Here is a 117,102-nt window from a genome sequence, read left to right on the forward strand (position 1 = left end):
ACTGCAATAACCTGTGTGTGTGTGTGTGTGTGTATGTGTGTGTGTTCATGTTGCGTGAGAGGGTTAGCATTGCGGCATGTCTTTGGGCCCCTTGCTGTGTAGCAAGTGTCCGCTTCCCCGGCGGTGGAAGGGGAAGCGGGCCGCAGGTCGTGGGTCACGGGCGCTTCAGTTACTTCTCAGGGTTTTACTTTTTCGGCGTCGCTGTTGAGTTTGTGGCTTCTCGCGCCCCCAAGGACTGTTACGGACATAAAAAAACTCATTTTTTTTAAAAAAAAAGAAAAACAGGTGCAGAATATGCCAAAAACCTCTTAGGTGCTTTGCCTGTTAGCATAGCGGCGAGCAAGCAGACTAGCATGGCGTTGAAGAGGCGGAGCTCCGGAGGCGACACGTCTTTCATGAATGTGTTCGGTTTCTCTTTTTTCTTCTCCTCGGTCAAAGGGAGCTCGATGATGCCAAGGCGAAAAAAAAAAAAAAAAAAAAAAAAGACACTTTAGGTGCAAAGCGGGCGGGACGGAAGCCCAACGGATGCCGTGCCGATCCGATCAGGGGTCGTGGCGGGCGGCGGCGGCGGCGGGGGGGGGGGGCAGGAAGTTGCAGAAAATGTACAGCGAACCATTGTACTGATATTTATGTTTCACGGCCTTGAATGCACAAAAGTTTTTGTCGTTGCTGTCGACCCTCTCCCCTCCCCCGCTGCTGCATTGAGAGTAGGCGGCTCCGCTCCTAAGCTCCGCCCACAGGACACACACACACACACACACACACACACACACACACACGCGCGTTTAGATAGTACTTTAGCTCAGCTGACAATACTTAGCCTTATGAGAAGACCTTGTTTAGTCTTAAGATTGTTGTTTACAGGGTGATTATTGATTATTGACTGCATGCACACCAATGTTGAACCCATGCTCGGCCTTATTTATTTCAGTTTTTTAATTTTTTTGGTTCGTCGAGGCGGATCCGTCTGCAGACGCTCGGGTCGCAGTCTGCGGTGCGTCGGGGAGGAAGGCAGTAAGACCCTGTACATAATCACACAGCCACCAGTGACGGGACCACGTGGTATATTTTCATACAAGGCTTTTATTATTTTATTTTAGTTTATTTTGTCTCTCCTGACCTATGTTCAATGTTTGAAACCAGTTTTTATAATATATATACATATATATGTATGTATATATATGTGTATATATATATATATATGTATATATATCACAAATGTTTTTATTACCCCTTTCGGGGTCGTCTTGTAAATACGATTTTTGTTAATATTGTTTTTTCAGATGTTTCTCTTTTTTTTTTTTTTTCTTTTTTTTTCTTCCATCGGCATGTCCAGGCAGCACTGACGGAGGCCCACCGGACCATGTAGACTTGAAAAATATTTGTGACTTTTTTTTTTTTTTTTTTCTTTTTCTTTTAAACATGAATCTTTTTACAGTAATAAATGTATATTTTCACAGAAAAAAAATATGGTTGACAAAAAAAAAAAAAAAAAAGGAGGCATCTTTTCACAGTTTTTTTTTTTTAATTTCCAAGATGGCGTTAATCTCTTTACAGCAGACATGGAAATAAGAGGCAGGAAGAAGGGAGCGGGCGTGCTTCTCTCGTCGCCACGCGCCGCCCATGTGAAGTGACGGTGCGGGAGAAGGGGGTGCGCGCACACTCTGGGCTGCGCGTGGCCACGCGAGACAAAGCCGCTTCCTCTTCTTCTTTTTCGTCTTCTTCACTTCCGGCGAAAGCGGCGTCTCTCCCTGACGTCCCTGAAGCCAACAGTACACTCATCCATAAAGTAGGAAACACTACACTGCAGCGAGGAGTTTAGTAGTGCTTTCTACTTTATGGATGACTGCACTGTACATCCACATCTTGGTCTTGGTCTTGATCTTCTGCAGCTTCACGGCCAACACAGACATGAGGGACCCCCCCCCCCCCCCCCTCCTCCCCACCGCCCCACAATATAACCCCCGCTCGGCTCCCGTTCTGGAAAGAAAAAATGAGCGATTCCCCTTTTTTTTTTGTTTGTTTTTACAAAACAGAGTCGTCGTTTTTTTAAATCGAACCGAGGCGCTTCTTTCTTTACACGTATGAAAAAGAAAGAAAGGAAAGCCGGAGGAAGCGCCATTTTGACGGAGGCCATTTTGGCCTGGAGTGAGTAAGCGTCTCTGTTGGAACTGGGTGAAAAAGAAAAAAAAAAAAAAAAAAAAAAAAAACACAAGCGAAAGGCGCCATCGCGGAGAATTGTGCAGAAAACCCGGCGTTCATGTTTACAGACAAATTCACAAAAAAGGAGGAGAAACACAGGAGGATCTCGAGTGAAGAAACCAAACAATCAAAAAAAAAACAAAAAAAAACAAACTAGTGTTCACCAGACGTCCTCCATACTTTACCTCCGGGTTGCCGCTTTTTCTTTTTCTTTTTCTTTTTCTTCACCCTCTTGTTCGGAAAGGCCGAGCGCCGCCGGCGAGCTCCGAGCGCCGGCTCGAAGAAGTGGATGAAGAAGAAGAAGTCGTCTCCTTTTGAACCCTCGCCGACCACGTGACGCAACCACAGGAAGAGGTCTAACAGTCGCGGCCTCTCGCCTCCCCGTCTTCCGCCCTCAGCTGCTGCTGCTGCTGACATCGGCGTGCGCGGAGCCGCTCTACCTTTTCTGTCTCGCCAACCAAAAAAGAACATAAGTCAACTTTGGGTTTTTAAAGTGTTCTGTTTGTGCGGTGGACACACACTCGCCAGCGACTTCCGCCCGTTCTACTGGAAGGATGCTTTCCAACCCGCCTCTCAGTGCACGAGGCCCGATCCACGGTGATGGTTTGCGATTGGAGTGAGTGGACAGACTGTGCTGGTCGCCCCCGGCAACCAGCCCCCCAAACGTGTGTGATCAGGGACGCCATTTTTCCCGGCTTTACTTTTTCAAAAGTGAAAGGCAGCAGGTTTCAATTCCCCGTTAATGCAAATGTTCAACTGTAACGGCCCGACACACACACACACACACACACACAAACACACACACACACGCATGTAAGCAGCTTTCTGGATCAGTGGTTCCCAAACCCCCAGGGCTGTAGAGGGCTGGGGGGGGGGCACTGTTAGGTTACCAAAATTAGAATAGTACATCTTGACTAAAAGCAAAACACACACACACACACACACACACACACACACACAGTCTTCATGATATTCCTTCAGAAAAGGTGCATATCGACCAACTTAAGGCCTCGAAGGTCTCACACACACACACACACACACAGAGGCATACGCCGGTACAAAACTAGAACTAGGACAACAAAAGGTTAAAAATAGCCTTTATAAGTGAAAGTGAAGCAAAGGAATGTGACGCCAATTGAAGATAAATATATTAGAAGTTATAAAAATGTCTGCAGATTTCAGACTAGCAGTTGGAAGCGATGACCACAGATGTTCATCTAATACCCAATGGAGCCCTGGATTATCTTAAGTAGATGAAGTACTAGCAGTAACATCTAAAAGTACAAGGTGGAACTGAGTAGTATCACTCTGAAAAAAAAAAAAAAAAATTCAGGGTAAATAAATTACCCTGAAATTTTTTTTTTTCTCAGGGTCATTTGTTTAGATTTTAAAAACTTGTCCTCAAAAAGCCTTGTGTTGTCTTGAAAATCCAATCAGAAGTTTTCTGAGAATTAAACATTTTAATTCAGTAACAGGCCCAAAAACAAATATAAAGTTACCTTTAGATTTGAAAGAAATAAAAGTAGGATTATAAGAGTATATTAAGTCTTATAATATAAGAATTCATTGTTTTTGTGATGCGTAAGAATCCGTCTGAATGTGTTTGAAAATTAGAAAGACTTTAAGAAGAAAAAAATTACTTTCAAAATAGGAAAAAAAATCATTTTTAGGAAAAAAATAAAATAAAATAATGGGAACGTTCCAGATTTATTTTTTTGAGATTGATTTTGCAGAAGGAGGCTTGGACGGCGTCGGCGGCCCAGAATGTTTCCATCTCCGAGGTGACATTTTATTTTGGCGGGATCTTCAAATCAATGTCGTTCACTCCTGCATGCTCACGCACGGCCCGGTTTCATCTCCACGAGAGGTTAGTTTTGTTTCCCCCCCCCCACTGGAAAATGATCAGAAACATTTTATTCATGACCTAAAGATCAATAAATGTTCCCAATGAGTCCCGGCGTCTAAAGACGGGGACTTTCTGTTTCGGCAGCTTCGGTTCATAAAACGTAACAAATCTTCGGCTCCTCCGGTACGAAGAGGAGTCCGGTGTGTGAGGGGGGTCCTCGACCCCGGACCCCCGCAGGGGTCAAAATGAGAAGACTTGAAATTTGGTCCCTAAATAAGCTTAACTTCTATGGAGCCTCCATTCTGCTGCTCTGTGTATGCGTGTGTGTGTGTGTGTTTTCAGGTCTTGCTGTTGATGCTGGAGGGGGGTCGGGTCTGAGCCGCCCTGGCTCTGGTGATAGACCTTATCTGGGCCGGCAGCCAGCTCCCCCCCCCCCCCCCTTTCCTCCACCGCGGCCCAGCGGTCGTCTTCTAGCCGCGTGTCCGCTTGAAGTCATCGCCCTCGACAGGAAGTGAAATCGCGGCGCATGAGGAAGTTTTGCTAGCCTTTCCAAACGCGACGCAGGTTTGGTTTGCTAATGGCCACCCTTCGCTCCTCACACCTCCCCCTTCCCAGTCTCCACTTTGAGCCCCCGTCACGATTCGCCGCCGTAGACGCCATGACGACGGGTCGCTCTTCTCCGCTTCTCCCTTCGCCCCGCCGAAAGAGGCGATATCTCCAAATAAGGCCACGATGAGTCAACGCGAGAGCGTTGGCTTTAGCGTGTGTGTTTATGAAAGTACAGGGCGTGATGCGTTCAGGCCCGGATGGCGTGACGCGGCGCGGGAGGAGCCTCGAGACTTCCCGTCTGCACGGTCGGTGGCGTCCGACTGCTCGCCGGATGCCCGTGGGTCGCCTGAGACGCCTTTCCTGGCAAGGAAACAAACAGGTGGAACTTTTTAAGAGCTTGGTTTACAAGCCCAGACGCCCGCGAGCGGTATTTTTCCTGTTTTCATTCACCGGTTTATAAATGAATGAACAAACAAACGGGCAAACAGGTGAAGGGAAAAGGTGAGTTTCTCATGAAGTTAAAGGGGACAAAATAAAACTGTCAGTTTAATTCCCGCCAAAGTAGAAGCAACAACAATCCATTGAAAGTGAGGAGACACTCAAATCATTAATCAGATACATATAAAGATGTTTAAAAAAAGGCAAAATCTTTAGTGTCTATGCATATATAAAGAATATATATTTTTAGAGCAAGATATCAATATACTGTGTGTATATAGGTGTATATATATATATATATATATATATAAAATTTCTTAATACTTAGAAAACCTTTTATAGATCTTTATATATGTCCTGTATGAATGTGTTTATATAAAATGTTTGTGCATATGTGTGTGTGTATACAATACATATATCGAGAAAGAGATCAATTTCTATATATTTATGTATGAGTGTTTTTTTATGTGTCTATACAGATGTGTATATTTATACATGTATATACATAAACAAATGATAATGAATAAGTATATAAAAAGCTCTTAAAAAGATCTTGTTATACATATATGTACATATACATGAGTACATATGCGAAATATATGTATATGTATTTGAGAGATTTATATAGAGATATGGAAAAGATGAAAACATGTCTAGAAAAATAAGAAAATATATAGATTCTTTATATATATGCATATATTAAAGGTCTATATATATGGGAAAATGCATGACTTAATGTTTTATAATCATCTATAGATATGTATATATGTACTGCATGAAAGTTTGTATGCATTAATGTTTGCATATATGTATGAGTGTATACACAGTATATATAGAGATCAACATATGAAGTATGTACTGTGTGTATGCGTAAGACAGAGTGCTCAATATATTATAAAATAAAGTTATATATTAATATAGATAGGGAAAAAATCTTGTTATACATATGTATATGTATGTATATATATATATATTTATATCTATACTGTATTTTACATAGATTCATATATATATATATATATATATGAGCATATGCAGAAAACATGTCTAAAAACTCTTGTTATTCACACAGATATGCATAAGTGTGCATATATACATATATATGTTTTAGAGAAATTGATACATAGATACATATAAAAATTGATATATATTGTCTGGAAAAAGCATTTATTGGTGTCTATCTGCAAGATGTATGGATATATATATAAATGTTTTATAGATGTATGTACAGCATATATATATATATATATATATATATATATATATATAAATGTGCGTGATTGTGTGTGTGTGTGTGTGTGTGTGTGTGTGTGTGTGTGTGTGTGTGTGTGTGTGTGTGTGTGTGTGTGTGTGTATTTAACCTCAGAGCTTTGAAATACAGGGTGTTCATTACATTGCGTGAGTGAGGCGGCACCTCGGCTCATAAACGCTGTGCAGGTGACACGAGCACTTGTATCAAATGTCAAACCTCAAGAGTTTCACAAAGTTTTTTTCTGGGGAAATGAGAATGAAAGAAAACAATTCTCCTGCAAATACCAAAGGTTCGTTTGTGTCAAACTGTTAGTTTAAAAACAAGGGTCTTTTGAGAGAAACAGGAACACTGCTGGGCGTTCAGTCTGCAGGATGTCACATTAATTGCATTTCTCAGTATTTCATTATGATCAGTTTATATTGGTATATTGATTCATCCAAAACTACATTTCTAGAACATGAATTCTAAAATTCTTAGACGATTAAAATTTTTTAGACATTTTTCACATGTCTATGATCATATATATATATGATATATATATATGATATCTATGATATATATAATCATTATCATTTATTAATATATATATATATGTACATATATATGTATGTATATATAATCATAGGGTATATATACACATATATGTAATCATAGAAATGTGAAAAATGTCTAATTTTTGTTATCGTATATATATATATATATATATATATATATTATCGTATATATATATATATATATATATATGTATATATATATATATATATATGTGTGTGTGTGATTTTCTCAGACGAGAGCAGTGACGGCTCCTTCAAACGTTGCTGCAGTGCAGCCTCTGTGTTCATGGGTTCACAAGTCAGTGTTGGTAGCAACAGATTTATTACATTTGCCGGCATTATATTATAGATACTGATGATCAATCAGTTTATATTGTTATGGACATAAACATATATAAGTGTGTGTGTGTGTGTGTGTGTGTGTATACATACATACATACATACACACACACACACACACACATATCTATATATATATGTGTGTATGTATGTATGTATGTATACCCCTGGAGTATGCATATTATATATATATATATATAATGAATGCACTTATGAATTATTTTGGGCCCGTGGATTCTATGTTTTACTCATTTTTTTCTTTGTGTATTCTAGATATTATTTCAAATTTTGTAAGATCAAACCAGAACAGAAATGAAAGTGAAACATAACATTACTATTGTCATTTTTTGTCACATCCTGTGTAAAAATTTCACGTGTTTTGTTAACATTTGAACATGAAAGTAAAAGAATATATAAATATGTTTATGTATATACATACGTATGTGTGTGTGTGTGTGTGTGTGTGAATATATACATATACATATGTATATATTCAAGCAACTTCATTTCTCACTTTAATTTTTGAATTTTAAATTACAAAAAACATTGCACACACTTCTGTGGTGATATATAATGAATATTTTCTGTGAATGATTTCTGATGAAGAAGTAATGTAACTTACATTTTTTTTATTTTTATCGTTTTTGTTTTACAGCTTCAGGTTTGATGTTTTTTAAATTTGAGATTGTATATCTAATAAATAAAGAATACATTTGTCAATGTATTTTTCTCGTCACAAATTGTCCTAATTATTTTACAAAACACAACTAGAAATACAATTCATAGTAGTAATACAATCACTTAAATGTATTTTATTTCTTATATTTTTATCTAAAATTAAATAAATATTGAAAAAACAGGTTGCCATTCATGTGTGCGTGTATTTTTGCTTTTCACAACATGATCCTTCCATTTTACATCACATAAGGGGAAAAATATACATACGCAATTATATACTCACTATATTGACATATACATGTTTATATGCAGACAGACAGACAGACAGACAGACAGACAGATAGACAGATAGATAGATAGATAGATAGATAGATAGATAGATAGATAGATAGATAGATAGATAGATAGATAGATAGATAGATAGATAGATAGATAGATAGATAGATAGGAGAACCTTGTCGAGGAAGACCAGAGATTTATGGACATAGTGAAAGAGGACATGGAGTTAGCTAGTGTGAGACAAGGAGAGCACTGTGAAAAGATTTTTCATTAGTAGTAATATTTGTATGCATTCTCGTATATGCATATAAAATATACATACTCTTTAATGCTATACAAAGGTATACTCTGTGTATACCTTCATAAATACACATTTAAACACATTTGTGTCTATGTATACATTCACGTGCGTGCATATATTTTTATATATGTACAAATAGATTTGCATGCTTGTATGTACAGGTGCGTACATGTATGTGTGAATATATACAAACACAAGCACAGATATGTATGTGTATATAACTTTTATTTCAATCCCTGGTTCCTCTTGTTTGCATGGAGAAGCGTCCTTGGCCAAAGAGACTGAATCCCCAGCTGGTCCTGATGGCCTGGCTTGCGCCTCGCATGGAGTCTGTGGCTGCAGGTCTGAATGGCTGAATGTGTCATCAAGTGGAAAAGGCTTTGGGACCAAAAGGTGATTAAAAAACACTGTATAAATGGATGCCATCTATAAATATATATATATAGATATATATAGATATACATATATATACACACGCACACAAATATATTTCTAAGCATATGTGTATGGAATATATATTTATGTAAAACATAATTTTACATATATTATTACTATGTAATATATATAAATATTATAAATATGATGTGTACATGTATATACATATATATATGTGTGTATATATATATGTGTGTGTTTGTGTGTACATATATATATATATATATATATATATACTGTTTGTATATGTATGCTTAAATTTACTGTATATCAGACCTGGACATTTTATGGCTTTTTTATCCGGCCCACCACACTACTTTCTTTGAATGTTTTAATAAGTATGTTCAATTGATATTGAATTTAGAAACTACTTCTTTTCCTTTTGTTTAATTTTGTATGGATGATTACACACAAATTAATGTCAGTACAGTGGTATGATCATTCATGATTTTGAAGTTGAAATATAATGCTAAAACATTAAATTGCAATTTTTATTTTGTTATAATTCATTTAGTATCATTTAGTATTCATTTACATGATACACAGTTGGCCTGCGCATAAAAATTAAGTCAGAAATGTGCCCCGCTAGCCAAAATAATTGCCCACCCCTGCTGTATAGGAAAGCTTAAATAGACATTTACATGTATTTATATATATATACATACTCTCTGACCTTGCATGCTAACATATACTGCCCCTTAATTACAAATAGAAAAAAAATCTAATAGTATCAAAAATAAAACAAATCAAACTAGCAACAATAAAGTCAAATAAAATGAATTGATCAGTGTATACACACACAGTTTTGTTCATGTTACGTCCCTAGGGGTGCAGTATATGTATTTTAATTACAATTTTGAAATTATGAGGTATATTCATAGATTTGAGAAATATAATCATATAAATTGAAATGTAATTCATTGATTGATTCTCAGAGTGGGGGCCTGGGCCGGAGCATCGGGCGAGAGGTGGGGTTTAACCCGGCAGCTCGCTGTCCATCACAAGCTTTATGGAGACATCCAGCTGTTCACCCTCTCACTCACACTAAAGAAAAAGTAACTAAGTCAAAAGTATCAAAGATAGTAAAATTAAATAGATCTAAATTAAACAAGTAAAACCGGATCAAACAAAGTAAAATGCATAAAAAACATTAAGTGAAAATAACAAAGTACTTCAAACATTTTTCTTAATAACTTTCATAGAATAAAATGACAAATACATTTTAAATAAATAGATATTCATTAATACAATTAAGATTAAGAGTAAATACATTTGAAGCCATTTTGATGAAAATACTTGAAAAGGAGAGGAAAACAAAATCAAATGAAATGTAATATTTAAAAAATAAAGTGGCCATTTCCAACAATTACAAATACTAACAACTGTTAGACACTGAGATAAAAAAACAAACACTATATATTCGTGCATTTTTCCAGTCATTCAATCGTCATTTCCCCCAGAACTACCTGCTGCCCATGAAAACCCCAGAATCCTGCAAAGCAGCTGATTCCGTGGTCATCCCATGCTTCTTTCTCCCATTGAATACTTCCTACTCTTCGAGAACCGAAAGAAATCCTGCGAAACGCAAACAGGCCTGATGCGGGACCTGCACACGCAAAGTATGACGGGAAGTCAAGACGTGACGGTAATAGCGGGATAATAGCGCCCTCTGCTGGTCAAATATGATACTGCATGTCGATGGCTGCAGCAGTATTTATGTGATTTTAATCCATTTGTAATATACGAACGGGTTTTTTTTTACTTCAAATTTAAAATCCGATTCTGAAGAGATCATTCAAACGTAATTTGGTTACATACATACATACTTTAATACATTTTGTAATACACCTGCTGTTAACTAATTGCCAGTTCAAGAGGAACGGCTGCATAATAAAAATATATATATATGTATCAACATTTCTAATTGGTAATGCAAACAACAGTGAAAAACTAACTGTCTTGCAGTTCATGTCACTTTATATTATTTGGACAAAGAACTGATTTTTTCTTCATGTGTAGTTTAAATTGAAGGGGTTTACCGTAAAGTCGGGAATATGAACGAAGCATTCAATCATTTACAATGATTGGAAATTACCGTTGCGACGTGAATACGGGCGTGTTACGGGTATTTTGCGAGAAATGAAAAAAAAAAAAAAAAATAGGTTCGTGTAATTTTTCAAACGTGTAAACACCTTCACAAGTTTGTGTTCAAAACCGCGCCTATTGTGTATTGTTTGCTATCAGTTCGTCCGGGTTGCTCTAGCAGCTAGCATGGAAAACCACCTGTGGTCCAGATCTTTCCCTGATCGCAATGAGCTTTTCCGGCATATTTACATATTTACAAGATAGACTTCCATTATTTGTCCCCCTCCCTCCTCGTAGACGCCATGCATGCCAAGCTAAAAGCACGACTTGCTGCGGCCCTGTCCCTCCGCCATTCCCGTTGTGGCTGCGTTAGCTTTCAGTTCAGCTAGCGCTAGCTAGTTAGCTTTCAAGCCAGCTATAGCTAGCTAGCTATCTATACAGCTAACACTAACTAGTTAGCTTTCAATTCAGCTAATGTTAGCTAATTGGCTAGCTAAATTCAGGGCCGCTCTCGCTAAAGTTGCTTCAATACTTCTTTTGTTTTTGAACCTGACGCTCAGTTTTTGCCAAGCTGCGCCACAGTGTTCTATAAATTCGGCATGACTCTCAGATTCTGTAACGTTAAATTCACAAGGGTAGAATTCAACATTACCTAGTGTGTGGGAATACTCTGCCACGCAACCCCGCCTTCTACTGAGTGACGCACATCAAACCAGGATCAATACAAACTGCCTAACGATTAGATCGAATCAATTGATTAACAAGGCCAGCATAAGGGCAGGAGCAATTATCAGTCAACATTAACTCACATCTAGTTTGTTCTTGTAAGACTCTATGAAACAGAAAACATGACAGTATAATTCTTATTTGACAGACTGATTTATTTAAAAAAAAAATCCCCAAGACCCTTATATTACTTAAGTATTCAAAGAAGACCCCCCCCCCCCCCCCCCCCCCGACTATAAACAAACACATAAAAATATTTGTGACGACTGACGGATGAGTTGGAGGTTGCATGATGTCACCCATGTACAGAATTTTTTTTTCAGTTTTTTTATATCAAAATGATCCAGGAGGTTGTGTCCCATTGTCCCAGAGTAAAATTGAGGCCTTCATGTTTTTACTGCAGTGTCTCTGGACTTGTAGATCACCCCTCTGCTCTTCAGCTCCCTTACCACACCTGAAGTAAGCACACACACAGACACCATGTCCCAATACATATGACATTTATTCATTCATATAAATATATGTATATATATAAAACTGTGTTTGTGTGTGTGTGTACCTGGGGGAAGTCTGCCTGTCACTGACACTGCATAAACTCCTGGCTTGAAGTTTCCTGTGTGACAAACCTTTTATAAGAACTTTGGAACCCACAAATAGGAAACAAAGTTGAGTATTCAGAGTTGCTTTGAGTTCATTAGTCTCTATCGTTAGTTTCAAAAACCATCAGTGAAGTCACGGACAAAAGAGAAAAACAAAAAGAACCTAAATTGCTGCCCTTCATTGACATAGGGCCAAGATATAAGATAATTACTTTACTGGATACACTGTAACTCATACACTTAGCTGTGATACTGTAAATTATTGCATAATTTTCTGCATTTGACGTTGTTTAAATAACCAAAACTGCGATGAATCAATTGGCAACTAGTGAATACAAAAACCAGTGAGATTATCTAAAATATGTGCATGGCATTATCAAACAAACCAAAAAAAATACATTTGATATAAAGGATCCAAAATAATTAATGATAAATTGCCAAACAATGTGACTGACTAAATTAGGAAGGACTTGCGTTATCATGCTACATATACGTTATACATTATCACAGGGTATTACTTAAAATAAAGAATAAAAGGCCTCCAAGTCTTCAAAATCGACAAGTCCTTGATTCTAATTGGTCTGGATTTGAGTAAAGACCTGAGAGATTTTAAGGTAAATATGGGCAAGAAAATTAATTAAAAACAGCTTGGTCAAAGAAGAATACAAACAATTATAAAAAATATGAAAATTAGCTAAAGAGATGAAGATTGCTTTTTGCCAGAAAAACAAAAAAAATTAGGGAAATTAAGAGAAAATTAACAAGAATTTTACCCACCAAATATATAAAAAAACACAACAACAAATTGCAGATTTTAATATTGCATTAAAATCAACCAGTATTTCAGGAAAGATCTGAATGATTTTGTGTTTTAAAATACCCGGAATTAAGCTGGGATCTTATTAAATATGAAAAGATGTAATTAAAACAAATGTTATATATTTATATTTAATGAAATAAATATGTTTTATTTCCTTATATTAAATTATATTTATAATTCTGTTATTTATATTCAATTATAAATCGACAGAACGGACTTAAATCACCAGACAATTCACGAGAAATAAAATTAAAATTTACAGCAAGTTACAGTACAACAACTAAGAACATTGCCAGAAGTCTACTGTCTGTGTACTGGAGGCTTTTTTTTTTACACTTGACCAATTGAAATTGAATATACAAAAAGGACAGATTAGGATGTGTCATATTTGTTTTTTATACATATGTAATAAAAAATGCAGCTGTTGTGACATGTATAATTTTTAATGGATCCATTTTCCCCAGATTTGTGCGGCCTGGGGCTCCATGGCAGCGGGAAACACAAGACCCTTTCTTTCCTCTTCACACTAAAGCACATGCATTTTAAACATGTATATTTTGACATTTGAAAAATGCATACCTATTCTCTGCCACTTTGCCACCCAGCTGTCCTCAGGACTCATCATGGCTATCACTCTGTGGGAGAAGAAAACACTTCTTGCCTCTGGAATTTTTTTTTCCAAATAAATAACATTGGGGGGAAACATACCCGTCAAAGGAGGAGCTTGTACATTCATACACCATCTCTCTGTTCCCCTTCATCTGGAGATATGACTCACAGTTGTCACAGCCGTCATACTCAAACTGATCGATGGTCTGAAAATAGAGAAGCCTGCCATAAATATTACATGGGTGCAGTACAAGGAAAACACTAAAATCTTTATCTAAGAGAAGAAACAATTTCCAACTTTTTAAGTATTTTGCGTATTCATTTTTTTTTTTTTTTGAATGCCTATTTAAAGAATTTTTGTGTTTTTCCTCTTCTCTCTCTTGATGCCAGATACAGCTGCTGAGATGACTAAACAAATTCTTTTGAATTTCTGCTCGAGACTAAATGAAGAAGATATTTAGATTTGGCAGTATTTGGGATCAGCACCATTATTTACAAATAGGCTCAAGTATTTATTATCAATTCTTATTAAAACGTCAAAGTAGTAAGGAGGATTTTTCATTACTTCAATTTACATGGGCCAAATCGGTCTGTAAAAACTATTATTCCTTAACTTCATAAACAAAGAGATATTGCACGAAGATCTTGTTCTTATCACATCATCAACTATACCAGTAACCGGATAATGAGTCTGGAAATCCTGTGCTCAATTAATGCCTCATTGTTCATCTTCACTGAAATGTCAAACAAATCTATATGGGCATTAGCACAAAGTTACCAAATTAGTCTAACGAGCAACTAAAAGAAACAAGTAACCATTAAGAATTTACATTATAAAAATAAGACAAAGGCAATAAGGAGTTCAACATAATGAAAATTTGTCAAAAATAAGCAGAAAATTCAGAGGTGTTTCAGCCCGTTGCCCAGCGGTCTCCGGGCACTGTAATATTATCTCATATTATACACACAGCGACGTTTCTGTATTGTTTTATCAATTATTAACTTGAAAAAAACAAAACATGTTTACTTGCTAAATGAAGCCCATTTGTACTATACTCCTCAGACTAGTATAATTCTGAAATAATACACGATAATAACTATTGTCAGACACAACAATGCCAGTAAAGCGGCTATATGTTAGCAAGACTTGCTAACCGGGTGTGTCGTTGACGCTAATCTGCTTTACCTTCACCAGAGAGCAAAGAAGACACGCCCGAAGGTGCCGGATGTCTTTGGGGACCGTCTCCAGAGCCATTGTGAAGCACTACTTTTGAAAATGTCGCCAAAAGCTAACAAATAAACGTATCTAGGTCTGGATGTTGTGTGGTCCCAGGTTGATGACGTACGGGACGATCTTCTTCCCTCCGTCGTTTCAAATCAGATCCACGCTAACACGCTGATATACATCGCCACCTAGTGGGCTGGAGTGGAAATGTCAAAATATCGACATTAAATTTTAATTCGTATCTTTTTACATTTGGTTGTTACAGTAGAATTCTATTGTTACAACTGAACAGAGTAAAAATAATTCGGCAAATAAAGTGAAAACCTTAATTGTCTGACTTATTACAATATCCTGATAACCTGCTGTCATCTACTACATCCAGGAATCATATTTTCATGATCATAATTGTCATTGTTGCTACAGTTGCTGTAATGTATTACATTTATTTTCATATAGAAACAATCGAAACAATTATTTATTTTTGATAATTTTTTGATCATAGGGCCCTGCATTTTTAAATAAGAAGTATGTTGTTGAAGTATGTTGTTAAATAAGAAATATGTTGTTCTGCCTATATGGTGAGCTGGGAAGTTGAATAAGGTGCCTTAAATCAAATGAGAGATGAGATGAGAGATGAGATGAGAGATGAGAACAACTTTATTAATCCCGAAGGAAATTGTTGTGCCAGAGTTTCAAGTAAAAAAACATAACAGTAATAGATAATAGTAGAAAGGGGGATGAATAAGAAATATAATGAAATATGAATTGTCTTAACTGTTAGCAGTAACTACAAAGACTGAAGATTCCCTGCGGCTAATAATGTATCATTAATATATATTATTACTTACAAATTGCATGAATATATTGTCATTGCACATCATTGGATTGAGTCAGTTTAAGTTTGTTTTTAGAGATTTGAGTGAATCAACAATTTATCAAAGAAATACTGTGTATTAAAGAATTTTTCCACCGTTTTCCAAATACACCACAAGTTTTCACTGAAACTGTTAAAGCCAGTATTTACATCACATGAAATCGTTAACTAGAGCTACAGGAAATATATATGAATCTTTTTTACACTTTAATTGTTGTTTTTCTGTATTTAAGATAAGAAAAGATAAGAAAAGATAAGATAAGATAAGATAATACTTTCTTGATCCCTATAGGGGAAATTTCTTTGTCACAGCAATGCAACAATAACAATATCAATAAATATGAATATAAATATAAATTGAAGAGACAATCAAAAGGATGAAGACAATAACAAGGACAGGATCCGATAACAGAATGCCAATAACATGGATAAAAATAGATAACAGAATGACAACAAGGACAAAAATAGATAACAGCATGACAACAAGGTTAAAAATAGGTAACAGAATGATAACAAGGATTTGTGTCAGCATGTAGCACGTATTTGCTGGATAGTATGTGGCTACAGACAAATGACAGAGTTGAATAGAATAGAATGCAACATCAATTACCCCAAAATGGAGAAATATCAATTCGCAGAAATGGACAGTGCAGTTGAGGTAGTTAGTTTTATAAATATTATCATTACGTTAGTAAGAGCATCGACAAATGTGAAAATAGCTATGTAAGGTATTTCTAAGTTTGTCTGAAAGTAGCTGTTTTTAATGAGCTTTGCATCCACAGGTTATTTTATGGGACTTATCCTGTCGGACACCTTGATCGGTCTGATTTTAAGTATTTAAACAGTTTATTTAAAGATGAATGCATTCAAATAAACATGCGTGTTGTGTTTGTGTCAGGTATGCACTCAAAGAACTTAGTTGAGGGTTGTGACGTCACATCAGTGTTCCCCCTTTGTGACATCATGACATGACCTTTGTGACAGTTCCCCTTTCATAATGTTATTTTGTGCCAGTGGAAATAAAGCCTCATTTAACACTAATATCACACAAGAATAAAATAATAAGAATAATGATGATATATAACAATAATAATAATAATAATATTTTCCTTATTAATGGCTGTATTCTTATCGGGCTATCCGCCCAAATCAGCCGTTTGAATGACAGCGGTTGCCATGGCAATGGCAACAGTACATTGAGATGGGTAGTGTTGCTTGGCAGTTGAAGCCTTGGCTGTATGAGCGTACACTTACCGAAGACGTAGGCGTAGAGCTGTTGCTCTTTCGTGAAGTTTTATATTGATTGAGAGATTAAAAATAATATTTGCGTAAAGGGATAGAGACAGGTGAGCTAACATCTGGACTGGCACTGCCCCGCCAACTTGCCATATAGCGATTAGTGTCTCACGTCTTACAGTTAAACTTGTAAGTTAGCATTCGGTTAACCTTTTTAAGAACTGGTATTCCCTTTTTCCCCATTTGTAACGTATACGTTTAAGAAATGTTAAAGTCCAATTTTTTTTGAAAGTAGTCCAATTACGACCGGTTAGCTAGCTAGCAAGCAAGCTAGCTAGCTAGCTTCCGCGCTTGACAGTTAACCCATTCACACGCGGAAAAAAAGGAAAAAAAACCTCCTTAAATGGAGGTCGGCGGCCACTTTCCGCGCATCAACCCCAAGAAGTTCCCCGCCAAGCTGTGGCGTTTGGTAAACGACCCGTCGAACGGGGCCATTTCATGGGCGACCTGCGGGGAGGTGATCGTCATCAACCAGCTGCTCTTCGAGAGCCAGATCCTGTCCCGCAGCAGCGTCGCCGCCGAGCTGCCGGACTCCTTCATCACCAACAACTTCTCCAGCATCGTCCGCCAGCTCAACCTGTATGGCTTTCGGAAGGTGCACACGGCCCACACCAGCTACTCCGACGGCGGCCAGCAGTTCTTCTACAACCCCAACTTCAAGCGCGGCCACCCGGAGCTCCTGGTGAACCTGAAGCGGCTGACGGTCAACTACCGCGCCAAGCTAGGGGCGGACCTGCGCGGCAAACGGCGCCCGGCCGGCCGCTACCCGCTGCCCGGTGCGGAAGGTGACGGGCCGGGAAAGGATAACAGCAAGATCTCCGGTGAGTTTCTGCTGCCAATGTTAGCACCTTTGTCGAGATTAAAAGAGCATACTCAGAGAAAAGTGGAAGACCTCTCCTCTTTTCATTCAAAGTTCATCACAATCATTGACAATCAGATAAGTGAAACCTTATTGTTCCCCGAGGGCAACTGGATGCTATGCTACATGGGGTAGCATAGCAGATACAAAATCCAAGAAATAACAACTAAAATAGAAAATAAGTGAAAATAAAGTGAAGTACATTCCAACATTTGCATATAAACTGTGCACCCTTGTGAATGGCTGCACATAATAATAATAATAATATTTATAATTCTTATATCTGAATTGAAGTTACTGGATAACACATTGGGTGACATCATTTTCTCTCTTTGTTTTGGCTGTGGGTTTCCTTTTTTGACCACTGTGTTTTGTTACATGGTTTCAAACAGCTAAGAGCATAAATGTTAAAATGAATAAGTAGATCCAACCTACTCTAAGAGTATGTCTTCTCTTAGGGGTTACTCTAGGATACTGCAAGGGGTAGACAAGGAGACTTCTCAAACAAGTAAATAAAGACAGTAGAATTATAAAGTATACATTGATGAAGCTCAATAGCAACATTCAGTGAAGAAAATTGAATGGGGTTAATGCTGGTGCCCACCTCATTGTACGAGGACTGCTCTCTTTATTTGTGTCAGGCTGACATTCTTCAGCTGTTGTAGTGGTTTGTTTGCAGCGAATGAAAAGGCCAGGTGGCGAGACCGGAGCGGAACTGAGGACACCATCAAAAGGGGAACAGCAAGTGGTACTTGGCAAATGAGGTTACTTCGGGGGGCAGTTACAAGTTTAAAATGTCGGGGGACCAGTGCCCATCCATCAGTTACAATGTGAAGCTCAGACTTTTGACTTCTAAGTGAGAAACTACCACTAAAATAAAGGGAGTTACTAGAAAACGGGAAAATGAACCTGAAATGAGCTAAAGAACCTAAAATTGGGTGATTTCCTGTTTTGTTTTTTTTTCTTTTTAAAGCAGTCTCTGACTCTTCCCCCATCTCTGCAGGCTGTTATTCACTGTCCAGCCAGGCGGGTCGGGAGTCGGCGGATTCTTACCACGAAGTCAAATCCCAGCCGGCCCCGGCGTACGACGGACTCCCCATCCCGTCGGCCTATCTGATGAAGGCCCACAGCGCAGCTCTCTCCCCTGCAAGTTTCCCCCAAGAAAAAAACCCTGCCCACCACTACGCCGCCAATTCCTCCGGCCTGGGGAACCTGCTCCTCCAGCAGGGTTTACCGGTCAACGGGAACCAAAGCAACCCCACGTTCACCCCTTATTATGTAACGTGTCAGCTGGAATACTTTTCCCCAGGTGATGCAGAGAAGATGCAGATGTTTTGCTTTCACTGCTCTTGACAGGAAATACCCTGAAGTGATCATGTGGTATCTCGTTAGATCGACACTCTGTTGAATGAATACTCCATACTATCTGTTTGCAGCTTTCGATCATAACTACAAACAATACTCCCTCACTTTAGATTTCCAGTACTGCCATTCTAACCTGGGAGCCTCACACATGGCAGGCAACGGCCTGCAAACGGGCCTGTTCCCAACCCCCACTTACATCATGGTGGGTGTGCATTTTCCCCTTTTTACACGTTCAAATGATTGAAAAATGACACAGGTAAATTTGTCCTTCACCAACAAGCGTCACCAGACAATTTGTAACTCTGTATCTGCTGTTTCAGGCCGGCTACCCCGTCAGCAAGGGCGGCCACTGCGGCCAGAGCCAGGAGCTGCAGAGCCCGGAGAAGCTGCAGGTCAATCTGGACACGGTTTTCCAGGTTGCCGATGAGCTAATGCAAACTGCTCCCAGTAGCTGCGTGGTGACGTCGGAAAAAGCGGAGAGGGTCTGCCCTCATTCCGGCGGACCCATCGCACAGGCTGCGGTGGGAAATCTAAACCTGCACACGTTTCTAAAGGGGGAATCTTTGGACTCCGTACCTGAGCAGATGCCTGGAGATATATTTGAGGTAAGAAGAGAAGAGAAAGAACAATGTGATCGGTTATATACCTCAACACTGCATCAAGCGACTGCACCCAAAATGTATTGTTTTGTAAAAATCGAGCTTGTTTTTGACAGTAATTTAGAAACAAACGTTTTTCGGATGGTTTAATAATCTAAATGTACTCAGCTATTTTCAGAATCCCAGGAAAATAGCATCAGTGAATCAGCAAATGCTCACTGTTGGAAATTAGCGGGGATGAAGTTTCCTTCATATCAGCCAAGTAATGTCTAAAAAATTGCTCGGAAGCATTAAAAGCTGTTCTGAATGACTGCGAAATGACGTCAGAGACGGAGATACCTGGCTCATGTATCTAAACGCCGAGATCAACGTTCAACTCTCCTGTTCCCTCTGTACTCGAAAAAAGGTTTCCAGCGACGACGTCATCAACGTGGACAACACCAGCGCGGAAAGCAACGCAGGAAGTGCATCCCACAGCTAGGTAACACACCCGTCATTCGGAAGACGCTAACGAGCAGGCGGGTCATCCGCTGTCAACTAACACGTAGTTTGATTTTATTCCTCGCCGTAGATCTCGAGGTGGTGTGATTGGTGTCGAAGGAGGAGTCAGCGCTCACAGCCGGATATCAAAGTCCTATTTCCATCTCCCCGTCAGTTACTGTGAATGGCTGCACTTGTGTGTGTGTGTGTGTGTGTGTGTGTTGTGATGTCACTTGTCTCTTCTCAGTGATTGTGACCTGGACAATCCGAGGAGTTCAAGACTTGCCACAGAGCTTCACCATGATTACATTGCATTTTACATTACATTACAGTCATTTGGCAGACGCTTTTACCCAAAGCGACTTACAAAAAGTGCAATTCAGTCACCGAAGATCCAAAGTACCAGTAGTCGGTAGTCAGATGGCACCACTACCAAATAGCCATTGAGATGGCTATGTTGTACTTTTTGCATTTTAATGGATTATTTGAAAAAGAGGTGATTCCTAAGTGTATCTTGCCTAGAAGAGAGAAAGAGTGTCACATTTGTAGCTGTAAGGGATTGATGTTTGTTGAAGTGTGTTTTTTTTTTTTACTACTGCGGGGGGGGCGAAAAGGAGGCGATTGGCTGATTTGGGATACGCTTAATTCCTCTGGGTTTCACTTCACATACGACAGAGATGTTTTTAAGGACGATTTTGTAAAAAAAAAAAAAAGTTAATAAAAAGCAATACAGAGCTGAGAAGTCATGCTTGGTGTTTTCCTCCCGTGACCAGCTTGGATCCCCGTGTGCCTTTACGCATTTCCACCGCTAGAGGGCGCTGTCGCACCGCGTCCTTCCCCGCTCCACCGCTCCGCCCTCAAACTACTGTGCCGCGTTCAGGCGTCACTCGGAAATCCGTCAATTTTTCCCAAACTTTTTTTTTTTTCCCCCGTTTGTTTGCAGAATTCTAATTGAAATACATACGCGTTAATATCAGTTCACCTTCTTACTTATCAGTAGTTAGAATATAATAAATGAGACAAACAAGATGCGAACCACCCGGAGGTTAGGCGTTCTCAACACGTCAGGTGATCCAAAATCCACTTCCACACAAATCTTCCATTTCCGACAGTCCGTGAAGGCGGCAGCCCAGCGAGCAGGTAGCGGCTGTCAATGAGATCCCGGGGGAGCGAGAGACGGTCCGGGAGGGTCAGAGTCTCGGGACGGGGGTCCCAGATGCACGCCGTGTCCCTCCGAGGACTTTGGAAGACGACGAAAGCAGAGGAGAAGCATCGGCTCGTCCAGCACTTTTTATTTTAAACGCTTCGCCCTGCAACCGCTGATGATCCTGACCAAGCGTTCCCCTTCTCCGGAGGATCCTTTCTACGTTCTCGCCGAATTCGAGGAAAAGAAAACAAAAACAAAAATCCGGACTTATATACACATCGCAACGGCAACGTTTTGTTTTTTATTTTTATTTTCATTTTTTTTTAATGAACGTGACCACGAGTAGTTGCAACGGGAGTCACGTCGGCGTCCTCTCCTGTGTAATTACAGTGTAATAACGCGACAGTTTGGTCGAGGAGGAAAAGAAAAAGAAAAAGAAAATACACCCCCCGGGATGCGTGTTTTGACGTCTTTTTTTTAAAAGCTGCTTCTGGATCCACCGGCGAGTCGTTTTTAACTCTGGCGGCAACCTGTAACACCGCCTTTTGAAGTTCAACCAGTGTCTTTTTTTTTCGCCCCCTGCGTGTGTGTGTGTGTGTGTGCGTGTATGTGTGTGTGTGTGTTTATCCAGAAAATGTGGCGCCCTCTGGACGTGCCACATTTCTTTCCCTCTTTTTTCTAAACAGTCTTTAAAAAAAAAATGAAAGAATGAGGAGAGTGTAATTGTGCAAGGGGACGTGGACTGTTCCCCGGCGTGGATGAGAACCTGCGCGGCCGTGGACGCGCCACGCTCTCCTGCGGCGTGGAAGCGAACCGTGCAACAACGTGTGCGTCTCCCGACGACAGGGGAGCGTGGGGTGGGGGGGGGACTCCTCACCTACCGCGCTTTCACGCCAACCTGTTATTACACATTAATTACACTGTTATAACGAGGGAATATATAACTTTTTTTTTTTTTTTTTTTTTTTTTTGCCTGGATGTGGAAGTGAGATGCATATCTCTGCACGATAAAAGTGCATGGAAGGATTTGGACGCAGCTTTAAAACTCTCCATGTCTCTCAGTGCGAGCAGAAAGAAGAGGCAGGACCCGTGAGTCGCCAGATTTAAGTGACCCCCCCCCCCCCCTTCCTCCCCTTTCATCCATCCCGTCCCGTCCCGTCCCGCCCTTGCTTCGAAGACCACCATGTGCGGCCGGGCACCGCCGCTCCAGCCGAGGCCATGACCGTCCCCCGGTGGCGCCTGGCCGGGCTCTGGCCGTGGCTGCTCATGGCGGCCCTGCAGGTGGCGCTGGGCCAGCCGGGCCTGGAGGCCGAGCGGCCGGCCCTCCGAGCCCGCATCAAGGTGACGCTGCTCAAACACGACCCGACGGGGGGTCCCATCACCCTGGAGGGGGTGTTCGTCGGAGGAAGCGCCGGCCACGCCGAGGGGAAACTCATGCAGGTAAGGAGCGGAGGGGTCGGGGCGGGTTTTGGCGTGGATGCGGGACGCCTGGACGACCTTCTGGCGCGCCGTCGCTATCATGACCTGACCTCTGGGTGGCCAGCGGAGTTTGCATGGATGATTTGACTTCATTGACCTCATTTAACACGCGCCATCCCGTCTTTCCACCCTCGCCTGAATGTATTTTACGCCGCAAACATCCGCGCCCGTTGCTATGCGGCGCCCGAATCCCGCGGTGACCGGGGCGTCCTGAGGTGATGACGCGCCGGCGTGTTGTTCCTGCAGTCCCGCCGCGCTTACAGTTTTCAGGTAACCGTTTACGCCGACAATCGGCCCTTTGATAGGGAGGCGCGGCCGGGGAGATCGTGTCCCCGCCCGTGCGAAACCCTGTAATTGCGGTGTTTTCTTAAGCATTTTAGAAAAAAATGCAAAATGCCGCATGCGGTCTATTCAGCGCGCATATTTAGCATTCAGGAGTGGATTAAGGCTCCCCGGGCCGCAAAGCTCCGCCGCGTCGATTTATTTGCCGTCTCCGGGGAGACGGGACGACAGACACGCAGCACTGTGGGATCTCGTCTCTCCTCGCTCGCCAGGTGCGAGAGGGTTTTCTCTTTTTTTTTTTTTTTTTTTTTTTGTTATTTCGTTAAGCGCCAGACGCCCCGACACTGACCGGGATCGAGGGTTTTTTTTTCCGTGTTCGTCGTCACGTCGTCACGGATTCCCGACTTCTTTCTTTTTACGACATCCATTCGTCCCACGGAGACGTGCATCCATTCACCCCCTCATTCGCATCATCACAATTCACTCGCTCATTCACAGCTCATATAGAGACATGCAAAAATCCCATCCTCTCATTTACTTATTCACTCGTCACATGCACGTGCACGTGACGCTTTTGCCAGTCATAGTGAGATACAACAACTCGCCTATAGAGATACAACCATTCACTCTCTCATTTGTTCACCCTATTGTTTCCCCATCCGGACGATGCAGTGTCTCCACTGAACCTCCTGCGTGTTTGTACGTGCACGGAAAGGGAATCCAACCGTAGACCTTCTCGTCTCCTGGAGCGGAAAAGGGCGCTTCGGCGGGAGCGCGAACCGGCGCCGCTCCGTCTTTACTCCCCACCCGCACGACCCTCCAACTTTCTCGTTTTGCTTCCGCGTGCACTGAAATGCGACTCTGCCGTGAGATATCGGTGAACCCCCCCCAATCCTCGAGGTTCCCGCTCTCCCGCCGAAGCGCCGTTTTCCCGCCCGATGATGGCGTTGCATCCCGGTACGTGTCCCGCAGCGCTCCGAGGTGGCGCAATACCGCGGGGATGCTCTTTGTTGCGGCCCGGGCTTGTTCCGACAGGTTCCCCCCCGGGAACCGTGCGGGCCGATTCGCGGCCCCGGCTTCGTGTTGTTGTCTTCCAGTAGACCGGAGGAGTCGGGCGGGGGGGGGGGGGGGGGGGGGGGGGGGGGCTTTGCTCTCCAAAGACGGATCCCCCGCCTTTGTTTGATTTTCTTGCAAAAAAAAAGAAAACCTCAGATTAGCGGTTAGCTCTTCCACCTCATGGCGAGAAAGTCCGCGGTTGGATTCCCGCCGGGCGGGCCTTTCTGCGTGGAGCAAAAACATGCCGGAGATCCACGGGAGCGAAGGATCCACGTCTCCACGGCCTCTGATGATCCGGCAGCAGGCTGAACCCCGCCGGCTGGACAGATAGCGAATGAATTAATCTTCAATCGCGCTCTTCCCCTCATGTTCGGCGAGCGGGTCGATTCCTGCAAGGAGCTCCGGATGCTCTGAACGCTCCTCATCCGGATCCGGATTTATCTTATTAACCCCCGTCTAGGTCAAAGGTCGCCGTCTCATCTCGTTTTCTATTTCGCTTTTTTCGCAACGGAGTCACGGGGCTTTGATTCCCTCTGATCGTCCCGGCCGGTGACCTCCCTGGACGTCTGCCCTCGTCCCTCTGAATGGACACGTTCATTAGGACGGGCGGCTGGAGTCCGACCAAGACTATCCGGACAAGCACAAAGTGCGGAATTATTCTGACTCCCCCGCTCCCCTTTTTCATTTTTTAAACGAGAAGCGGGGATGTTGAATTTGGAGAGCGGGCCGAGAACGGCCTGCGAACGTTCCGCCGAAAGCGACCCGCCGAATTTACTTCCGCGCCGTTTGACATTCAGTCGTCTCCCACAAAAGTTCGCCCAACCCCCCCCCGGCAGTTCCCAAACGTGAACTGAGATGATTAAAAAACTGTTTACACTGCGCTTCCCATATTGCGACCCCCTCCCCCCCCTCAGATTTCCTGTCGCTACCTCCTGTCTCCCTGGATGAGATAACGGCTCGTCCGAAAAAGCTTTTCCTTTTCGTATCGTTGGAAGTAGCCGTTCGTTTGACGGCGGCGGCGGCGGCGGCGGCGGCGGGGGGGGGGGGGACGACTCTGCGTCACGAGCGTCCTGGTTCGCCGGAGTGATGTCCGCTGGAACAACGGGTCGGCTGTGTGTCGTCTGAAGGGAGCCTCTGAGCGGCGGGTCCGCTAGCTCATCTTATTATTGATTGGGACCCTCGGGTCCTGGTGTGACTAACCGGCACAGGGGGCCTCCTGTTCCACCTCCAGCTTCGGGACGTTGTCGTTCCCGGCTGTGATAAATCCATCCACTGTCTGGCGTCGGAGCCAAACGGCTCGTATTCTCTCGACGAAGTCCTCCCCGAGTGGGTTCGGGCTCGGGGAAACCCTCCAGGAGACGGAGATGAGTTACTGTGTTCATACGTTCAAACGCGGGAAGTCCGCAATAAATCTCCCATACGCTTGGAATCTCTCTCGGTCGTATAAAAGCCGGGATTATTTTCTTATTACCGGCCTTTAACACAATTTTAGGCAGTAAATAGCGGGAGGCTTTTATGGTGGCGGGATCTTTGGAAAGCGGGGACGACATAAATAGCTGCTTTTGCGCCGTTTGCAGCTCCTAAAAGCTTTTCAGGAACTGGTTTCCTCGTGCATCGGGGCTGCGGGGGAACCTCGGCTTCTAGAATTCTTTTAGCTCCCGCTCCGAGGCCGGGGTTTTTTATGGATTCCGTCGGACGTAGCCACTTGCCGATTTGCGAAGCCACGCCCATTTCCAGATACAACCGTGACGTTTTCTTGTTGTCTTGACAAAACTGACCTAAGCGGTGGGTAATGGACCGAAAAGGTCCGAGCTCCGCACAAGGGTATCCGGTTCTCGCAACATTTTAGCTTAAATGCGTTCGGCGTTAGCGAACGGCTAACGGGGAAAATAACCGGAACGCCGCGGCGGCTTCCCCCTTTGTGTGGTTTGTTTAGAAGTTTATTCGGACAGTGTACAATTACGTTAAGCACTGAGGCAGAGATGTTTGTACCAGATTGTAGCTCATAGCTAATTTCCATCTGTAGTCCTGGGTCCGTGTCGTCTTCGTCTTCGGCGGATTCTCTTCGAGCGTGGAGCTTCGGGTGCCTTCGTCCACCTTGGGCAAGAAACGGTTCCCTCCTCGGCCGAAGGAGGCTGATTCCCGAAACCGAATTCTTAGAACTTTTCTCATCGGGAGTGTCTCCGATTCGTCGGCAACTTCGAACGGTTTTTAGATTCCCCCCCGGTGTTCAGTCCACGTAGAACAACCCAGACGTGGAAACATCCGCGGCGCTGGAATGCAGCGCTTCCCCCCGCGTCCACCGGCATGGACGCCATATGAGCGCTCGACATGAAAAGGCGGCGGGTTCCCGCACCCGTTCCCTCCTATCTGGCCCCCCGGGGGCCACGCTGGCAGTTCTGTAACGTATGAATACGTTTGCCCTCAATTTCCTCTCGCTCCGCTGGGGGAGGCGGTTGAAAAGGAAAACGATGACTCCTCGGTGATTTACTGCTCCCCGGCCCGAGGAGGAAGCCCATTCAGGAACAAATGTCAACTTAAAAGCGGCCAATGTATAAGAAATGCGCGGCGCTGTTGATACAGAGATTACTCACATTCCTTTATTGCGCCAGATAAGGCTCACGCAGATCCGCTGTCAGATCTTTTGTACGTCCGTGCAATCGTCAGTTCAGCCCGCCAGCGTCTTTTTCTTTTTTTTTTTTTTTTTTTTTTTAATCTCCCCAGTCTTTTATGTCGCCTGAACACACACAGCGCATTTAAAAACACGAGCGGTCGCGGGTAATATGTAACTTCTGCGACAGCGGGGCCAAACTGTGTCCGGACACGTTTTTAAAAATCAGACGGAGGTTTTATTGGCGTTCGCGTTGAGATTCGGTGCGGCAATGACCAAAAAGGAATTGTCCCGTTACCATAACGATTAAAAGGGTCGTCTATTGGAGAACACGGGAGGAACATAAAACTTATCAGGAATTCGGGAACTAAGCCCGATGAGTTGTCGAGAAAATATTTCCAGCAAGAAGAAGAGAGAGACGCTGTGGTTGACTTTTTGTTTCCTTTCGATGAGATAAACATCTTTGTTACGGCACAACATCGGAGATTCTGCGACCAGATGCTCGTTTCTTCCCGAAAAACATGTTCCTCTCGGCGGGATGTTTTCTTCTAGATACGTGCGTTCCACCTGAAGTGACACGAGGTCCATCTGACAGGGAATATGTTCCACCTCATATAACATCTGTTCCACCTATGGTTCCACCATATGTTCCACTTTACGTTGCACACGTTCCCCTTTACCTTATATACAGTATATGTTCCACTTCACATTGCATGTGTTCCACTTTGCATAATGTATGTTCCACTTTACGTGGCATATGTTCCACTTTACAGTGCATGTGTTCCACTTTATATTTCCTATTTTCTGCTTTACCTTACATATGTTCCATTTTACATCACATATGTTCCACTTTACATATATTCTACCTGGTGTTAGATATGCTCCACTTTACACATATTCCACTTTTTGGTACATATGTTCCGCTTTACATCACGTATGTTCTACCTGGTGTTTGATTTGTTCCACTTTACATTACATATGTTCCACTTTACGTTACATACGTTTCACCTGATGTTGCATATGTTTCATTTTATGTTACATACGATCCACCTTGTTCCACCTTGTGTTCATGTGTTCTACCTCACGTTGCATGTGCTCCTCCTCTCAGCATGGGTTCCACCTGATGTCACCTAACATATGTTCTTCCTCATGTTAAATGTGATCCACCTCAAACGGGTGTTCAAATTCACAAACTATGTTTTACGTGACATTACAATCGCTCCAACCTAAGTTGCATATATTCCACTAGACGTTCCATGTGTTCCACCTGATGTAATGCATGATCTACAAGACGCAACATCCATCGGTCATTCTTAGCAGCGTTAGCCGTTCCTCCACCTGATGCGATTTCCCCCCTGATGTCACATACACACTCTGTGTATGGTTCACCTCTTGATCTTCACATATTCCGCCTAATTCCACGGGTGCTCTACGGAGCGTCATGCGCGTTCTACCTAAAACTATGCATGTTCCATTACAAAAGTGAGCAATGTTGGGCCTGATACATACAAAGAATACACGCTCCCTGATGATCCAGAAAAACAAGCCATCAGCTACCAGAGCAATGGGTTGGTTCGTCCATGTACCTGACGAGGCCGATCCTGAAAAACGTCTTTTTAAGTCTTTTTAAGTCTTTTTAAAGTCATCAGAACAGGTCTGGACTTCTTGAACGGGCCCGTCAGGTCTGCGCTATACCGCACGCTTTTGGCCACTTCTTCTAAATCCCATTCTATTAGTTTCAGGGGACGTTCTCGGGCACTTTAGCGAGGACTCATCCTCTGGCTGACTCCGTCGGAAGTGGCTGAGAAGGTTGTTTTACTGAGCGCGCACTCATGCAGGCCGCTGTACGGTAAAAGCACCGATCCACAGCCTCAGCCGGAGTTTGACAGGACGGAAGGGAGATATCAACAGAATCCACATTGTCTCCACGCGCTGCGTTTGTGTTCTCACATCCACAAACCTTATCCGTCTCAGACAGAGTGCCGGAAACAATCCCGAATCTGAGACACACACACACACACACACACACACACACATGCCTGCACACTGAAATTAAATGAGCATTTTTCCCTCGAGCGGTTTCTACTCTGAGAACGCAGCTTTTCAGGGCCCGTGGAATTCAGCTGCTTAAAAAAAAGTTGTGGGTATACTGTCGACAACGGCCAAATCTCCTTCAGGCTCACACCGGATGCGTCAGAGCAGGACGAGTCGGTCGATCGCGTAGAATTTATCCTTAGATTTTGCCGGATGCTACCGAAACTAGAGAGAAATCAGAAATCAGAAATCAAGTAAAGTAGTGCTCAGACGGTAGCACAGGTGTCCCTCCAATTGCAAAGGTTGGCGGTTCGAGGCGCTAGCGCCGTGCACGTGAAGCGCTTGGAAACTTGTTTATTTCAGATCTCCCACTTTGTGTCTGAGGCATCGTTTCCAGAATCCAACATTTCGCATCGATTCTCGCAAAATAAATGGAATAAATTAAAAGATAAAGTGAAATATCTGCATTTCTCACTGATAGAACAATGAGAAATTAGGCTAAAAAAGGCTAAAAAAAAAAGGCTAAAAGTAGGCTAAAAAAGGCTAAAAAAAAGGCTAAAATTAGGCTAAAAAAAGTTAAAAACATATGAAAAAAAGCAAATAAAGGATAAAAAAGAAATAAAGGAGAAATAACAGAAAACACTGTGACAAAGTTGATAAACTTTATCTTCCCTCTCAAAGCAGATGTTAGGATTTGTATTGATCCAGAAAAGGAGGTCTATCATTAACATCTCTCTTTCTTCTTCCTCCTCAGCGCCCCTTCACCCCCCCCCCCCCTCCACACACACACACACACACACACACGCACTTGACGGCTCTTAAAAAAATGCTTGTAATTCATGGCCCGCGCTTTCGTTCGGAGGACAAAAATGGCTTCATGCACTTAAAAAGAAAAAAGGAGAAAAAAAAAAAAAAGAAAAAGAGAAGAAAGGCAGGAAGCGCTCGGTTTGCCGAGCGTTTGGAGGAAAAGAGTCATCACCATACCACAGATAAATGCTGTCTGACAAAACGCCCTCCCTCCCTCTGACTCCCCGTGGCTCCACCACTCATTCTCTCACTTTTTTTTTTTTTTTTTTGCATAGTTAGTGTGCACTGCTTTGGGAATAATATATTATTTCCGAAGCGTTAGCATGGAACAACACCCTTGGTATTGTTTGGAAATTGTTTGCGTGGGGTTCCACTGGAGGATTATCCAGATGCGTGGATGAGTGTGTGGATGCCGGGTGATCGGTTGCGTCTTTCTAGCGTTAAAATAACGGTCTTAGTCGTTTCTCAAGTTTTTCAGAACACCCGAAGAACTTAGTCGTATGTGAAAGAAGAATGACTTGGTTTGGAAATCTGAAAGTGTGTCAGTGACGTGAACGTGTGTGTGACGGTTTCATGTCTTTAAATGATGTGTGACCCGTGTGTTTTTATATCAGCCGCCCGGTTTCAGACGTCCGTCCCCTTCCATCCGGGCCAAGAAACATTTTTCTAAGAGGATAAAGTCGAAAAAAACACCTCATCCCCGAACATGGAGATCCGCGGTTCTCCCCTGGAAAAATATTGCTGTTCCACAGACGGCGATTTCAGACACCTTCTCACCTCCTCTCGTCAGTCATTCCCGGAGGAAATTTCAGCGTGGTTTAAGCCTTTTTTTTTTTTTTTTTCCTTTTTTTTTTTGTCGCCACGGCAACTCAAAACACGACCAAAAAGTCATTCCGAACTTGTCCCGACAGGGACCCGTGTGTCGACCGGTCGATGCACGAACCCCCCCCGCTGGAGGACGAGTCCGACTCCCTTTCCCACTCATTACTTTTAGTTGCTTTTTGGATGTTGTTGTTTTTATTCCTGGTTTTAGATGATTTTTCTGGTTGCCGCGGTTACATCGAGACGCCCGTCTCGGTAGGGTTCTATTAGGATTTCTCCCCGAGCCGCGTAGTAAGGGAAGCACATCACACTCGTATTTATATTACAGCGCTTGGAATGAATGTACTTACACTCCGTGTAATACCGGGCCAAAGTTACCGGAACCGACAACAACGAAAAAAAAAAAAAAAAGCCAGACTGGAAGCAAATTCTTCCCTTTTCTGCTTGAACGCTCGGCTCAGCGATCCACGAGGAAGAGCTTTCACCTGTGAGACGCTCCAGTTCTTTATGTACGGGTGCACAGGCATGAGTGAGTCCGTGTGTGTGTGTGTGTGTGTGTGTGTGTGTGCAAGCATGCACACACACAGAGGAGGAAGGGCTCCCATACTGAGATCATTGACCAAACTCTATTAAGTGGGATCAAAGTGACTCAGATCTCTCAGTGCTGCATGACTACAAAAGCCATATTGTAACCCCAGATCCAGGGAGATAACGCCGCTGACAAGAAATGCTTTATGTCTACAGAAGTCACATGGTCACATCCAAACAACAAACAGCATGGCTCCAACCCCCCCCCCCTCCATCTTCTTCTTCTTCTTCTTCCTCTGAGAGGACCTCAAGTGTTGGCCGCGGAGAATTGATACGGCCGCTCGTATGTCCCCGATAGCGATCGGCGTATGTTACGGTGAAAAGAAATTTAACGTGACAAAGCGTCCGTCGTCGGTCTCGCCGCCACGGGGATAAATGAGGGCCGCGTGCCGCCAATCCGGGCTGGATTAGGGCAAGTTACCAGGCAGATGCAGCTAATAAGTAAATCAGTGCAAGCATGTCTTTTACTTTTGTTTTTTTTTATTCTTTTTTTTTTTTTTTTTTTTACGCTGATCTTGCATGTGCTTCCTATCCTAAGAGATCCTGAGGTGACCAAACGTGTGAATAAAAGTGGATGGTTGTATGTCTATATGATATGTGAATGAGTGACCGAACGGTCGTACGTCTCGAAATGCGGCCCGAAAATCGCCCAATGACGGCAGGAATAGCTCCTCACGTACCAGAATTCGGGATCGGCGGTGTAGAAAATTTTCCGAATATTTTTACCTTCCGACTTTGTCCGACGAGCTTTTAAAAAAAAAAAAAAATCTCCACGTCGTTGTGTAAAACGTGACGATTCTGCATTTCGGCGCTCTAAAACAAACCTCCTCTGTCCGATGTAAAATGCAGCTAAAACTTTGCGTACGTCTTCGCTCGATAACTTTGTTCGGATAAAACCCATGTGACTGTACGGTTCTGGCATTTCCTATCCCTGTGTTTATCTTTAATTCAATATTTTTATTATTCTTAATCAGTTCCTGCGGTTTGGCTTTTTGTCATATTGTTTTCCTGTGACCGTCACATCCAATGTTCGGCCGCTAAAAAGTGTGTCGGTAAACGTGTTTAATGAAATTAATATGTGACATTTTAATGGTAATTTTTTTTTTTATGCATCGTAATGTTTTACTGTCACGATCGCATCGAGTGTTTTGGTCACTTGACTAATGTACGGGGAAATGTAATAACATTTACTGTTATTATTTACGGCAGAATGAAAAAAAAAAAAGCGTGTGTGATGTTTATTTCCTTGTAAGGATTTATTCATTGTTGGCGGGGATTTGATTGGCAGGCTTGGATTTTAGATTAATTGTGCAAATATGTTACACTTTTCTTACCTCATTTGATTATTATAATTATCATGAATTTATTTATTCATTTGCTAAGGGACTGTATGTCTGCAGATGGGTGCAATATGTTTGATCTGTGCGATGTGTATCATGCGTGTGCTGCTACACACCTTCATTTCCTTCGGGATTAATAAAGTAACTTTCCTGTGCAACAAGTGTCAGATTGACACATTGAGCTGCAGTCGTAGTATCAGGGAAGTATTTCCGGCACTTTCTTTGTCTTTCCGGATATCACTTACTGGTCTCGTGATTACTTAAGCCTTCTCTCTATCAGCTTTTGCCTGATTTAAGGTGAGATCTTATATATGCATAACATATGATGCAGTAGCACAGTCACTCTATATGTATATATACATATAAAGATGTATATATATACATATATGCCCAGCTTTCTAGTTTCTAAAGCCTAGCGTTTGAGCGGGAGTTGACGGATTGTTCTCCGTGGTCATACATCCAGTCACATGCCTGGCGGCACGATGGTTCTCTCAGCTGGACGGCATGAAAACATGCCTTTGAGTGAGACAAAAAACGGGCAGTATATCTGCCAGACTTGTGTGTTTAAGCGGTGCTTCATCTGTGCTCACCTGCAGAGGGGGTGGGGGGGGTGTGTGTGTGTGTGTGGGGGGGTGCTTCCTCTTCCCCTTGGCTAAGTTATTGGCAAGAATGCTCAGGCCCCGCGGAGGAGGGGATGGAGGGGGGGGGGGCTGGCATGTGACCGGCTTGGAGAATTCAAGCCGCTGTCACATGACCCGGGGCGCTCCTGGATACATTTCACACCGTCCGGCGCCGTCGGTATCACCTCCTGTTTGGTCGTCTCAGGCTCAGGCTTCTGCCCATCCTCTGCGTTCATTTCCAGCGTAATTCCAAGTGGTCGGGGGGGGGGGGGGGGGGGTCATGTTGAGCTGTACCAGCGAAAAGAACGGAGAAGATGACGACGGAAACGGCAGCGAGTGTCTCTTTCCTGGAACGCTTGTTTTCTCCACGTCCCCCCGCCGTTGCCGCGTCGAACGATGAACTCGGAGGTGAACTCGGCACTGCCCTCTAGTGGTTGTACTGCTCAACACGTGAAGCTACTTTAGCTTTTCCAGGAAGAAAAAGTCTAGCTCCCCGCAGCTAACAACCAAATTTAGCCGCTAACGACAGCCAGGATTCATATCATTTAATTTAGTCGTCTGAATGAGAGCGTGAATTGTTGTACGTTCCTCTGATGGACCGGTCCAAGGTGAGCCATCGCCCGATGACGATGATAATGCATGGATTAATCGATCGATCAATTCCCCCGACGCACCGAGAAGATATCGGTACCGTATTGGCGTTAATGCGTGCTGAAATGAGGCATCGTGCTCGAAGGGGAAGAGAAAACGCCGCACCCACCCCGGATAAACACATTCCACCTGTTTGTGACTCATAAAGTTATTTGTTTTTCTGAAAAACATTTCCATGTGGTGTGAAATATGCGCCCCCCCCCCCCCCTCCCCGATTTGACGAGTCTGGAACTGTTTTCGGAGCTTTCTCTAAATCCCGCGCTCGTGAAGATGTCTCAATTTGCGCGATTGCCCCACGTGGAAGAGACGAATTACCGGTTTAAGATGCGGCAGATCCTGTGGGAAAAGTGCAACGTCCGGGTGGAAATTACGGGGACGAGGACTGAAGCGCATGTTCGTCGCAAATCGGAATAAGTCACCGGAGAGGGAACGCGTTGATGTCATTAGACCGCAAAAGACGCGACATCGGCGGAAGTGGTTTCAACTGCCGACCTCGCCGGCTGTCTGAAAAACCGCGCTGTTAGCCGTTAGCCGTTAGCGTCAAAACAACGCGGACTCCAGCTGTTTATTAGTTCTGCCCCTGCTGGAATAACCGATTCGGCGCGGCTACTCAACAGAACCCGCTCCGAGCGACCGGAATCGAAGCGGTTTCCAATGAGAGGCGTCGCGAGACCCGTCCCACTTGGCCGTGACCTCCCGACTGGCTGCTCCTAATGAGAAGCAGTCCCTCACTGCGCCTCCAAATACCTTGGCACCCAGCTGAAATGCTGACAGACTGCTGTTTAGGGCGCTCTGGGAGGAGCAGCGGGGCTCGGGGGAGTCGCCCGCCCGCCCGCCCCGGTTTGACCCTCCGGAGACACCCGGGCCAACGCTGACGCCAGTTAGAGACCGTGTGCCGAGGCTCGCTCGGGATACGCATTCATATCCGGGATCGTTTACGCCGGCGGGCTGCAAGAAGCACTCAGATTAGCGCGGTCGGGGTATGACCCCCCGAGTCTTCGTCGCTGCATTTATTTCAAGATTTACGCACGCGTCTATTTCTTTACTTCCGCGATCGGTCGCGCATTCGCCTTCTTGTTAGCTCATTTTCTTGCGAGGGGAAAAAAAAAAAACGATCGCCGACAAGTTTAACCCGCTTCGGTGTCAAGTGGGTTTTAATAACGTTTTAATTGTCGCTCTCTGGTTCCAAAATCGCCTCTCGTCACATATCGGTTGTTGGAGCGAAGAGCCACCCAGTAACATATTCAGATATTCAGAAACACTCCTGCTGTGCAGGAAATTAGGCCCGATGTTGAGCCGCCCACCGCTAACTCAGAACGATTCCCTTCAAACAGCCTTGACCGCAGGCCGAAAGGAAGCGATAGAGCCGTCGGAGTATCAGCCGCATCTGGGTTACATAACCTCTGTATTTACATTTACTCCCACATTAGCCTTCCTGCTTGCCCGGCCATTAGAAGCGACCAGAAGAAAACAGCTTCTGAAATCAGGTGGGCAGATCAAAAAGGGCCGTTCGGAAAGAACGGGGCCACGATATCTCTCGTCCGGGGGCCGTTAACTCGATAACCTGCGCTTCTGGAGCCGATCCAAGAGCGGGAAGCGGAGAACGTTTCTAGCCGGAGACGGTTCTATCCGCGCGACGTCGTTCTTTGTGCTCGCCGCCCGGTCGGGGTTAGAATAGCACAACGCGGCGGGAACTTTGAACGCCGGCCCTGAAGACCAAAGCAGAGCCGTGTGCGGTTTGGTGTTTGCTTGGTTGACTCTGAGATTAGATCAGCAGGTTGGCAGAGGACTGGGTAATGACATGTCAACCACTCTGGAGTCCTTGGGCCGTCCGGGACGGCACAGCTACTTGAAAGCAAAGACCCGTGCACACGCACACACACACACACACACACACGCACGCACGCGCACAAACACCTACGCAACATAAGCTTAGTACTTCATCCACCACCAGGGTATGTTTGACCACAAAGAATCAGCAGGACTGAAACAACATAGCATTTATAATCTCTGCCAAATGGAACGGGACATGGTCAGCCACTAATGGTCGATGACAAGCAGATGATACACTCATGTTAGCCTTTGTAGATGTGTGTGTAACAGTTTGAAAATAAAGCATTAGAACATGACAGGAAGTGTGCGGCGGCTAAGAACATGCTACTAAGAATAACCTCCCGGTGACAGCGGCAGCATGTGCAGAGGGGTTAATAATGGAAACAGGAAACACTGTCCAGGACTTCGCTCTTGCACGGAGCCAACATATGGATTGAATTCCTCCTTTTGTGCATTTTCACACATTTCTGCATTCGCTTCTTTGAACTCCTACGTGGTTCTTTCCCCCGTTTTGCAGGGGAAAGCCCCCCCCCCCGTTTCTTACGGATGGCACAGGCCTGCGACTTCTTAAACTGGCTGGACGTTGTTTTAATCGCCGCCCGCGCAGAACATCGACGCTCGTAAATTAATTCTTCACGGATGTTTGCAGAAGCCAGCTTTACTCCGGTGTTTTGAAAGTACTTTATCACCTGGCCCCGTCTTTGCAGAGAGCGCTCCGTCCCACGTGGGACCAAACAACTGTGTGTGTTGACGGGTTGAAAACGGAGGCGAAATAAGGAAAACATCCGCGACCGCGGACGCGTCATCTCCACGAAAATATCCGAGCGGAGAAAGAGCGAAAGTTGGAAACATTGGGTCCCGTTGCCGTAAATAAAAACACTCGGGAGCGGCGTCCAGCGCGGCGTTCGGGTTCACGTCCCTCGGCGAATAACAAACCCACGTGTTTGGAGCTAAATCGCCGAAAAGAACATTTGACGGTAAAAATGAGAATTTCGAATTGTGGAAGCGAGCTCCCTGCGCCACGTCGGGGGGGCGTAGATGAGTAACACGTCCATGAAGGTCGTCTATTTTCAAGGCCGCCGGTTTCTCTCTTTTTCCCCCTCCCGTCGGCTCTTATTTATTTTAGATATTTATTTTGATGTCCTTAAGCGGGCCAAGGTCGCGCCGCTATTGACAAAACCTTTTATTCCACAAAGATGGAGTCAATGTTGGTTTAGCGAGACTTCTTTTAAAAAAAGAGGGGAGGGGGAGCGAACACCTCGCCCGTGCAGATCTTTTGGTCCAAGTTTGGATTTGATATTCTTTGCTCCTCCGCGGTCGGAGTTGTTTACGTAAATACGCTTACGGTAGAGTAGCTAAAGCGCATGCACGGACGCGGAAGCGGTCCCGCCTCCTCGCTGCAAAAAAATCGCGGAGGGCGCAATCCCGCCGAGCGCTCGCTACGACGCCGTCCCGATATCGCTCGACAGCGTGTTTGTGAAGCTCCGGTCCAAAAACCGAGCGCCGGGACCGGAGCCAAGTGTCTCAGCGCTGCCAGAGAGGGAGGGAGGGAGGGGAAGGCCGGGCTTCTGAGAGGGCCGAAGGGGTGGGAGGGCGGAGAGGGATGTGTGTCTACTGCAGTTCTCTGACCTACCTCCATGCCGCTGACTTCCACTGTTTGCCCACTCTGTTAACTATTACCAAAAGGCTGTGTACCTTGGCTGCAGCCCAACACTCTTACACATACTGTGGCCCATTATCAAAGGAGACCTGCACTACAAGCCCTGGAGTCCTTCCAAAAGGCCACAGCCACAGTTTCTGCTCGGAGACCGGCACGGCGGCGCTCTCCCGGCGACCCCCTCCCTCCTCCTCCTCCCCGCCCGTCACCTTCTCCACGCCACCTCCTGTTCCCTCCCGACCCCCCCCCCCCCCCCCCCCTTACTCCGACACGCTTGTCGGTTAAACCGTTTCTCGCCAGGTGTCTGAGCCGCGGCGCCCGCGCTCCTCGTTGGTTCGCGTACAGCACCAAAATGGCGTGTTTTTAAGGATTCGCCGCCGCCGCCTCACAGTGGTCGCTCTTGTTTGTACGAACGGCGGTTTTAAAAAGTCGTAGACGGGTGACCGTTTTTTCGGGGGTTCGTCCGCCCGTTCGTTAAAACCGTTTGCTGAACTCGTGAATGGGTTAAATAAGGTCGCGGGCACAAACGCTGTGTGCCGGTTTAAAAAAAAAAAAAAAAAAAAAAAAGAAGCAAGTCGCAACAAGTGATTATCACAGAATCAAAACAACTAAATTGGATAACAATGGCTAGACATTGAAGACAAACCCCTGTTCCCATGGTTCACTGGTGCCCTTAATATATAAACAAAACCAGGACCTGCTCTTACTATCAACATTATTATCACCACCTAATTATTCTATTATTCCTTTAATTCAGGGCCTTTTAATCTATTTTCTTCACGATCGTTCTCACATCGAAACAAAGTCCACCATGTCAGACATTCCTAATGTTCACTACTTCATTATAGTATTATCTGTAAATCCGGCCCGTTTCGGTTGCGCAACCGAAATCGCCGCCGCCGTCGGCCACGTGGGAGCGGACAAGACGGAGCAACGCGAACGCCGCCGTCCCACCTCACATCAAACGTTCCCGGTGTTCCTGGATGAAATTATGATTCACGCGTAGAGCAAAGAACCACCTCACATCTTTTGTAAAATGTCATCCCGTGTTTGTAAAATCGACTAGCATGCCAACATATGACACACACAGCACAATTTTTTGTGATTTTTGTGGCAGATCTATCCAAGTTGGCAACTTTACCTCGTTTCCTCCACTGATTAATCGGAGGCTGAACAGTTTATTTTCAAATAAAATTCAAAAGCAGTAATATTCAGTGCCTCTAAAGGTCAAAGGGGGATATTATGCATACACATCTGTAAAACAAGATTACTGAAGTCATAGTCGCAAAAACCAATATAACAGATATTATTACAGGTATTCTAAGGCATACATTTTTTTGTAATCAAAACGAGACAAGTTTCAACAGGTAATTGCAGATTGGCAGAATAAAAACACTAAAAATTAATAACCGTCTGCTATATTGCACCACAAGCAAAATAGCAAACCAAGTTTCAAAATGAGAGTTCAAACAACTCTCCGCCTCATTGTTTATATATTTCTACAATTTCCAGTCTGCTGGTTGAAAAAAAACAACAAAAAAACAATGGAATGAGTCAATTTTTCTCAACACTATTCTATCATTACATCGTTAAACAAACGCAACTGGAAGGAGCTGCTGTTTCAGTGCCCTGTGTGTGTGTGTGTGTGTGTGTGTGTGTGTGTGTGTGTTTGTGTGCTACAGAGCTTATTTCTGTTGGTACACATGGCACTCTTGATGGCATGTAAACACATACTCTGAAGCGTGAACATTTTGTTTGTGTGTGTGTGTGTGTGTTTATACCAAACTTGGAATATGATTCTTTATAACTGACGTGTAAACACAGCACGCTTTGAAGTGTGTGTGAGGTACCGACTGTATCTGCAAGTGTGATGTCAGACATCCGTGGGCCGAGTGTTTCTTCAGTGCAGACTGTTAATGTGAGAAGATAATCTTTTCCGCACACCGCCTCCCCGACGCTCACTTCCTCTCTCCCGCGCGGCGTCGGTGACGGCGGTTGCGTTACAGAACCTTTATCGTCGCAGCTTTGAAACAATTCGCAAAATAGCGCCATCTACCAGACCGCGTTGAATGATCAATGCATTTCATATTACACACACACACACACGCAGGCACTGACCGGGAATCTAGATGGCCAAATGTAAGCGTCGCTCGGAGCCCGTCGCTAAAGTTAGACGGCTAACATGCTAACATGCTAATATTGTGCTGGTAAAATGTTTACTACGCCGGTGTTCAGCCGTGTCCATACTTCCTACTCCTGGTTGTGGGGAAATGCCAGATAAGGAAACTTCCTTTGACCTCTCGGAACGGCTTGCAATATCAGGCTGCAGATATATTTTACATATATATATTTTTTTTTTATGAGAGCGATGATTTGAAATGACGTGGAGCTGTGGTGCATTAGGGCTAAATAGCTTGTTTTCTCTTCAGTGGAGTATTTTGATAAGTTGATATTGGCTCAAGTGGAGCTCGATCGTCCGGTTGTCACAACCATTAACCTTTCTTCGAGTGCGAAGGGGAGGTTTAGGGGTTAATCCACCATCACGTCGCCACAAGCGCGTAGGTTTCAAAACCCAGAGAACTCCCTCTGCAGGTGAAGGCCGATGTTGTAAAAAGCCAGCAGCATCTGATCCTAATCTTAATCCGACATTCACACGACACATATCCGGCTTTCTCCCTCAGCCGTGCTGACAACAAGGTTTTATCCTGCGCTTTCTTTGTGCACGAGGGATAAGATTGGGATGAGACCGTTTGTGATATACCAAGATCAAGCATAAGATCCAGACAACCCCAGAGACGCGGTCATGCCGCGCTTGCTCTGACGATGCAAAAGCAGGAAACGACCCGCTATTCGCGCCTTGAAAAAGAGGCGTGCGCGTGCCTATTTTAGGGTTTTCACCTGTCGGGTGACGGCCTCGGGGGAAACAGGAAGTAACACCCACCCCCCCCCCACCCCCCCCCCCCCACCCCCGCCCCCGCGTTGTCTGCAAAAGGGGTCAATCCTTGCCACCGGCGAGAAAGATGCATGATAATAATATGGGCCGACAGGGTTTCCAACTGCGCGTAAACACGGTCTCGAAATGTTTTTTTAATGATGATTTTAGACGTTAAAATCCCGCCGAGATGGCGTCGGCCTCTCCGGGCCCCACCCGCCACCTCAGTCACAAATATCAATAGTGGATAATGTGTTTATGCAGTGGCGGCAGTCAGTGATGAGCTGCAAAAGACATACCTGCCTGTGCAAACAGAAGTTTGTGGAAATTAATCCAGCGGCTGCTCCGTTTCGTGTAGATAAGGAGTCAAACTCATTTTCACTGAGGGCCACATCAGCGTTATGGTTGCCCTCGAAGATGTACCGGTAGCAGTATAAATGTAACTAAATGTATCCGAATGTAATGTAAAATAAATGTAACTACACCTTAATGTTAAATAACTGAATTTATTACTCATTCAAACCCATAATTTTACATTTGCATTTGCATAGATGTAAAAAAAATGATGTTTACTAGTTGCTCTGTTACAAAGCTAGCTGTCACTGCTGCAGTGTTTTTTGGATGCGGCTTTCGCGAAAAACATTGGCTTTTAATTCTGGGACAATTTGTTGTTTTTCTGCAAGGCTAACTGTCAAAATAGCGACACAGGTTGTAATCTTTGACAACCGACGCCGCCTCATACCAAACATACGATTCATACTACCGTATTTTTTGGACTATACGTCGTTCCGGATTGTAAGTCGCACCAAAAATGCATAATAAAGAACGAAAAAGACATATATAAGTCGCACTGGAATATAAGTCGCATTGTTTGGGGGGGAAATTTATTCAATAAAATTACCACCAAGACTAGAAATTTAATCTTGAAAGGTAATTTAAAATGAAAATAGAAGAGAGAACAACAGGCTGAACAAGTTCGTTGTTCAGAATATAAGTCGCACCATCGGCAAAACTATGAATAAAACTGCGACTTATAGTCCGAAGAATACGGTGTATCATACCGTGCATCAACTTTTCACTTCCTGGACATTTAGGGATCATTTGTATTTCTCTATTCCACTTGTTGAAAAAGGCATCGGTGTGTATCTAATGGTGGGGCGCGGGAAATGTAGTTTATGGTCAATGCATGCTTTTGACTTATTTATTTTGAGACAATTAGACCACGTAAAATGACGTGGCGGGCCACATTTGGCCCGCGGGCCTCGAGTTTGACACAAATGCTGTCGATAACGGCGGTATTTTCACTGGCCTGTTCAAAATCGCATCAGGTATCCTTCCAGTTACCGGATTCGGGGTCGAGTATTCCAGTATTATGAAGGGATTAGCGGCTAGCTAACTGACCAGCCATCTGAAGTGCCGGGCCGTTAGCACCGCGGCGCAGTTAGATGTATAGAATTCATAGTGAGGATACAATGAAAATACATGAGCGATGCCCACCGCGGACTCCGCGGCACCACCCACACACTCACGGAGACACAACATGCCCCGCGCCGACCCGGCGGTTCCGGTCGGGGAGGACGGGGCAGTACCCTTCAAACGGGTTCCTTCCCCGCGCCTACGACGCCTTTGTTTTCTCCCATAATGATTTCCTTTTGGGTCACCTCTCCAGCCATTCAGGGCAGTGAAAGTGGATCTATCCAAGGCCTCTCCATTACATAGCCCATCAGATAGGGAGTGCTAGATAAGTCTCCCCCCCGTATAATAAATGTCTCATATTTGATCTTCACAGGTGGGAGCGATCTCACAGCGCCGTAGCCTGGGTGTCTCTCCTGGGACGGCTTGCACAAACAGCCGCTCTCCTGGAACCCTGGCACGAACGCAACCTCAAATAACAGGACGCCAAAAACACACGCACGCTCCGTAACGTAGCCGTTTCCGCTTAGCGGGAAGGTGAAAGGTTAACGCTTCGTTGCTTATTCAGCCGCACCGACCTTTCAGGAAGCTTTACGGCGCGAATCGTAAACAGGTTAACCCCCCCCCCCCCCCCCGCCCCCCATACCTCACCTCCCTATGGCGCACGGAGACACGGAGGGCGGGTTCAAAGTTCAAGCGCGAGGCCCCCGGCAATCATTGACACGGCGGAGCCGCGCAGCGTTTTAATGGTAGGAAACGTACCAGGAAATCAAAAGGGGAACAGGAGAAGGCTTGGCTCCAGAACAGACAAGAGCTCGTAAATACAGTGGAAAGTAAATAGCGCGGGCAGAATGTCAGGCTGCCTTGTTAGCAGGTATAGTGTTGCAGGGCTGCGGTCTGAATGGGAGACTTTGGAGACATGGGAGGCGACCCAAGCTGTGAGTTATGTTTCCCCGAGCTGCACCGGGTATGCGACACATGTTCCATCCTCAGGACCCGGTCGGAGCCGCGGCTCGTCAGTCATTTATTTTTTTTTTTGTCCGGGGCGACGGTTTCCTGGGCGATCGCCGGCCAATGGCGCTCGGGGGGGCGTGTTACGGCGGGGCCCACTGAGAGCGCTCCCTCTAAGCTCCGCCCCTTCAGCCAAGGGTCGACCCGCGGATGCTTTGCGGCCTGAACGGGAGGGAAGAGGACGACGCGCTTTCGCCGCCGGCGCCGGTCGCGTATCTGTTTCGCCCCGGTTTAAGAAGACCGAACACACCCAGAATAAGAAAAGAAACGATTTAATGAGGCGTTTCCGCAACGTGATACAAATATCAAAATCAACACCGATAGCAATTTGGGTGATATTCATTTCTGCAAGCCATGCAGCTCTTTGGTTTGCCGCACTTGAGATCCAGCTCGGAATCCTTGCATTGTTCGAGTCCGATTCATTCGGCTTATCTAATGTAAATACACGGAAAAGGTTTCTATGTATCAGCGCGCTGTTTCAAAGGAGTTTGTTTTTCCAGCCGTGGAAATGGTTGCATTCGCTGACCTATTTTGGAAAAACAAAAATCAAGTTCACACATCAAACAGCGGGGAAGACGATGTTTTTTTCGACAATGCTCTTGGCGTCTATCTCAAATTAAATACTCACCGCCAGAGCCCATCCGTCACCGCGATGCACAACGCGTAAATACACATACATATATACATATAAATAAAAAGGCGCGACATAATAGAATTAGGTGTTATTGTTACTCCAGTCGACCGAGCGGTGATACGCGATATCAAAGAAGGCTGCAGAGTTGACCTCGGGCCCGTGTTGTTGTTGCCAGTGTTTGTATCCAGTAGCAATGGAAACATTTCCCGGTTTTTATCTCCGCCTGCTTCCTCTGTCATACAGACTCAGTCACTGTAACCTGCACGCTTCACTCTGTCATCGTCTACCAGCTTCCCCGGGCTCCTTATATTTTTAGATCTCCTATCTGATATTGTCATGGCAATCCAGAATAAACAAACCGTTTTGATAGCTCTGTTGGAACCTGTTCTGATTCCTTTCATCACAGAGGTCTTTTATTTTGCTAAAAACAAAACGAAAAGAAGAAATAAAACCCCGCCAGCCGCTTGAGAGCTTCGAGAAAAATGAAACCGGCGGCGGCGGCAGCGGCGGCGGCGGCGGCGGCGTACCGCAGGTCTTGGTGAGGTGGCGAGAAAGCAGCGCACCTGGCAGTTTTTGGAGCATTAAAACCAGCAGCTGCAAATGTCAGTACCAAGCCGCCAAACCCGGGGGTCTCACTTTGAACTGGCTCGGTTAGACGGCAAAACAAACGCTGCAAAGGCAGCGTGGATTGGACAGATGCTCAAATATTAAACTTAAATCGTGCTTCTGATTCAGTTCAATCCGCGCAAATGCGCTGCTGCTGCTGCTGCTGCTGCTCCGTGGGTGTTAGCATTGTTAGCAGCGTTACGCACGTGTTGCTCGCTCATCCCGGAAGTAAATGACCGCCAAAATGCCATAAAGATCCCGGATTGGAGAAGGCGCCGCTGTAGAAAATAGCAAAAAAAAAAAGAAATAAGAATCTTAAATTGAATCCTTCATTCCATCTGCTGTCAGACAAATACACAAACATTTCTTTGACCGCAGCACGGTGTTGATGCTGCTAACAGGCGTCACGTAAATATTTTTTTTGCAAAACCCCAACGCTTCTTCCTCTACCCACCACTCTCATCTGTGAATTATTCTTATTTATATCATATTTATACATTCTCCAGGACACCTTACTTATCGTCATGTCTTTTTCACTATCCACATCCCCTACTTTATACTTTAACATTCCCTGCACGAGGCATTTCTTTTATTTTTGTGTCTATCTTTTTTATTAAATTGTATATATAGGAGATAGTCTTTGTTAATTTATATCTTTTTTCTATTATCATCATGATTTGCACACTTTTCTACCCTGCAACGTTGCTGCGATAATTGAATTTCCCCATTGTGGGCTCTTATGTTATCATTACATTTTACATTACATTACATTTGGCAGACGCTTTTATCCAAAGCGACTTACAATAGAGGACATAAGGACTGCAAATAACACTTGCAAATACAAGATGCACAGGAAATATACAGAACAGTAAGCTTGGGTTAGTGAGTTTTTTTTTTTTGACAAAAGACGTACACAAACGTACACATACACACACACACACACTGCATAGCCTAACTTGGTGCCTAACCTGATCTGGGGCAGCTCAAGAATCAGCGCAGTAAATAGTCCTGAAATCATATCATCATCATATCTTATGTAAAAAAAAAAAAATCGTATGTTGTTCGCTGTGTATCTTTGCAAATTCGTTTGTGTTGAGGACGATCGCGGCGCACCGATTCCCCTGACTTGGAGGCACCGTCGGGTCCGATCCAGACGCTTCGGGAACGCTTCGGAAAAACCCCTCATCTCTCTTGAAAACGCCGCACGCATTCCACATCACCAAGGAGACGCGTCCGCATGTTCAGTTCTGCCTGGTCGTACATGCCATCGCGACTCAGCCCAAGTGAATGGAGTGGAGGTCGTATCAGCGGCGGCGGCATCGATTGAGTAGGTGTGTGTGTGTGTGTGTGTGTGTATTTGGGCATGTGAGCATGAGCACGGAGCCCCTACACGGTGAGGTCACCGCTCATTGGCCCTTTTGTGGGGGTAAGGTTTGGGAGCAGCGATGCCTGCCGCGGAACGGGGAGTGTGGGAACCGACTGGCCGTGGCGCAGGGGACGGGGGGGGGGAGGGGGTGAAAGATGAGGTAAATGTTCCGGAGCCCCAACAATCGGCATGTTGATTTCTTCACCGCGGTGGCCTAGTTCTACGGGGGCGACGGGACAGAGCGGGTCGCCGGGTCGCCGGGTCTCCGGGCGCCACGGGAGCTTCGGGCAGGGACACACGGCACCATCCTGCCGGATGATGGATGGCTCGTTGCTCGACGCTAAAAATAACAAGACGGGATGATTCCGCGCGGCGCCAAAATAGGTACGCCACTCGATACCGAACTTAACAACCTGTAGCGGATAAATGGGAGGAAGGCTCGCTTTGCAAAACGCTTGCGTGTCGGGTTGTGTCCAGCTCAGAAGTGAAGGGTTTGATTTCAAAATAAACCCCGGGAAGGAAGGTTTTTTTATTTTATTTTTCAATTCCGCTTTCACAGGTGGGACAAAGATAGAGGGGTGAGGCGGATTTCGGGAGCACGTTGAAGTTTGCACTTGTGTGTAAAAGGTAAAACAGGGACTTTTTCCAGGAGCCGTCACAATACACAGGATGTTGGTGGTTGAGGCTGAAGGGAGCTGCCGCCTTATTATGGTGGAGGGGTTTTTTGCGCGTCCCCGTGATCCTAGAAGTTTCGTGGTCCTGATAGGGTCATCCGAGGAAAAACGGGCCCTAGGTGAGGGTTCAGACCAAGACAGGCTCGATGGACCCCCGACGAAGAAACAAAAATGAATGGGGTCACCATCCACGCCGGGTCGGGTGGCCAAAGTCGGGGAACCTCGGCTTCCGAGGCCGGGTTTATTCTGCTGAAAGAAAAAAAAAAATCAGTTTGAAGCTTTTTACTAGCCAAGCCCAGGCGGACAAAGCTTCCCGTTCATGGGGTTTTCATAAAGTCTCTGACGTCAGACGGTTTGCAAGAACAGATTTATGTTTAGATTTTCAAAAAAACAGCGCCGCAATAAAAAAAAACAGAAGACTTCAATCGCGTCGCGCCGGAGCCGAGACGTAAAGCAGAAGGCGGTCGTAAAGATAACGCAATGGCGAGCGTCTTTTTATTGTCGCTCTTCTTCTACGTTATTGGCACCGAGTCGCTTCGAACCGACGTCTTCGCGTTCCCGGCCTCCTCAGGTTTTCTGAATTTTCAGACACGGCTTCCACTTCTGCAGCGGTCGGTCTGCGGCCGCCAAAACACGACTCCTCGTCGTACTTTCCCTCCTCCGACGGCTCTGAGGTGGCGTAGAACTGTGTTTTTCAGTCGGAGGCGGGAAGGTGCTGTTTGACTTTAAAAAACACTGCGGTGGCGCAGCAAAGTATGCGTTCCTCAAAATTGTCGGGTGACTTTGTGGAGCGGGTTGGACGCAGAACTGAAGGGATTATGGATCCGTTCAGAAAGAGGCGAACGGAAATGTTCTGGAGCGACGGAAGTCTCTGCTTTGAAATACACATTTATTTATAATCCATTAAGCATATTTTTAGGATTACATATAACGTTTTTTAAAAACGTAAAAAAAAAAAACAGCGAGCGTTCTATTTTTGGCATCGAATCCCAATTATAGTTGAAAAGAAAATTGCGGTCTCAATCTTTTTAAAATCATAGTTTTAGACACAAACAGGATTACTACGCACACAGCTTGCTCTCACCTAAGAGGGGACATGTTTTATTAAGAAACATCGACCAAGATCTGCCAAATAACCCGTAAATCATGTTTCTATTTCATCCCGGGGGACTGAAAGTTGGTGTAACACTCCGGATGTGTCTTGATAGGAGTTTTTTTTTAGCTTTGGCTCAGGAACGGTGACCTTAACCTCCGGGCTTCCTCAGAAAGGGGATTATTTACTTTTTCGCAATGATCAAACCGTTCGCCGCTCCGTCGTCCATCTTTACTCGCCGGCTCGCCGCCCCCTGCGACGTCTGAGCTCCTCTGCTCATTAATAAATTTTCCGAGCACCGTGGGCTCCAGTTGGAATAACAGCAGCCACCCCCCCCCCAGCCCCCATCACCCCACCCACACCCCCGCCTCCTCCACACACACACACACACACACACACACACACACACTCCTGTTTGGAGTGAAATCCAAACTGCTCTAGCTCGAAAGCCTGTCAATGGAAGGCCAGCTGTTCCCCGCCCTCTGCTGGCCTGCACAGGCCTCCGTTAGATGCTCCCCTCAGTGTTCAACCGCCCTCCCCACACACACACACACACACACACACACACACACACACACAGGATGCCCGAGCTCGTGTGAAAGCATGAAATGCCATTACCGGCGCGCATCAAGTTACGCGGGCAAAACACCAAGCTATGTCCCCGCTGCTAACGAAGGATGTGGTGAGAAACATATACGCTACATGCTAACTGCCGCGTAGCACACACACACAAATATATACGCATGCACAGCTCTCAAGGCCACCGGTTGTCAAAGCACAATTCAGTAAAACTTAACCATACGACAGAAATAGAACGCAACCGTCGTTAATGTTAGAGTCTCCTCGGGAAAACACAGGCTGCTGGCGGGACCCTTTTACATGAAGACTGTGGTCGGCCGGCGTGTTACAGTAAGAGAAGAGGGACCCGGGGCTGGTTTGAAGCTGCGGCTAAACAAACACAGCGGCCTATAGGAGAGGAAATATAATTACGGGCGATGCCGAGGCCGCCGCTCACTCTCATTTTCAGTCGCTGACATTTTCAACCCCGCCGACGCGGCGTTCGCACCGTAGGTCGCACGGCGGCCGGCCGGCCAACGTCTCCGGTCTGGGTCGAAGACCTGCTAGTTAGGCGAGGCACCGACCACCGCCGTACCGTTGTGTCAAATTTGAAAACCCGAAAGCGATAAAGTCAGACGTTCCTCTCGGTTTACGCTAGCGTTGTACCCGCTTTGCATCGCCCTGTTAGCTAACGGTAGTTTGAGCTGAAACGCTAACCTCCAGTGACCTTGAGCCCTCACGGAAGGACATTCCTGCACTTTATATGTCCCCCCCGCTCAGCTCCGACTCGCCGTCCCTCATAAACGCTAACTTTGAGCACCCGCTAGTGGCCGGCGAGAGCAAACGATGGCGGTCGGAGTAAAGGAGAATATCGGGACGAGATGCAAAAACGATGGATACGTGTAAGGTTCGATCATTTGGATACGCGGGAGAATGATGCTAGCAAGTGTAAGACAATGCGTTGGCGCTAAAAAAGGTTGTATTCGTTTGAGGACTTAATCATGCTACATCTGCGATGTCCACACCTGACAAGGATTGTCCATTCTGACAAGGGGACCCAAAAATTTTGGAAAATGGCCCCCAATGAGTGAATAAATTTGTCTATACATGTGACCCTGCCATAGACCGGCGACCAGGATAAGCGAGTGTGGGATAAGCGGCAGAAGATGGTTGGATGGATGATATAGAGGAGATATGTATGCAGTGAGTTACACATTTCCCCCCCAAAACAACTCAGAAACATGGTTTTTCAGTTAAACACCAAATGTTAGGGTTCTTGCACGCCAAATCTGACTAAGCATAATAACTGCAGATATTCGCACAAATATGGCTCCCTGCTTCAAGGCCACAGCGCACCAGAAAACTTGCTCATGTCGCCGAGACATCTAGGCGGAAAGATGACTCGAAACTGAAAACAGCTCGAAATAAAACGGACGATGAACTGAAATGTGGACTAGCGTGCTAAGTGGTGATTTGGGCTAATAACGTGCGGCGGTGATGCGGTTTCCGAAAGCTGAACTTTATGACGTTTGGGTGAATTATACCCTTAAGATGCTCGCCGAGCAGCGAACAGTGAAGCACTGTTCATTAATACGCTTGACCACAAGCTTTGATATGGAATGAATGAATGAGGAAATGAAGCATCCTGTCTGGGCCTGCAAGATGGTGGGGGGGACACTAATCCGACAGACAGATGCGGAAAAAAAAAACAAAAAAAAAAAACGCGTGATTTCTCCCACTCGGGAAAAAAACGGGCGCGATCCGGCGTATCGCCGAGACGGGAGAGATTTACACCGTCGGTTTTATGGCGTGCGTTTCTGCTAAATCGTGCGAGAAAAAAAAAAAAAAAACAAGAGAAGAAAATATTTCGAACGCTCAGAGGGCAACGACGGCGGTCGGTAGGTTTTGGACGCGGTTGAGAGGCCGGTTTAATTTCCCCACGTGGGAGGCGCGCACCGCTCAGCCCCGGGGATATTAAACCAGATATCTTTTTCATCTGATATCAGTTCCTATCACTCTTTAAGTGTCATCCATCACGGGGCCGTCGTGCTTTCTTTCTCTGCTCAACCACAAGATAAATTGTTTCGCGTCACTTTTTTTTTTTTTTTTCTTAAGCTTCACACTCCCGATACGTCTCCCTTCTCCTCGCCGCGTCGGACGGAGCCGGATTAACTTTAATGAGTGAACTCCATTGTTAGCCGGGGCCGCCGCCTGCTCGCAGCTGTGGACGAAACTATCCGGCGTATTTGGCACGGCGCCCTTCTTTGACCTCAGTTTGTGGAGGTGGGGGAAGAGGAGGAGGCCGGCGCATCGGATGTTCTTGATATGGACCGACGGACGGACGGACGGACGGACGACAGCCTGCCGCGGAAACTCGGCGTTTTCGTCTCCGTCGGGAATTTCGTGACTCGTCAAATGACGACATCGGACTCCGCCTCACGATGCTCGCGCCGCTCCGGATACTCCTGGCAGTCAAAACAAGGAGATCTCTATCGCTCGGCTTCGCCCCCTGCCGCCGTCTGCCTTTTTATAAATCTCCGGTTCTCCATCCTTCTGAGGTATAACGGAGGCGGTGTCCCAGAACGGCGGCGTGACGCATCCCTCCAATCAGATAACGCGCGAAGGCCGCGTGAAGTCATCGCTGGCGTAAAAGGGTGGCGACGAGTCGAATGTAATGAAATCATATTTTATCCATAGAGAGGAGACGTTTCTATCCTAACCCTTCTGAGCTATAGATGTGTATTTTAAGATATTCAAATGTCCCTGGAGATTTTTTTTTGACGTTTTGCCAGACAATAACAGTCTTGTCAAGTTTATTTCGGCACCAAAGCGTCGCTCTTTAGAGGCTAACGCGGCCGATGACGTCAAATCCTTGACTATAAACACGATGAGGTGTATTTAGTGTGTTCGTGACGCCTGGTTGATGTGTCTGACGTCTACGGGAAGTGGAAGAGGGTTTGAGGGGAGCAGTATTCAAACCCTGGGTGTGGAGAGGAAAAGTGTGCTCTTGTTTTTAAAAAAAAAAAACAACAAAAAACCCGCTTCACCGTTAATCCGCTGAAAAGTCCCCGGAGGAAACGGCAAAGAGTCTCTGAGAAGACAGAAGCTGTTTGCTGTGTTTTTTTATTTCCTTTGGTGCATCAATGACACCGTCATCAAAACCCTCCGCCGCCCTAATTTTAATGCAGCCTTTCAACGGCCGGAGGGTATTTTGGTAAAATAATGACGTCGGCGTGACAATATGATGACTTTATTCAGCTCTGCTTTCCAACTGTTATGGCTTGTGATGTTTTTATTTCTGTCTATAGAGCTAATATTATGACTCCAGTTCCTCTTGACTCTTGGTTTTAATAATCTGCTGTGCAGAGCAGAGGGAGGCGCATCAGTGTGTGTGTGTGTGTGTGTATGTTTACCTACGTCTTGCGGACGGTGTAGTCTAAACACCTTACCAGGCCTTATAATGGCCTTATAATGGAACAGAATGTCATTTCTCGGCTCCTTCCTCCGCAGGTGAAACCCGTGGGAATTTCGAATCTGCTAAAAGATGTACTTCGGAAAACATCTGGATCGGAAACGCGGAGCGGAGGTAGAAATTGAAGTCTACGCTTAGACGGCGCTTTCGCACCTCGCAGATTTGCACCTGATTGCATTCGACGGTTCGTATTCCGACGTTGTCTTAGCCGAGGAACTTTGCATGCAAACAGGAGGAGACGGGAAACAGCGTCTCTCACGATATGTTCAAATTATCGGAGGTTTGCAATAAATAAGTAGGTCTATTTGCAGGAAATGAATGAGCGCGGCATCACTGAGGACGGTGTTTGTGGGAAAGTCACTGTACGGAAAGAAAAACCAACTGATAAAGATGTCGCTGGAATAAAACATGCTTATTTGGCAGAAAGCGAAATAGGCGGCGGCTGCGTGTCTTTGAGAACTGTTTTCGTCGTCACAAAAGAGTCGTCCCGAGGATTTCGGCATGGAAAATAAATAAAAAATGTAAAAAAAAAAAAAAAAAAAAAAAAAGTCAGTGTAATAGATGTGTCTTTGTGAAAAGAAGAGAAAGAGAAAAAAAAAAAACTTGAAACAGGTCAGGCTGGCTTGAAGAAAACATTATAATGAATGGAATTCACTGCAATGTGCAAAGGATAGCTGCACAGGCTGTGTGTGTGTGTGTGTGTGTGTGTGTGTGTGTGTGCGAGCATTGAGATTCCAACAGCTGGACGATAAGTTGATTTTTGAAAGCCGAAAAATGTGCACACCCGGTGAACTAATTGAGCCGCTGGTATTTATCAGGCTCCATATCTTCCCTCCACCGGGGACCGAATCACATTAAAACACTTAAAGTTGTACCTTCTCTCGACTGCCCCGGTTACACAGGCTGCAAAAAAAAAAGCTACCAAATAAAGTTAAAACTGTAAAAAAATAAAATAAAAAATAAATAAATAAAAAAGGGGTTTCACATAACATTTTGATCTGGACTCAATGGTGATAAAATAAATTTTAGTCTGCTTCCATTAATCCTGATGGATCGTTTAGGTCCGACGAATGGCCGACTGTTATTATTTTGGTTTTTTTTTTCGGCGTGCGGACGCTGTCGTCACGTCCGCTTTTCTTTAGCCGCTCGGGTCGGACGAGGTCGGACACGTGCGCGTGGCACCGGGCGGGAGTCTCAGCTAAACGCTAGCAGGTACAAAGATCACGTCGACGTCTACCTATACACCACCGAGTTCGTCAAACGGCGGGAGGGGGCGGAAATGCCGAATCCGAGTATTAAATCACTTGACACTTTGCGATTCTGGCGAGGAAGGCGAGCTAAAAATTCGTCCCGCGGGGGCCGTGAGCGAGTTCTATTTTGAAGCATTTCGATCTGGATTCGGGCCGCGGTCCGAGCGGCGGGACGCGTGACTCGATTTTAAAACGTGACATTTTTTAGCAGGTGCAAAATAGTGCGGGGTTTCCTTTGGGTTCTCCGGTTTCCTCCCACCGTCCCAAACATGCAGGGGGTTAATCGGTGACCCTCCGTCCACCGCACCCGTGCATGAGAGAGTGAATGGTTTCATATCTTTACGTGACATGAATGAAAGGGTGAACATAGTTTTTTTTCGTCTCTATGAACTGAGAATGAAATAGTGAATTGCTGCTATATGACATGAATGAGTGGATGAATGGTTGTTTATTTATACGACATGAATGACAGGGTGAATGTTTTTGTCGCTATATGATGTGAATGATTGAGTGAATAGTTGTATGTTTACATGATGTGAATGTTTGTACTTCTGAACCCCTCCAGAGCCTCTGTGAGCTTAAATGCAGGATGAATGGATGAATGCATGAACACAGGAAAAATAAAGTGTGTAAATATAGACAGTATATATCGGTGGTCCCCAACCTTTTTATCTCTGTGGGGCATCAGAGCGCTCTGACTCGTGACCAGTTGCTATCATCATAACGTTTTCCGTAATTTCCGGTCGATAAGCCGCGACTTTTTTCACTTGAACAACGATGCGGCTGATATATGTTGTTTTTTGGGGTTGGGGGCGAACGAGCTTCACGCCGCTAAAACATTCATCCTCGTCACATCGGACCGATGAAATGACCGGGAGTCCGTTCAACTCCGACACCGAAGAAGACGACTGACGGTTTTAGTGCGCGGGAGAAAGCCCGAGATAGCGATCCGCTAGCCCAGGGGTCGGCAACCCTCAACACCCAAAGAGCCATTTGGACCCGGTTTCCACGGAAAAGAAAACACCGGGAGCCGCAGTTGCTATTTGACGTCTAAAATAAAAAGTATCGCATTTTATCGTATTGCTTATTTTGCCTACCTGTGGTTGAAAGTCTCGACAAATTGACGGTGTGTGTGACGTATATTTTGAGCGTCGAAAAATCTATAAATATAATATTACGAGATCGCAACAATCTTCCAATTTAGATCTAAAATAAAAAAATAGTGACTAACACAAATAAAATTCACTTCAATTAAATATGTATAATCTATTTTCCCTAAGCCACTCGGAGCCGCCAGTTGCCGAACCCTGGGCTCGCCAGTGCGGCTTATATCGAGGTGCGTACAATAGTCCGGAAATTACATTAATATCCCTTTCAAAATAAGATTCAGATGTACCACAAATACATTTATAAAGAAAATTTCAAACACTTCAGAATAAGGAGTGGATGTCAAGAAACCTTGATAGCGCATACGCGTTTACTGATGTGGTGGCCCGCAATGTCTTCTGCCCTTCGTGTTCCTTTTTTTTTATTTCAAAATACTTCCAGGTATTTGTTAAAAGCTGTCTTCCTCTTGTGAGAAGGCTCTTCTCCTGTCTCTCCACTGGCTCTTTCCCCCCCCCTCGCAAAGAAACTCTCCAAAAATGTCTGTTTCTTACACATTTTTCTAGCTTGTGGGTTCAATTTTGGCGCGCAAGTGACCTTTTTCAAAATGAAAAGGTTTTTCAAAAATAAAAGCTCGTCCAGACTCGGGTAATACGTAAAGCGGAAATACTTCGTCATTTCTCGCGCGGCCCGGCACCACTTGATCCGGGCGTTGGTGTCCGCTGGTATATATGATAATTTTGACGCTTTTTATTGATTCATTTGTTTACATTTTTTTTTGACTTTTGCAAACATGCTCCAGGAATCCGTGTGCTAAGAACCCAGAATGTAATGGAAGTGGGGGAAAATAAAAAAAAAAAAAAAAGCCCTGCGAGACACTTAAGTCTAAAACAGGGGTGTCAAACTCATTTTAGCTCAGGGGCAACACGGGGGAAAATCTATTCTAAGGTGGGCCGGATCGGTAAAATCATGACATATGAACTACTGTTACATTACATTACATTACATTACATTACATTGCATTTGGCAGACGCTTTTATCCAAAGCGACTTACAATAGAGGACATAGGGACTGCAAATACACTTGCAAATACACGATACATGTTACGTACCTATTGTTCAATTCACTCCTCAAACCCGGTCTTTTTTAGCTTTGCGAGCCGGATTAAACCTGTTCACCGTCCTAATCTGGCCCACGGGCCTCGAGTTTGACACCCCTTGGTCTAAAAGAAGAAGAGAAAAAAAAAAAAATGAATAGCAGGTTTCCGGGAAGCCATCGTGGTTCGTCCCCCTCGCGGACACGCTGACGAGTGAAAAGAAAAAAAAAGTCGTCGTGCCTTTTTTGTACGCGGTGTAGAGTTTGGGCGAACACTGTATCACATCTGCGGGTTTTTTTTTTTTTTTTTTTTTAAGAATCCCTTTCACACCGCCGCCATCGTCAGCGGGAATAAAGGGGACAGATTACGTATTCATCGGGTCCATTTAGGGGAAGCGAAGCCTTGAGAGACGGCCGTCACAGCACGACCGCGGCGGCCAGATTACTCCCAGGTGCAACGGCGAGGCCGACGCCTCGGTCGCGGCTTCCCTTCTTCCTGTCTGCGTTTCGCCACATTCATCTCGCCGTGTTTTATCATATAGAAGTCGACCAGCGCCTTCCCGGCTCCCCTCCCGCCCCCCGACAACCTCCCGGGCCTGGCGCGTTTCTGCCTGCACGCTCTTTGTCTGCTATCGCTTAGAATCTACACCGCTTATCAGCTCCCCTTTACGGACAGTTCTCTCTCTCTCTTTCTCTTTTTTTTTTTTCTCTCGTCCTACTACCGCTTTTATTTTTCCGCCGTGGCTCACAATGAAGTTCTCGACAGGAATGTCTTTTTTTTTTTTTTACAAGACGCCGATGTTTTTCCGTCCTCTCTTACGTCTGCGGACCCTGACAAATGGACAAGGGAGGGGAGATATGACAGCTTTTTATTTCTTATGGCAGTAAAAAAAAAAAGGTCTTTGTCGTTAAAGAGTCAATCTTTGACCTCTGCAGGGTTCGGCCGGACGGGATGACTATATAAATATCATAGCGTAATCAGTTTGCCTGTCATTTAAAAATGAATTACAGCGATGCCCCGCTCAGATACGGGACAAAAAAAAAAAAAAAACTTTCCTCAAGCATTAATCGGGAAATCTGACGGAGCGCCACTGAACTAAAGCAAATTCAAATTTACTAGTCATTAAAAGGATTTTCGCTGAATTCCTGCGACGCAAACCATTATTTGAGATCAACGATGAAATAAAGTGACGCGCGGAGAAGATGATCTCCATGGCGAGCTTCGGTTCGGTGACATTTCTGGTGTGTTTATTAATAAAAATTCACGTAACGACTCGCACGCGCGCTTGTCACCGCAGACCCTAAACTGACGTCAGGCCGAGAGGGTGAAAGGTGGCACGTCTCAGTATGGGGCCCCGCGATTGGTCGAAAGCGAACCCCACCTCTCAATCCCGGGAGAATGAATGAATGAGTTTGTGTGTGTTCCTGTCAGAGGCCCTACTTATTTCCACTCCGGGTTTCTCAGTTATGTGCGTCACACTGCGCTCTACAAACACAAGGTAGTATTTTCCCCGGTTTCTCCGGGGACCCGAAGCCACACGGGGGGCCGCTTTGCAAATTGGTGAGGAAATCACTGGATACCACAAATCTCACTTTCACTAGGGTGTGTTCCTCTGATCGCTATCTCCCCTACCTGCCCCCCCCCCCCCCCCCCTCCGCCTCCACCGCCTCTCCGTGCGATCGGCCCGAAGGGCCAAATTGACAGCAGGCGTCTGATTGGATGAAAGCCTCGGCGGCGGCGTTGCAGGTCTTCGCCCGCGGCTCCGGCCGTTGCGTGCGACGACCTCAGCCTTTAATTACGGCTGTGAGGAGAGCCTTTATTAAGAATGAAGATATATAACCCTTGCCGTTTCCTGTCTTCTGCCTCCTTTCCTGCAAGGGAGGAGGACGTCGGGTTGATCTTCTGCATTTCACGTTAACCCTCCGGTGTTTGTTCAGACCCGGGATCCGAAAGCGCGCCGCCCCCCCGTCTCCCGTTAAATGCATTCTTTTAAGTGTTTACATACAATACCTGAACCTCGCAGACACCCGAGCTCTCGTGCCGCACCCTCGATTCCCGCCGCGCCCGAAATCGGTCGGATGTAAAGAAATATTAAAAAGCTGAGCTCCGTCTTTACGCACCAAATAATTTCAAAATCGTCCTCCGGAATACATTTGTGAAGTAATTATCAGGAAGATTGCAGTGTCGTGGACAGCCGGAATAGCGATCGGCTTTTCATCACACAACCAGAGCATGCTAAAAGCCAAAGAAGCGTCTAAGAATTAAATTTTTACCAAGATACCGACCTGGAAGTATCGGTGGAGACGAACCTGAGAACGGTTTAACGTGAGATAAACCGTTTCTAAAAAAAAAAATGGCTGATTTGAGTGGTGAGAAAACGGCGGGACGTAAGAAAAATTAAAAGTTGAGTAAAAGTCCCACCTTTCCCCCCTCAGAAAGGAATCCCCTGGCGGTAATTTAGAAATCACCAAAGGGGAGATCTCCGGGAAGGAGGAAGCGCCTCAGATGTCACGGCAAGACTCCCCCAGAAGGGCTGCGTGTTCAGACACCCGCCCTTCTTCCTCCTCCTCCTCGCACCTCAACCTTTCATCTCCAGTACCTTCTGTCTCTGCCGTCTCCTCGACTTGACCTCCTCTGGCATCTTTGCTCCAAACACACACACACACACACACACACACACACACACGTTAATGGAGCGGGATGTGTGCAGCTGCAGGAGACTGAAAACACACCGACATGTGTTTTTCCAGACAGCCGACAGTCAGGGACTTTACTTAAATTGAATTTCCGCATTTTAATTACACAAACGCTATGCAATTCACCGCTGTTTGGAGCCGAGCTGGTCAAAATGTTGATCGCATCTTGGATAATTAACAAAGGAAATGTTTTGCTCTCCATCGTGCTATTTTCCTCAGTAAATCCACTTCCATTTTTTCAACCACGATTTTACCAATCGTGAAAAAAGTCGACCTTGAAATGACTCAAAAATGCTCAAAATACTCATTTATTCATCCGTTCGCTCATTTTCGTTCTCAACCATTCAACCATTCCTGAGAAAACATAAAATTAGCGGGAATTTTACCCCATATAAATTATAAAAATCCTACGAAAAATGACTCACATAAACCAAGCAGGATGACGTGGTATGATTATGCAATAAATGAATCGAGGATTACTTAAAATCAGCAAAAATCGAATCCTTATAAATGCGATAATGAAAAAATAAAAAGACAGTTAAGGCATTACACCCGAGATCCTGCAAGCATTTTTCCAAAAGGTGTTCATTGACGCGGTCCGTTTTGGAAAAAAAAAAAAAAAAAAAAAAAAAACGTCATCATCGTAAACGTATTTTCCTCGTCGCCCTCCTGATCCAGATCCCAGCTAAGGTGTTATGTCAAACTTTAGAAAACGGTCAAATAAATGACTGGAGCGTCTTTCCGAGTGGCCTTTACGTCCTAATGATATTTCAGTGTTTTCTTAACGTGAGTGACGCATTTACTGCCGGCGTCTGATGTGCGCTTAAGGAGCCAAACGATGGCGGCGGGTCGATCGCCGGGAGAAGTGAGTCACCCTGACTCACGCCGGCTCCCCACGCCGGGTGCAGCGTCGACACGACTCAAAAGCCCGCGGGCGCGGAGTTGGCGCGGTAAAACACCTACTCCCGTCGCCGCCGATAATTCCTCAACAGCTATTGAACTCCCCGCGAATTCCTCGGGTCACGCCCTTCGCGAAGGCCCGACGACGCCGACGCCAAATGCGTGGTCGGCTTTTTTTTTTTTTTTTTTTTTTTTTTTTGTTCTTTCCCGAAGGAAATGATGTAAATATCTCAGGGCGTCGCGGGACAAGCCTGGCGAATACCTTCCAAAATCGTGCAAAGCAGAAAGACGGTTTTCTTTCAGGATAAAATTAAAAGATGAAGCGGAGCGTTAGAAACAAGCAGGGAACTGTGAGGAGAAACTGACAACACTTTCAAATAGATGTTCCGACACACCCGCGCTCATAAATTAAAAGTCACTCAGAGAGTATTGAACTCTTATTGAACTCCATCGGTCACGCCTTTGCGGCGTTTCAAACACAGCGGATATGTTTTCCTTTTTTGCGATTTTATTTTTGTTGCTAAAGCTTTTTATTTTTAAAATAAGAGGGAAAATGAAATTAGATATGGCTTGAGAACGCCTCGAGAAAAAACACCTAAATGTTGCAGTTTGGCACCATGATGTGCACTCTTTGTGCTTTTTTTTTTTTTTTTTTAAAAATAAGATGCAATAATAAGAATTATTGCGCTCTTAATCGGTTCCACGAATTGCGGCGTGGAGGCCAGACAATATATATAGAATGATGAAAAAATAGGAAGAATATGTGTAATAAATGAAATTACTTGGAAACAGCCAGAAAAAAAATGAATAAAAAAAATAATAATAATAATAAATGAATCATTTGAAATTCAGCAAAGTATTTAAAAATACAAAAACTCCTCTTGGCACCTCTAGGCTTTAAATCCCTTGACTGCTACTGAGTCTAGAATCAGAAATACCTGTTTCCTTCTGAGGCCACAGTCAAACATTCACCTCTAACCATCTAAACATCCCTTCTGCATCCTCTTCTCCATCCCATACATCTCCTCTCTGGTCTTCCTCCAGACCTCCACCCTCAGCATCCTTCTCCCGTGGTCTTTTTTAATTTTTTTATTCAATTTAACCAGGAAAAAAAAAGTCACGTTGAGATTTAAAAACCTCTTTTGCAAGGGAGTCCTGGCCAAGAGGCAGCAACAGAACAATATTACAAACAGTTAAAAAAACCAATTACATTTTGACAAGTTGACCTCTGGTGTTCTCAGTTTGGTTTTAAAAGCATTTAGTGAGATAAAATTAGGGAGTTTCCTGTCTTTTTGAAGTCTGTTCCATGCAGTTTGGGCAGCGTAGGCAAAAGCCCTTCTCCTGAGTTCTGTGCGTGCAAAAAGGGACATAAAGCAACAGTTGATCATGTGATCGCAGCAGGTGAGAATCAACAGTCGGCCTCGTGACTAAGTCACAGATGAGCACGTCCTTATAAATAAAAGTGTACAAATGTCCCGACCTCCTGGTGGACAAAGGTGGCCATCCAACAAGGGAATAAAGTTCACAATCTTCACCACAACACATCACGGTGTCAAAACAGTCTGTTGAGATTGACTGTCTACCCTGTGCTTAAACTCACTGAAGAAATGACTTTTAAAAGTTTAAAAGACACGACATGAAAAAAACGTGTTTTGAGTGAAAAGCGCAAAAGCGCCCCTTCGTGTCGGCCGAAAGACGGCTGTTTGTAGAGGAGATACACCGAAAAGGACAAGGGAGCTCATGAATTAGTTTGATTAACAGCGAAAAAAGACACCTTAAAATATGAAGTAAGTGAAAAAAGCGTGAGGAAGTTCCTGAAAATCAACAAAATAAATCTTTCGTGTCGTTGCTGGAAGGGAATTTTCCTTGACTTTCTTTGCAGGCGACCAACCGTCGTTGCGTGCGTGCGTGGAATTATTGTCGAAAGTCGGACGAGGCCGTTTGGCGCGGCTGCTTTTATTTTGCCGGCTTAAAAACAAACTAGTTATCCTTTGCCGGGATTAAGATAATGACAGATAATTGATCATAATAACAACTTTAGATGCAGCTAATAAAAAGCACTTGTGGAGATTTGCCGACGGCTTAAAAAGTCATGCAAATAATAATGATGGTAGAAATAATGGTTTAAAAAAAATGAAGCCATCATAGATCAAGGAAATTCATCTATTAATTGTATTTTGAAATGCAGAAGTGCGTTTATTGTGAAATCCTTCTTTCCCCCGGAGGGAGGTTTGATCGGCGCTTTTGCAAAAAGTTTGAATAAAAGTAGACACGTTTGTTTTTTGGTCGGTCATTTCAGCCTGAGGGGATGCGGCGAGGCTTTTTCGCTTCTTTTCGCCCGACTCTGTCGGAAAGATCAGCCAGAAGGTTCTAGATCACATTCACTCTGCATTTTACTAGTCAGTCTGAGGTCATTTGACGCATCTTTCTCTTATTATTTCTTGATGATAGTATTTTTTATTTAATTCTGATTTAATTTAGGTTTTTACCTTTTTTTTAAAGGTAATTAAATTATTGTACCAAATTATATTGTATTGTTTTTTTATTCATAATATTCAATAAAAAAAAAATGTTATTTTACATAATGTTCTTACTTTTCGTTTATTTCAAGCAGGAGTTAAATCAAACCCTCTACGGCGATTTTGTGCTGATTCCCTGGTAGTTGGCAGACAGCGACACATCATGTAAAAACACGCAAGGGATTATCCTGGAAAAAAAAAATGCGTTCGAAGAACTGCTGTGAAATTAGGAAGAATTAACCGGGGGAAAAAAAAGGGCAGGAAAAACGTCAAGAAATGATGGGAAGATGAATGAATGACGTTAGATTGAGAGTTAAAATCACTGATAATAAGCAATAATCGGGGAAAATACCAGAGAACCAGGAAGAAAAAGATCAGAAATAGAAGTCTATTCTTTTTTTGTTCGTCTCCAGAGCAAAGACAGATGTGTTACGTCGGTTTTAAAGGCCACAAGCGGTTGTTTTGCAGCCGTTAAATACTTGATCCGACCTCTTCGCGATCGGCAGGTGTGAATGCGTTTCTGCGAAGGGACCGAGCGTTGTGATGTGGTTTAGCGGAAACAGAGGCCGGAGTCTGGTTGGTGTTCCCCAGCTGGGGTTTTCACCATGAGGCGCGTTTTCCTGTAAGAAAGCCTGTGTTTTCCCCTTGGCGGCCCACCCACTCCACCCGCTTTGCAGGAATCGACCGCGGGATTGGTCGGAGTTGCCAAAAAAAGAAGACAAAATAGGATTTGCAAAGAAGCCAATCAGCAAAGTGGCCCAGACAAAAATATGTTGCTGATAAATCATACAATTAAGAGACTAAATTATCTGAAAATTTGTGTAAAATTTAATTGAAATGAAAGAAAACCAGCCAAAAAAAAGAAAGACCAAGCACTGAAGTTAATTTGTTTCAACCAATGGCTTAAAAGTAGTCCAGACGAAAAACATGCTGCTTACAAATCAGCAACAAATTAAATATCCAATAGCACTGAATCACCATTATCTAGATTTTTGCTTAAAATCATCCACATTTGAAAAAATAAGCAAAAAAATTACCTTAGACACGCTATAAAATGACACCTGTGACTTTCCTTAGAAATACTGAGTTTTTTTGATTTGATTGACTAGAAAAAAAAAAACAATCAAAAAATAAGCAAAAAAATTACCTTAGACATGCTATAAAATGACACCTGTGACTTTCCTTAGAAATACTGAGTTTTTTTGATTTGATTGACTAGAAAAAAAAAAAACAATCAAAAAATAAGCAAAAAAATTACCTTAGACACGCTATAAAATGACACCTGTGACTTTCCTTAGAAATACTGAGTTTTTTTGATTTGATTGACTAGAAGAAAAAAAAACAATCAAAAAATAAGCAAAAAAATCACCTTAGACGCGCTATGAAATGACACCTGTGACTTTCCGTAGAAAAACTGAGTTTTGAAGCATTGGACTCAAGTGAATGCAGAATTACTTGATATTTTTATCAACAATAAAATCAGCATATAATGTACAAAAAAATGGCCTCACGCTCAAAAAAAAAAAAAAAAAAAAAAAAAAAATGAAGCACCAACCAGCAGGGAATAAGAAAGCAGTTTTTGGAAACCACGCTACAAAGTATCAGAACTGCTAGCAGTTTCCCCTGACGAGGCTCCGAGGCCTCAGATGTGGTTTGGATCTTTGCGATCCATCCCGCCCCCGCGGCCCGAAAACCCTTTGATCGGACCCGGGACATTTCTCCCGTCCTCCATCACTTCCCCTGCTCCGTCCTCACCCGCCGGGCCGGGCGGAGGTGCGACGGGCCAATTTTGGCGTCGCCACAAACACTCCCACGTAAAAATGGACCAGGAAATTCTGCTTCCAGACTCACATGGCGACAGATTAACCCCCCCACACACACACATCGTTGTCGTCACCCGATAAGTACAACAATCCTTCCTCAATTAAACTGGAATCATCGCGCGATAAAATGCCGAGAATTACCAAGCCGTCGAATCAATACGAGAGGAGGGAGGATTATTTTCCCGCCGATAAAGACACTTTGGACTATCCTGTTTGACCGCGGTCGGATCCTCTTTCGTGTCACATCGGGTCGCCGCCTTTTGTGCGTCTGGTTAGCACACACCAAGACCGAGCCCCGCGGCGGTGGCGGCGGCGCCCCCGGCGGAAGGAGACCCCGCGCAGGAAGTGCAAAAGGTCTAAATGTGAGAGCGCTGAGTCACAGCGGTGCGTTGCCGGGGGGCGCGGATCGGGTTGCGGGATGAGACGGGTCTTTTAGCGCGGCGAGGCGAGGCGAGGCGACTCGTCCGTCTGAATGGACGGCGTCCCCGCGGCCTGCGGTGTGTCTCCGTGGAAATGTGGATTCCTTTGTGTTGCTGCAGGAATGCCATTGTTTGTGTGTGTGTGTGTGTGTGTGTGTGTGAAGGGGGGGGGCGACACTGGATTCGCCGCAGTGTTGTTTTCCCTCCGCCGTCACGTTTTTCAAAGCCGTACATAAATCGATAGGTCACAGTTTAGAGAACAGATTGGCCTCCAATATCACCTTACACAACGGCACACAAAGGGGGATAATGGAGATGCTTTGTTGGGACTGAGTCTTATGGGATTTGTACAAATGGAACGAGTAAACAACTAGATAGGGACATTTTGTAATCTTTTTTTTCGAATGTAAGAGAACTATATGTGCATATTCAAACATTTCCAAATGATGTCTGTAATGTTTCTTGGTTTGAGAAATGTACCGTGTGTACAAGAACGATCAGTGGGACGTTAGAACGGGTGTATGCTTTAATGGCAGAGCATATTCCAGAGTGAGAATAAGAAGAAGAAGAAGAAGCCCAAATATCGGTTGAAGGATAACGCTTATATAGTATACGTATCGTCAACATTAAAGGCTCAACATTAAAGGATCAACATTATGACATCAACATTCAGGCAACAATATATTCCTATGGAATATTACAATGTCAACCTCTAATTCCACCCAGGAAGTTTAGCAGTTAATTCATCTAAAGCGGAAGGGTGGCACAGTGGTTAGCGTCTCACAGCAAGAAGCCGGTAGAACGGTCGCAGATCTCTACGTGATGTCCGACGAATGGTTATATTTCTTTATACACATTCAGATCTGCAAGCAGCCAAACATCAGCAAAGTGTGACCGCTGCATTTAACCAAAACCATGAGCAGGAGGCGCCGGGGGAGCAGTTTGGAGTTTAGTGTCTTGCTCGAGAAGGCTTGGATGGGCTATGAGGAACGTGGGAATCGAACCGGGAATGTTTGATTGCAAGGACGCCCCAATGGTCGTATGTTTCGAAATGACATGGATACGAGAGAGCGAATGCCGACCGGCAAAGGGTTGAACCCCGCCTTTTGCCCAATGACAGTTGGGTCAGGCTCCAACGCTCCGTTCAACCCCGATTGCATGCTAACTAGTACAGATAATGAATGAATGAAAGACTGTTCACCTTCGTCTAATAGTCATAATGCATCACATTTATTTGTACTGAAAACTGTCAGATCTCCTGCACGTCTGCAAAAACGTGCCTGTTTTTCTTTCAGCAAAGAAAAACACTGAATAACAGAAAGAAGAAAAAAAAAACATCACTTTTAATAGATGATCAAAAATTTCAAGAAGGGATTTGTAAGCAGTTACAAGAGAATACCCAGGAATGCGTTGGGCGTTTTTCCACAACGTTGAGAGAACAATCCGCCATAAAACCGGCCACGGAGTTGAGCCGAGGACTGAGAGTCTTCCTGACGGGAGGCAGAATAAAGGACTCAGGAGTGAAGACTGTGACGGAAATAAGGATTTGTGCAGGAAGTGAGCGTAGGAACTCCCCGGAGCTGGTTTATTCATTTGTCAGATGCGCTCGCCGTCGGCTGTGTGTGTGTGTGCTGACTCCCGGCCAGCGATAGTAAAAGAGCTCGAGTACAGTCTGTGTTTCAGTCCAGAGCCCTTCGATGTTCCCACCAAGAATGCGTAGAAAAACAACAACTACGAAAAAAAAAAAAAAAAAAAAAAAGTTTCGTCTGCGAGGCGAGGTCGGGGAGCTGCTGCCCCGCGATCCCCTGCTGGCGGAGGCTCGCCACTGCAGCCCCGCGGATAAAGTATTTCGAGATCAAAAAAAAAAAAAAAAAAAAAAGAAAGAAACAGCATCAATGAAAGAGCAGGTTGACAAAAATAAAAATAAAAAATTTATGTGAAAAGTCATTCGTTCACTTTCTATGAAAGTGGCGTGCAACCAGTCACGTGGTATAGAGACGCATGCATCTGGGCTTTTAAGGGGCTTTTTTTGTCATGAAATTGGCCCTGTAATTAGATAATGTTGCAATAAACTAGCTTAAGTTTGCATAAAATTGATGAAATCCATTTCCCAGATTTGGAGATTTATCTGGTGAGAAGCTGCTGCATTTCATTTTCTCCAATTTTCTCTGCGCTGGAGTTTTCTTATGTTTCTTTTGCCCGCAGCAAGGCGGACGAAAAAATGCTCCAATTAAATAGACAACTAAAGAGCGGGACAACATGAACTCTGAATGAAAACTATTGCAGAGTTGTCAAAACAATAGCCTGTAATTAAACAAAAAAATGTGAAAAATGTCAAAAGAAACTTGTCTAAAATATTTGCTTTAGAAAGGCCAAAATTACCTAAAACTCTGGCTTGTAGAGACTTTTCCAACAGACAGGTGGAAACGATCTGGACTCGCCATAACAGACGATTCATCTGGAAAAAATAATCTATCAGCACACCTCCAAAGCGGCTGTTCCTCGTGACAAAATTTTGACTGAAAATACAGGAAAGACTGCCTGGAGCTGGCGTGGGGAGTCACAAATAACTTCTAATTAGCACGAATTCACCGTGAAACAATTACAAGAATCTCATTTCCTCAAAAATTACAGCCGCCGCCGTTCCGGGGGGGGGGGTTTATCAAGCGAACTCTGCCTTTCCACCCAGGATGGACGCGCAAGTTGCAATTTAAAGCGTGATAGAAGCTCCTCACCTTTCATTCGACGGCTAAAACCCCAAAATATAAAGCCTTGTGGCCGAAAGATGCTGGCGTCCTGTAATTATCCCCCCCCAAAAAATACACTTTGATGCGGAGTGATGTCTATATAAGTGCTATTGCTTTAAAAAAACATTTTGTTTTCTCCAAAAGGATATTTGCGGATGTGTTTTGAATTGACTCCCCCCCCCCCCCCCTTTGTGTCTGGACAGAGATATAGGAGGTTAATACTGCAGAGTTCATTCAGTGTGTGTGTGTGTGTGTGTGACACACTTGTGTGAAAATGAAAAGCCCTCCGGTGACTGCGGCCGCCACAACTAGCTCTCCTCGATACACACTTACACACTCTCGCCGTTAGCGAGCGCGCGGTGTTTTGTGGCTCGTAGTTTTCCCGTCTACGTGGAGACAAAGACTCGATCGCCCTCCTCGACAGGGATTTAGATATGAACCAGAATTAAACTGCCTTGGAAGTGCCTGTTTAATTCGGGTCCGGGAAAGAAACTATTAGAGCGATAACCTTTGGGGTTTTTCATTTGAATTAATGTCCGTGGGTAAATGAGGTAACGCAATACCGGCCGCCTGATAAGGAGCCGTTTATTTGAATCAGCCGCAGACGGCGGCTCTCGGACCCTTTGGTCTCGGAGACAGCGACGGGGGCGGAGAAAAAAAAAAAAAGGCACTTAAATCCAAATATCAATCAGCATCGCTGTAATAAAGTCATTATGAACCTGATGATTTGCTCGTTTCAGATTTATAACACGCTTTGTTTAGGGTTTGGGATGTAAACAGGGATTTTTATTTTTATTAAAATGATATTAAACACACACAGCGGAGGGGAGGACGTTGTCTCGATGCTTTGGGGGGGAATATCGTCACCGGATTGGTTCGATTCAGGAAAGCGATGAAATCGTACGATCGCTTTGTTTACGCCGCAGGCGGCTAAAGCTAATGCGTGGGATTCTCCAGTTAACTGTAAAAACAAAGCCGACTCAATTGAGGATGTTCGCCGGAAACTAGCGAATAAAAAACACGTCTGTCACGGAGACTTTAAATGTGCACTTTAAGGACTGCTTTCAAATGCAGCGCCAAGTAATTGCCGGGTTTGTTTTTTTATTTTCTTTTTTGTTGCCACGGGTGCTCAACCTTAGTGCGTTTGATGCAAAGTCAAACCAAAACTAGCCCTCCCTCATTGCTTTTTTTTTTTTTTTTTTTTTTTTAGGGGGGGGGGTTACGGTTTTTGGTGTTGCCATGGTCACAGCAAACACCAATAAAAGCCGCGTAGGGCATGTCACGACCGACACGTGAGTTTTGATATATTTATATATAGCCTTTCGGTTCACGGCGAGCTAAAAAAAAAACATCATTAGAATAACAATCGTGTACCTGCATAGTGAAAGACGGCCGGTGTGATGTGCCAAGAGTACGACGAGATCGGGAGCTAATCCTCGTGAAATTACCTGATAGGCCAGGTGTGCCGCTCGCATTTGGAAATGATGGGGTGGAAATGATTTTTTTTTTAACGCAGCGAACATCAGTTTGAAACCTGCAGATCCAGAACGGGAGGTGACACGCGAGGGAATAGGCACAGCGTGACAAAACAGGAAGCGGCGTCCAAATATTCTGAAACGCCGACATGGCTGGAAAGCAGTTATTGCAAAACCAGCTAACTGACACATTAATGACATTTTACAAACCGGGACGATTTGCCCGTCACGTTCAGATATTAACATGTTTTTCTATCCGCGTAGAGCCGCATGCAGTCGTGCACTTCGCGTGAACCGTGACCTTCCAGACTCGTGCATGGAACCCCCCCCCTCCGCCCCGCTCACCGGCACGGCGGCCTCGATTTAACTCCCGTTCACCTCACACACACACACTAGTATGAAGAGACGGCGGCGTTCCAGAGGGCATCGGTGTTTACCTGCCCGCCGCAGCGGATTCCTCAGACGGCAAGGTGCCTGCGTGTCTACTGTCTGCAGCACAGACATTCTTAGCCCGCTATCACTGAACAACGCTTTGAACAAAGACGCTGAAAGGCCATTTTGAGGCGGGACTGCGAGCGGAGGGGAGGGAGGGGGGGGCGAAGTGGCCCCTAAAACGATTCCCTATCGTCAGCGAGGCCAGATGAAGTGCAAAGGGTAAGAACGGGGCCGGGATTACTCGGGGTTCGCCCCGGGATTTGCTGAATCACGAAGGTGGTTATCAGCGGGATGTGTCGCCATGGTAACTCGTACCGGAGCCCGAAAGTGTTACAGAGCGTGTTCAGATGGAGACCACTGATAAAAACGTGAAGTCATCATCGCTCTGACTAATCAATTCCCTTGGAAACTTTACATCACCGTTCCTGGACGTCAATGCACGGATATCACTTGTGGACACACACACACACACACACACACACACACGCCTCCCTTGACGCCGGCCGCCACCTCTTTGTTTTTCTGGATCCAACTGACAAAACTTCTTCAATGGTGATTTCATTTCACCTTAAAGCCTTTATGTGTTGTTTTAAAGAAACGCGCCGACTTCTCCGGAAATTCAACCCCTCGCAATGATCGCAACCGAAAAGAAACATCGATGTAGCGAAACGCACAACCTACGGGAAGCCGTGTGTTAGCCTGCAGCAGCCGATCGGGATTTGAACGGAAATAAACGGATCCAGATGATTCTCAATGAATGACGTGACGATGACGAGCTTTCAAATCGAGCGTTTTTTTCGGAATGGAATTCGAGTCGCCCGTTTCGCAACGCGGTGAACCGACGGGTCACGGCACGAACACGAGCACTGGAATGTATATTCGATGACTTTTGACCAGAGGAGACGTGCACATTCCGTTCATCACGCGGTGCTGAACGGCGGTGGCGGACGCCCGGATAAGGGGAAGGTCGTAGGCGGATATAACCTAAGGACTATATCTTTGCCTTGTGTATTTTTTCAATTTTTTTTTTTTTTTTAATTTGCACCTCATATATCATGTCACACGACATAAGACGCAGCATCTAGCTATTACGATTATTAGATCTTTATCGTGATATCGATGAGCGATGAACTTGAGCTGTTGATAGTAGAGCCATCACACCTGGAGTGTTTGGCATTTTTGAATTAAGCGACAGTTTTGTTGTTTTTCCTGTCTATATATTAGTTCTAGTTGAGTGAGTGTTTACCGCTGGTCAGCGGCTGAGGCTCCGCCCCCTTCAATGTGAACCTGGTTCACTCAGCAGGTTGATAACCACCTTTGTGTTACTAATCAGCCGGTGCGATTGTTTGGTTTAGTCAAGCAAGATCCTGGATATGATGGACTTGCTTTTGTGATACAAGGCCCAGGTGTTGAGTGTCTGTACACGTTTGTGTGTGTGTGTGTGTGTGTGTGTGCGCACATGCACGTTCCAGTCTGGTGGACACCGATCTGAGCCCAAAAATGCACACTCTCTGCTGTTTTTTGCGTTTCCTATTCAGTCCCATCCCAAGCAAATAGGAACTCACTGTTCGCTAGTTAAAATTTCTCAGCAACTTGCACAGCAGCGGTTCGTGTGTGTGTGTGTGTGTGTGTGTGTGTGTGTGTGTTAGCGCGCACGCGGCCGCAATCGGGAGATGAAGCGACTTCAAAGCGGCGTGGCAGCATTCTCTCAACCCAGCGTGTTTACACTGCTCAGCGGAGTCTGCATTCCTCTGTCTCATTTTTCCATGACATTCCAGAAGGAGCTCGGCGCTCCTGGCCGGGCGCCCGCTCCTCGGCGACGTTTGACCCCGTCCCGTCGCACCCTTCCCCGCCTATATCCAACGTACATGCATGTGCACGCTCGGCCATTAAACCGAGACGGGACCCGGGCGGGAAAAGGTGTGTGTGTGTGTGTGTGTGTGTGTCGTGGCGCGGCGGGAGGGCGGCTCGCTAGCCCCGCTCCCACCCTCGTCCCCGCTCGCCCTCCCCTTTATATTTTCAGGTGGATATCCAGAAACCGCGAATGTCGACCCCGCGTCTCACCGACACGGGATAGAAACATCTGCGCCGGTTTGTCTTGAAAAGCTCTCAGCACATTCCCTGACCGTAAATCAGGTCGCTTCAGCGCCTGCCTCGGAGCCAAAAGTGGAATAAAGCGGCGCAAAAGAAAACAATTACGCTGCCAATTACAAGGTGTGTTTTGCGACAGTGCGAGCGGCCCCTCGGCGGAGACGGGCGCTTTCCGGGACCGTTTACCGTCCGGGAGGGGGGGGGGGGGAGTGGGGGGTCGGGGGTTGCTAAGGGACGCGAGGAGTGTTTGTCTTCCCGCCCGGCGCTGAAAATAACAGAAAAGCCCTCAATTTAGCCGTTGCGTTGTTGTGTTTTCGCCTCCGTGACTGCGTTTCTCCGGCCGATTTTCGGGACTCCCCCCTCCGCCGAGTCCCGAGCAGTGAGATGGCGGCAAACGGTGACTTTTGCGGAGAAATATGTTATTTTTCCACCGTATCCTCCCTCCTCGTATTAAATTAGAGATCTTCCATGACCGAGTAGTAGGTAATGACAAGTGCGTGGCTAAAAAAAAAAAAAAAAAATCTGACGGAAGGGCTTTCTTTTACTTCCAAATCTTAAAGTCCTCCCCAGATGTGATAGAAGAGAATCCCGATTTCGCGGACGGGGGTCGAGTCAATACCCGTCTTTTTGCTTTTGTTGACTTCCCGGGGGAAATAAAGAGTCGGTCGTGAACATGCAAGCGGGTGACTTGTTAGTACGGAATGTTTCGCGGCGTTTCGCTCGCTCGCTGACAGATGTTAGACGAATCACCGCGAAGAAAGAGGAAGTCAGTAGGTTAAGTCTTTTCTGTCTGTCATTTACCGGGAGCAGATGGGAGGATGGGGGATGCCTCGGAGGGCATTTCGGAAAACTGATTTATAGCGTAAACCCAATAAACCAAAAAAAAAAAAGAAGAGAAAAATGGCAGCGCTGCAGGATAAGTCCACCGGCGAGCAGCAAACAGGTGAAACGAATAGCTTTCTTTTACAAAGTTGCAAACTCGAAACCGTCCTCCCGCGGTGTCGCAAATAAAGTTATGCGTTCGGAGCTGGAATGGGTCCCGTCGTGCAATAAACTGGGAAAATAAAAGAAATCCTCGCCGTCCAGCCTTTGTTCGAGGGGCGTAAAGACGCCACCTGTCTGCTGTTAAATGGAACCCAGCGGCGGCGAGGATGCGGGAAGAGCGCCGCGTCCATGGAAATGTCCGTAGAGGCCGAACCGGGACGGCGTGTAAAGCTGCCCGAAATGACCTTTTTCGCCAGCAGACGGTTGTAAAACGGGGGGGACAAACCCTTTTCTGTTTTCCTCAGCGAAAAAAACACCCCGCTTGTCCCTTTTAACTATCGGGATTTGATTTGAAAACGTTTTAAGAGAGCCACAAGATAATCAACAGAGAACTGATTTACTGATTTATCACCCTTCCAGTGGCTGACGAGGTTAGCGCCTCGGGTCTGGAGTATTTTGCGCTGGCGCTGCCTCCGCATATCGTTGTTCGCCAGGAACAACGGTTCCTCATTGTTTTCGTTTCCCCATGCCGATGTCTGATTTGAAGTAAATAACGCCGATAATAATAATAATAATTCTGACAAAAAAAAAACGAACGTGATTGTTCTTCGGTGTTCTTCAGCCTGATCCCGGCTTCTCGGCCAGTGTCTGCAGGGATCGGTTCCAGTCCGATGCCGCCCGGCTCCCCGGGTTCGGGATAAAAAGTCCCGACGCCGGAATGTGACGACCGAATGCGGAACTCGCATTCGGCTTGTAATTGAGACATGCGTTCATTGATCAAAACGCCTCCGGCAACCGACCGCTAAAGCAGACCGCCGTCTAAAAACAAACAAACAAACAAACTGTCGGGGGGGGGAAAAAAAAAAGCGTCCGTCCAAACCAGCGAGCATACGTTTTCAGCCAAAACCGTTTTTTTTTTTTTTTTCTTTTTAAGAACTCTCGTTGCCATTTATGTTTCGCTTCAGAGTCCCGGCATTTTCAAAAAAAAAAAAAAAAAGCCTGCGGACGAGGCGAGTCTTTATGACCTGCCAAATCACCGAAAAAGAAGTAAACAGCTTCATAAACGTCCAAACTGTCTGATTTGGGCCTCGTAACTGTGACCGGTTTGCGGTTCCTCCCGTCCCCCCCCCCCCCCCCCCCCGTGTGCGAAATAGACACCGGTGTGATTATTTCATAGTTTATATGCTAATTGTGTCATTAAGAAATGAAGATGGGCGGCGGCAGGTTTTGGACTCATGGTTCATATTAGCCGCGTAGCAAACAGCACTTCATTCATCCAGCCCGCGTCCGCCGCCCCCATCCATCTTGTTGTCTCCGCTCGCATTCCCTGCTCTTCCCATGACTCCTTTTTTTCTATTTAATGATATAACATTATATCAAATTACAGTATCCCTGCGAGAAAGCAGCAAAGCCAAATTGCAGTCAACAAATCATTCAGACTCGCCGGATTGAAGGGCTCTAGCCTCAAGTGAACCCGCCGATAATTGAACATTAAATCGCTGCGGCGTAAATCTCCCTTTTTTCCCCCGAAAATGTTATTTCAGACCCCTGCGGAAAAAAAATAACCCCTCTTGAGGTGTCCTCTTTAGGATACACCCTATAGGTGAACACCCTTCCTCGCTCGCCCCGGCTAATCTCTTCCCGCATAGCTGACCCTGAAATTTCCATCCCCTCAAAGTGACTGACAAGGTGAAAAGTGTGAGTTTTCTCTCTCGACGGGCGCCGCGGAACCCGAGAGAGCCGGCGGAGCCGCCCCGCGGGCCGGGGAAGGGCCGGGGAAGGGCCGCAGGAAGCCTGGTAGGACATGTGGACGCGGCCCCCGTGTCCACGGGGGGAAGAGGGATCAGTGCAATACCAACAAACCGCCGGGTTACCAGGCTGCCGGCTTGTTATGACAGGGAAGTGCTGTGTTTATGTTTAACTCGGAGCTTTGAAATGTATAGCCGCCGCACCGGCCCCAGGCTGACGGAGCGGTCCGAGGCACCGGCGGCGTGCGATCGGGTGCGCGGTGAGACGGGGTGACCCGTGCGCGGACTCGCTGTTTCCCCCACCAATTTGCAGACCATAACAAACATGAATGAACAGGTCTATTTTCATACATTAAGCACACTGCGTTATAAAGCGTATGATGAAATATAGGGTATATAAAGTGAAACAAAACAGTCGAACTTTATCCAACTCATTCGCTGGTTCGATAACCCGCTGTTCAGTTTTGTCCTCTAAACGTAGCCATCTTGTTTTGTTCCCTGGGAAACTCTATTTGGTCTTCTTCACTCATCTACTTGCCTCCTCCACTTCCGTACCATTGATTCATTAACATTGAATTCTTTCACGGCTGCTCTATTCCCATCATCTACTGCGTGACTGATCGCCTTGAGTTTGAATTCCTCTTGGTAAGCACGTCTATTAACCGGTGCCATTTTTGGGGGTCCTGATACACAGAAATGTACAGTAATATTATGTTGAAGCACAGTACGTACCGTTTTATCAGTTTAGCGTTGCCAGATGTAGTGGACACCTGAAGTTATTGTGCGGTGGGAACAACGCTGTATTCCAGCTCTCCATAAGTAGTTAGCTTATCTGACGTTGCAACCCGTATTCAACCAAGGGCCGACTTTACGACGACGTCCCCGTTTCAGGTGGGAACGGTCCGACGATCAAGTGCACTAAAACGTTTTGACCGATTTTTGAGTGCAGTGGGCCGCATAACATTGGTTGTAGGTCAGGAAGCACAACAAGAACCAGATTATAAGGTGTTTTGAGAAAATGTAAGGATTATAAGTGCGAAAAATACGGTATTTTATAACTCTGTCCTGCCACTTTTGCAGGGAATTCATTTTTGTGTGAGCCTGGGGCGGCGGGGGCCGGGGAAGATCTTCCCCCCAAAAAATTGGCTGATTGTCTTAAACATTTTTTTTGCCTCAGTGAAATGAGTTCTTAGCCAACGGTTGCAGGACAGCTTGTTAAATCCCTCTGAAAACCGAACACCGTCGAGCATGACTGACCGTTCAAAAAACAGAAGAGGCGACGGGTCAATAAAACCTTTCTCTGATCGATTTCATCCGTGGCGATGGCAAAAAAATGTCAGGTTATGAAATGAGGGGATTTTTTGCACTTAAAAAGCTCATTATTTCCCAAACTCTGCTTTTCTTACTCCCCCCGCCCTACTGCGTGCACCGGCCGAACTGTGGGTGCACCCCAAACCCGGCGCTCTTCCCTAATTGTCGGTTTGGAGTCTGCACCGAAAGCACTTCGTCCAATCAGCAGGAACTGTCATTTCTTATCGGGGTGTTTCTACTTATCGCTGAAGAATAAAGTGAGACACCGTCGCTTTTTCTCAGCTCTCCCCGCCCCCGACTCACTTCACCTCTCGAGTACACCCATTCAGTCACGGAGCGCAATTTCTTTTGTTTTTCTAAAGTGCCTCCCCGGGCGAAGGGTTTTATATTCTTGCGGCGACGGAGGATATACACAGAATTAAAGTGTCACCGTCGACGTCCTTTGCTCTGTGTTGCGGATGAAATAGACGTAACATCAAAACCCGCAGGCTTCCACGGCAAACGATAACTTAACCTTTCGAGTGAAGTAAAAATGGCCCCGGAACCGCTCTTGGATCTGGATGAGGTGAAGGCCGTGCGTGTCGGATGTGGTGTCTGGATCCTGCGGCGTCCCGTCCCACGCCTCCGTCCCTGCGATTGGACGGATGAAAAGCGACAGTGATGAACACAGTGCTTTATCCAGAGCCGAACGCTCCTGGCGAAAAAGAACAACCCAAAAAAAAAAAAAAAAAAGGAATCTCAGAATAGACGCGCAGCGCCTCGTCAATCTGCCGGCATTATTGGCATCGTAAAAATAACCTGGACTTCCACCGCGACCGGTTTAAAAAAAAAAAAGGGAGCCGACTGAAAAATGTGCCTTTTTAGACCTTCGGCTATTTTACTTTACAGTGAGTTCAAGCAGCACTAAGGAAAATAGAGACAAAAAGGAAAGAAGCCAGATGTGCTGCGGGGCATGAGCAACATGGGTCTGCTTTTGAGACAATAGTAGAGCAGGTAAATCGCAATTTATCTTTTTTTTTTTCTTTTGAATGTTCCACCAGCATCTTTTGCAATTTCATTCAGCATCTATAGCGCCCATCCTGCACTGCTTGGGCCTTTCCCCCGCTGTGATTGGGCGAGAGGCAGGTTCACCCCGGACTGGTCGCCAGGTGATAGCAGTGCAGGGCGACATATAGAGACATACAATCATTTGCCCTTTTTGATTCACATGTCATATAGCGAAATACAACCGTTCACGCACTCATTCCTTCATCATATACATGGGTTTCCAATGAACCTCTTGCAGGTTTTTGGAAAGGCACAAATTGAACCAATGGATTGGAAATATTTAATGGCAATCAATGCTTGACTGATTGTCGGACCGTTCCCACCTGGCATGAGGACGTTGTATTTAAGTCGGTCCTTGGTTGAATATGAGTTGCAACGTCAGACAATGTCAGCTAACTAATTATGGAGTTCTGGAGTACAACGTTGTTCCAACCTCACACTAACTTGAGGTGTCCGCTGTCGCTGGCAGCGATAAACCAATCGGAGAACAATACGTAGTACGCTTACCTCCGCCACCTTTTGTAATAATGGCAACCATTCACCCTCTCATTCATGTCAGGTAGAGGCATACGACATTTGCTCCCCCTAACAGATCATGTCAAGACATACAACATTTGCTCCCTCTTACAGATCATATCAAGACATACAACATTTGCTCCCTCTTACAGATCATGTCAAGACATACAACATTTGCTCCCTCTTACAGATCATATCAAGACATACAACATTTGCTCCCTCTTACAGATCATGTCAAGACATACAACATTTGCTCCCTCTTACAGATCATGTCAAGACATACAACATTTGCTCCCTCTTACAGATCATGTCAAGACATACAACATTCGCTCCCTCATTTCCACGCCATATGGACATACAACCGTTCATTCCCGCATCATATACATGGGTCTCCAATGAACCTCCTGCATGTTTTTCGTGGCAGAAATTGAACCAACCGCTCTCTCATTCACACATCTGACAGACATGCAACCATTCACCCTCTCTTTCATGCCATGTCGAGGCATACAACATTCGCCCCTTCTTTTGGAGGTTACGTCAAGACATACAACATTTGCTCCCTCATTTACACGTCATATACATGGGTCTCCAAGACTTTGGCGGGAATCGAGCCAGGAGCCTTCTTCCCAGCAACCCGAGGATTAAATTTACTTTATCCTCAGACTAACTCGCCGCATTTCACAGTGTCATTAAGAGTAAAATATGTGCGTGTGCGTGTTGAGTGGCTGACCTGTGGTAGTTTTAAGGTGTGTCCATTCATCTTCTGGATTTAAAACCCAGATCCTGTTTGAGTCTCATTTATCAAGTGAGTGTATTTGCCTGTTGTACTTAAGTGCCTGACTGCGTCGGCGGCCTTTGTAGATATCCGCGAGGCTGCTTTCACACGGGTCATTATTTCTCCGAGCTCTAAAACCTGTGTTTCCAGTCGCCTTCTGCCGAGCACGGCTGAAAAACCGGCGGCGCCGATCAAAGCGCAGGTGCAGCCCGAAGTGTTTGCGTTGATGTTCATCCAAATCCTGCCCTTCGCGATTTCAACGTCAACCCGGTCATCTGGAAACAAACGGGGAGAACGGCGGGTTTGACTCAGCCGGAGTTCGGGAACCGCGAAGACCCTCATTTCCTCGGGGGGCCACCGGTTCAGGTGCTCAGCAGTTTTGTGCGGCTTCGGCATCCAAGCTCGATCCTCGACTTCCGTTCTTTGGTACAGCTCCCCCCCCCCCCCCCCTCGCTGCTTATCCCTTTTTACAGAACAGGGAGACAGCCTGACGGCCTTGGATGTTGGGGAAAGCGCTCCCACTTAAAGAAAGCGCCCGGGCAAATTTGGGGGCGAGTGGTAATTATTCGGGCCTCATTATGGGATCGCGTTTCCCCCCGAGTCACTCTCTGTGGCGAGCGTTACTGGATACGGGGGCTGACGCTGTCAATAAAGCGGTGGAAAGACGACACGCCTTTTGTTTTGACAGGAACCGAAAAAAAGCGGTAATGCCTTCTGTTCATTTGCATTTGCAAAGACGGGAGCGGGGCGAGGGTTTCGACGAGCCCACTTTTCCAGATGCCGCGGTCCCGTCCCCTCCCCTCCCACTGGCACCCTCGTAAAAAAAAAAACCCACTCCAGGTCATGAGATTCAAGGAGTGTGGTCAGGCGAAGCGTGTATCTGTGTCATCTGTGGCAACGGCCAGCTGGATCGCAGCACGCGCGCCGATGCCAGCGGTGGACGATTATTATCCGAGGACGGATATGACATTTGGGAAAAGCCTCATTGTTGGCTCTCCCTGCAGCCACCCCTGGTCGGTCGTGCTAATCGGCGTTGAAAATCCCGGCTTCGTCCCGTTTCAAACAGCCCGACCCTCCGGCCAAACCGGGCTCCAGCGTCCACCTGCTTTCCGATAGGTGGACCTCCGATGTGAACGTTTCCTTGCTCCTTAGTATCTCCAACGGCAACCTCCCATACGGAGGCATCGAGAGTCTTGGTTGAGATAAAAGTTGCGGTTGGATTTATTCCACTCGAACCCCGAAGTTGGTCCGGCAAACTAGTGATTGGATGGTTGAGCTCGGACATACATACCGTAGGATACATAGGATGTAGTGTGTGACTTGGAAACTATTCGCAGTGCTTTCTTCTGATTGGGTTGTTGGCGCTGTCAGCTCGCAACAAGAAGGTCCTTGGTTGAATTCCGACAGGGAGGCCTTTCTGTGTGGCGTCTCCATGCTCTTCCCGTGTCAGTGTGGGGTTTCCTCCGGGTTCCCCGGTTTCTCAGCCGGTCCAAACACATGCAGGAGGTCCACTGGAGACCCATGATGGTTAATGAGTGGTTGTATGTCTCGAGCATCTCCGGCCTCTCCAGCCTCGATGACAGCTGGCATTGGCTGCAGGATTGACGTAGGGGATCAATTGGTACAGAGCCGCCCAAGAAATTAAGAATTTTTCCTTTGGATTTATTATCTGGGTCTGAACAATCTTTATTTTGAAAAATGACCGGATTCTCTCGGTTACATCTCGAGTGCCAAAAATCGAAACCCACAAGCCGGCAAAACGAGTAAAAAACAGACGTCTTTGGGAAGTTCTTTACGAAAGGGAAAAGGTCCAGTCGAGAGACAGAAGAAGAGCCTCCAACTTCCACGAAAAATAGACAATACCATGAGTTCTACTCAAAATATGGACTTGTTGCAACAGGTGATTCAGGCGACCGGCTGTCTAATGATTGCTGGTTCTTTATTCATTTTTCCACATGTATTTTTTTATCATTTATTTGAGGGGGCAGAGAGGATTTTAACTGACACACTGATGTTACACTCATGTTACGTTGTTGGCGTAATGTTACGAGGAAGCTTCTATACAAGTACACGGTGGATTCACGTTTATTATTATATTCGCAATACAAACAACCTACGTGTACCATCCTAGTCCGCGGTAAAATTGTCAAGCGATGACCGGTCGCGGGGATAAAAAGGTCGGGGACCACCGGTATAGATGGTGCTAAACTTTTGGTTCACATTCCACGCCACAGAAAGACTATTTTCTCGTAACGTGGCTTCCCTGAACCCCCTAATGGAACACGACCTGGCTGAAATGAATCGCTACCCCATTCTGCGAAGACACAAATGTCCAATTTGAGTTGAGTTGTGAAGCTCTGTGTTTGCGATGTTCCTCTTAGCGGCGGGCTGCTAACGGGCGCGTTGTGACGTCGGAAACACTGCGGTTAATGAGGTTCCTCTCGGCAACTGCATCGTCGTTCCCTCACTCGGCGAGGGCTTTTTGAAATTTGACCACGTATGAAAACACCTGGCTCCGACTTCAATCATCGCTGGTAGGACGGTGTTAACAGTTTCATATCTCACAGGAATTTCTCACTGGCGTACTGTTCGGCTCAAACCGACGCCGCGCTAAAGATTTCCCGAAAGTGACATGTTGTCCGCGGATGTGGTGACGCGGAACCATTAGAGGCTTTTACGCGACAGGATAAATTTGCTTTCCCCGCCGGCCGGGGCCGATCTGTCCATCTCGGTATTGTTTCCGACGTCTCCCGAAGGCGGGTCTTAAATGGGAGGAGCGGCGGATGATTTGGGAAGAGCGAAAAATACTTACGGATGTGCGCGATGTCACGTCCAGCGTGCCTCCCCAACCCCAGGGAGGAATTTGTTTGCGTCCGTGAAATGACCGCCGGCGTCCGAGAGCGGATTAAACAACCTGGATGTTTTATTTCCTCGACAAAACAAAAAAAAACCAGGCGTAAATATTTGGCTGAGATGCATCACATGTTTGCTGGGCATCGGAAGGAATTTTTTTAGGGGGAGTTTTGCACTCTGACTCTTTCGGACCCATCGAGATAAGCGTTTTGACGTTGTCGCGATGAATCCGTGCAACTTTATCATTCGTTTATCGACTATCTACGGCGTTTGCCTATCCCAGCCGTCATCGGGCGAGAGGCGGGAGGCCCCTATGAGCAGTCCTTCCGTCATCGTGACTCGGCGTGGAAGTGTATTTAGAGGCAAATACACACACAAACGTAAGACGATGCTTGGAAAAGATGTGGCTCAGAAGAACCTGCGTGTGTGTGTGTGTGTGTGTGTGTGTGGGCACGCAAGCCTGGAGGCGGGGCTCCATCACCGAAGCCCGTTCCTCTCCTCGCTCTCCATCTTCGATTTCACCACACGGCCTCATCGAAACGCATCCCGACGCGTTCCCTTTTCATCTCCCGATCCCGCCGCCGTTTTGATCACCCCCCCCCCCCCTCCCCCCCGCACGCCGCGTCCCGTCCAATCAGAGGTCTCCCCCGTTGCCGCGGAGGAGCCGCGGAGTTTGACGAGAGGTGCAAAAACTCCACTTTGCTGGCAACACATGAACCGGAAAGCTCCGCTCGCTGATTATTGGCAGATGAAAAAAGAATATCCGCAGGGGGAAAAGCGAGGGGGGAAAAAAAAAAATATTATTGACTTCTCACCACAGCTACTATTTAATTTCCCCCTCTTCTTTTTTTTTTTTCCCCCTGTCTATGTATTTGTTTTTGAGGCTGTAAGATTCCTGCCTCAGAATATTTTTGGGGCAGTCTTTGATTGAGCCGGAAAGGAATGTCTTTAATCGTGGCTACAAAGGAGCTGAGGGACATGTCCCCGTCAGTTTTGCAACGGATCTAGACAGATGAGGAGGAGGAGGCGGAACGGAGGAGTGAGCATTGTTAACAGTCTGTGGGGAACTGTTTGCGTGCCCTGTGGTTTCTAGTCCCTGTGAAATGGAGACTCAGTGATTTGGTTTCCCAGGCCCCCTTTTTTTTTTTTTTTTTTTTTCAGGCCACACAAAAAAAAAAAAAAAAAAACCCAAATGAAGACGTTTCTGTCTGTCCCCGTTGCCATTTCGGGCCCCGGCGGCAGCTCGTTTTTTTTTTTTTAAGTGGCACCGACGGTGGCACATGGAGATTGTTCACGGCCATCTGATTGTAAGCGGTGCGGGCAGGTCCAAAATAGAAGATAATGCTTAGTCTTGTCAGCGGCGCAAAACATAGACGCTGCGACCGATGAGGTGGTTGGCCTCGACGTTTTACTTTCTCCTGCAAAAGGAGAAAGTAAATCTTCGCATCCTAGCCCGCCTCATTTTCTTTGATCGTTATCTCGCGTTATTAGGCATAATTGCTCGAATTTGTGCGTCAACTTGTCGATCAGGAGGCGTTTGAGGAATGGATACGGCTCTCGCTCGCTCTGATTTTTTTTTTTTTTTTTTTTTTTTTTCCACGACGCCACTGCAATAACTAGCGGAGGTCATGACATCAACGACGTGGTGTCATTAAAGGATTTTTTTTTTTTTTAATTCTTTCTTTCTCTTTGTTAAAGGCCAAGCTCGACTGTAAGCCTCTAATTTGGGCCTAGTAAATGTGGACTGGTGGCTGGCAGCCGAGCCCGTAGGCCGGGCCTGAGGTTCGCGCCGTCGAGGGGCGACCGCTCGTCGGACGCGGGGAGGGGGGGGGTTCGGAAAGCCGTTCCGCTGCGTGTCCATCAACGTCTTTAAACGCGTGGCTCTTTGAGGGTTATTTCCAGGAAATTTTCCCGCCTTCGCAGCCGCTCCCTTGCAACATCCGTGGCAAAACCAGTTTCCGGACCCGCCGCGGATACCTTACCCTTCGTTACACCTACGGATGTCGTATCGAAAAAAAACCAGCGTCTCGTGGATCCGCCCACCGCTGTCATCTTCCCGCTCCCCCGAACTTCCTCCTCTCTCTGGCTCTCTCCTCCCCTGCATTGCTCGCTCTCTGACAGACATGCACCAGCCCTTTGCAGCGCATTACGTCAATCCCCCTGGACCAGGGTGCCAGCTGTTGATGTCACCCTTGGGTCTTTTTAATTTAAGGATTTCCGCTGGGCGAGATGAGGGGGGAGCCCTATGACCTCACCCCCGCAGCCACATGAAGAGGCCCACCGGGGCGGGAGGCCAGGACGGGCCCGAAACGGGGCAGGGTGGGGCGGGCTGGCTCGCCGCCGGGCGAGCGGCGAGCTAACGAGGATTAGCGTGGGAGCGACGGCGTAGGTGCCCCCCGTCGCTATCGCGTGAGCCCGCGGGGCGTTCGGCGGGCTTCCGCTTGTGATTCCCCCGTGCCCGTGACGGCTCGTCTGCGACTCGCAAACGCCCGAGCTATCCTTTGAGCTCTTAAACGCAGCCTTTCAGCAGCTACGAATTTCCTTCCTTTCAGAGAGGATCAAATGTTCCCCTCTCATTCTTTCGCTCCTCCAGCCTCGGAGTGGGAGTGAACAACGCCGTCTATGTAATTGATTTTCTAGGGTGCCGCAGTCTTTCCTGTCGGTACGATCCGCTCCGAGAAGGAAATGCCTTCATTTGACACATGAAAGCTCCCGTCCGCTCCAACTGCTGTTCGCTAATGGTGTGAAAACCCGGCTTTAGAAATCCCGGCTTTAGAAATCCAGACCTCCGCTCCGAGGGGCGGTTTTGAACATTCCTCTTGTTTTCACTCGAGGCTTCGCTAACTCCGCGCGTTTTGTTTTTGATGGATACGGGTAGATAAGCGGACGTGCCGAGAGGATCGCCGCGAGGAAGTCGGCCGAAGCTAGCTTAAAAATGCAGCGAGTCGAGTCGGCTATATCGCATCGCGACATTTGTTTACACTGAAACAGGACGTGCTACATCCCAGCGGGTTTATTTTAAGTACACACAGCAGCTCCGTCTTTCTTCCATCTACCTGAAGCCCACATAGGGAAATTCGATTCACGACACCGCTACTGTTTGCGCACCGGCAAAGAAAGTCGGTTATTCATGATCACAATTGCATTTTACCCGAATCACAATTTTACTTCCTTTGAGCCGACCGGCTGATTTAAAGCGGCGATGAAGATGTCGTACGCTTTTCTTTTTCAACAACAAAGCGAAACATTACATTCTTACATTACATTGCATTTTGCAAACGCTTTTATCCAAAGCGACTTACAATAGAGGACATAAGGTCTGCAAATACACTTGCAAATACACGATGCACAGGAAATATACAGAACAGTAAGCTTGGGTTAGTGAGTTTTTTTTTTTGTTTTGTTTTTTTTTTTGACAAAGACATACACAAACGTACACACACACACCGCATAGCCCGACTTGCCGAAACATCTTCGACCTTGACGCGGAGACGATGTTTAGCGCGGCAGAAACGAAAAGCAACGCGCGGAATTTCCGGACCTGAAACTCGTGATCCCGCGGCGCAGGTCTGTGTCGATAACCGGGCCGGCGGGAGACGCCTGACCTCAACCTGCGGGGATCTCGAGATCTTCATCGCGGTCCAGTTTTGTGAGATTTCGATGCAAATGTAAATCGAGGATCCGGCTTTTTTAGAGAGCAAAGCGGCACGGGGTCTCGGATGTGCCCTTCGTGGTGCCCTTAAGCCGTCGGGGTTTTTCGTTTTTAAGACGAGAGATGAGAAACAACTCCGTCGTTTTTTGTTTTTTCTTTTCCCGATTTATCGGATCGTAAAATATCTTCCGCTCTGTCCTCCCCCTCCCCAGTATCACCCGCTGTCTCTGTGCAACACGAGTGAAGATGAGCGACAGGACAGCGACTTCATCACCATCGTCAAGCTGGAGCACAGGGTTCCCCGATGTCTGCCGCTGCTCGATAAGGTACGCGTCTCACACACACACACACACATTTGTAAACTGAATTCCTGAACGCTCTGAGAAAGCCGCCCCTCCACGTGACCCCTGTGCCTTTCAGACACGGCTGCAGACAGATAAACCATCTCCCCATCTCGTGTCATTTCCAGAACCTTTTCCGCTCTTGGACTTAAAAGAGAGGACAGTATTTAGTGGGAATTATTTTGGCAGGGGCTTAATGTTTTGTTCAGGAGGGCCGATCTTTTGGAGCGAGGGCTTGGACCGGGGGGGCGGGAGGGGCTTAACTCAGAGCTATGTAGCAAGTGGCAGTGAGCCCTGGCTTTGGATATAAGGCTTTCAAGCCCCAGCTGTCACTGGTCCGATCCCAGCCAGCCGGCCGGCCGGCCAGACACTCTCCATTTCTGCTTCCCTCTAATATGAGCGTGGCCAGAACGCCGTGGATTCCACCCGCAACGGTCGATCGTATGCGCGACTGCGACGGCGTTGACCTAAATCTCCCCGGCGTTTAAGTATTCTACCATCCGCACATCCACGCGGCCTGGCGTATTCGAACTTTTAAGTAGTGTGATTTAAAACTGTTGCTATTTTTCCCCCTTTCTTTTTCAAGTGGTGACAAATTAGCAAGCAGGGAGTATATTTAGGGGACTGCCTCCTTTTTTTTTTTTTTTTTTTTTTTTTTTTAGCTCGTGTTTTCTTTTCCCTTAATTTAAAGCCATGTTTAGGAGCCGCCCGCCGTGGCGACGATGCCGAGGCATTCCCACACATTTCGCTCCGCTCCGTCCGTTTGTCCGTCCGTCCGTCCTCCCGCTGGCTCGGTGGGAACCAAACCGAAAAAGACGGAGAAAGAAAAGAAAAAAGGAGGGGTGTCACTCAAGGCTGACTCCAGAAAACAGTTTTGATTAAAGCAGTTATGGCAACGCCGTGTTGTTCCATAAACAAAACACGGGCCCTCGAACAAAAGGCTGCTGCTTCCGAGTGCTTCCTCTCTTCCCCGCCGATCCCCTTTGAAATCAGGAGAAGTGAAAGAGGGACACAGCCGGGGGGGGGGGGGGTTGTTGTTTTGGCCGTCTGGAAAGTATGTGTTGCAATAAACTCCACTCCGGCCACCTGCATCCTCGCTTCCTCGCCGAGAGTCAAAGCTCTTGGCCGCGCTGGATTTATTAAGGGGGGGGGGGGGATCGGTGGAGCAGCTGCCGTGGAGCTCCATCTCGGATGTTTGAATCGGACGGGTCGGACGGTTTGGACGTGCGGAGCCCCCCCCCCCCCCCAGCCTCCGGGCTCCCTGGACGGGACTTGTTTACAGTTTAGTCTGACTGTAACCTCGCCCCGCTGATCTATAGATACTCCCGACAGCCACAGAGGGTTCATGTTGCACCGCACACACACTCAGAATAGACCGTTAACCAAACAACGCGAAGCTCCGAACCTTGAAGGATAAGGTTACGTTGTTGTCCTTTGTTTTTATTTGGGTTTTCCGAGGGTCGACGCCGCGCGCACACACACACACACACACACACACACACACTAACACGCACGGCACGCTCCGGATTCGAACCTGCGCTCTGAGACTTTCTGTTTTTCCCAGAAGGGTTTCTCCGTCGCCCTTCAGCCGATTTCCAGGTTTGTGTCTTGGGTGTCTCCGCTGCGCTTTAAGAAACGTCGATTTGACCTCCCGGATCTAATTCATTCTCCAGATGAATGGAGGCGGTGCATTAGACCCTCAGCTATCGCCCTCTCCTGGTACTTTCACGCCCCACGTTCGAAATCAGCCCCCCCCCCCCTCCTCCCCCCCACAAGCTTGACATCTTTATAAAAAGTCACCTCATGAGTCGGATCACTAAAATCTTTGTTGTACTTTCCGGACAGCCTCAAAACCCAATTTAGGGTTTTAAAGCAGATTACACACACGAACCCTGTCGTATTTGTGCACGATTAAAATTTGAGGCGGACGCCATCCGGATCTCTAAAATGATACTTTTATCCGAGCTCTTTTGAATGTTACAACCTCATTTTGCCTTTCATACTGTGCTACTGACATGGAGCACAAATCTTTGACAGAAATAAATAGAAATAAATATGTGACCCTCGGAGCGGCAGATAACAATCTCAATGTTTGTTTCTTTGTTTAATAAAACCATTAGGAAAGGATTAAGAGGATAAACGTTTTTTAAACTAGTGTGACATTTTGGCACGGGGCTAAAAACGCAACGTTGACCGCCAGAACGTCTGGCGCTCTGCGGCTCTGCTGTCAGAAAGACGGCGGCATCAAAGAAGCGCGCTGAACGGGTCAGCTGATGGGAAGGAAAATTATGAATACTTAAAACTAATTATTGGTTATTAAACTGATTATTGTTACTGCCAATCCCTTGATCCATTGCTTGTGAACTTCTTAGATCGGAACCGATCCAACCCTGATAAGGCAGCGACTGGGTTGTGCTCGACAGGCAGAGATCGCTAGATCTCACATTTATCGTTCGACCGCAATTGAATACACGAGAAAATAGCTAAAGTTAAATTAAAAATATAGCGCTTGATGGCACCGCTGACACAACTCTGTTACTTTTCTGATATTCATAGTCCAAGTTGTTATCTGTGAAAAGAAAAATCTTTGGATCACATACATATGCATATATGTGTATACAGTATACCTTTAGGCAAAATCCGTGAAGTAGAAACCTTTATTTTTTTTTTTTTACAATTACTATACAATTAAATACTCTATTATACATCGCTGTAGTCGTCCTTGTGTTTTTTTCTTTCTTCTTTATGGAACGAACGGAAGATTCGTTAATTCCGTAATGCTTTTACCTTCCCTTAGCATGTCCAGAAGTTTAACTTTATCTGCGATAGATAGAGCGTTTTGTCAACATTAGGGGTTTTAGAGAAACTCGAAATCGTAAGAGAACTTGCACGTACGTAATGTAAATTTGGCAAGCTGTTTTAGGTACGTGTACATATTAAACTGCAACGTTATTGACGCACAGGTAGAGAAGAAGCGGAGTGACTTTTTAGCCAATCAGAATGCAGAACACAATGCACCATGCAAATCTGTGAAAAGTAAACCGCGTTACAGCGAGGGATCACTGTATACAGAGATGCAACTATTCACCCGCTCTGAGCATATATATTCACAAACACACACACACACATACACACACAAACATAAACACGCAGTGGCCAAAGGAAGTTTAGATTCAGTGGTGGTTGCTGGTACAGTAAATAAAAAATTGTGAATTCCAGTGGTATTAGCTTTATTTCCAACACAAGGCGAGACAACCAAGACTAGAGGCTTGCAGGATTTAAATATTTCCCCCTATCTGGAGTTTTAAAGGGTCCAGATCTTCTGTGTCCACCGCCGTTTGCCAGCCCCTATTCAGACACGGCTCCCTTTATGCAACTATGCAAAGCTCCAGTGGTTTTGCATCATTACACAACAAAAACTCAAGCGGAGGCCACCGGCCTCCTCTGCCAGCATGTTGTGCTCAAAGTGATCCGTCTGCTTTCCACTACCGAGCTTTTGGGGCTTTTCTTTTTTTTTTTTTTTTTTTTTTCTCTTCGTTTTTTTTTTTCTGTTTACACTAAAAAGCCTCGGAAAAGGTTCTCAAGTGAAGTCACAGAGCAACACATGACTCAACCAGCAAAGGTGTTGCATCAGTGCCAGGCCGCCGAGTCTAAACTCCACACAGGGCTTACTGTACTTTGCTCTGCATAAAATGCTGTAATGTATAAAGTTCATAGCGGTGACGGCCCTTTTTTTTTTTTCCACCTTTGGAAGGAAGAAGTGGCGTTTGAGTAGGAATCCGTAGTTTTGGTGGAACGGGCTCTCCGGGGTGTTTGGCCCGTGCCTGAACTTGCTGAGTGAAAAAAAAGGGCCTCGCTTACTGATTCAGATTCAAGGGAGTTCGATCCAATAAATCCTCTTTTCCTCGATCCGGGAACGGGTTTTCGTACGTGCGCATCGCCGGATTGCATTAGTCCGCAAGGGGTTTCCCGATGTCTGTCAAAGTTCTTGGAAAACAGGCCCCTTTGTGAGGAAAGTGTGTCGCTCGGAGGCATTCGGGGCGAATGGCGTGGACGCCGGTTGGCCGTACGCCGTACGTAAACCAGACGACTGGCTGAGGAGCGTGCACGTGATGTCAAGGGTACCGCTAGAAAACGTCTTTCAAAACTAGGTTTACAAGGCACCCGGCTATTCCGAGCACTTTCAGGTTCTATTCAAATCATCCACTAACTGAAAGATCAGGACATATTCTCCCATGTGAAAATCCACTAACATCTAAAATCTAAACTGAGCATTCGATGATGAACAAAATTACAAAATACAAAATTTAAATTCAATATTGATTTAAGATACTGTATACCTGAAGTATTTTGAAAGAAGCAGCGGTACTTGCGTTCTCCTGCTCAGAGGTCACAATTGTTCGGCACTGGATTCTATGGAAACTGTCAGGACGGGGTGACACGTGTGTGTGCGTGTGTGTGTGTCGCCTGCATGGTGTTCTTTGTGAAAGTCGTGTGTATTTTGCAAGGGCTTGAGTCTTTAAGGTGCAGAAGAAGCTTCGAAAATGTCCAATAAGATGAGCCCATTGCAAACTACGACAGCGATAAAAGCAGAACGGTATTACGTGTCAGCTTACACCTTACAATAAGCAAGACAACGCCGTATCTCACCTGAAAACAAATCCGAAAAACCCACGACCAACCGAGAGAACCGGTACCGCGGTTTATGAAAAACTCAAGAGCCGAGCACAAGCTGTCGGGGAACCGCACCGTGACGATAAGTCGCAAGGGGTCACGCCAGCGCTCCGGCGTGTCCGGGTCAGGAGAGTGACAGGAAGTGGTCGTGAACAAGGGAAGCCTGTCGTCGAAGGAATAAATCACAACACTCATGACGGTGTTTTTTTTTTTTTTTTTTTTTTTTTTTGGGCGAAGGTCTGCCACTCTGACCTCGGGCTATTCTTGCCTGGTGTTTTTTAGTAGAGGACGGCGGTGTCAGAGGTGGTGTGTGTGTGTCTGTGTGTGTGTCTGGAGGTGGGGGTGGGACGGCTGGACTGAAAACGCAACGGCCGCCTTTGGCTTTGCCTTCGTTTGCCGCGTCCAACATCTCCGGTTCATTGGAGATGAATCACTGAGGAGGAACACAGGGCAACATCTGGAATAGTGCGGACGTATCGGGTTTTTGAGGGTAAATGCAAAAAGCAGCAGGTACACAATGGACGTCTTGGCCGGTATGAAATGTGTCAGTATTTGCAGACCTCTGCGATCCCTTTGATTTCCCTCCCAAGAAATCCATTATTTGCTCGCCGGTGCCAAACGGTTGCATGGTTCTCTCTGAAAAGACAGAGACCATGATTTTCTCTCCCTTTCTTCTGCTCGGCAAAAATGGACTCCCGACTTTTTTTTTTTTTTTTTTTTTTTTTTTGGAACCCCGCTTGGCTAATAGAGCGGCGAGGACCTCTTAAATCACCATTTTAATTATTATACGTGAATCTTCTGCATTTTCTACTGTTTGAATATACGATGAACTGTTAATTAACCGCCTAAAAAGTGCCAAAGGCGCAGGTTCTCTTTCTTCCGGTCGGGTCAAATTCTCCCTGCTTTCTGTCTGATAGGTTGACAGGACTTTGATCGCTACATCTGAAATGCGCTTCGTTTCCAAAAAAAACAACAGAATAAAAAAAAGGTACCAAACCCCCCCTTCTTCCCCCACCCCCAGGCCTCATTACGGAAAAGAATTCGCCAAATATATATATTTTTTTTTTACCCCTTCAAACTAATCAGACTCTCAATCCCGGGCTCTGGAGATGTCGTTTCCCTTTCAGACTATCAAGACGAGCTAGCCGCGCTCTCCCTCCGACTGCGATGATGCTGCCTTCTCCCTCCCATTTCCTCCTGTTGCTAAACTTAGGGCGACGTCTGGGCTCGCCATATCAGTGTGAAGATAGCTCCCGAGTCCGCCGCCGTAATGGCCGCTCTACCCTTGATGTCATGTGTAGTAGATTAAACCGTCCCCGAGGTTTTGATTGTAGATGTGTTTTCCGGAGGCTTCCGTCTTTTATGATGATGCTGATATAAAACGGGAAACACACACACACACACACACACATAAGGTTGTTTTTTGTTTTTCTTTTCCCCCTTGGTAGAACAAAGGGTGCGTTGTTTTCGTCCATCCCCTCCTTTTTCCTTCATCCGACACAAGCACATTCGCAGCCTACCTGTTCCAACTAACTCATCTTGGCGGATTCGGACGCTTGAGGTTTTTGCTTATTTTTCTTTCTTTTTTTTTTTGTTTTTTTTTTTGTTTCGCGCGTGCACATATGCCTACCGACGCCTGAGTCCTGGTAAAGATTTTAAAGTCTGTCCATGTGTAGCGGCGGGATGTTTTCAAGAAATTGTTTTCTGTACTTACAAATGGGAGGTAAGCAGTGAAAATTTTAGGAGTCAAAATAGATTTGAGAATAAAAAATCAGCTCATTTACAACGAGTAACACTTTGGAAATTGTCATACTGATTTTTCATTCATCTCAATAACAGAGAGTGCAAATTAAAAATATACAAGTATTTCTGTACCTTATCTTGATTCGTGTCATTCTTTCATTAATCCGGGGGGGGGGGGGTTTAATTTATTTTAATATTTTTCTCGACTCTATTTTATCGTTTGTCCTAACTAAGACAATAACAAGGTTATTTTTGTTGACATTAAAACGCGTCCCCATCTGTCCCGGACGTCACATATCCACTCAATTTAAACTCTTTCTTTTAATTACAATTACTGACCGACGTTCATGACGTTCACGCATTCAGTCTTCCGGTTCATCCGGTTCAACCCATTTCTTTTTATTTTGTTTTGCAACAAAATAGGAGCGTCAAATCAAAGCCTCCTCCAGCCGAGTCATTCACCTCACTGATGTGCCGACAGCTGCCCCCCAAATAGTTAGTAGGAGACAATTATGTATTCATGTAAACCAGTTGTACCAGGATACTGGCACGCCTTAATGGTGCCTAAATGGATTTGAAAAATCTGTGAGAGGAGCCGCATCACAACATGAGCCCAGGTGTTTATCTCTATCAAGATGAAAACTTAACGCCGAGACGGAGCCGGGAGCGTGAAGTCGCGTTTTTTAATATCGGCGCCGGATGAGTCGTGGAAGCGCAACGGGGACGTTTCGGAAGAGCCCCCGCGCCGCAGGAATGTTATTCTAGTCAGCCTCCCGAAATGAACCTTAAGTCGCTGCTTGTTGACACGGGCTCGTGTGGGAGGGCATGTACGCGGCCTCCGGGAGATTTTCTGCTCATTAAGTGCAGATAGCGGGCGTATTCACGCCGCTCTTTGTTTTTATGTGCGGGTCCTCCCTCGACGGCCCGCCCCCCCCTACTTGATTGTCCGGTTGTTTGAGCGAAAACCTGGGCTGAGGTCACCAGCTGGTTGTATTGAGAGTTCACAGACACGGTGGAATCTGTGGGCGGGGACCGGGGCGGCAGCTCTACTGTACTTTTAACACAAGCTCCGGGATTAGCAGGCGTAGGAACAAGCCTTTATTACCGGAGAAGACCTCTCACTGAGAGCCGGGCTTTGTGAGACGCTCAACAATGACAGGAGTACTTCAGGTTCCCCTCCTCGGTGGGAAAGTGCATTCCTCTTTTTGTCACCACTTCAAAAACAAGTGGTGTGCTTTGCATTTAGCAGCCATGTGTGGTTTTGGCGACCTGTGTGTGTGTGTGTGTGTGTGTGTGTAAGACCGGGCGGTGGGTTGGGTGATGGAAAATGAAGGATTGAATTAATCGTGTTTGCTCAAGTGAGCAGGTGGGATACAGTGCGGGTACTGAAATGTCAGGGGCTGGATTAGGAATTAGGTCCTCTTGTCTGGCTGCCAAGTGGGCCGGGCTGCCGGGTAAGATATTTTTGACCTTTTGGGACACACACACACACACACACACACACACACACACACACATGCAATAAATGAAATTCTGAAGGGGCAAGAGGGGAGGAGATCCATCATATTTAAGCCAAACATGGACATAAACATCCCAGAGCAGGTGGGACTGGGCGAGTACATCTGTTAGCCACGGCGGACGTTGCAGCCGTCCAAGCCAGAAAGATGGCGGCGGGGTGAGACCCCGAGGGTCAGGGGGTCTGCAGGTCGGGGCTTAACAGATGTCATCTTGACTCGCGGCATTGTTGTCGTTCAGCTCGGTCCGACGCTGTCATCGCTCCCTACCGATGAGGTGCGAGTGATTTGCGGTGGCTCCCCCCCTCTTCTCACCCTCCCGGATCATCTGTCTGCTTAAATAAGTGGAAAATTCTTGGGCCTAAAGGTGGAAGCCTGACAATTAGAATTTAAGCTCTGTTTTTAAGATCCTGCAAACTATGCGCGCTCACCTGTACATGCTTTTGGAGCCGCCTGGTGGGGTCAGAGTGCGACTGCAGAAACAGATTTTTTTCACGAGAGTCCGGGGGCAGATCAATGTTAGCGCTGCAGCGACACACGTGTGTGTTTTAAAGTTATCCTAGCAACAGTGAGGATCGTGTATTGGAACCGCTGACTCTTGTTTCATGTACCGATGACCTTACCGATGTTTGTTTTGCTTCAACTTTACCCATAAATAGCACTTTACGGTGTCTATGAAGCAAACATCGCCCCTGAAATGAACTTAAATCAACTAAAATCCGATGAGAGAGAATTATTTAGATACAAGACAGTGTCGATCGCATCTGAAAACATCTTAAAAACACATTTCAGCGACTGTCCAGCTAGTGGAATGGAGCCGAGCCACCGTGTTAGATCCGAGAGCTAATAAATGAAGCGCGGCAGCCGGACCGCCGATCACACTGCCGTCACGACACACCGACCGTCACGACGGCGGATGCTAGCACCCGCGGGTCATCGCCTGCTTGATAGCACGTTAGCCCCTCACACCCGGGGTCACCAGATCCGGTCTGCTTCTGGTCTTCTCAAGCAGGTCGGACCCGGGTTACTCCTCAGGCGTTCGAACTCCAGCTGTTTCACCCGCGCGACGCAGCCGACGGCACGACGAGCCGCCCCTCGCCTTAAAAAAGGTGACATTTTCCGACGTACGAACCATTCCCCGGCGCGGCGCTCCACTTTTCTCACGTTTCTGCTCGTCCCCTTTTTCCCTCTGCCCACACTAGAATGACACATGCGTGGCCGTTGCAGGCGTGTAGGGTTTTTCTGGAGCGAATACAGTCGTCTCTAACTCTGCAGTCTAATTGAGTTTGACAGCATCGCCACAAAACTTTTATACACAAACAGTGAGATGTCTACATCTGCCGCACAGTGGAAAGTACCTCTCCAAAATAGAAGCATTTGGAATATCACCTGATGTGTGTGAATGAGCGGATTTCAGACTAGATGTCCTAACAAACTCGTCTTGTTTTTTGGGAAAAAAAAAAAAAAAAAAAACCTTTTATCCTTTTTTTAAACTTCGCTTTTATGTAAAAGCCAAACTGGCCGATCTTTTCCGCTCGCATCAAGCGATCGGCTCTGGAAGTGAGCTAATTTCCACGACGCGGAATTATCTCAGCCGTTGGACACGCTTGTTTTCAAAAGAAATGACAGTTAGCGGAGGATAAACTGTAACCCCTTTAACCTTCTAACGCCAGAAAAAGGATATAATGCTTTCTTTCACGCGACGCGGCGCCGTGGCGATGCATACAAGCGACAGGCTGCACTTTAGATCTGCTCACGTGAGCGCCTCGCACGCCGAACTCTTTATCTCCTCCCCGAAGGCTAGCATGCCGCTGTTTTGCAGAGCTGCTGCCGGCGTTGGAGAAGCGTCGGCGTCCCGAGGCATATTAGGGCAGCACATCTCTCACTTGTCGCTTCAAAGGGAGCGTGCAGGGGTCGGGGTCTCGTCAGGGTTTCGTCAGGCTGTCGTCGGCGCCGGGTAAACAAGGCCGGAGGAATATGACACCCTGAAAATAGAAAGCTGCGTAACGCGCGTCGAGAAAAGCGGAATCCGGGAACCGCGCTGTGCCAAATTGTGTTTATAAATATATATATATATGAATGAATTAATTCATACGGTCAGTTCCAGAGGTCCACTCAGCTGAGTGTGCGGTTTGCAGACAATGCGCCGTAACTGAAGCGGATTTTTTTGGCGTTTATCCTCTGGCTGGGATGCAATAACACGGCCTAAACGTTCCTATTGAACAGTGAGGTTTTTTTTTTTTTTTTTTTTTTTTTTTGTGCTTTTCTGACAACTGCGGCCGAAATTCAAAGCAAGTAAAAACTCGACAAGGTCACATTGAGCGAAACGGTGGCAGGAAGAGTTTGGGCAAATTAGAGAGTAGAAATGGAGGAGGAAATTTTAAATTTAAAACCCGGGACAAATGCCGCCGTCCCTTTTGAACAAGGTCTTGATTGCCGCAACTATTACTGTTTTCGAGGAGGTGCGTTTCAAGCTATGCCATATTTTGCGACATAACATGTGCAGCAAGGGTGGGGAGGAGAACATAGGCAGACCCAATAATAACAGCTTGGGTGTATTTATCCAAAAGCGCACGACTTTATCCAAGGAAAGTGATATTAAAAAGTGTTATCGTCGGCTCATGTTAAAAGTTAATCGTGCGATCCAAATAATTGCGCGATCCGTCCCACCCCTGTCAAAACAAAGCATTTCTCAGGCTGAGGCACTCAAAGCAAATGCACTTAAAAATCAGACTACAGCTCTTGTTGTCGTTAAAGTGCGGGTATGGGGGACAGGTGAGACTGACACGAGACGACACGTTCCGCACAAACAGGAATACCAGAAGGACACTTACACAACTCAAATCCTACAGCCTTGTCTAAATTATCATTTGATGTGTATTAACCCTCATGTTATGTTAAGGGTCAATTTGATCCATCGGGTCAATGGATGAAATGGGTCAAATTGACCCTTAACATAATACGAGGGTTAATGACGGGAATTTCGGGATATCGTTCCGCAAGGCGGCCCTTCGGATGTGGTCCGGACCTCCTCTGCAAGCGGGCGGCGTTAAAAATCATCTTCGTGATCGGGTAATCGTGCACGCGTTCGCGCCTGGTCCACGCGCCGCCTTTTTTCGGGGTCTCCTCGACCCACCGCGGACACAGAAACGGACCGGCTCTTCCTCATCTTTGCTCGTTCGTGTTTTTTCCGGCGACGCTCGCAAAGGCTTCATCCGTGATTCTGGCCCGGCGCCTGCAGAATTGAAGGCTTTTCTTTTCTCCGCAGTGATGGCAAATAGGATCATATGATGAGTACTTAATGGCCCTGCAGTTACAACTGTACTATATCACTGCCTCTCCCTGATGAATGAGGTGTTCATAGGGCAGTAAGTTATTATTACTGCAGTATAAGCCCTTTGATCGTCTCGCAGTTTGAACCCTGGAGTTTTTTAGTGGGATGCCTCTTCGAAATAGCTTAGCAGATGGGATCGGGCCCGGTCTTGTCCCTGCTAAGGAGACGGGAGGCCCAGAGGTGAGCGGAGACGTCACACCGCATCCTGGACGTTTGGCTCCTGGTGCTTAAACGGATGAAAATGGCTAATCTGTTCCTCCCCCCCCTTCCGCTTGCGGTTTTGGCAAGACGGGTCACGATTCTCGCACCCGCCGTTTGAGGAAAAACGTGCGGTTCTGTCCTCAGCGGCTGCCGCTAAAAATCGAAAAGCTGCCGCTTGAATCTCCATTCAGGAGCTGCAATAAAACATGAGATGTTCTCGGCCAGGACATTCCTCCATTAATGACAAATGCAAATGGTAAGCTCCGTGGTGAAACATGAAGTGGGAGAGGAGAAGCAGGGTATGTGCAGGCCTGAGAAACGTCCGCTCTATCCAACGCTCCTCGGGAGGTATCATAACTCATGGGTTTTGTTTACGAATTCCGATGGTTTCCTCTTTTACGCTTTTGTAATCAAACATTTTTAAAAACAGAGGTTGGGCTTCCATCAACTACAAATTAGTGGTGTCTGCTGCAAGTGGTGTCTCCTTTTTTTTTTCTTTTTTTTTTTTTTCTTTTTGTTTCGGCGTCTCGGTCCGGTAGCAACGCCAGCTGCAGTAACCGGGACGTTTATCGGCTCTTAATTGGTATAAAAATCGCTGCGAAAAAAAATAAAAAAATTGAATTAGCTCCTGCAAAATATGAATCCATTCACCGATTCATCCGCCACATCTCTTGCTCCCGGCGTCGGATATATAAAAGATGTGCGCACACACACACACAAAAAAAAAAAAACAAAGTGTACGCCTTTTCCCACACATAAACTGGTCTTTATTTCGTATTATCATTTTTTTATGTGTAGTTGCAGCTGTGGTCGCTGACTCATGGGCCGCTTTAGGCTTCCAAGGGCTGTTTGGCATTTTTATCTGCTGATGATTAACTAAGGGAGTGCCTAACATCCATTCATGGCTAAAGATGGGAGTAGGGAGTACGGCGCATGTGTGCACAATTTCACGATGGTTGAATTTTATAAAAGGCCTATGCATGCGCTTTGTACGTCGCACAAGAGGGGATCATGCGCGCCGCGTCGGCACTCTGTAGTTAAAAAACAGTGCGCTAATGAGATTATTAGGAACGCTTGTAAAAAAAAAAAAAAAAAAGGCTGCTCCCGGAAACCTGGGTTTTTACCTGAGCGGGAGGTTTCGAATGACCCTCTTTTCACCGAGAGAGCAGTAAACTGAATTGGGGTCGCCGTCAGGGAGGTGAGCGGGAGCCGAGGAGGTGAATAGGTTGATCCGGAGGAGTGGCGTCCGAGGCGGCCGGAGGTCAGGCCCGCCGGGTCAGAACCAGGACTGTTGACAGCAACATTCGCTGCTTTGATTTGACACTTTCCGTCCCCTTCCCTCCCCTCCTTTTCAATCTTTCTCCTCCCATTATTGTCATTTCTCTCTGGGTCTCTGCTCACCCCCCCCGCCCTCCCTGGTTTACCTACCTAATTCTGTTTCCACCCTCCCTTCCTCCGGTCTGGCACATCCCAGCTCTCATTGTGCACGCTGAGCCGCTGGCCCTCTTTAAGATCTGCATTAGAATGTTGTTTTTATATAGCAGCAAGCGGAGGCATGTGGAGCCTCTTTTGAACTGCTCTGCAAACAGATGGAGGTTTTCACGCTGCCTTTATGAGATTAAGTGAAACATTCCCATAAAAAAAAAAAAAAAAAAAAGACACCCCCCCCCTCCTCCTCCCCGCCGCCGATGCCCCTTCGCTTCTTTCTCTCTCTCTCTCTTTTCGTCTGTCTCATTTACTGTCTTTCACTTTCTCTCTCTTTTCTTTCTGTCTGGCCTGGGGCTTGGGCAAGGGCATGCCGCTACTGAAAGTGAAGTGGAACGTAGCCAGGTTTGTATTACCGATAACTGCCTCCCCGGGCAAACAAGCATCTCCTAGAGTTTGGAGGGAACCGGCGAACGGGTCTTGTGAGGCCTTCCACTGCGGGCAAAGGGAGGGAGTTCTTGTTTCTCCCCGCAGGATGAACCTGTTTAACTCTGACTCAGGTGGGCTAGTGCCAAGTGACCCCTCCCACCCTCCCACCCTCACTGGTTTTTAACAGGGGTTTGACAAAAATAAAAAGATTCACAGTGCAGACAGTGTCCCTGTACGGATACAATGGGACTATTTAGACTCAGATTTGCATGGCGAACATGCTTAACAGCTAGAAATCCTTTTAACTTTTGTGCTTTTGCAAGCTCTAATAACATTATCGACAAGTCGGTCGCCCTTGCCGAGGTCTGCATGTGACCCGCCATGACAACGGGTGGCGAGGGAACACCGGAAAGCGGAAGTGGACGTGACCCGGCGATTGAGGTTATGATTATAACGCGGCTACATTAAACGGATCGTCTGTTCTAAATCGGCTCTATTTATCTATTTATACAGCGCCTTTCCACTTCATCTGCTCTTAAAGCGCTTTACTGCGTTGCTTCGTTTGACTGTCGACACACACATTCACGCGCTGACGGAGGGGACGGCCTCCGAGCCAAACCATCCCGGCTCGTCGGGAGTAATTTAGGGTTCGGTATCTTGCACGGAGACACAACAATAACACCTCGGGAGGAGCCCGCCTGTCATAGCCTCCGTCTCCGATGACTGTTATTACTCCCGAGCTGGTATTTCTTTCATTTGAACCGGCCATTAAATGGCGTTTAACCAAACAGCTCGCCGCTGCCGAAAGGATTTCTATTCACCATACAGAAACTGTATGTTTATCAGTTTAGCATATGACTGATGAGGCATCATTTATACAAAGGCCAGAAGCCAGGATGCTAGAAATATCTCCCGTCGCTGGCGTTGTAAAGAAAACACTGCAGTGGTCTTGCAGGGAGCCTCGTGCGCACCCGCCGCGCCTGTTTTTCGGCACGTCGGCCGGACGGAGGCTTCGGTCCATTGGGTCACCGCTTCGATTCCAAACCAAAATATCTCCACGGAGGGTTCAGACAGATCGTTCTGATCCATAGGTTATGCGCACTCCCGACAGCCCTCTTCACTAAATCTGGATAGAAACAGTTACAATTAAGATAAAAACAGCCACATTCCACTCAAAAAAGGGCCTCCCTTCATTTCTGGAGCGGCGGAGCTACAGGACGGCTCAGTTACTCTCCCTGAAGTAAATTTCCTCTCATTTGTGGGAAAACACGTACGGCTCAAGGTTTAGTTTTACCTCCCATCCATTTCCAGTGCATTTAAAATGTTTCCCGTCCACATCACAGAGCGACTATATTTTCGAGTCATTTCGCTGTGGATGAGTAAAGAGGAAGAGCGTTTCTTCCAGAAAAGCTGTGTTTCTTGGTGTGGGTTTCTTGTTGTTTTTTTTTTTTTTTTGGACTAATTCTAGCCGTTGGTTAGGTAACCAGATATCACTGTAATGTTCACTGGACCACCGCCGTGCATCGTGAGACTATCGCCTGCATAAATGTAGCTTTACGAGCAAACACCTGCCGAACAGCAGCCAGCATAGCAGCCGTAGCAGTGGTCGGCATCCAATCGCAAACGCGAGATAAACCGAAACCTCAGTGCGCATTGATTTGTGACGCGATCGACAGAGCACGCGCGGCTTTTCTTTACTGAGAAAATGGCAAATGGCTAAAGGCTAGGAGGCGTGCAACAAAACACCACCATGTTGTAATAGCCAACATTTAAAATAGTCACGTTTGCCCTTTAAATGAAATATCTCCATTGTGTGGAGATACGTCCATATCTCCATTCTGCCTGAAGCAGAGAGCCTCCGAGCCCAAGGATCAAACGGCTTCGGGTCAATGAGCTCTGATCACACACACTTTTATCATTTCCCGTGATTCAGTCGGCCGTTTTAATCTTTCATCAGATGCTATCGGAGGACGCAGGTGGCAGGAAACAAATTATAATAGAATTAAGCAAACTGCCATAAAGCCGTGAGTCAGTTCCCTCAGATCGTCCGGGTTTGAATTAAAAAGTGACTTGCTTTTCGAAATAAATATAAGGATATGAGGATATTTATTCTTTTTTTTTTCAAACTTGCAACAGCATTTGCATATGTTGCAGGCTCACCGTTGCTGGAGTTTAATCCCGAGGATCAGCCAACTGGGCCGTAATGTTAACAAACAATGTATGGGCTTTTTTTTTTCTGTCATAAGCCCTGCCTGGTAGTTAAAATACACATTTAAAAATGTGCAATAATTGCTTCTCTGTGTGTTGAGTGACTGAACACCTGTGGGGACAGTCAAGGCATTTTTTTTCTTTTGTAGCTGCACCATAGAAATGATCATCCAAAATATGAAAAACAGTATAAAGCGAAATGTGATTTGCAGTGATTCGCAGCTGTGCTGTGTTCCAGTATCACTGAATGGCGAGTATATTAAAACCGTATATTTATCTTGTTGTACTTCATCTGCAAACGCTGTTTGTGCGCGCGTGTTCATTTGGTCCATTTGTCACTATGTCCGTGTGTGTGTGTGTGTGTGTGTGTGCGTTTGTGCATGCGTGTAGTTTGCTCTGCAGAAAGACACGGCTTACTGCATGGCCTGTTCCAAGAATGAATTCCTGGAAGCTTACAAGAGCTGTTGAATGAGATGGAGGGCTCAGGGCAGGAATGGCTGTTGGGGTGGGTTGGTGTTGTGTGTGTGTGTGTGTGTGTGTGTGTGTGTGGAGGGGGGAGCTTGCCTGTTGGGGGTGTCAGGCTCTCCCTTCCAAGCCTGATTAAATAGCAGGATGCTTTATGAAAACAAGAACATTATCTGTGTCCTAAAAGGCCAGGAAAGACCCTCTGATTGGCTTCCCTGAGTCTGAGTTGCTGAAAAATGGGGAACCTTCTTTTCTCTCCTTGAATTTTTTTGTTTTTTGGGCGGGTGGGGGGTAAAACACTTTTACACCGAGGAGTATCTCAAAGTGCTAGATTCAATCTTGACTGTGCACATTTTACCTAAACTGATCAGAGCCCTTACAAGTCATTTGAAATGAGAAAAAACTTTTTTTTTTAATCCATGCAAAACGACATCAGAAATGGATCTGAGCTGTGATTCTCTCAAACAGCGGTACAGATACAGACCGCAAGTCTGATGTCGGTCAAGTAGAATTTTTAACGATTAAGGTTGAATAAACACGCGAGTCGTTTTGCAAACCGCAAGTGTAAGGGGAAGTAAAGCGAAGCTGAGTTAGGGGTAAATTAGCTGATTGCGCGGAGCCGATATAAACATTATTTGGGGAGTTTATAGCTATTTAGGATAGCGGTATTTACCAAGCTAGTGAATTATTTTCAGGCAGAGCGCCGCCGGCTGGAGGGCCACTCCCGCTCGACTCGCCTGACCGACTTGAGTCCAAACAATAAAGAGATATTGGCTCCGCTCGCCGATGGGACAGCTTCTCCCGTGGCTACTTTTCATAGCCGAGGTTTCTGAAAAGGCCCCCGAGATGTTTGGGAAAGTGAGAAGAAAGCACCAGAGGCGGAGCGCAGTATGTTTATGTTCCCCCGAGAGATCAGAGGGATCCGTACATCCAGGGATCTAACTCTCCCTCTTTACATCTCGCTCTCCACCATGTAACCCAGGTGGTTGACTTAATCATACGTATTACAGTCAAGTGCCGCTATAATTAAAGCATATCATGATAGTTACGGCTGTAAATATTTTTAGAACTATTCACGTGTTTATACAGCTTTTGTAAATTATAGTGATTGTTCAAAATAGCAGTAATTAGTGTCAGTTTAGAAGCAACACATTTTTATATCATTTGTCTTTTCGAGCGTCGCAATCTAAGCGGGGCATCCGCGTTTTGCCATCGCCGCTGTGGTATGTTTTTGAAGGAAAAGCCAGGCCAGATTCAGGCCCTGGAGGCTTTTCCCACCAGGGAGGACAAATCTGCAAAAATTAACAGTTTTGAAATGGCCAATGCGTGGGGACAAAAGAGAGACCTTTTTAAAAAAAACAGCGTCTCACCTGATGAAAGCACTTCTAATGATAATTTTGTGTTTGTTTTTTTTTTTTTGTGGCCCTCAGTCCCGTGAAATCAAAAATAATATAAAATATGCATTTGTGTGTGGAGGCTCCATGTTCTCCCCTTGTCCGTTTTCCTCCCCAACAAACCTGAGCGCAGGATAAATGGCGGAGTAATGAATGAATGAATGAATGAATGAATGAATGAATGTGTGTCTGTATGATCTTCATTGGACATGTGGTGCTGGATGGGTAAGTTAAGACTAGCATGAAGAACATCGTGCAAAATACCGTTGCAAGCATAAGGTTATGATGCCAAAAAACTAAGGCACCAATGTGATGAATGTCACTGAGTAATTCTCAGTGAATTTCTAACTTGTATCCATTGATTCAGTGCTATCGGGTGACGTTTCTCCACGCCTGAACTGAACCAGACTTCCCCGTTCTCGTCTACCGTCCAGACGCAATTGGATTGGCACGAGTTTTGTTTGCTAAAAATCTTGGGGGAAAACAGATTGACTCACTCCCCGCCACACCAACCGAGTAAATCTACGCCAGTAACGTCGGTCTCGCTGGGTTTAAAGACCGATCCGGGAGGTCTGACCGAGGCCCATCGGGGCTCCGTCGTCATCGGCGGCCGCATGGGTCCGTCCTGCCCCCGCAGACCGAACACACACACCAGCCGAGCGGCCCTTTGATGTCTGCAGGATGTGTTTAACCAGCGATAGTGTATCAGATGACATTAGTCCTTCTCTGGCACCTTGTGTTTTGCATTTCAAATCTGCGCCACAGCGCAGCCAGAGTGGGCGAGGACCAAGTGAAGGGAGAGCCGAGCAGGGGCGGCTCCCTCTGTCGGGGACGACTTCTAACCCTGATTCGGTTGATTTTTACGAGGGGAATTAAAACTGTAAGTCGTACTTCTTAGATATTAAGCAAAAAAAAAAAAAAAAAAAAAAAAAAAAAGCTGTTTCGTTTCAGTTTGAATTGACATTGAGCCATCTGGGAAATGATCCGTCAAAAATACATTTTCAATATTAGCATTTTGATCATTTGCTTGAGAGAAAACTTGAAAATCGGTCCGTCTTGTTTTCATCAGTGATGTCCAAGATAGGATCGCATGGTAAACTCGGGGATCGGTGAAATTTCTTCTGCCTCTCCTCATTACTAAGGAGGTGGCCGAGCCCGCGTGTGTGTGTGTGTGTGTGTGTGTGTGTGTGTACGTGCACATACATGCGTGTGCATATACAAATAGGAGGCAGGAGGAGGAGCGGCGTGTGATTCAGACCCACCCCCTCGGGCGTAATACTTTTCCCGAGTGTAGAATCTGCTCACCTGCCCCGACACGCCGGCCCGGCCCCTCCCGCACCCCCCGGCCCCCTCCCAAACTACCTGCCCCCCACCCCCACCCCACCCCTCCATTGGCCCGGCATCAAAGTACCCCTGTGAGTAATGGATATCCAGTAGGGCCACACCCCCCCCACCGCCAACACCACCAACAACTCAACTGCAGCAAGTGCCCTGCAATCACACAACCACATCTAGCTGTTATCCACACACACACCTGATGGCACAAACTGCATCGCTCTTCTTGTTGACTGCTAATATTTTCCTAAGAGCAAGAAGGGAAATTTCTAGCGGTGGTCAGTCTCACGCTTTAGAGGTGACACTGGAGCGTATCCCATGAGGAAAAATATAAGTGTGAATAATAAGAACAATAACAGCGGTAGGAAAAATGTCTCCATTCTGTCCGAGACCAAAGCGGCGCTCAGCTGAAGCAGCGTTCGGTGCAGGAATGATCAGAGAATGGATTTAACTGACATTCATTTCCATGAAAATCAGCTCCACGCCATCAGATAAGAAACGGGTTTTGTCGTCCGCGCGGTTGTTCCACGGAGCAAGAACACTAGGGACTCCTGACAATGTTGACCCGCTTTTGCACTCAAGTCGCTCGAAATTAAATCATTTTTATTCATGCGACTCTTCTAGATTTTCTGAATGTCATCTGACAAACTAAACCAGGCGAGGATAGCTAAGGAAAGAAAGCAGGTAGCAGGTAGATAATTATCAAAAATGTTAGCTCCGGTTTAAGAAGAGGAAAGTGTATCATTTTGGGGAATTTGGGGCACTTTCTGTCTTTTGTTTATTTTATTTCAGTAAACCCGCTCCTCATACACCCGTCAATCGATCAAATCCTTGTCCCTCAGAGTGTGTGTGTGTGTGTGTGTGTGTCCTATTGTGTACTTAGTCATCTTGTCTTCCAGCTTGTTGGATTTGCGGTCCTGCTCAGTGTGTTCCCGCTTCTTTTCGGTGGGTTTCCTCTGTAATTTGTAACCGGAGTATTATGACATGTCCTGTGAGAGGGACACGGATGTGGACGCCACACATCGCAGGAGTCCGAACGAGAGCTGTTCAAACACGAAACCACAACCGTTCACCTCAGGATCGCCGCCGAAATGACTTGGATTCGTTTTCTGAGAGGATTTTGATTTTGAAATACTTCCGTCCGGAACAGCCAAACATCACTGCATCACTCTAAAACCACACAATTATCTAAAGATCCCGTAATCCCGTAATGATGTGACGGAACGGGATCCGATACTTTAGTGTCCCTTTGGTGCTGTAAGGTTTGAACAAACACATTCGGTCAGTTTTTAAAGCAACAAAGAAGTAAACGTCGGGGACTGTTAGGCAACCCATTCAGGAATGTTTTCTGGAATGGTTGGCCGGACTGAAACTGACCTCCGGACCCGCAATCTGCACGGCTTGATCAAACAAGTCCCGTTGAAGTATAAACTGACACACACTGGACGGCCCCTGTTATAGAGAATAAAAACGATCCGGGCATGGATCCTTTAACAAACCAAACGGGTGACACTATTGGTAGAAAAGTGAAAAAGTCTTTTTAACCTTAAAAAAAACAGCCTTTAAGTGTTGGTTTTCCTCTCTTCATTCAGTGAAGCAATAGTCACCGGTTGGGATCTAACTGATAAGTGGTTGGCGCTGGCCAAACAAAAGCTTTTTTGGCTTGCGTCCTACCCTGAGCGGCAACGTTTGGTCCGACCACTCGCCAAAAAGGCCGTTCAAGACGGATCCTCGTCGTCGGTGGCGGGGGTCGTCCGACGTCGGATCATTTCTCAGTCAAAGTCAACATCCGTGGCATCGCCGCGCGCCGGTTTCCACAGCCGCTTACGGCCGTGGACGCCGCGACCCCCCACCGCCGCCTCCACCCGCTCCTCATTTAGCCACGTCCCGGTGCCTCGGTAATGATTCCCGTGTGTCGATACGGTCAGAAATGACAGAGCAGCCATTCGGCCTCAGACCTGTAGCCCCGAGAGCTCCGTGCTCTGTCATTAGCCACTCCAACAGAGCAGCAGCACCACAGCGTGCCCGCCTCGCTCTTCTTCCTCTTTTTTTTTTTTTTTTTTTAACTTCACTCTCGCTGCTCATTTCCCACACGTATTAGTTCACTTTTTATTTACCCAGTGAGTGATAGGGAGAGTCACGCCTCCAAGAGACCCGCGGGTCCCGACTGAAGCCATAAAGCCGGATTGTTTCAAGGAGGCAGGAGAGATGAAGCAACTGAGTTGCCGGTGTGTGTGTGTGTGTGTGTGTGTGTGTGTGTGTGTGTGAGAGTACGTGCACGTTTGTCTTGACAAAGAAATCAAACACACCTTGCATGGTGTGTTTGGTTTGACATCATACAAGATACACAGAGAAACGTTGGTTCTGTTCACAACATCTCATTCAACTCAGCGCCGGACAGAATCGCTCGCTACGTTTCACTGAATGGGCTGAAAAGTGTATATTACTGACACAAAGCTTAAACTTAATGTTCTGGTTTAAGTAAATTAAAAGAAATGCCAAACTGGGGAAAAAAATACGCTGAATTTATGTAAAATAGGATGTGCAAATCTTGTTTATCTCATTGAGTTGCACCGTGCTCATTAAATGTTTTTCACTTAAAATGGACAAAATAACATGGCAACGTTGACGTTTTTTTTCGACGCACTCTGCAGACGGCTTTCCTAAAACACATCACGAGCGCTTAAACTCCGACTCCATCGGCGAATACAAAAAACACAAATTCGGAAAGAAATCTCTGGTTCCTTCTGGAACAAGATTTAACCGGCGGATCTTTCTGCACCCCTGTACTTTTTACATTACATTACATTACATTGCATTTGGCAGACGCTTTTATCCAAAGCGACTTACAATAGAAACTTAGTGTTCTGTCTTAAAGTCTCAGCCTCTCCGGGTTTAAGCGTCCGGAGCCGCGCAGGCGTCCTGTCACCTGCAGAGGCGTGGCAGGAAAACAAGGGCAGGAAAGATGCCGCTGGAATCTTGCTTCAGAGCTTGCCGTCTGCACAGTGGCTGTGACCCAGCCCTAGTTCTTACCTCACATGTGGCGCAGACGGGTGTGATGTTTCATCCGCGTGTCTCACCAGGGGGAAAAAGGCGCATCATCTGTGGAGCGACATCCAAAAAATATAAAGTTAGTGTCTGCTAATGTCGCTTGTCTTCACATGGCTTCGCCGGTTTGCTGTCGGCGAGACACAATTGTGCACTTTGACGTCGTCGACCTCGGTGAACTCTCCGGTCCGACGCGGAGGAGAGCGGGGAGGACGAGGTTAAAATCATCCTGGGTATTAACCTTCTTTTTTTTTCTCTACTCTCGTCAGCTCATTCGCTTCCTTCTCCTGCGAACGAACCTTTGTGCTTTTCCCATTTTATCTAAGTGTGTGCAGGTGTTAAGACAGATATGGGTATCTCTGCAAAGCAGATGTTAACAGGTTTGGCCAAAAGAGAGGCAAACGGCACACCGAAATTTCCCGCGGTTTTGCCAAAACAGTTTGCGTCGCACTCTAGTTCTGGACGCAAGTCCAGTTTTATAAATATTAAAGGAAATACATCGGCATGACGAGGCAGACTGGCTTCATGCGTGTGTTCCCGTTATTGCGCCTCTTCATGGCTGCAGATGAAGGGCGTTCCCGGCATCGACCAGACCGACCGGGCCGTGCCATCCGCACCACATTAAACCCAAGACAAACACGGAGACATTAACAGGCACGGGGTTCTTGTCAGGCGATGGAAAAAGCCTCGGCCCATCTCGTTGTGAAATAAAGACATCAGCGCTCGGGGTTTGTTTGCGTCCCTGTGGAGAACACACTGTGATGCCAGGGACCGGCTCGCAGGCCACACTTTGCCAGGGATGTAAACAAAACAGCGCTGGCTGGCTCCCCACCAGGCCACCCACGGCCTGGAGGTCAGAAGACCAGCTTAAATGTGGCGTTTACTGGAGATGAGGCCCTGTCGTGTTAAGGCGTGACATAAATGCTCTTTTTTAAAATTTGTCTTTGGTTGTTCAGGTTGTTGGCCATCTTGTATTTAATATATCAAAATGTGGTCGAGTGAATGGAATCAAAGCATCTTCGTGCCTTTGCCATGTTGATGGCATACTGAATAATTGGCCATTTTTAATCTATTACACACTTTCATTTGCCAAAAATTGCAAGCATGTCAAGCATCCATCTGTTTTTTTTTTTTAAAGGAATATTTGGCTCGTTTGGAAACATGTTCTAATGACGCTCGCTCTTGGGTAATCACTAGACTCCCATGGCATCATGCTAAATTAGACAATCTGGCCTGGGGTTTCATCATAGCTTAGCAAAAGCACATGAAAGCTGCTGGTGATGTTCCGGTGTGAGTGTGTGCAGAAGTCACAAAACAACTAGACCATCAGGCCTGTGATGCCAGTCTCCTCGGTGTGTGTGTGTTTTTCCGTTTCCACGTGTTATTCTAGTGCAAGGTCCAAACCAACATTTATGGAGGGGATTCTTATTACCTTACATAAACTCTATCCTTTCAGTTTTTGTTTCGTATCGCTCGTTCTGGAAGTGCACCGACGAGGTCGGCAAAACACGGGTCGGTCTGATAATGGACAGGTGTCTGATGCCAGTGCGCCTGTATTTTAACAGCTCTCAACTTTAAATTACAGATAACACAAGGAACATCTTGTTCAGGGTTCTTTGGTGGCGATAAATTAAATTTATGGAATGCTTGAAGCTCGGCTTCCCAATCTTTTTCAACTTTTCAACAGCTGACTACGGGCATCCTGTCAAGGCTTGAATCATTTCAAGAAGTATTCCAAATATTTCCATACCGCAAATAAATTGCTCCGAAGTTCAGTTGGAACCAGAGCAAAACCTCTTTACACTCCGAAACACTTGTTTTTCTGTTTTGACCTTTCACACACCCCCACTGAAGTTTAGAGCAAACAAAGAACCCAAACGAAGCAAAAGTTGCTCAATGCCTCCAACAGAATGTGGATAAGCTCAAGATATTTGTCTCTGATAGAAAAGACAGATGTAATGTACGGTTGCCTTTTTTTTTTTTTTTTTTTTTTTTTTTTTTTTTGGAACCGGACACCATTCACTGACCCAGAGGACCTTGGACAGGTTTTTCCAGGTGTTTAGAATTCAGACCGGAGGCTCATCTGCCCACTTCTCACCCCGGGGTGTCTAAACTTTTGTTACAGTGCAATTTTGGAGGTCGAGTAACTTTAGGGAAACGGGCTATGCGAGTGTGCAATGTTTAGCCTGACGTGGTGGGGTGAGAATTCTCCCTTTTTTACTTTAATTTACCGTCATAACCCCATGATTGAGGGGACTTTTTTTAGGATCTAACAATTATTTTTAGAAGTACGTTCATTTCAGGATGCAGTACTTTAATATTCCCATGTAGGCTCCTTAATCTTCCCTTGAAAACTCCTTCGTTCTTTAACATCCAAGATTCTCTTCACATGACAACGGGATTTATGTCAAAAAAATCCAGGTCAAGCTGTGTCTGTGTGCGCGGTGACGTGGCCTGCATACCTGCAGGTCTATCCACGTGACCTTACAGAACCTCCATGTCCTCGGGTGCACTCGTGTTCGTCTTTCAACAACAAACGCAGGCAGGCGTCAACACCTTCCAATAAGGACGCGCATCGGCTTTTGAGTTTAAACATTTTTTCTAATTACAAGTGAGACAGACTATTACGTTTTACAGTTTTGTTTGTTAGCGCTGCAGTGATAACACCATCCCCGTAAACCGCGTCCGCCGCTTCTGCCAAAAACACCTCTTCCATCACGTGTGACGTCCCGCGTCACCCGAAGGTGTTTAACTAACCGCAGCGATGTCTGCCTTAAAAGTTAAAAATATCTCCTATTGATCGTGCGACGGGATCTTTCAGGCCACTTCCGGGTGTTTGGCTCGGCGGGGACGTGGACTGCGACCGCACACGTGCACATGCGATAGCCAGGTACAGCGTTATAAGACTGCAGCGCTCCTCCGAGAAACATTATGATATATTCTCGAAATCCTTCGCAGGAACTGACGGAGGCTGTTTCAAACTTCTCCTGTCTGTCCGTGTGCGTGAGAGTGTGTGTGTGTGTGTGTGTGTGTGCGCGAGCGTGCTGGACCACAAACTCTGGCTTCCATGCATTTAATACCACAATTAGAGGACGTCAGGGCTCCGTAGGGAACTTTTGAACCCCAGGTAAAGCAAATTCCCACATGTCCAAAGATCCAACCTCTCTTTTTTTTTTTTTTTTTTTTTTTTTTATGTTTTCTTTTTCCTCTGCGTGACCGCACCCCGTTTCACCCCCGTCCTGGCGCTGCAATTACCGTTCCGATCAAACAGGGGAAAGTTGGAAGAAAGATAAAAGAGGATATGTTAATTTTTTATTTGACCTCTTTCTGACCGTCAATATGCTGTTTTCTTTTTTTTTTTCGTAATACCACCGGTGGTTCTGTGGGACTCACAGCTATGTTCTCCCACAAAACCCGCTGGCATCTAGTGAACACGCCGCTTTTAACTCATTTGCTGGTGTGTGTGTGTGTCTGTCTGTGTGTGTGTGTGTGTGTGTGCGTGTGTTCTGAGGGCATCGCTGCAGGAGTGGTGAGATTCAGACATCTTGTGTAAACAAAGGACAGGCCTGTTTCTTCTTTGTCATGCATTAACTTTCTCTTTTTGATGTGTTAAAAAGTGATCCGAGTTCAATGCTGCCACTTTACCAGAGGTTTCTCATTAACTGCATGAGCGGATCAACAGAGTGATACTTTCACATTTTTTGTGAAGACGCCATGAATGGGTGCGTGTATGTGTGTGTGTGTGTGTGTGTGTGTGTGTGTGTGAGTCTCAGGGCAGGCCCTAGTGTCAGAGAAAACCTTAAGAGTAAAGAGAAAATCAACCAACAAAAAAAAAATGTTGTCTAAAAATCATTAAGAAAGTACCTAAATTGCCAATTACGTGAACATATATAGTAATCTGCGAGAGCTCACTTAAACATTACCCAAGTCTCAGTAAGAAATTACTATAAAATAATTCAATAATTTGTAGACCAGACAAGATAGACTGGAAGAAAGAAAATATTAAAATCACAACATTTTCTGAGAATTAACCTGAAAATAAGCATGAAGCTACCTGAATATCTGAAGAAAAATGCACTGTAAATTGTGAAAAAAAGCCTAAACATCAAAAAATGACTATTCAAAATTACTATTTAATGCTAATATTTCTATTCTATTAATTTCAGCTGCTCCCTTGAGGGGTCACCTCAGCAAATCATCTTCCTACATCCAAGCCTATTCTCTGCATCCTCTCCTCTCACACCAACTAACTTCATCCCCTTCCACTCCATCTATAAATCTCCTATATTGTGTCTGTATAAAAAAGGATTAAAAAAAACTGAAATTAAACTATGCTCAAAGTGTCCAGAAAACTAAAAATCCTCTGTGCATCATCAGGGGTCCTCAGTGCACCTTCACTTTGAAGGTCTGGAGAGTTTGACAAGATCTGATCTTGATAAGGAGCGAGTAAATGCATTTATCGCCCTAATTTAAATGACGGACCGTAACCTCCCAGCTGCTACAATCAGTACATTTTATGATGTTGCGCTAAGAGTTTATGGATATCGTACGGATAATTGTATTATTGGAAATGAATCAGCTTTGAGGTTTGTCATATTTGGGATCAGTGCTTGTCGATCTGCCGCCTGAATGAATGTCCCCCTTTTGTGACGATTACAGGAGCAACCATCGAGTTACCTATTTTTTTTTTTTTTTTATGCAAGTAATAAGTAGTATATATTTGCCTTACTGTCTTGAACACTTTATACACTCAGTCCCAAAAATTGTGGAACATTCAAGAGCTCATGTTGATTTTAAGAACCAACTTGAACCGATTAGTTGTCATTTGAATTTGCAACTAAAAATTCTCTCGCTTTTTAATAAATAGGTTGATATGAGAGGCGGTGACCATCCAGGGGATTATCGGTGACCTCCACCTTTGGGAAGCTTTCCAAAGGCTCCCGGTTTTGATCCTCGTTGCGCTATAGGTTTCATATGAATGCGGCGCACGTGACCTGGTTTGGAACAGACTGACACTCTTAGCATCCTGAAATGTGTTTAAAGTTAAAGATCCCCTTCAGAAATGATTTAATTAGACTCCCTCTCCTGTTTGCGTCTACGTCTTGAGTTACCTGACGAATAGCGGTGATTATATCTTACATATCCCCCTCACTGAAAGACGAGGAATTCTAAGTGCCGGAGGCGAGATGAGTCCTGTCACACACACACCTACATATATCACACCTGTTTAAACTGCCGACACACTGAACCACCGGCGACCGGCCGTGACATCACGGGTCCGGCTTCCACGTTCACACGTTAATCTCAGGTGTGCGTGCGTGTCTGTGTGTGTGTGTGAGTGAGAAAGAGAGAAACACGCATGCAAAGTCTCACCGATTTGCATGTTGGCAGCCCCACCTGATTGTTCTACTTGTCTGTTATCGCCTTTAGGGAGACCCCACAACAAATGTGTTTTATTGCCGTTCTCCTACGTGAGATAAAGCTTCAGATCCGTGCTTTGGCCATGACATTCCCCACTTTCACACAGTGTCATATTCAAAAAAAAAAAAAAAAAAAGTGTAGGGCTGTACTTTGGTCTACGGAGGGAAGGTGACCGCGACGTGACTGCCCCCTAGTGACGTGTCAGGATCCACCTTTCTTTTGCTCTTCGAAAACCCCAAAAATCTCAGATTGTTGTGCTTGATGATTTTTTTTCTTTTCAACTATATTAACCAAAAACCTGGGTTCTGTGTCCACTTCAGGCTCGTATGGCACTGGACAAGGGAGCTCAGGCCGTTATTTTCGATGTCAGCGACGATGCCAACGCTGCAGTTGAAGTGAGTGTGTGGGCGCACGGATGTGCGGTTTTGCGTTGCGGCAGAGTGCGCTCAAACTCACACTCGTGTCTGTGCATTTGCTCTTTACACAAATCCAGCTGCGAAAAACCGACTCTCTTCCCCGTCCCGTCGTGCTGGTGAAGGCTGGGGACGCCGAGGAACTGATGGGCTTGGTCAACAAGAACGAGGAAGCCAAAGTTCGCATTGAGGTTTTGCTTGAGCAGCCTAAATGGGTAAGTGTGTGCCCCGACGCACACACACACACGTGCACGCGCTCCCTCTGAAGTTGCAGAGTAGAAAGGATGCGTGACACCACTGACGCCTACTTCTTTTCCGGCTCCGGAGAGCCTCTGTCATTTTCTACATGGAGACACTTTATAAAAGTATTTTCTGAAAAGAGTCTTAAGGCTGCAATATAACATAGACAAACCAACCAAGGCAACAAACCATTAAATCAGAATAAATGAAAGCCTAAAAAATCCTATGTATCAGAGTGAAAGTGTGTGAGCTACAACTCTTTATAGCCCTCTAACCTCAAGATCAATCTCAGAGGTTTTCTTTTTTCCTCTGAACAGTCCAGCCATCATTTTTTAATCACCTGCACTCTGTGCAGGTAGATCATCTTTTAACAATCGGTGCATAGCAGCAAAGATGTGACAACAAGCTATTAGAATGAGGGCGTAGAGAGTAACGGAGCACCTCCCCATTGCATAACTAGTAAAGCAGTAGGAAATATTGGCAAATATATGGTTCATGATTAAAAATCCTTGGAAACAGTTAATGGGATTTAACTTCTGGCCTTGCTAACCGGTTCAATTTGTCATGGAGGTAAGCGAGTTTTTACCCGAGGCTCGGCCAAGTTAGAAACTGTTTTCCAACAAGTCAAATGAAAATGACAAACGGAGCTTAAGACATTTTACCAGATCCAGGCAAGACATTTGAGGTGAAATGGCAGAAGAGCAGCATTATAACTCTGGGTGCAACTGTCAAAGTCTGTCAACTAAAATTCCTCTAAAGCATGTAATCAGATCACGATAACTTCGTGGAGAGGCTCCCTAAAGCGACAGGGGGTTATTAAATCAGATTCATTGCTCATTGCCAGGGTGTATCTCTAGGCCATCTCCTCAATCATAGCCGTGACGGCTTGATGCAGGTCAACACAGCAGCTTCATCTCATGAGAGGAACGCGTCATTGTTGTCCCTCGAAAGCATATCACAGTTTAGAAAAAGCCTCTCCTGACACACAGGCTCATTTGAGGTACGCTTGTAAAAAACAAAAACACACAAATGTAAATGCTGTTCATTTTCTATTTCACAAACACTAGAACAATAACTTATGACTGTGTTTGCCAGCACATTGTTAAGAGCTGATTTCATTACTCCAGGTTCACACAATGTTGGCAATGATGCCGCTTTTTACAAACGCATTCGCCCCCTTTTTATCCCGATGGCTAAGAATCAGGGAGAAATGATGGGTTTGAATGGCCCCGAACCTGCAACGCTGCAATTATTTCACGGAAACTCATGGAGCCGTACAATGCTGTCGCACTCTGATAACAACAAACCAAGCATGTCAAGCAGTTACAAAATTCAAAAGATATTATTCAACAGATTTGGTGGGTTTTTTTTTTTTTTTTTTGCAGTCTCCAGCCACCAATTGCTCACTCAAAGTTAGACCTGGAATTTATTTTTAATTCCAGCTGTATCGTTCTCAGAAGCTCATATATTGAATATTTTGATTGAAACTCTAAGGCGTTTCATATCCGTGGCATCAAGCCCCTGCGAGCAAAACTTTTTTTTTTTTTTTTTTTAACAAACGTCAACGTTGACAAAAAAATTATATCCTCTCTTCTCAGCCGCACTATGACGTAGGAATCTTGCTCACCATCGTTTTTGCCATACTGGCCATCGTCTTCATCTTCGCTTTCCGCTACAGATGCAAGTCCAACAGAACATGGGTAGGTGGACACACGCTGACATGCAGAGCACTAAACTGAACTGTAGGGTTTTACGGTCGGATATTAACGTCAGATTTATTCATCTGTTTTCTTCCCAGGACTCAGTCCATCAGCAGACCATGCGGGCCATAAGTCGACTGGAGACCAGGACCTACATCTCCCAGGGCTGCTCCGGCTCACAGCGCCACCGTGGGGCCTGGGGTTCAGCCAGCAGCTCGAACTCCAGCCCTGTCTGCGCCATCTGCCTGGAGGAGTTCCAGGACGGCCAGGTAGGAGGCAGGGAAACTCAGAAGTGCAGATGTGAAATACTCTCCCTTGTTGCAAATTTTTCTCTCTTTCTTTCTCCTCCAAGCACCTGAGGATCATCTCTTGTGCGCACGAGTTCCATAAAGACTGTGTTGATCCCTGGCTGCTGCAGCACCGCACCTGTCCCCTGTGCATGCACAACATCATGGGTGAGGACAAGCACGTTTCCAGTTAAGTTTCGATCTAAACGGCGGGGCAGGAATTTGCCCTCCAGAGTTGATATCAAGATAGTAACAATCCATCGGTTGCAGCCGAAACGTTGGAAATATCCAATTCAAATCTCAGATCAAATACTGGCAGATAATGGAAAAATATACGAATTTACCGAACGTGTGATTTATTGCCACACACAAGCACAAGAAAAATGCATTTAGTCGTGACCAAGCTAGCGCACTCGTTTCCCATATGGTGGCTCAATAAAAGCCCAGCCGTGTCAGTGCGGCTGGCTGTGGCTGACATGGCTGTTTGCTGTTTGTTCATACAAAACCATCCTCATATGGGACCGTCTGCTGGCTTTGCTGCTGGCAGCAACTAACTTCACATGACGCAGACATTCATCTATTAAGTCTTTGTGCTTTAAGTCTTAAATATAACCTGCCAGGACATAGTCGGGGGCTCGTGAAAATTTACTGGCCTTCGGTTTGTCGACAGCGAGCGCCTGGTCACTGTGAACCCGGTGAACCCCCATCGTGAGCGAGTGCTTCTGGGTTACCAAACTGTATATATAGATAGAACTCTTATTTCTCTTGGCCGGTGATCAAATGAAAAGCTAACAAACCCCGCAGGCCAGAATAAGTGGACATGTTCAAAAAACATGGTTCCTGCTGAACTTTGCCCACAAGTAAGGCGGTTGACAAATCAGCGGTCCATTTTGTCAGACTTGTCCCCCTGCCGTCAAAATTTTCTTTATTCTTGCTGAAATTACGTATGATTAAGCTTCTCTGCGTGAAACACTGTAACCCTTGTGTGCATTCATTGATAAAAGTACAAAAGTTTCATAGAAATGTATCATAAGTGCCAGATTGCCAGAAGTTATTCACGTAAATGTGATTCTGCAGAATATGAATATGTTGTTGAGGCTTTTTCATTGCTGAAAATTGACAATTTATATACTATATTCTGTTATTTCACTTGAGAAATTAGAGGATTTGTGTACGGGGGACTTATGGGCATTTTAGGGATTTTACTGAGAAAATATTTAAAATACTGGTCATACAGTTAAAACGGATATACACGGATAAAATGGATATATGATATTTCTTGGATAAGTAACAACTATTCCCGAAGCTTTTAAGTCACCGGAAATGGTAAATGCTTTTGTGCTCTGCAGGGACAGAGCGACAGCCCCAGAGGAGCAGACTTCAGCAGACTCCGGAGCAGAGTTTCCTGCACCCTCAGCCCTACAGCGGGCCACGCAACCACCCCTTCCCCCAGCACGCCATCCCGTTCTCCATGAGGCTGCACTACCCCCGCGGACCCTCGGGCCCCTACCCCCCCGTCGGCCACTACAACGGCTCATCTCACATGGACGCACAGGCCCTGCGTTTCCTCCCCGGCCGCTCGCTCGGCCCCTCGTGCGGGTACCACCATCCCGCAGAGGGTCCGGGGCGGCCCCACAGAACTGGGGGCAACTGTCGGACTTCCGCTCACCATTACAACCCCCGCCGTTCCTGCCCCAACCACCGCTCGTCCTGCCTGGCACAGCGCGGCGCGTCCAGCTCCAGAGCACACCACAGCGGCACTGGCGCTCCGCAGCCACGCGGAGCGCCAGCCCACAGCCGTCTGGACGAGGGCAGCTGCTCGGGCGGCAGCTACCACACGGACCGCAGCGGCTACTTGGCCGACGGTCCGGCCAGCGACTCCAGCTCGGGGCCGTGTCACGGCTCCTCGAGTGACTCGGTCCTCAACTGTACTGATGTTTCCCTGCAGGGGGTTTATGGCAGCTGGTCCACCTTCCGTAGCTCCCTCAGCAGCGACTACGATCCGTTTGGGTATTACGGGTCGGGGTCGGGGTCCGGGTGCGACCCCCGCAGGAACAGCCTGGAGGCAGGGGCCCAGGCACGGCCTCGGTCGCTAGATTCTGTGGTGAACAAAGTGGGCTGCGTGGACGAGCAGCCGCAGACTGTGTTCAGCCACATCCACTACCACCGCCACAGACACCACCACTACGAGGAGGGGGAGCTCAGCCTGGGCCTGAGCAGGGGCTCTGATGAGGAGCAGGGAGCCGCTGCGCCCGCAACTCCGCCCGCCGCTCTCGCCGCGGACAAAGACGCAGCCGTGCCCCCTCCCAAACACAGCCCCTGCCAGTGTCCAAAGCCGGACCCCGCCGATCGAAGTCCCGGGACAGAAGGCCGGGATCACGACCCCGGGAACTCTTCGGGACCCTCCGTCCTGGTGTCCCCCATCCCCTTACAGCTACAAACTCGCTGCTGTCACCAGGGGCACGGACACCCCCCTGCTCCTCTGGGGCGAGTGGGGGGCTGCGTGCTCGACGGCCCCTCCGTTCACTTCCATCAGAGCCTGGATCTGCAGGACGACCGCAACGTGCACATCCACTACGGCCAGGGTCCCGGCTTCTGCTGCTCCCCGGCCGAGCTGCGCCCCGCCCTGCTCCCCGTGCCCCTCATCTTGGACTCTGGAGCGATGGAAGACTGGCCTTGCTGCACCGGGGCCCACGTGGTATGGCAAAAGCGGGTGCAGCAGGCCCGCTCCGAACCTCAGCTCTTGGGGCCCGGGACCTCGCTGGACAGAACCCCTTGTAGGTTCCACCACGGCCCAGCGACCGACCGCAACGCGGACATTTGTTTATACTGCCAGACGTTGTGCCACAATCAGGGTGGGTTGCATTTATTTTCTACGATGTCATAGTTCAATACCCGGGTGGGCCGATTATCCGTGTTTATCTCCGGATTTCGGTCGTGCTGTGTTGCTGACTCGTTGTTTTTGTGTCGCCAGGATCAGAAGAGGAGTCCGGTGTGTGAGAACTCGTCGCATCCCCGATATCACGCTGCTACACAGGAGCCAGAATGGACAAGCCTCCCATTGGCTGTTGCTCTCATGTCTTCCACTTAATTCCGCCAGTGATGCCTTTGTCCAGACGATTACCCGGCAACCCCCGGGAGTTAATCTCGAGATCGTTTGGCCCGCATTCGTGATTTAGACTTATCCTTAAAGGACTGCCCTCCAACATTCTCGTAAATTGTGTTAAATCATGCCAAATTAACGATTAATCCGGACGCATTCATCGTGTCGATACAAATTCCTAAATGTTGGGTGAAAGGGAGATTCGGGGACACCACAAAAGGTAAAAGTTCCTCTCCGTCAGTCGGGGGGAAAAAAAAAAAAAAAAAAGATTCATCGCCGGCACCACAAACTCTCAAGACCCCAAGTGACATGAGACCATCTCTTCATTGCTCACTCTATTTCAGAATAACTTGATTTTTCTTAAAGGTACTTAAACTTTCAATTGCGTGATCTTCGTCTTCCTTAACTGAGTCCAGCCTCAGCTAAGAAAAAAAGTAATGCTTTTCTCTCCCGCCTACCTCAGCTCAGATTTCTTAACATGCCTCACACACAGGGGTCTTTTTAGAAAGAAAATAAATAAAAAGGTACTGCTGTAGTGATTTTTTTCGTCACAACCATGTAGCTCCCATAAACGTAATAAAAAGATTCTCCTCTCCTGGCAGGAGGCTGATCAGCCCATCAGCACCATGAGCTTTCACTGAGGTTGCTGAGCCTTGTTTTCAATATTTCAATGATGGCAGCTGTTTTCATCAAGTGTTTTTTTTTTTTTTTTGTTTTTTGTTTTTTTTTGGGGGGGGGGGGGTTCTGTATTTTGTTTTCTCTTCACCTTTTCAAAATGAATCAATTTGACTGAATTCTGAATTATGTTGTCACAACAAAGCTATTTTAATTTCTGTGTCATTTCTCTTGCCAACCCTCAAGTCAGATGTTTGACCCTCATTGTATCCTGCCACTTCCTTGAATGGGGAAGCCCTTCCGTAGTCTTCCAGCAACTAAAGCTCTTGAAAACAGTTCATCGCAGCCTCTTAAAAATGAATAAAAATGCTACCATGCCATTTAGAATAAATATAACTGAAGCCTTATAGTCCCACGCGGCCATGGCACCTGTTTCATGCAAACTCTAAAGTATTCCCATAATATCGAACAGAAAAACGGCAGAGCCTGAGAAAAATGCATCTCAGGAACAATCGAAACACTGGAGAAAAAAAAAATGCGATGTTTTTGTTTGTTTTTTTCTTTTTCAGTCGCAGTTTAGGTAACAGAATCCGTAAAAGATTCCTTCGCCACAGCCCCCTTTAGATGGCCAATATTCATTTGAGTTTGCAACACTTAAAGGAAAGATCCAAGTAA

General features: G+C 46.0%; 3 protein-coding genes across 4 annotated transcripts; 2 read left to right on the forward strand and 1 right to left on the reverse strand.

Moving 5' to 3' along the window:
- Positions 1–11,911: 11,911 nt before the first annotated feature.
- On the reverse strand, positions 11,912–15,069 carry supt4h1 (SPT4 homolog, DSIF elongation factor subunit). The gene is made up of 5 exons (XM_086160632.1): positions 14,899–15,069; positions 13,812–13,918; positions 13,683–13,738; positions 12,244–12,297; positions 11,912–12,138 (listed from the first exon to the last, which is right to left on the reverse strand). The coding sequence occupies exons 1-5, from the start codon at positions 14,965–14,967 to the stop codon at positions 12,071–12,073; spliced, it is 354 nt and encodes a 117-aa protein (XP_086016758.1). The 5' UTR covers positions 14,968–15,069; the 3' UTR covers positions 11,912–12,070.
- Positions 15,070–17,450: 2,381 nt separating this feature from the next.
- On the forward strand, positions 17,451–20,411 carry hsf5 (heat shock transcription factor family member 5). Its single transcript, XM_086160392.1, has 5 exons — positions 17,451–17,928; positions 18,970–19,275; positions 19,403–19,533; positions 19,652–19,936; positions 20,337–20,411. The coding sequence occupies exons 1-5, from the start codon at positions 17,451–17,453 to the stop codon at positions 20,409–20,411; spliced, it is 1,275 nt and encodes a 424-aa protein (XP_086016518.1).
- A 2,083-nt stretch (positions 20,412–22,494) lies between these two features.
- Positions 22,495–116,031, forward strand: rnf43 (ring finger protein 43). Of its 2 annotated transcripts, none has more exons than XM_086160859.1 (9): positions 22,495–22,997; positions 82,750–82,863; positions 110,390–110,464; positions 110,563–110,697; positions 112,321–112,422; positions 112,521–112,691; positions 112,775–112,898; positions 114,059–115,564; positions 115,684–116,031. In XM_086160859.1, the coding sequence occupies exons 1-9, from the start codon at positions 22,776–22,778 to the stop codon at positions 115,707–115,709; spliced, it is 2,475 nt and encodes an 824-aa protein (XP_086016985.1). In that variant the 5' UTR covers positions 22,495–22,775; the 3' UTR covers positions 115,710–116,031. The 2 variants fall into 2 exon arrangements, with proteins under 2 accessions (XP_086016985.1, XP_086016986.1); XM_086160860.1 differs by having other exon boundaries at positions 22,499–22,997; positions 112,775–112,877.
- Positions 116,032–117,102: the final 1,071 nt, after the last annotated feature.

The sequence above is a fragment of the Fistularia commersonii genome, chromosome 15 (assembly GCF_037954325.1).
Source record: "Fistularia commersonii isolate RoL2024-O1a breed Wild chromosome 15, RoL_Fcom_v1.0, whole genome shotgun sequence".
Taxonomy (NCBI): domain Eukaryota; kingdom Metazoa; phylum Chordata; class Actinopteri; order Syngnathiformes; family Fistulariidae; genus Fistularia; species Fistularia commersonii.

Coding starts and splice junctions, on each gene's coding strand:
- supt4h1 (XM_086160632.1), bottom strand. CDS start 14,967: ATGGCTCTGGAGACGGTCCCCAAAGACATCCGGCACCTTCGGGCGTGT. Junction 13,919..14,898: donor TTCTTTGCTCTCTGGTGAAG/GTAAAGCAGATT, acceptor CTCTATTTTCAG/ACCATCGATCAGTTTGAGTA. Junction 12,298..13,682: donor GGCAAAGTGGCAGAGAATAG/GTATGCATTTTT, acceptor TTTGTCACACAG/GAAACTTCAAGCCAGGAGTT.
- hsf5 (XM_086160392.1), top strand. CDS start 17,451: ATGGAGGTCGGCGGCCACTTTCCGCGCATCAACCCCAAGAAGTTCCCC. Junction 17,929..18,969: donor GGATAACAGCAAGATCTCCG/GTGAGTTTCTGC, acceptor CCATCTCTGCAG/GCTGTTATTCACTGTCCAGC. Junction 19,937..20,336: donor TGCCTGGAGATATATTTGAG/GTAAGAAGAGAA, acceptor ACTCGAAAAAAG/GTTTCCAGCGACGACGTCAT.
- rnf43 (XM_086160859.1), top strand. CDS start 22,776: ATGACCGTCCCCCGGTGGCGCCTGGCCGGGCTCTGGCCGTGGCTGCTC. Junction 112,899..114,058: donor TGAGGACAAGCACGTTTCCA/GTTAAGTTTCGA, acceptor TGTGCTCTGCAG/GGACAGAGCGACAGCCCCAG. Junction 115,565..115,683: donor GACGTTGTGCCACAATCAGG/GTGGGTTGCATT, acceptor TTGTGTCGCCAG/GATCAGAAGAGGAGTCCGGT.